The sequence below is a fragment of the Copadichromis virginalis genome, linkage group LG23 (assembly GCF_057382275.1).
Source record: "Copadichromis virginalis isolate Kocher_CV1m ecotype Utaka linkage group LG23, C_Virginalis_male_GT1.1, whole genome shotgun sequence".
Taxonomy (NCBI): Eukaryota; Metazoa; Chordata; class Actinopteri; order Cichliformes; family Cichlidae; genus Copadichromis; species Copadichromis virginalis.
In genome coordinates this window covers 5,931,758-6,075,936 of record NC_140639.1, presented here as the reverse complement: position 1 = coordinate 6,075,936, position 144,179 = coordinate 5,931,758, and the positions used below count along the sequence as shown (strand labels likewise).

Sequence of the window (144,179 nt, the reverse complement as noted above, 5' to 3'; positions counted from 1 at the left end):
TGGAGCACCAGTGTTCAGTGTGATGGGGGATGAGGTGATGCTGCCCAGTCTGACCACCTGGCGTCTGTCAGACAGGAAGCTAAGGATCCAGCTGCAGAGGGAGCTGCTCAGTCCTAGATCCTGCAGTTTCCTGTCCAGCTTCGAGGGAACGATGGTATTGAATGCTGAGCTGTAATCGACAAACAGCATCCTCACATACGTGTCTCTCTTCTCCAGGTGTGACAGGGCAGTGTGTAGTGTCAGGGCTATGGCATCATCAGTGGACCTGTTGTGGCGGTATGCAAACTGTAGAGGGTCCAGTGAGTCGGGTAGTGCAGAGCAGATGAAGTCCCTGACCAGCTTCTCGAAGCATTTGCTTATGATGGGGGTCAGGGCTACAGGTCGCCAGTCGTTCAATGAGGAGATGGTGGAGGATTTGGGTACAGGGACGATGGTGGCCATTTTGAAGCAGGCTGGGACTACAGACAGAGAGAGGGAAAGGTTGAAGATGTGTGTGAACACTCCAGCCAGCTGAGCCGCGCATGACCTGAGGACGCGGCCGGGAATCCCGTCCGGACCAGTAGCTTTGCGTGCGTTCACCTTCCTGAAGCACTTCCGCACATCCTCCTCAGACACAGTGTGCGCACTGACGTCATCCGCGGTGCGCACACTGTCCGGTCTCATGGTGTTCGCTGTGTCGAATCTAGCGTAGAATATGTTTAGATCCTCACACAGAGAGGCCGTGGTCTGCGGGGATCTAAACGTATTCTACGCTGTTTATGTCTATGTTTACTGAAAGAGGAAAAACAAACACTTGGCGCTAATTCAAAGCACATTTCCATGCAGAGGCTGGGTGAAGTGATGGGGGGTCTGAGTAGGAGCTATGTTAAGTAAATGATCATGGGAGGATTTACTTGAAAGAATCAGAAGAGGGAGGGCAAATACAGAGCTGTCTATAAATGGATGAGCGGAGGATCGGTGTGGTAGAGAGAAGTAAAAGAATACAAAACATTTGCCTACTGAGAAAGATGTGCAGGCAGAAGGCACTGGCATAATAAAGAGATTTAGTGTATTCCTTGAGACAGATTCGTGAGCTGGATACACTGGGCTTCGACCAGTCTGACCCATTAACAGAAAAGATATCCTCTAAACATGTTTGTGGTTTTGTATATCACATTTCTTTTCCTTTTCAATTTTCTGGGAGCTTTGAATCTGACTTCTGAAGCCAGATACCGATGCTGCATGCCAGCTAACTGCAGTACATGAGCAAAAGAAAGCAAGAAGCATAGTTTAGACAGACATCTTACAGTTGAAATGATTACAGCAGAGGAACATAATTAGAGTTTGGCATCTAGGTGCCAAGCGTGTCGCTGCAAATATGTTACATATAAAATTGGGGAATGACGAGTAATTATTCACATGGAGCCTGAGTGGATGTTGAGGTGGTAGAGGAGCTGAAACAGCAGCCAACAATGGATGGTAGCAGCACTGGCATGTCAAAGGGAGAGATGAGAAATTTGCAGCTTTAAATTTGATATGTTTTGTGTACATAAGGAGACTTAGACATGCTACCTTTGTCTGGGGTTGCTCAAGTTCTCTGCTTGAGGGTTTTTTTTTAACGTGAATTACAGATTCACACTGTATTAATATAATACATTATATAATAAATGTTTTTGTCTGTAAGACATTCATCAGACATCAAGGTAACTATCTCGAATCCTATCCTGATTTTTTTTCTTTTAAGACTTTTTCTTTTAAAACTAAACACTCATGTGCTTTCACATTAAACTTCTTTCTAAACTTCTTCCTAAACCAGTACACCCTGTACTTTGCCTTGGCTTTGCTTGTATGACTGTCAGAGCTTGCTATCATGCATTTCCCAGTCATATAAAAACAACAAAAAGCACATACTTTTCTAAAATACTAGCAGCTCTGCAAGGCTGTTCATCAGCTGCGTTTTGAGTGTAACGTTGACACATTCACAAAAATGGTAATACTAGACTGCTCCTGTTTGTGGGTATAATTTTTTCACCAGTAAAAGCATTTCCTAAATGGGACAGAATGAACAAACTGCCACTAATGCCTGGTCTTGACGCCTGGTGAGAAATGTGAATACTGCATGTTACTTAAAGTAATGGTCAGATATCGAAGAAGCTTTTCATTTCCTTTCTTTTAACTGAAGTCTCCAATAGAAGCTCTTTTGATCTTGAAAACTTCACTTTACTGTGGGAAGGGACTACAAACTTGTGAGAGGGGTAGGGGATTAATCATTCTGATCAATTTGAGAGGATTGAGAATTCTACTGTATTTCTGGTAGTTTTCAGTAGCTACAAAATCTACAGCCTGCAACCTTCAACAAATGGAACAAAAGAGGTTGGACACAAAGAGGTTTCATGAACTTAATGCTCACCCTGATGGATTACTAACATCAAGAAATATTCACTTTGCTGTGGGATAGGTAAAGCAAAGAAATTTATGTAAATACCTAGTCGCCTTTGGGAAATGGCTGGCAGTAACCTATAGCGTATATGATTTGTGTTTAATGGGCTAACACATTCAGAACTACTTGTCCTTTAATATCAACAGTGTTCACTTTCCCTGGTGAAATCACCCTCAATGACCTTCCAAAAGGTACTGATGTGCCAAAGAAAAGCAAACACCTCATTTATCTGGCAGCCAAATGCAAAGAGCAGATGTCACTGGGGGCCTGAGGAGCTGGCAGTTGGATCCACGGTAGTGACAAGATGAGCAGCCCGAGCTCCTGGCTTTAGGAAAAGGCAAAGCTGCTCGGACAAACACTGGTGTTGGACAGCACACAGGCAAGCAGTTTAAAACAGAGCTCGGCCAAAGCTTAAGGTCAGCCAGGTCAGGGGGAACATAAAACCCATAATGAACTGGAGCAAGACCTTTTAAAAAAACACAATTTAAAATCAAATAAAACAAAAACTGCAGCCAAGCCATAATCTTGAGAATTCATTTACAGAGCTAATTTCAGAGTCTGCATTATGAAAAAGGGCTATTAATCCTGAGTGACTTCATCAGCGGCAGCGTGGTCCAGGGAGATACAGCAGCCAATTAAGGGTGTTTGTAGTAATAGACAAGAAATGACAAATGCTGTGATTGCTGTGAGGTGTGATGATGGGCTGTTAAAGATGTTGGCCTTCCTGAGATCTTGATTGAGAATAAACACCCCAATCAGGAAGCGTGATTGCAGGATTGGCCTCTTAAACGTGCTAAAGTTCAAATGTGACCTTGATTCAGCGAGATGCAAAAAAAAAGCAGGAGGAAGAAAGAATCAATGATTTCCTTGTGTGGAGATGTAATATGTTTGTAGTAGTCGTACTAAACACAACACACATTATGCATAATCAGTTAGACACATTCTTTACAATATCCATTAGCTCTCCATCTATGTGGAAAGGATTATGGGAAATCAGTAGCAGGTTATAACAACTATTGTTCATAAATTGTGCATTGGCAGTTAATAAAATATAAGTTTATATAAGACTTCTTTCATTTGTAAACAATCAAATGATAATTAATTATAAATAGTAAGCATGAGTCAATCTATGTTTATGTCATAAGCAAATCAGTAAACATTATTAATTATAATTTGATTATGTGTCAACAGTTTTAAAAAAGCCTTACTATTTATTTAATTTACAATGCCTGTAATAAAGTGTTAGCAATGTAGAGACTACAAAGACTGGGAATGATACCAGAAATACCAGCTGATACTCGTACAAGTAGAATTACACATTACTCAATAACCAATTCTTTTACCAGAATGAAATCATATTATCCCATGTTCTTTAAACCACTTCAAGGTCACTTTAAATCTCAGTTGTAAATTGTAAAGCTAGACTGTGACTGATCCTTTTTAGTTTAAGTGCATATTGACTCCCCTTACCTTAGTCTTAAAGAGTATATTTATTTCTTACAATTAGATTTATTGTTGTTTTTTGCACTGAATGGAACCGGAGCCTTGTCGTCTCGTCTCTATATATACTGTACTGTATATAGCAGAGATGACAATAAAGTTTACTTTGACTTTGATAAACTCCTTCAGTAAAAAGTTTTAAATGTTTAACCATTCAAAATCAATGAGACGGTGATGGAAAGCCATAAAATGTTAACATTACATGGTTCCTGGATAGGCTTCCATTGGTTGATAAAACATTATCCATTAAAAACCTTTTAACTTAGGAATCATGCATGATTTCACAATGGCAATGCCCTCTGCCTCCAACGAAATGGTAACTTGTATTTTGGGATATGAATGACATCCAGGCAGAGCTATTCTGAGAGTCCATGTGTAGTATTTCTGATAGTCTCAATACCAACATTGAACTGGTGTCAGATTGATGCTAGCACGATAGGATCAATGCTTTCGTTTGTTTCTCTCAGCTATGTTCAGTACGTTGTTCCCATTTCATCAAACAGTACACATGTCTGTGCAAACTTCCCTTATGCAAGCACCCCCTCCCCGTCCTCGGCTGTGTTTTGCTATCTCCATGTGACTCAGTTGCACTAAGCAGACAGATGCAAGCTTCAGTGAGTGAAAAAAAGGAGCATCACGTGGAGATATGTTGCAGCTGTATAAGAAAATTTCCCAAACGATGCAGAAAGAAATTCTCTACTGAGGTAGCAAAACCAATTTATAGAAATATACGAAAAAACATGAAAACTTTGGAACTTTTTTTTTAAAAAAAAAATTTTTTGCTGGAGTGAAGAAAATCTGAGGGAATCTTTCAGATAAACCCAGGTCGACCCGACTGGGTTTATCTGCCCACTAGCAAAGTCCTTTAAGAGAAGCAAAGAATAACCAGGTAGCTCATATAGTGGTGAAAATGATGATTCAGTCATGACTCATGTCAGATCTGCATTAATCAAAGGTAATTTTCAAAGCGTTATTAGTCATCATAATTGGTACTTCAGCACACTGATTATAAAACACATTCAGAAATTCACATAATATATTTAGCGCACTGACATTTGTTAAATGAATTATATTATTGGAACTAAAAACCATACATAAACATGAAGTATGAAGATATCCAGATATAATAACCCTTTTGTGTTAAACCTAGTTATTGTTATTGTTATTTTATCAGGAGACACACCACTGTCTCTTACATAAGCTGTCTTTACAAATTAAAAGTTTTTTGTTTTGTTTTTTGTTTGTTTGTTTGTTTGTTTTTTGTTTGTTTGTTTTTTTTTGGGGGGGGGGTATCTATTATACTGGCCCTGTATTTACTTGGTATTCAGTCAGCCCAATTTTGCAGTAACACAAGCCAATCCAGCTTATCCCTGATTTGCAAATTTCCTCCTTCTTCAGGATGTAAAGTCAGACAAGAACACCTGTAAACTTATGCTGCCCCCAACAGCTCTGGAGGAACTGCAGACTTGGTATGTACACTGCTAATGTCACCTACAGTACAAAAAACAGTAATTAAAAAAACAATTCTGAATGCTGAAATTTAGAAAAAAGTTATTGTAAGAATTGGTTCTGGTAGCATCTTAACAGACACGTGCTTGGAGTATTACCCAGCAGTGATGATGCTACCCACTGGCTGAAATGGCAGTTGGTCTAAAACTTGGAAAGGGAACAATCATAGCAGGAGTAACAATAAAGACAAAGAAGATAAAAGAAACAAAGACCGAAAGATTATTGTGGAATGAATGAAAAGCAGAAACAGTGAACAATTTTGACTTTTCAGTTTCTCACCACTGCAAAGAAATTAATGAACATTAAGACATCTGTCTTCTCCACAGCACAGCAAAAGCTAAAGGATCGACGGGGGAGCACAAACGAAAACAAGAGTAGCTCACATTAAAGGTTATATGATATATTGCCGTACCCCAAGTGGGAGTAGACAGCAAAAACATGTAGATATTGGCACAAGCAGCTCTGTAAAGCACCTACCAAAGCACTACGATGACAGGACATTTAGAGCTCAGAGAAGAGAAAATCTAGTGATTTACTGTGAATCTCCAATGGCCACTTAAAATCCGCCCCAAATTGCTCTCCTGCTACTTCAGCATGCGAGCTTGCGATTGTGTGCACACTCTGCATCTATACGTTCTAAGGCAGTGAAGTGATTGCGGGTGGTCTAAAGAAATGTTTTCCTAATAAATCACAAGGGAGCTTTTAAAATCAGTGTGCAGTGCAGTGGGGAGTATTTCTTTTCCCATTCCCTCTGAGAACACCTGAAGCATACCCAGCTTGACTGCTAATGGCTCAGTGGTAAATCACATCACGAACTCGAAAGCCGACTCACTATTTGAAACTTGCAATTCTTGGGTGCTTGTCTTGTTGCAGTCGCAGGCAAGACACACACAAAATGTGCATATAACAATCAAAAGGCACACACACACACACACACACACTGACTACCTACCGAGGAGAGTGCTAAGAAATAAACTCCAAAGCTTCAGACAGCGCTGACCCTTTTGGAGAAGCTTTGGGTGGCAGCTAAAGGTTGCTTTAACATGCCTCCTTACTGTTGAGCCTGATAGTTTGACATGGAGAGGAGAGGAATGTCTCTCTGCGATCTTTTCTCTGTGAAAACAATGAAGGTCAGACTAAGACAAGGTCCAATTAGAGCTTGGCCTCAAATACCTGAAGTGAGCAAAGAGAATCTCTGTGTTTTTCTTTGTCTAGAGGGTTTGCATGTGTGCTTCTGACCACGGGAGGGGGTGGCAGGCATTTGGATAGTCAAGCATTATGAAACCATATGTCCCAACACACATTAAAGCAAAAAGAGGACACCAGTGAGAAGAGACATTTTACTACAATTATTATGCACCGTTTTCCTGGCTGCTATCCACGAAGCCAATGGACTCCAATGTAACGGCTGGAGCAAGTCAAAACAGATAAGAAGAGTCAGACTAAAATGCGGATGATCTGGTAATGAATGTGTGCACATAATCACACACAGTCCTCAGTGCAGCTGCAGAAACCCCTTTGCAGTGCAAACAAGAGTGCACACAGAAGGGTCCATCACAAACAGCAACCCCAATTAATCTCTGCAGAGAACTGAACGCTTGGGGATACAGTGGCAGTGATCTCACACCAACCTTTCTATCACACACAGATCCACCAAGTCACGGGCATTCACAGTCACTAGAGGTGCCCCAGCAACAGCTCTGGGAGCAGTTGCCAAATTTATCAAAGAGGTCCAGGAGCAATCCGGAGGGCTCCAGCACTTCTGCACCAATGTGTAATTATTAGGACAGTTAGAAAGTCAGAGAGACAGCCCCTTTAATTACAGCTGTGGGGAAAAAATCCCAGAAAGAGTGGATGGGGAGAGAACATAAGGGGCACAAACTGAATGTGGCTTTTTGTTGGATGCAAGAGGCAGGGATGCAGGAAGCCTCAATGACAGAGAAACCAGATGTTGGGGTTGAAGATTTACACTTTGACATAAAGAAAAACGGCTGATTAATGTAATTCCTGTCTGACTAAAGATTGAGTGACTGCAGCAAGGGCTCTTCATTTTCTGCATTTTCCATGCTTTATTTTCTTCTCTATTAATTTAGCAGTGTGACAGTTAATTACAAAACAGTACTGGTATGCACCCCAGCAGCTCATTTTGAATTTGCCAGAGCAGAACTGAAAAGCTACTCTAAGCGCTGAGGGGAATTGGCCTGCAGAGAGTCTGTGCAAAGCCGCAACTCGGTAATTGTTTAACAGCCTTGTACATTAAAATTTGCAACCACAAAAATGGACCTCCACATGTAGTGTGACAAATTGGATGACCCGGTGAGTAACTTGGTTTCGTCATGATTTGGACAGCAGACAACAGAGATTTTATTTCTTTGTTTGATCAGTGCTTTGGAAAAATAAACAGGAAAAGCTATTTGAATTGAAAATTGTTCTTTAAACAAGCTGTGATCTTGCTAGCAATCCCACGAACACTGGGAAAATGAGTTCTTCTCTTCCCAAAAAATTGATTAAATCAGTTCCTCTAAACCAGGAGTCCAAATGCCACCTCCTCATACCGTACACTTACTGTATAAACAGTATTATGCTTTCAGTGATATAGTAATGCCATGCGTTATGTTCCCTACTATCCACAACAACAACACAAGCCCAAACATGCCTAAGAGCGAGTCCAGCATTTCAGCATCCAATTACCTAAAATCCAAGTACCTAAAAAAGGGAGCTACTTCAATAACAGGAAGTGGCTGGGATACAAGAGGTCAGACCTCCATCAAAGTTTGATACTTTGCAAAATATGAAGGAAACTGTTAAAAGTGGAAACTAATCTGTTTCACCACACAGGCAAAAAACAAAAACGTCATCAATTACAACCAAGCTGTGAAGGAGGAGATATGAGCAGCAGGTGATGTGCAACCAAAAAGTAAGTGAATGACTCAACCGAATTTCATATTAGAAGAAGAGCAAATGGTGGATGCAAAATTCCTAAATAGTGTTATGGTGGGAAAAGGAGGGATTTAAGTAACTGGTACATCCCAGGTAGAAAATATTTTTCAAATTCAATGTTATGATGTCACAATATAGTGCATACATAAAATTTCCAGGGAAGGCACTGCCTAAGCAGCTTTTTACTTACATATGACTTATGCTGTGTCACTACTATTGCACTATAGGATGGAAAACGCCATTCATTTTGCTTGCACTACTAAATCCTGCGGGCTGCAATTGCTGATAAAGCTTTATTTAGTAATTCTTTCTACATATTTATTTGAAATATCATGATATAATTTTGACACTGTATTGTCCACTCCTATTAGCCACAGTCCTTGACCAAAGGTTTAACCCCCTGACTTCCTTACCCACACACATGCACAGTTGCCGCTACCCCCACCATCACTTCTACCATCGACTCTAATACCTCAGGGCTTTGAAGGCAGCATGCGTCATAGCTCAGTGTAAAAGCCACTTTGGTGGAGCATTGGCAATCTTATTAAGAACTGCCAAATAACTACGAACTCTACTGGCAAGACATCTGACCCGTTATCTGCATTGCAAATTCAATATTAGGTTGGTTTCTCCAGCATTTCGTTCAGCACCAACGAAAGAAACAGAGAAGATGTGAAATATCACCCTGGAATCTGACACTGACTTAGACATAGACAAAGACTTTATTAATCCCACCCTGGGGAAATTCTCACAATATTACAGCAGCACAAGGGTCAGCAAGAGGAAGTGAATTAGAGATATATTAGAAAAATAAAAACTAGAAAAACAAATAGATTAGAAAAATAGTGTACAAATAAAAAAAAAGAATCATTAGTATTATTTACAAATTGTTGCTTTATGCAGTAAATCCAATTACAGAGAATTTTTCACATTTACTTAAAGTGCAGTGAAAATGATAATATATACAGGTAAATTATAGCCGGTTTCTGTACACTTGTGTGCACTGTACAATGTGACTGCTGTCGTGATGAAGGACCTGCGATGGCGTGGCTGTAACGCCTACTGCTGATGGAGCTGCTCGGTGCCTCCATAGTCTCCTGCAAGGGAGTGAGAGGTGCTGTCCATAATGGACATTAGCTTCACTAACATCCTCCTCTCATGTTAGATGTTATAATTTTACTATCATATATGGTTATGAGATAACTTGTAAAAACAGATAACAAACAAATTAGCAGAATAGATGTGTTGTGGTGAATGCCAAGAAGATGAACCCTGACCACATGAAGGTAGCTCTTGGTTTGACCTTTTCACCTACTTTCTAATCCTCTGGCACATTCTGTTTAGCTCAGCATATCCATGGATCCCACTGAGCTATGTGCGCGCACACACACACACACACACACACACACACACACACACACACACACACACACACACACACACACACACACACACAGGAGTGCTTGGATACAGCTGCAATACAGACAGGTCCAAACCTCTCCAGGAGCAGATTTTCTCATGTCGGTGGGTAAACCGTCATGGACGACAAATCCAAGAGTCACCTGTAGGCTGACTTTGGACACAATTGACTAAATCCACCTGGTGAGGCCTGGAAGTTGGCCAGCTGCTGCTGCTCACACTGACTGTTTCCCCATTTATCTGTATCTATATCCCCGTCTGTCTCATATCTCTCTGAATGTTCCTTGATAGTTTTAGTTTTAGTTTTTAAAGAGTACTTTACGAGCCAACTGGTGCACACAAATCTTTGCAGGTTTTAGCCACTCAGCAGGTGAATGCTGATTTCAGCATACACCAGTTTGGTTGAGACTTAGATATCTCAGCATCTATTACATGAATTATAACATATTGTATGGAAATTTATGTTCCCTTTAAAACAATCCTACTGACTTTGATAAGCCTCTAATTGCACCAACCTGAAGTTAACTTTAGTGGCCAGAGCTTGTGAGAAGATTATTGGTTTGAAACATAGATAAGATCAAGTGTGTACAGTGGGGCAAAAAAGTATTTAGTCAGCCACCAATTGTGCAAGTTCCCCCACCTAAAATGATGACAGAGGTCAGTAATTTGCACCAGAGGTACACTTCAACTGTGAGAGACAGAATGTGAAAAAAAAAAATCCATGAATCCACATGGTAGGATTTGTAAAGAATTTATTCGTAAATCAGGGTGGAAAATAAGTATTTGGTCAATAACAAAAATACAACTCAATACGTTGTAACATAACCTTTGTTGGCAATAACAGAGGTCAAACGTTTACTATAGGTCTTTACCAGGTTTGCACACACAGTAGCTGGTATTTTGGCCCATTCCTCCATGCAGATCTTCTCGAGAGCAGTGATGTTTTGGGGCTGTCGCCGAGCAACACGGACTTTCAACTCCCGCCACAGATTTTCTATGGGGTTGAGGTCTGGAGACTGGCTAGGCCACTCCAGGACTTTCAAATGCTTCTTACGGAGCCACTCCTTTGTTGCCCGGGCGGTGTGTTTTGGATCATTGTCATTTTGGAAGACCCAGCCTCGTTTCATCTTCAAAGTTCTCACTGATGGAAGGAGGTTTTGGCTCAAAATCTCACGATACATGGCCCCATTCATTCTGTCCTTAACACGGATCAGTCGTCCTGTCCCCTTGGCAGAAAAACAGCCCCATAGCATGATGTTTCCACCCCCATGCTTCACAGTAGGTATGGTGTTCTTGGGATGCAACTCAGTATTCTTCTTCCTCCAAACACGACGAGTTGAGTTTATACCAAAAAGTTCTACTTTGGTTTCATCTGACCACATGACATTCTCCCAATCCTCTGCTGTATCATCCATGTGCTCTCTGGCAAACTTCAGACGGGCCTGGACATGCACTGGCTTCAGCAGCGGAACACGTCTGGCACTGCGGGATTTGATTCCCTGCCGTTGTAGTGTGTTACTGATGGTGACCTTTGTTACTTTGGTCCCTGCTCTCTGCAGGTCATTCACCAGGTCCCCCCGTGTGGTTCTGGGATCTTTGCTCACCGTTCTCATGATCATTTTGACCCCACGGGATGAGATCTTGCGTGGAGCCCCAGATCGAGGGAGATTATCAGTGGTGTTGTATGTCTTCCATTTTCTGATGATTGCTCCCACAGTTGATTTTTTCACACCCAGCTGCTTGCCTATTGTAGATTCACTCTTCCCAGTCTGGTGCAGGTCTACAATACTTTTCCTGGTGTCCTTCGAAAGCTCTTTGGTCTTGGTGATGGCGGAGTTTGGAGTCTGACTGTTTGAGGCTGTGGACAGGTGTCTTTTATACAGATGATGAGTTCAAACAGGTGCCATTCATACAGGTAACGAGTGGGGGACAGAAAAGCTTCTTACAGAAGACGTTACAGGTCTGTGAGAGCCAGAGATTTTCCTTGTTTGAGGTGACCAAATACTTATTTTCCACCCTGATTTAGGAATAAATTCTTTACAAATCCTACCATGTGAATTCATGGATTTTTTTTTCACATTCTGTCTCTCACAGTTGAAGTGTACCTCTGGTGCAAATTACTGACCTCTGTCATCATTTTAAGTGGGGGAACTTGCACAATCGGTGGCTGACTAAATACTTTTTTGCCCCACTGTATATACATACAAATCTTATAAACATATTTGTGCCAGCAGGGTTTTTCTGTCTCATCTTACTTATATGACATAACATATAAAGTGTGATTAATAAAAATACTTTTTGAAGGAGATTACCTGATTTAAATGTGACCGTGAATGTAGCCCTTCACATATCTTCAAAAATTTATTTTGAAGCAATTCAGTGATTAACACATTGGAATCAAGGATCTTTTTTGCTGTGAGGCAAAAGTGCTCTCTGTTTGGAGCACTTCTTATGCTTTTCTAAAATGGTTTAATCTCTGGTTTTCCCCACAAGTGCAAAATACATTAGGTTATTAACTATCTGGGACCAGGGCAAGACCAGGACATTCTCAAGAAAGAGACATTTTTTATTTTTAAGTTGAACATTCTCCCTCAGACACCTCAAAACATTAGATCGGAACTCCATGTTTACAGTGTTATCATGATAATTCATGATAAACACTATGACAAACAGAGAGGTTGTCATGTCACACATGACACACGTGCCCTCTGGCTTGGAAAGCATAGAGTCTTTCACTTAAAACTACTTGTTCATGGATGGAAACCCAGGTCTCGTTACCAGCATGATCCTCCACACAAAATGTGGGTTAGTTTGAAGCACAAGATGAATGACGTTTAATCTCTGTGGAGGTCTGCAGAGAAATTGCAGAGTGCACAGTGCAAGTGCTCAGAACAGGACTTCCAGTAAGACGCTAATGATAGAAGCCACACTCAAGGCTCCCTGGACATGCCTGAAAAAGATGACCTTGAATCTGAAATCGGACAACTTTAAATCAGGTAAGGCTTTTGACTTTTATGGACCTGTTCTCTGAATTTTTGATCACACCCTATAAAACACAACATAAGAAGGCTTGGTTTGGTCTTTCTGTCAGAGTAGATTTACATATTAAAGTTTAGACTATATTTTTAGAGTGACTTTTATGTGATTGTCATAGTCCAAGACGGTTATATTTTAATCTAATTTGTGAGAGCGTCTGGATTCATTAAAATGAGCAGAGCTGCTTCATCAGAAGAACTGTGAACAAGAGTAAAAGCCAATATTACCACAACAATAAAAACCTTTAAGAAAAATATGATTCACAGTTCTTTGCCTCTAGGGAGACAGACAGGAGGGTTACAGAAACCTATTTTTTCCTGGATGGGGAACAGAATAAAAAGCGGAACTGATTTATTAATTTTTTTACAATGACAAAATAAACCAACAAGAAACCTTCTGAAGCCAAATAATTTTCCAGAAATCATGCACTAAGGACTACTGAACATAATAGTTTTTCAACATTTGCGTGAATAACACCAAGCAGGGAAAATCACATTGTGTCTTATTTTGTGTGGCTCAAAAGTGCTAACCAATATCAACAGCTGCAGAACTAGAATAATGTGCTCCCCACCTGGCAGCAGCGTGCATGGATAAGCTTAACCTGGGTGCAAAGGTTCTGAATAAAATTAATTTTACTACTTTCCAATTCTCTCCCATAAATCCCTGTGATTGGTTTCAGGAACCCCAGAGCTAGATCTGTTATTAGCGAGGAGGGCTTTATAAGTATCATACTGGTGCCTCGGCTTCATAAATAGCCCCACTGTGTAGAATCCAGGCGGCAGGCTAAAGTAGAGGAAGACAGACAGAAATCACTCTTGGTAACAAGACGTCCTTCTTATTGTTCTCCCCACTTATGTCTTGTGTTTCTCAAACTTTAGTTATGATCTTCCTGTCTGGAAATCAACGAGCAGATCCAGGGGACTCCTCTGTACCGCTACAGATTAAAATCGAACACTTTTGTTGTCACATACAACAAAAATGTGGGTTTCTCCTTTGGGAAATGGAGCACACATGAGTGGAAAACATTGACCATCTGTAGGCTTTCCAAGCACTCCCTGTTTACCAGCTCATCAGAGTCTGACAGATACAGTCTGTACAACAATAATTCCAGCATTTTATAGCTGATATCCTTCAGTAAGACGTCTTTCAGTTGTACACTATGTGCGTGAAGATGTGGGAACCCTGTTGAGTTTTTGTTAGGCAGGAAAGAAAAACAATGAGGTAGACAAAACAGGCAATTCTTCAGGCGCTGTCCAGTGCTGAAACCACAGAAAGAGCCAACAGGGAGCTTTTCATTTTCCGAAGATTAGCTCAGGCAAGGAAATGCAGACATAATGGTAAAATAAGCAGCTTCTTAGTATTTGCTTCTCCTCTTGGGTGTTTTAGAAGGTGAATGATAGAGACATGGGCCAGTTCAGATTTACTGATGTGCCAAATGAGTTTAACAAAAGAGGCAACACACTGAACTGGCAAGACAAAGGGGAAAGGAAGGCTTAACAAAAATCCACCTTCAGGAATAATTTCTCCAATCACTGGAAGATACTCAACTGTGCTCCTGTCATTAATTCAGCAGACAAAAACTGTTACCAGATGTCATTACTTATTTATAGTATTTAATAGTGAAAATGCTTCTTTTGAATAATACATTTGGTGAGAGCGCTGGATTTGGGGAGGTGGGGATGGAGAGGTTGACTGATGAATATTCACAAGCTGCGTCTGGAGGGATTGTGCTAAACTACCTTTTTTTCTGCCTCTGTGCCTCCTGGGCTTTGTCTGCTCTGCCACTTGCCATGATGGCCCAGCTGCGCTGCTCATTTGCTTGGCGCTACGCACAGTGGCTAGTTCAACATGGTTAATGCCAGGCTATTATATTATTAGCCAAGGCAAAGCTAGCAGCAGCCCACTTAGGCTCCGCTCCATCTGCTTGGTGGTGTCAGGTTGGAGGAATGGAGGGACCCAGAGCTGTCTATCAAGGAGACTGACGTCGTCCAGCGAGCAAAGGTACAGCATTCATTAAACCAATGAAATGACCCTGGGGCTGGGGGAACAGAGGTGCCAAGTGGATCCTGGCCTAAAATGTGATCTATGGTCGTGTGTGCTCAGGGTTCTGCTGCGACACACGTGTAACTTGAACAGACAATAGCAAGCGCACACTCTCATGATCATTTATACAAACAGAATTGAATATGCGCGTAGGCTGCTGTGAGTGTTTTCACTGCCTAATTGGATCCAGGTTATGTACTGTAAGTGTGTAAATTAGTCTCTCACTGCAGGAGTCTTCCAGTATCCCTCCTGGCCCTTCTCCCACCATGGGGGGAAAAAAAACTACCCCCATTTGTAACATACGTCGTGAGCCTACAGCTCTGAACCTTTATCGAAAACACACAAAAGAAAAAACATATTAATAAATGTTCCTTCCCACTGTAAAATTACACACAGCAGGATCACAGCTGATTCATAGCGCCACACTCTTCCAACTACAGGATTTCAAGCTGGAGGCCTTTGCCAGTCAAACAGTCTAACTCAAGCCCAGAGATCTTCTGTACTGATATTGTGCAGTTGCTTGGCAGCTTTCCCTTGTTTCATCCTGTGCCAGGGCGGCTTTGTTTGTTTTAAGCATAGCAGAAGGTTCATTGTAGGAATATTAATGTCTTACATTTGCGAAATCTCTGTAAAAATTCACAGTTTCCAATTTACTTGCTTGGACACTACTCAAGTGCAAAATTGAATTCTGGCCCATTCACGTCTTCCGCTACAAGTGTCTGCACTAAGCTGAGCGCAGCCAACCAGAAAAGACACATTATTGAAATATGTGACAACGCAACCTCATGCAAAGAGCAGATAATGCTGTAAAACTCCCACAGTCTGTTACATCCCTTCTTCATTCTCTTTCTTTCTTTCTCTCTTTCCTCTTTCGTTCTGTCTTGCTTTTCTGTCCATGCTCATGAGATGTGATGACAACATTTCCGAACTGCTTTTGGCCTTGACCGCAGTTGGAGAGGAGCCACTAAGAAGCGATGAACCACTCTCTAAAGGAATATTGTTCATCCATTGTAATGCCTCATCACACAGAAAATGTGAAAATGGGGGCAGTGAACTGGCAATGCCACAGAAAAAGAATACCTCTTCTGAGAACAATAGCGCTAACAGTAGAGCCTGCGATCCAGTGCAAGAGTGATGAGTGAGAGTCCAAACAGTGCAGGGCAAGAGAAAGAGACACAAAGACAAACACAGAAACCTTCTGCAATATGCATGAGTGGACAAGGCAGAAAGAAGCAGAGGGACTTAAACAGCAGTTTAATGTGCAGCCAGATACTAATAGCGCAACAGGAGCTGATGATGCCCATATCATCCAACAGCAAAACTCAGCAACTGGAAGCATCGGTGGCCATAAATGTACACACACACACACACACACACACACACACACACACACACACACACACACACACACACACTTATCAGATAGACAAAGACCTACACATGGCTGCCCAACCAGTGAGAGGAGAATGTTTTATCTACAATCAGTCACAGAATGAAAATGAGGCTGGTCAGTTTGCAGACCTGGAGTATCAAGGATCACATTGCCAATGCTAAGCCCAAACAGATTCAAAAGATTTGTGTAGTTGTGGGAGATTTGGAGAGATGGAATATCAGATAAAAATGGTGCATAATCTGTTTGGCTGAAGACTGCTTAGACAAATTCTAGGTTGGCTGGCTGAGTGAATGTGTGCACATGTATGCAAATACCTGAGACACACAATTATAAGACAGAATAAGAACCCAGCGAGAGTGAGAAAAGGGAGGGAGGGAGGCTAGTAACCATTTCACAAACAGTTTGGCTGAATTTCTGCTTAATTTCCCAGGGGGTCATGAGCAACCCCACTCCAGCTCCATTGCCGTTCTCTGACAAACATGAAAAATGAAACAAAACTTTACTTTCTTTTTCATCCACAAAAAACACTCCTCGCTGCTACACAGGCAAATGAAAGCCATGTCCACACAGGACTGAACCGTGGCATGCAGGCTGGGCTGGACCTCCTCCTTTTCAGTCAGTTTGTGACCTAGAGCTCCTTCTGCCAGATGCCAGCCTTTCTTCAGTAGAAATAATTGAGAGACCCTTTAGGTGGAGTACAAGTGCCATCCAAGATAATGTCTCAGGTTTCCCTCCTTTGCTTCGCTGACAGCGCTGACAGCCCTGCCTGCGCTGCCTATCGACTTACACCCACTCCAAAAGCTCCCTCTGTCCCCATCTGCCTCACCTGAAGGCTTACCAAAGGAGAAGAAAATGGGATTTTCACTACAAAGAAGTGAGCTCATGGTCATACAGATCCAAATCGTACAGTAACCGGCGCTGTCAAACATCCTTTTGAACATAAGCAGCCTCAAAGGAGAAAATAAGAGGGAGCGACGCTTTGCTACATTTATTACTTTTCAACAGATGCTGCATAATTGGACAATTACGACGTAATTCAAACAGACAGAAAAAAGCAAAATCGCTTAACTTTTGTCAAAGTGCATTTTGGAGTCTTATTAAAACTAAATCACCAACACAGCAAAACCTAAAAGGATTAATTGAAAAATAGCCTTATGGAAGCAGTAACTAGCTTCAAGCAGTGAATCGCATGCTTGCAAAGACTACACACTTTTGCGATATAAAGCACATTTCTTTTGGTAACAGCCACATATCTTTGTCTTTGAATAGTACCGACAAGGACATTTCCAAATGATGATCGACTTTAAGTGAACAAAATTCGTGAAACACCCATTTCGTTTCGTGGAATTAAAATAATGTTAAATTGACTTAATTTTATAATACAGTCAGACAAATTCATAAATAAATAGACATGCAAAAACACACAAGACTACTCGCCTTCACCTTTCAGATCAAGTCAGGTCCCGTCTACAGGAATGTAGAGCGATGCCGCAGCTTTACAGGAGCGTCTGTGTGATACAGTGCAGGTGGTAGCGCCACAGTCAGGGAAGCTGAACCATCCAAGAGACGCGTAAAAGCCCCGCGAGTCCGAGGAATTTCTGTCAGACAGGGAGACAGGGTCTGTGTCGTTTCGTGTGCAGTGCGCCTGGATGCAGAGACGTGTCCTTGCGTCTTTCGCGGACTTGTCGAATCAGCAGCAGCGATGAGTGGATGAGCGCCAGCCAGAGTGGTGCTCACCTCTCCAGCAGCTGAGCGCTACTGAACAAAAGAGTGCTCCGCAGGCTCTCTATTCAAATAGCAGGAGAGAGGGATGAACGAAGATTGGGGGGTGCTGGTGGTTGGGTGTGCGGAACGAAGGGGAGGAGGATGATGTGTGAGTGTGTGTAAGAGTGTTGGGGGGGGGGGGGGGGGGAGCCTTTAGTGTTAAGGTTGATATAAAGATCAGAAGTTTGTACTTCGAGCATCTCTTGAAAACCATCTAATGTAACGCATGTAGACCGCCTGACAAGACGTGTGGTTGCTTGTAATAAACCCAGGCACACAACAATCACAAATCCATTAGTCATTATCTGTTCAAGGAATTTATGACAGTCGGGGAGGGAGAGGGTTTAGTTTAAGACGTGATTTGGCATCTCTGTCCTACTGTAGGCCCCCACAATCCCGTTTGGCCTTTGTCTGAGCGCTGTAATTAATGACTTTAGGGAAAGAATTACCTTGTTTGGCAGCGTAGCAGTGACCTCAACCTGAGATTTACTTGCAATGGAGCGAGCTTAGGCTATCAAATTGGATTAATGCCCAAATCGCCAAGGATTTAGTTGGCAGGCCTAAGCGGCAAACGTTGAATCAACATTTTTCACATAAGAGCGAATCTGACATGGACATATAGCGAGGCTTACTGGCTTTCTACCCTGCACTGTAAAGTCTGCGCGGTGGGAGTTTAACATTAGCATAATTACTGTGGTGCTTGTGAAATAATAAAAATAAAAACGGTCATTTGAAAGAGTTTGCAAAAGTGGTGCTTGTATACATTCACGGGCAGTTTGAAAGACCCACTGCTTTGTTAAAGAATAATGATCCCCCGTGAGACCCGTGCGGACAGGAAGATTAAGGCATTGTTCAGCAGAGTTGTATAATTTACGCATAACTGGGGCAGCTTGCATTTTTGTTGATTTTACATGTATATATTTTTTTCCTATAGGCAGAGTGCGTTTTTACCACATGCCTCCAGTATTCTTGGCTGCTGTAAAAAGGGTCGCTAATGGAGACCACACGGCATCCAAAGACTAAAGGAGCTGTCCGTGGTGCTGAAGCTTTTGAGCGGCATAAAGTGTGAATAGCCCTGCGTTAAATCTCCACAACTGGAGGGACCTTGTTTCCATTTATACTTGTGCCCCGTGTCTGCCTTCCCTCTGCCTTCTCAAGTGAAAGTGAGCAGCTCATGTTGGACCTGAAGGTAGTAAGTATTGAATGACGGTTGCTTTTACTGAAACATAAGAATGAGATAAAGTTCGAGTCTGAGTCTGTCTTGTGTAATGAGTACGATACATATAAATGTCACAAATTACATTTTGTTTATCTTGCTATCCTCGTGCTAATCAATACACTGTTTGCTGGTTGCATCTGTGGAAAGGATGCATGGCGGGGGTATGGTTTAGGCTGCTGCTTAGATTTAATGACATAATATTTTAAATCATTGGCATTACCAAAGCATGATTGCATGTCTGCTCGCCAAAGAGCTGGCAGTTATAAATCATTGTCATGCCACAAATATCAAATGCATAGCGAAACAATGTCTATCATCTTTGCTTTAAAATGTTTTTTCTAAGTTGGGAAGACTTAAATCAATATCTTTTTACAAGCAAAACAAGAAAAAGAAAATCTTTAAAAGGTTTCTCCATGGCTCACTTTTTTTCTCCCATTCTAGTCGCACACACAGAAAAAGACACCTTGAAGTTCAGCTCTTAAAATCATCACATGATGATCAATAAATCATGAAACAGACTTTATATTTAATCTCATCAGACACAGCCAAAAATAAGGTCTTTCCTTTCACAGCAGACCATTAAAGCTCTCTGTTCCTATAGTTAAGTGTGAACGAACATAAGCAAAAGAAATCTTTGATTCATTGTTAAATTCTATTATTATGATTACACATTACTTTTACCATTTCTTAGTTATTTTATTTTTCATCATTGGGTAGCTGTGCCTCAGGAGGAAGAGTTGGCTATCTCCCAAATCAGAAGGTCAGTGGTTAAATGTGGTCTAAACCAGCTCCATAGTACTTCCAGTACATTTTTTTTTAAAGGCATTAAATTATTAATTATAGCAGAAGCATAACAAGACAGAGAAAAGGCAATAAGAAAAACAATTCTTCGATGGTACTTAAAAATACTTCACGCTGACCCCAGCTGCTGTTTGCCATTATTTAAATACTTTGTTGACAAAGTATAACTTGAAATTCTGTGGAGCTGTCAGCAGGTTCAAATGCCTCCCGGTCTTTTGGATGGCTGCTTTAGAGGAAAGGGCCATGAAACTACAGCTTCCTCAACACAAGTGTTAGTCCTAGCCAAGGGAGCAACAAAAAGGCCAGAGAACATAAAGATGCAGACAAGACTTATCCAATAACCACAAGTGTTATATATTTGGGAGCTAGCCCCCTGAGTAATTAAAAATTGAGCAGTGTCATAAGGCATATCATAAAATATATTATAAAATAAAAGCCAAGAGTGAGACTTTGGAAAGTATATCATGTATTATCTTCTTTTGGCCAATTGTAATGCTGCAGGTTTGAAGGAGAGACCAGAAAAAGACAGTTAATCAAGAATTAGGAAGTTATAAAGTGACTGTGAGAGAAATGCTCAAATTAGAATTAAAAAATATTTTTGATTGTGATGATGTAATTTTCATAATTCAAATAGGGATGACAAACTGTAAGATACCTCATGAAATTCATAAGCCTTGTTTCTGTGCATCAAAGTTAGCTTGCTCACTATAAAATGAGCCTTACAATCAATATCATTCTTTTTTTTGCAATTATTTTATTTGCTCTCAACTTACATTTAATAAACAGGCATACAGCAGATTTTATTTGCAGGCATATTGGGAATATCATTGGATTTCAGAGTTGATGAAAAAACATGGGAGGCAACTCTAATGATCACTGGCAGAAAAAGACTTAAACAACTCATCACTTAGAGCAAATCATCTGATGCTTACAGACAGGTTGCTGATGGCATAATGGCTGTACTGTGGGGATGGCTGAAATCTTTGTCCTGTTCAAAGCAGTGCTCTTCAGCTAATCCTGGCTAAGTGCTTGAGACTATCCTCAGCTTTAAAGAATGGTTGAAGCCAGGCGGACTCTCCAGTGAGTTTGACACCAAAAGGACTGCAGCACCACCCTGAGCCCAAGCTTATCAGATCTCCTCATATCCCGACTTTTAAAAAGGGCAGGATCCTTTGAAGAGTTCTGATGATGGTGGTGATGATTGAGATGATGACGAAGACTACAGAGACAGTGCTTTCTTACTCCCTGTTTTTTTGTTTTAATCTTTGCCTCTCTGTTTTTCCTGCTTCTCTGTTTCCCTGAAGGCAATCAAACTACAAACAAGAGAGTAAACAAAGAAATGGTTTATATCGATTCCTAGGCTTTATAGCTGTGGGTAAATGTGTTTATCTTCTGTAGCCACTACATTATACTTAGATTAAATACATATTTGATGGGGCAACTGGAGCAATGAGCAATGCACTGCTTTGAAGCATCCTCTGGCAAGAGTTTATTACATTTTGTTAATACCTTAATTAGGCAAAGCATGAGAGAAATTAATCCCTGGAGAACTGTCTTCTTAAAACATTGTCCAGCCACCCCTGAAATCCAAAGGAATAATTAGACAGAGCAGAGAAATGCGTTCGTCCCTGAGAGGATTCTGGGATAAAGTTTACCCCCTAGTCTTTGACAGGAACTGGGCTTTTGTTTGCACACAGACTTAACTCTGAGAGGCGTAACAATCAAGAAGCACACATCAGCTTTAATGACAACAACACTGCATTTTCTATCCCCAGAAACTCATTGAAAACATCTCACGGTACTGTACGTGGGTGAGTATCTCGAGTGAAGTCAACACAAAGAAAAGCCATCGTATTTCAGTTTTAATTAACAGAACGTATATTTGTTTGGCAATTAAAACAAACTGATTGAAGCTTGTTTTTCTGCCACTGAGGAAGAGGAAATCAGGAAAAAGGTCAGCAGACATGCAGACGCCCAGACAGACTTCTGCTATTAAAGCTTTGTGCTCATTGTTGTTTTCCCATCTTAAATAATCTGTCCTCTCTGTAGTCTCAATCAGACATAACAAATGTGTGTTTAAACTCTGACCCAGAGTGCAAGATTACCCAGTGAGCTACCTTCATCTTTAAAACAGTTACTTGAATGCATCAGTGACTCCATCTGGCTATAAATCACAGGGCCTGTTACACTCTATATCTCTTTTTGCATTCAGTCAGCTTTACATTTATAACACTAAGAACTACCATTTTACATATATTTAACATTAAATCCCAGTGAGATTAAAATCCCCTTTATAAGATAGCCCTGGCCATACACTAGACCTGATCATACGAAATAAACTGTAGCATGTATATAATGACAATCCACAAAAAACAGCTATTTAGCAGCCTTATAACAAAGCCATCTTTTATGTCATTACACATTATGCCCTTAATTTCAAAAATAAAAATTAATAGTATTGCAATGAAGCACTTAGGAGTTTTTGCTTAAAAAAAAACAAAAAAAACAAACAACTAACAATAGGATGCAAATCATACTGCTTTGTAACTACTATAAAGTTTACCATGCTCAATATGTGAAGTCAGAGTATTAGCATTCTACCAATCAGCTCTTAACACAGAGGGAACTGAAGAAAAGTGAAAGCAAATGCAAAAGGATATCTTCATCTGAAGGTGGCACTGGACATTAAGTTAATGATCCATTTAAGTTGTTACATTCATAATGGGAACATCAAATCCACCAATTCATTTTCTTAACCACTTATTAAATGCAGGCTGCAACTGTTGTTGTAGAAACAGGTTGCACCCTGGTTAGACAGCCAGTATGTTCACATCAAATATTTTTCCAAACAATTCATGAAAAACCACAAAAGTCAACTTTATGGTGCCTTTAGAAACTCAGATGTCCTCTCTTCTATCCTCGGTCTACCTGGGCGGAGCTCATCTTGGGCTCCGCCTTTGGCCCATGTACCTGGCCTGATTACTCACGGGCAGCTGATCTGCCTGATTACCTGGCCGCTATTTAAGATGGTGATTTAGCGCTTCTTGCCACTAGATCATTGAGTAACCTGTCTTAGTGCAGCTCCAGCAAACCTGTTTATCCTGTGCGAATCTCTAGCTTGTTTCTGACCATGTTCTCCTGTATTTAGAGTCCTCTGGACCTATTCCGTTTTCCTGTCCCTGGATTATCTGAGAGTGGCTGAGTGGCGAGATGTGCGTGAAGCGAGAGCCTGAGTGACTGAAGAGGAACGTTGCGTGTGTGTGTGGGGACCTTTTCCCTTCCTCCCCATGGATCCCTGAAAGCCCCGGGCCCTGCACATTGTCTATATTGCACTTGGTGTTTCTGTAAATAAACTGTTGACTTTCATTTTGAAATAAACCTGGTCTGCGCTTGAGTCTGTTTGGACCTGTGACATCATCAGGAAATCGTGAATATCTGTACAAAATGATAAGCCAATCCATCCTGAACATGTTCATTTTAGATCATGGGATAGCTTAATTTGACTTCAAGTTAGTCAGACTAACATAATTTTATTAAAAACCAATAAAACACCGTCAAATGTCCTTTATTTTGGTGTGAAGAACTACGTTCAGAACATTCATGAGCAACATGAGTATCATAAGAAAAATTATGCAGTTTCAACAATGTCTCAGATTTTCCACATTCAGTCTCTATACTGTAGGCCAGAATAATCTACAGTTGTGAGCAGAAATTTATATACAGTCATCAGGAGCATGAATGTGGTGGTAATTTGGGGCTTTTAATAATTTCTTAGAACTGTTCTTTTTCCAAGTTGGAATAACTTTACAGCACACATCTGCCCAAAGGTCTTTTTCATGATCCTTATTGACTGCAACTGGTAGTTTCACTTTGCCACCCTAAAAAGCATTTGTTTGACAGCACTCATTGGATGACCAATACTACGAACGACAGGCAAGTCCAAGGGCCAAAGTGAAGTTCTAAGGAGATTCTACATTTTACAAAAATTGGGAAGGTCTGTTGGAGTGATTTTTAAATAATGGTATATTCCTTCAACAATAATACATGAGTACAAGTTATTTGGATGTGTTACCACTTTGCCATGGTCTGGGTGATGGCCCAAACTGTTACCTTTACATGATGGGAAATTTGGTTCTGATGTTCAAGAACCCAGAAACCACCAAGGTTGAAGCCTGTCATAAACTGAAAACTCCTGGAATACCAGCACCACTGTCCACAGTGAAGCCAGTGTGCTCACCAAGAAAGAAGCCCCTACTTGTCACTATGTATGCTGTGCAATCATTCCATCCTAGAAAAAGAAAAGTTTAAAGAAATCTTTTAAAGCCCCAAATTACTAAGACATTAACGCCCATGATGAATGTAAATTTCTTACCAGAAATGTGTTAGGTCAGACAGCTGCTCTCATTGTTCATTCTAAGCATCTTGCAACATAGTGTCCCTCTATACAAAATACAGTGTTAAGTGCAAAAATACTGTTGCATAAATGGTCTAGATTGACTCATTTGGGAGGCTGATTTTGGCCTGTGGGCCATATTTTTAACACCTGTATGTTCAAGTAAAGTTGGTGACTGCACAGGCCAAATTAGAGAATTACCAAGGTCAGCAGGTTGTGTTCTCCCTGCTGTAACAACATTTTAGTGTCCCACAGCTAGCGTGGTAACAAATCACAATTAATCCCCAATGGTTTTGTTGCATTGAGTTTAAACTTGTTTAACAGAACACAAACTTTTTGCGCAGCCAACCTCGGCATTTTCCTGCTTCCAATTATTCAGAGAAATCCTCACATTTAAATGGTCACAGTGATGGAAAACAAATTTAATAAGTTACATAAGCATCCTGACAAACTGATGTTAATCTTTAGAATTGTAATACACAAACTCCCACCAGCTGCCTTCATTTAAAGAAAGCTGAAAGTGATGCACATCCAGCCTGAGTAAACAACCAAGTGAAAAGTGGAGGAGGCAGCAGTGGGTTTTATTGTGTTTCAAGGCATCTGTATATGTAAGAGAGCGCATGAAAAGACTTGATGCTGAGTGCATTCCCCATTAAATAATTTTCCATCAACAAATTCAAACATTTCAAGATTTCTAAAACCTTATTCTTCCTTTAACTCAAAATACACACACACATACACAGACTAGCAATAGTACACAGGTAGCAACAGTGATTTGGCCTTAAGCTTATTTTACGTTTGTGCTTGTTTGTTTTGTTTTTTCAGGATAGCTTGTCTCCTGAGGGCCAAACAAGGTAAGAGAGAAAGCAACTCAAGCCTAAACATACAAATAAAGGGAGCACACGCAGGTAAAAATCCGGTATAGCAAGGTTAGTAAATGCCAATCAAATAAATACTCTTTGGTCAATTAGCTTATTACTATTTAGACAGTACTACACCTTCACGTATAAGTAGACTAAGAGAAATAAGAAGGCAGCAAAAGGTTCCCGGGCCCAGCTGCCAATAACTTTTTGTTCTCTTTTGTTTATATGGCTTTGTCAAGTCATTAGACAGCTTTCTAGATAGGCTCATCGGTAAGCAGCTAAACAGAGGGAGAGAGTAACAGTGCATGTGTGTCTGACAAATAGAGAGGGATATTTGTGTGTGTCATATGTCAGGGTCACCACTGGTGCCAATCCAGGTCCTGCAGCTTACTGACCCAGAAATGAATGACACTAGCACTAAAAGGCTATCAGCAAACTGCACTCAGTCATTTGCCATCATTGCGAACGACTGCCTGCATGACGGTTTAAATTACCTAATGGATGAAAATGAGAACTCAGGATGGTCGAGAGAAAGGGATAGGAGGAGGAGAGGGAAGACAGACAAAGAGAGGGGTGATGCTGGCGGGGTTTGAAACAGCAGCACCAGGAGAGCTGTTAGGCACCGAGGAAAAAAAGAAGAGTCAGCAGACCAGAGAAGCTGTAAATGAGGGAGTAATGAAGCCATGCAGGTGGGGGCAGGTGATCTATAATAAATGAAGGTGAGAGGGGAGGAGACAAGAGGCTGTTAGCTGGGCTTTGCTTAGCCTATTATAAACAGACAGCCAATCAGAGACTCTCTGACTGACCCTGATGGAAGGCAGGGAGCAAGAAAGGTTTGGTTTGAGGTTTAATGATGTTCCCAGTAAAGGCATAACACAAAGAATACATGTGCTTTTTTGCAGCCAGAATCTAGCGTTTTCCTGCTAATGTATTTTATCAGTATCTGTTTTTGTAGGGTCGTGGCAGGGAGGACATAATAAAGGCAAAGTGTCAACATACTAAAATCAATAAGAACTGGGATTAGAAACCATTATGTACAGATTCAAATTTCACTGCAGGGTTAAAACAAACATATCTAAGCCATCCTACACAGGTTTTATTTTTACTGACCTTGTATATTACTCAATTTTTGTTTGTTCAATATTTGCTTTTGTCTCTTTACTAACAGCTGGCATTGCTGGTTATGGTAAAAATACAGTAAACACAAAGTGTATAAGCCCTATCAGTTTACAACTCAAATCCAAAAAAATCTGATTAAAAATAACAGCATGTGGTCCATGAAGACTGCCCCTTCAGCATTAAACCTGCAAATATCATAACCAGCAGGGGCCAACTCCTCTGCTTGCAAAAATACGTCAACTTGTATAGAAGCCTATGAGCAAAGGCCCAACTTTTCTTCTACTTCTTGATTTATTACCTCAGTAAACATTTTCCTAATGAGTTTATGGTCTCAGTTTGTAATTTCAAGCCTTCTTCATTACAGGATATTTTTTATTCTATAAATAATGGTCACACTGAGGGTAAAATAGACGATATAGAAGGGTATGCTTTGTCCTCCATCTGTTTCTGGGTTCCCATCAGACCTATTCCTTGCGGTTTTTCTTCTTCAAAAAAAATCAAGATACTGACATTAAATCTAAAGAAACCTAAGCTTTAAAACTGAAGTACACAGACCAACGGGTGAGGTCACAGTGACTACATTCACCTTTTATCTCCCCGTCCCATATGAATCAGACAACTCAGTGGAGTGGACTGATTCATATGTCTGGACCCAGGCAACATGCCATCCATGTGAACGACATACTGAAATATTCTTTTCTAGTGTCTGTTTCATGGTATCACCTTTTGGTATAGCTGTTTTAGTTTTGGCCTTTGGGATTGTCTTGTCACACAGATATGGTCATGGAGGTCGAGAATGACAATTGCGCAATGTATCGACTTTGAGTGTGTTCCTGTATGTTCTGCTCATGAAATAGGCTTTTATAAGGAGGTCATCATGACCATGAGATATTAAGTTAAAATGCCTTTGCCTGGCGGCCAGAATCAGGCAGCAAGGCTAAACCTTTAACTGTGGACTGGACCTTCGTCTCGTTTCCTGTTTTTTCTCCTTATGTTCAGCACTGTAATTTTTTTTGCCTTTAGTGTTTATAGAGTTCTCTTTTCATGTTTGGACTTTGTTTAAATTGGATTTACTTCAGCATTAAAGCTTTTTCGTTTAAGTCAATCAGCCTTTAACTTCCTCCATTTGCGTCCTAACCTTTTTTTTGACAGTTGTGAATTATGGAAATGTTATGTTTTGGGATGTTTCATCAGCAAACCAGTTTACCAGATTTGTTTTTGTCAAATTCAAAAAGGCATGTGAACTCCATTTGAACAGCATTATTTGTGAAACCATATTTTAGCTGTATTTCTATCGCCAGCCCTTCTCCAATCTGCTGACAGTTCTCCCCCTTCTGATCAAAGGAGTGTTATCAAAGAAAATCACATCGTGTATATAAATATTATACTACAAATAAAATTAATGCATTTCCTTCATCATGTGAGTGCTTCTAAGTAAAAGGCTCAGTCAAGTGTGGCCAAAACTCTGTTTTCTTTACTGACACTGCTTCAGAAACTGCATGATTTGATCAAAGACTGTATCCTGGGACCGAATTACAAACTTCTATGGGAGCCACTAACAGCACCATCAGCACTGATACCAGTGACTTTTTCTTCTTTTGAAGACTGACTGTTAAGGTGGAGATGACTGTTTGGTGAAAAAGCCTGAAGTAAATGTGTCTGCCATGGTCCAGAAGGCTGAGATGAAACACAAGCTTTAAATCCAGGGAGCATGCACAAAAACAGTAGGTAGGTCAAATGCCAGTTTTACAGTTTCTTTACAAATATCAGTATACTTGGCCACTCTGAACCTGCTGCCTGAAATAGAAGGTAGAATTGAATATATGTATAATCAATCAGCATTTTCTAGCATTTAGTGAAGTGTTCACAAGCACTTACTGATAATTTTCCATATTTTAGCCCATTAACTAGAAACTTACCAGCCACTTCATTAGGTACACCTTGTTAGTGCAAACACCAATCAGCCAATCACACACCAGCAAATCAGTGTATTTAAGCATGTCAAATAGAAATGTCCAAGAGAACTGTTGAAGTTCATATCAATAATAGAATAGGGAAGAGAGATGATTTAAGTGGCTATGAACGTGGCATCATTGGTGTGTCAGACGAGCAGATCCGAGTATTTCAGAAACTGTTGATCTGTTGGGATTTTCTTGCACCACCATCTCTGGAGTTTACAGAGAATGGTTCACAAAGGAGAAAACATCCAGTGATCGCCAGTTCTGTGGGAGGAAAATGCCTTGTTGATGTCAGAGATCAGAAGATGTTCTAAACAAGGTATGCAGAAGTACATTTCTAAATACACAGACATCAAATCTTGAAGCATATGGGCTACAGCAGCAGAAGACCATACCAGGTGACACTCCTGTCTGCTAAAATCGGGAAACTGAGGATAACATTTGCATGGGTTCATTAAAATTGGATAATCACAGATGTTTTCTGGTCTGCTACAATATTTGGATGGTATTGTAAGAGTTTGGGGTAAACAACATGAAAGTATGGATCCAACCTGCCTTGTATTACAAGTTCAGATTGGTGGTGGTGGTGGTGTAATGGTAGGGGGAAAATATTCTGGGTACACTTTGGGCCCCTTAGTACCAACTGAAGATCATTTATACAACTTACTTGAGAACTGTTGCTGATGATGTTCATCTCTTGACGATCATGCTGTAGTCATCTTGTGATGGATGCTTCCAGGAGGATAAGCTAAGATCACCTAAAACTGGTTTCTTTAACATGATAATGAGCTCTCTGTACTCAAATGAGCTCCACAGTCACCAGAGCTCAGTCCAACAGAGCACCTTTAGGATATGGTGGAATGGGAGATTCACATGATGGGTAGCAAATCTGTAGGAACCGTATGATGCTATCACATCAATAGGAAATCTCAAAAGAATGTTTCCAGCATCTTGTTGAATCTATGAAACAAAGAATTAAAGCAAGTGGACCCAATACTAGTAAGGTGTATCTAATGAAGTGGCCAGTGTATTTCACATTATTGCCATTGATCTTTTGATATTTGGAGGCTTTAGATTTTTTCATTCATGCAATATAGACCCCATCATTCCAACTTGCATAAAACTTGGTCATAAAAAATAGTTCCTTAAAGCTCCTCTGATTTAAATTTACATATTAATAATCAATCAAATAATAAAGTGTAATATTATGCCCTGACGAAGATACAAATAATGGTATCCTTCAGTTTTTCTCAGCTCTGCAATGTTGTTAAACATCTTCCATTCCTCTGGTTTTGATTTATGGTCCACAGTTTTGTTTCTGATCAAACTCAGCTCTGTCATTAACATATTTCATATATCTCTCTTTCTCGGGACATAAACAAAGCTAAAATGAGAGTGAATTCTGGAATTATTTCCATCACTTGGCTTGAACTATAAGTCAAAATAATGCTAATGTTGCTACATGTCTGACAAATGTGAAAATGGGCAACTTTTGGTTAAAACTTGTTTGCTATGACTTTTTATGAAGAGATAGTAGATCAGTTTTGTGTTTCTGGCTTTTCGTACTGCTACTTTGTGTAGAGTTTAGGAGAAAGAAAAATAACAGCCTTCCATCTCGTGTTTTGGTCGGAGATTTTTTTTTCTAACATAGCTAATTAGTACAAAATGCTAGGTAACAATGAAAACTTGAATGTCATAGGCTGCTATAAAAGCACCGCCACTCCATATTTTAAAACTTTTAAATGAGTTGCCATGTATACAGTAAAAGCTATGATGGATTGCCTATTTCGAGTAAGCTTCAAGTCTCAGCAAGTTGATATATGTATTTTATTGAAATGAGGCAAATGAATGAGTGACTCGAACGTAGGAAATCAAAGTTATGGTTTGGAAAATGGCCATCAGTAATGCAAAGTGTACATGATTTGCAGTTAATGGACTGAATCACATAGAGCTACAGTTTTGGCCCTTTAATGGTGCAGTATAAAAAAAATTTATGACAGATTTATCATGATCGCTCAAAAAATTATTCTAAGTGAGATTTTTTTTAAAACAACGAGACACAGCTTCACCGAGCCATCCCGAAGACCACGCGAGAGTGATGCTAACATGTTTCAAACTGGGGTTTTGTCCTGCAGTCAGTCAACAGCACTCTGGTAGCCATGTTATAAATCAACATAATGAGGCATAAATCAGCATTAATTAGCATATGGGTTACGGGGGCGCTGTAAGATACATAATGGCAGATGACATATATTCTCCATTATTGACTTACACAGTGCAGCAGCAATCACCACCTCATCTCTCCCTCGGCCTTTCTTCACCAGCTCATCATTATTTGCAATCACTGTAGTGTGTGACTTCTACAAATCGCAGTGTCAGTGCAGGGAACCAGAGAGACGATGCCTGCAACTGTTTTTTCACTGCAGAAGTCTCATCCACGGACACTCCAGTGTCTCTGATGAGGTGGAGGGCAGGAAAGCAATGACAGAAACAATCTGATAAAGAGCTGAGGTACGGAAGTCACAGTCGGCAGTATTTAATATTGCTCACTACACTGAAAGTAATACATCGGACCCCATTGAGAAGTAAAATCAAACATGTTTCTGGGCTTCTCAAAATTCATTGCAATACAATTCATAAAGCATCTTTAATAAGTTCTTGTATTTATCCCTTTGTCTAAAGGTACACTTTTCCCTGTTTCTTCTAAATTTGTTTGTCCTGAGTGGTCTCTTCACCCATTTTCCTCTCATTCTTCCCACAGAGCTCATTCAGTCCAGGGGGGCCTTTAAAGAGTTGCCAGTCAACAGGGAAGCAGTACTATCTGTGAAGCTCGGCTACTGGACAGCAAACACACACCGCGTAGAGGCCCAGCAGTGATCTGTCTGCTGAAGCGTTTCCAAACGCCTCTCTCAGTCTGCCACTCTGCATAATCAAGCCTCCAAACACAGCATGCCGTTCCGGCTCCCTTGGCTTGGCTTTATCTGAAAAGACAGCATGTGTAGATAGACCAGCGCAGAGAACAATTTGTACAATTGGTGGCAAGAAAATGAGTGTATATATTTCAGCCTAAAGGCCTGGTGTCCACCTGCAGGGTCCCTCATGTATTGGAATATTGAGGCACTTGGTTCTTTTCATCTCTTCACTTCACAATCTCTAATTATCTCGTGCATATCATTTAACTCCAGCCCTCCTTTTCCACTTTTCTTGCATGACACCTTTTTTCTTTTCTCCAACCTCCAGCAATTCCTGCTGCTAATTTAAGCATGTTGAGTGCCTTACATCAGCGGTCCCCAACCCCCGGGCCTCGGACCGGTATCGGTCCGTGAGTCGTTTGGTACCGGGCCGCGAGAGTTGAGGCTCAGATGTGAAATGTATAGTTTTCAGGGTTTTTATCGGTTTTCAGCGTTATTTTGTTATCGCTTTTATCGTTTACTCGGTTTTCCTGGGTCTTTTCACGTGTGTTATGAATAAATCTTATTTTTTTCGGTACCGGTACTAGTTTTATTTTGTTGTATTTATCCGCGACACTTTAAAGGCCGGTCCATGAAAATATTCTCGGGCATAAACCGGTCCGTGGCGCAAAAAAGGTTGGGGACCTCTGCCTTACATTGTACTACATGAATTCCCTAATAGCCACACTGCCAACCACAAAATGTTATATATCTGTGATGTGATGGCTACTTGAATAGTGAAAAATAAACAATCAACTATGTCATAAACCATCAAGAATTTCACATACTCATCTACCTTAACTTATAAAAAACTTTATACAGCAGCAGAACTACTCTGATATTAGGCATCCTCAGCTGCATTTTATGTAGAACCAAATAATCTTGCTCCACTAGTTTCGATAGAAAGAGGCAGGCATAATAATCACAGCCTCTGATGCATATTTTAGCATGGAAAAGCATGCCGGGGGCAATATGAATTTGCTTCTTTTTCATGTTGATCTTTCTCTTGTCTTCTGGAGTCAAATGAAACAAAAGAGCAGCCAAGCTGCTGTTTAGTGCCTTCGTTATGGTGATGTCGTAAAAGAAACGGTGATCGTGTTGCTACAGTAATGTATAATGTCAGCTATCATATAAATCTGTGTAAATGTTGAATTTTAAAAGCTAAAACATTTGCTCACATTTGTTTTGCAAAAACAAATCGTGTAATTTCTAAGCATTCATACGGGTTAATGATTCAAACAGAATCCTGAGACTATGAACTGCTTGGATGTGTGTTAAAATGGTTTCAGGGGAAATTTGCAACAATTTTGCTGACTTTCAGATACAACTGTCTGTTCGAGACATTTCTCATAAAGCTGACTGTTCTGGATTTCAACAGTATTACCTGTCATTGTCTATCAGCTCCCAATATGATGTCTTACTTTTACTTTCAGTATTGAAATAAAACTCAACTTAAAATAAACCATCTGAACAGGGACATGTTCTATAACACATTTTGTTCAAGTTACTGCCTTGCATCCTAGGTATGTGTTTGTGCCAGCAGATGGAGAAAGCCTACTGGTGGTGTCTACCAAGATCTATATTTAAATAATGGACTGAGCTGAGCAGCATTCGTGTCCATATGGTTGCCTCCAGTTCCTCTCTAATGATCTTCCTGAAGAATAAATATCAGGATTTGCAGACATTTGCAGGGAGCAAGTTTATTATAGTTTTATATAGCACTAAGTATACTCTTCTTTTTACGACACAAAGGAACTATGATGGCTCAATAGGCAGCAAAGAAGGTGTAAACCATTTATCTAAGCAGGAGATGACATTTTTAAAGAAACTCACTTTGAAAAACATCTCTGCTTTAAGGAGAAATCTTGGTAATCAGAACATACGCTTCAGATGTGCTTTTTGTCTGTGGCTAAAATGTCTCTAATTTTTCTTCCTTGCATTCACACACGTACAAACATGCCCAGTATGTAAATACACTCTATTTACATACATGTGCTCCCCCACATTCTCAGAAGTGACATTTTCCTTTTTGTGCGTTATCTTCACAAGGCTTTTGTTCACCTGTCGGTTTCCTTACAAATAACCTTTGAAACTTCTTGATCTTGATCCGATGTGTCTTATATATAAAGATGTGAGTGTGTTGGGAATAACATTTCTGTTACTGACACTGCTGGTTGCAAGAGTATTATGAAAGGTAGGATGATATATATCATTACTGTGTGCCTGGAGTAATAAATGTCATTCTGATAGCACTGTTATATTGTCCCTGGGTGACTGAATGTCCTATACATTTTAACACACTTTTAAATCTGCTTCAGGTAATAACAGTGGTAAAGTGTGGGATTTTGCTCATTTTCCACTCTATTCTTGGACTCTTTTAAGCCTCCTCAAGCTAACTTTCCAATGACTGGCTGCCACTGGCAAACAAAAGATCTGATGGTAGGTGGGGTTTCTCTATTTGCAAACTAAGCTGTGTGTCTGAGATGACAATATTATTCATATCTGGTCTCTATGACGCAGAGTGTAGAAATTCTCTGCAACATAGTTAAAGCAAACTGAAACCTCAGGTTGTTGCTCACAGGGATTACTTCTATATAGGCTGATCTCATTATTTTATATATGATCTATATTATAAATATGACAAAAAATAAGAAAAAGCATGTTAATAAACAGTATTCCGTTTTTTGGCTCTACAGTGACATGATAAAGCATTAACCAATCCTATGTTTTCATGGTCGTAGATATACACAAAAGAAGAGTTTGGTGAAAACTAGACCATCATTTCCACGGCAACTCTGCAACAAAGTAGTTGGGTGCACTTTGCCATTGTGACTGCTGTATAAGAAGGAAAGATCGCTGCAAAATTAGTGCAAAGTCCTTCATTTATCCTATAAAAAGACAACTAATAGGGTCACTTTCTTTTGGGATTACAATGCTTCATCCATAAGGCAGGTGCAGTCACTGAACTGAATCACTGACATCATCAAAACACCAAGTAAGGGCATATATTTGGGAGAATAGTCTTCCATCCTTCCAGTAGAGTCCGAACTACTTGGAGAATCAATGCCACGATGAATTAGTGTTCTGGTGGCATGTGTCGGCCCATCACCTTACTGAGACTGGTTTTTCCTTCCTCTACCATCTATGGCAGACAGAAAATTTTATTTGTGACTCAAAAGACTAGATGGACAGAGACAGATAAGGAGACAGAAGGCTCGAGGGAGGCTGAGAGGGCAAAAAGGAGAAAAAACAAAATGCCTCTGGCTAAGAATAGTAGGTGAAGAGAAAAGATATGGCATAAAAGACAAGACAGAAGATGAGTAAGAAGCTATGTGCCAGGGGACTTGGTTTGGAGAAGTAGAGGGGGCGAAAGGGAGGTAAAAGGCAAAGAGGAAGTGATACAGTAATGGCAGAGGGGAATCTACACTGCAGGTCCGTTGGGAAAAAAATTATTCTTTATTGGCCTGTCCTGAAAAAGCCCCAGTCTTGCGAGTGTGGATTTCCCTGATTTGTTAAACTCCAGACAACCTCTGCTTGCTGACAAAATCAACATAGCTTTAATCTTGCATGCAGAGCCCTCTCCTCGCACTGTGTTTCACCTCATTTTGGCATCGCCTATCAGGAGAGCCGTCTGGCATGAGGTGCTTGTCAGGGAGAATTAGAATGAGGTTAAGATTATTTTATTATTTTATGTCTTTACATCACAGTTTAAGTCCCGGGGCTTTTATCTGAACATCAGATATTAATTAAAAACACACCAAATTAATATAATATAACCAGTATTTTTTACACCCTTCAGATTACAAACAGTATAGAAAGTGGCAGGTAATAAAACAAGGACTTCAGAGTTTTCCAGGTGAAAAGCTCTATTGGCTACATAGCCTTACAGACCATGAGTTTTTAATGTAACATTTTTTTAAACTGGTAGTAGTAGTTAACTTTAGGTTTTCAAAATGTGATCGTTTAGAAGTTATATTTTCCTTGTAGTAGATGTTGAAGGGAGGCTGGCTTGCTTTCACTCTTAAATTGATTTCTCTTTCATCTTTATATTTAGACATGTTTACCTATTACAATATATTAAAATTCGTTTTTAAATAAACTGCCTTTTAGATTTTTTCTTGTAGATAAGCTGCTGCCAATTAAAGATAGTACACATTTTGACTGAACCACATAAACACTAATATGAAAACCATCTCTAAATTACACCAGTATCTACAGAAACAGATACATGTGCAAATAAAACTAGATGTGTAAAAAAAAAAAAAAAATGGAAAAAAAGAACTAAATAAAGAAATCTGAAGACTATTGTCACTCCATTTTGGTAATACAACTCACATCTACTAGCTCATGCAAGTGGAGAGAATTTGGCTGGAATTTTGTATATTTTTATTTTTAACTTACATTTTTACATGAAAAGCACACAATTCTAGTCATAGCAGCCATGCTGGAGACTAGGGCTGAACGATTATGGAAAATAATCTAATTGCGATTTTTTGCCCCAATATTGTGATTGCGATGCGATATGCGATTATTTTTTAAGGTCTTTGTCTTCTGTATTATTAAACAAAGACAAGCAATACATCATATAGTATGGCCAATACTATATTACATTAATTTTAAACTGTTCTTTCCTGGAAGACAGACCTCTGTTATGATGACATGAGGTGATGCATGAATTGATGACTGACATTTTTATTTAACTTCTTCAATCACAACAGTATATTTGAACATACACAATAGTTTATTTTTAGCTTACAAACATCTGAGCATAAAGTGCTGACAAGGAACCCTGGTGTAAACATTAAAATGAAAGTCAGTACAATGTGCAGATTGCAGAAATATACATAAACAAAATCAGTGGCTTTACCACACTCAGTTTTTCGACATCTGTGAACTACTAGACAGTCATTCAATTAAAAAATAATATTAAATAAATAAAACTAATAAATAAAAAATACACACATCTTACTGATCTCTGCAGTCAGTAACATTACACATAAAGTGCAAACATAATAGCAATTGTATAAACACACACACAAACACGCCTTTAAAGTTTAAAGGCGTGAAATTGGACGGTCTAGTTCTGATTAGCGTCACCGCTGTCTCGGTGGAGTTTAATAAACTCGGCCGTCTGCTTCTTGCTATCTAAAATATAACCAGACACTGGCGTAAATTCTCGACTGTCTCATACTTCTGTTTAATAAGTTTTCTGTTTGACGTTTAGTCAGCTGTGTGAAAACCAAGGAGGAACCCACCCGGGGGATTAATAAAGTTTTATTTTATCTAATCTAATAACTTTAATCTCAGCCAAACCGATTTACTCACGAACAAACAAAACACTGAAAAAAGCCCAACAATAACATTTTTAGGTTGTCTAAGTGACTTATATATCACGTTTAACCCGAGCAGCGAAACTCCGCGGTGATCTGAAAATGATGTGCCGGGAGTTGTGCCGTTCTCGGCCGCATCAGTAACCCTCGAGCTCCCGGCTAGCTGTCGAGCTGGTGGGTAGCAGACGCCTCTGAAAACGTCGAAGCACTTTTGCAAATATGGGATATCTTGATAAACCGAGCAGATATTTGATGTTTACACAACTACTTTCTCGCCTGAAAATATTTTAAAAGTTTATTTTGTGACCCAGAAAGATTAGTATGAGTAATTTTAAAACTTAGTAGCGGCCGCCATTGTTGGAAACTGGAGTTTGGCTGGGCCGCGCTATGAATTCTGGGATATGGTAGTAATTTGGACAGCCTTCGGCGCGTCGCTGTGACGTAATCGGTCTACAAATGCGGCCTCAGGAGGATGCAGCCCATGAATTTGGACATGTCCAGAGTATAATCGCAGCCTTTGCGGTTAGAAAATTGCACTTGATCATGTCGCGATATTATCGCAAATGCGATATATCGTTCAGCCCTACTGGAGACAGTGTGGACACACTCACTGGGTACTTTGTTAGATGTACCTTTTCAACTACTGGTAACACAGATATCTAATCAACCAATCACATAAGAGAAATTCAGTGCATTTAGGCATGTAGACATGGTCAAGAAAACCTATTAAAGTTCAAGAATGGAGAATAAAGATCAAATAGACTTCTCTGAGAATAATCTACTAGCATTTCCCAACTAAACTATCTCTAGGGTTTAAAGAGAATTAATCAGAAAACTAATGGCTTGTTGATACCAGAGGTCAGATGAGAATGGCCAGACTACTTCAAACTGATAAGAAGGCGAAAGTAACTTGTTATAACCAAAGTATGTAGAAGAGCATCTCTGAATGCACAACACATCGAACTTTGGAGCAGATGGGCTACAGCAGCAGAAGACTCATTTGGAGAAACAGCCAAGAACAGAAAACTAAGGCTATAGTCTACACTGGCTCACCAAAACTCAGTAACACAATACCAGAAAAACATTGCCTGGTCTCACAAGTTCCAATTTGTGCTGTGACATTTAGATGGTATGGTAAGACTTTGGTGTAAACAACACGAAAGAATGGATACATTTTGCCTCATCTCAACGGTTCAGGTTGCTGGTGGTATAATGGTATGAGGAATATTTACTGGGTACACTTTAGGCCCATTCGTACAAACTAAGGGTCATTTATATGCCACAGCCTAGCTGAGGATTGCTTCTGAAAATGTCCACCCTTTTATGACCAGTGTACCCATTTTCTGATGGCTGCTTCCAAAAGGACAATGCACTTTATCACAAAGCTCAAATAATCTTAAACTGGTTTTCTGAACTTTACAATTGGTTCTCTGTATTCAAATGGCCTCTACAGCCATAAAATCTCAATAAAATAGAGCACCTTTGGGATGTGGTGCAATGAGAAATTCGCACAATGGATGTGTAGCTGACGAATCTGCAGCAACTGTGAGATGCTGTCATGTCAATGTGCACCAAAACCGCTGATGAAATGAAATCCCCAAGATGTCATGATATTGTACCTTGGGGTAATAAAAAGAGAACGTTGTTAAAACTCATTACTGCTAACGGGGGAAAAAAACAAGAAAACAAAGCAATTACAAAGAACTCCAAATCTTAAACAATGGGTGGACTCAGAGATGGAAATATTTATGATGGAGAGAATTACTTTCTTGCTAAGAGATGCCTTTTTACAAAAGTGGGAGCAATTAATTTGCATCTCAGTTGAAATTACATTTTAACTAAAGAGTGCACTACCTTTCTGTAACTAAAATTACAATGGACATTCGGGACAATATAGTCCAAGAATGAAATATTCTGTTCAATACACCAACTGCTTTTTTTTTTTTTTTTTTTTTTAAATCGCAGTAGTACTAAATAAGAAGTAAAAAAAAAAAAAAAAAAAAAAAAAAAAAAACCCAACAACATGGTACCAAATTAAAAGAGGCTCATTATTATCATCTATATAACCACACTGGCAGCAACCCAAGAGGGAAGTTGCCAGACGTCCATTAGTTTTGCACAAGCGGAAAAACAAATTCTCTGTTATTGGCAGGGAAATATTGTCTCTAGCTGCAGCAATGTGGTTCCATCGATTTGTATAATTTATAAATAAAAGAGTTGTTGAAAATCAGCTACTTAATACATCTATAAAATCTCAGCAGATCTTGGCAGACTTTTGAAACTCAATGACAGCAGGTTCAGAGGTCCAGCCATCATCAGTAACATGGATCTGAAAGTCACTTTCACTCACCAACACATTCACAGAAGGTTTACACAAAGAAAAAGTCAAAATTCAAGGCAAGCCCGTCATGGTAGAAAAGCCATGGAGAGTAATTACACACGTAAACAATCCTCTTTATGAATGACTGTACTTATCAGAGAGGCTCCTGTCTGTTTCACTTCATTATCTGATTTCCAAGTAAAAATTCACACTTAAGACTTAATTGAGTTTATATTCTTAATTGGCTCCACCACTTGGGGTAATTAAACAAATTATTTCTTTGAAAAAAATCATTTCCATTGGGTAAGTGAGAATGGAGCAATGCCATATCTGAGTTATTGCATCATACAGTGCTGCATAATGTTCCTTCACTAAATTTTAGAGTACAGTTTAAGGTTAGAAAATAAGATCAACCACTTCCATTCATCATTAGTTTAAATTTTGGTGACGGTTTGTAGCTGTAAGCAGTTGAGGCCACTCTTGAGCAGTGCCTCGTAACTTTTCCTTCTCTGTCTTCATATCATGTTTCCTCTGCATGTTATGTGTATTTTTTTTATTTATGCAAGTACACAGCACATTGTGGAGCTGCATTCAAAATTATGGATGAAGTCTCTTTCAAGATGCCACACACTGTTCTGTTTGATTTTGGCAGAGGAAGACAATTAAGGATGTATAAAATCTGCTTTCTCTTGTCTTTTATTTCCTCGCTCTCACTTTGTATCTGTCGCTCATTATCGTCTGTTGAAACACACATATCTACCGCGCAGCCAGTCTTAACACTGCAGATTTCAGAACAGTTACTAAAATGGTGTTTGACACTAGAATATGCAGTCTGATGTGTTTCAGCTGTCCAAACATATTTCGTACCTGTCAAAACATATAAGAATTTATAAATGAGTCCGTGAGCAGACAGTATCAGAGCCAGTGTCATGACTAATCTTTGCTGGAAACACAACTGCTGATCTCAACAATGTGATATGCATGCTTTGGACCAAGAAAAGAGACACTGCACCATATACACTACCCACATCAAACTGCATATATACATTCATGATCAAACCCTTGTAACCCCAGCACTTTAATACACTGAATTTCTAACAGACATCTAAAGTAATGCCGTGCCTTCGACGAAGATAAAAGAAAAGCACAGCTAGGATGACGGTGTCTGGATACTGTATCTCATTCGATTTGATAACAAAGCATATTTTCAGTGCATTTTGACTAATGACATTTTCCATTGCTTTTTCTACTAGAAGACCACAGAGTAACATTTATTATTTTGTTTGTTTTTATATTGGAATATGTTTAGATTTGCAACGTAAGACTAACAACGTAAGAGGCAGTTACTGAATGCAGGTAGGTATTCTCACTTTGGAGACACTTGAAGTAAACAGCGGGCAAAGCCACTGGTCATGTTTTTGGAAAAAGTAGAGACAGGTAGGTCGTACATAGGTAGATCCAAGAGATGAGTTCTTGACCTGAGATTTCCAGAAGGCATGGATCGGTTTGATGGAATCAGGTAAGTGAGTCTGGAAGAATTGCAGCCATGCAGGACACAATCTGGTGAAGGTTGATAGAGCAAGACCTTATATGCAGGCAGGTGATTAGACTGATAAAAACAAATAAAACAGAAAAAAAACAGGTGTGCTGGCTGGAGCGTGGGAAATGGTAAATGGACTGATTCTTATATAGCGCTTTGTTAATAGAAAAAGAAATGTAGTCTCTACTCACTGGGAGTTTTTCCCAGAGCTTCTCCCTGAGCCTGGTTCTGTGTGAAGTTTCTACCAGTTAAAAAGGAGTGTTTCCTTCCCATGGTCGCCAAAGTGATTGCTCATAAGGGGGTCGTCTGATTGTTGGGGTTTATCTGTATTATTATAGGATCTTAACCTTACATTATTAAACACTTTGAGGCGATGTTGCTGTGATTGGCGCTGTATATAAATTGAGTTGAAAATAAGTGAAATCTTAAAATGCAGGGAGTGCATGAAGACTGTCAGTTTGCTCCATCTGGATTAACTGAAAGAGCTGTTCATTTGTGTCCGTGTTTTAAATTGGAACATAAATAAGTAACACAAGAAAAGTCTGGACTATAAATATAGCATTTTAGGCAGTTTGGCAACATTTTTATGCAGGACAGAGACGCTCAATTTAGAGTGGACTTTTACGCGTATAAAAAAATTATATAACAAACTAAAGGACAGAAAAGAACCCAAAGAGCTAGTAATAAGGGCATTTGAGTGATTATGAGTCACATTTTTTATGTGATCACAGCATTATTTTTGTAGAAATACAAAGACACAAAAGCTCTAGCAGGGTGTATTTCATTAACCAAAGTGTTCTTTTTTGATCACTTTAGCATTGCAAGTATTATTACTGCCAGTATTACATCTAATTTACTTTTCATGAAACAACCCTGAGCAGAATTTGAACAAATTCACATGTTCTGTATGTATCTCTTCAACATTGTATTCACAAAACATAATTTCAAAATTCTAAATAAGAAGTACTGTGAATATCAAATGCACAGATACAATTCATCTTCGAATACGTTATTTCCAGGGCCACAAACAAGCTGAGCCTCACATTCTGTGAGGAAGGGAACAACTTAGATGAAGAGAAGTAAATAGAGAAAAGACCAACAAAGAAAGCTTAGAGTGTGCTTTTCCGTGCCCTCTTTAACCCCTGCTGCTATAGAAACAGCCCTGCAGTACAGAGTTCCACACATGCTAGTACAGCGAACAATTTTTGTATGACGTACGAGTCTAAATTCAACCAACACCAGATAAAAAGAGAAAATGAAAACTAATGTGTAGAAGTTATTCATCAAGTCAAATACAAAAACATTTAATTGTTTTAGCTTCTCAAATGTAAGACTCTTCTTCTTTGCTTTACTTTTATTTAATAATGTAATTTCCAGTAACACATGTCTAGATACCACTTGGCAATCCCCTTGCCAGGAAAAATGTGTATTTTCTGACTGTTTATAGTTCCTGCCAATCCCTAGAGGAAACAGATCACAACACGGTGCACTGAAAACCTCCCTGTGACTGCTTTGCTTACTTGCAGGTTGCCGCATTCACCTACAGTTTGCAGAGGCAGAAGTGAAACGGTGAAAAGTATGATGCAAACAAGAAAGGAAACTGTTTCTCTTCAAAGTAAAGTGTTTGAAGCTTCTTGAAACATGCTGTTTGGCACGACTTTTACTGTGTGTTTCATGTTTCCTTTGCAGATTTTCAAGTTCCACTATGGCTAGAAAATTAGCTGATGTTCATAGACAAGTTAGTGTCTTACATGTAAACTATGGGTAACTGTAGCAATATGCTAGTAACTGATTTCACTGAGTGGCAGCCAACAACCTCTAGTGACTATTTGCCAACTGATTGGATCACTAAGAGAAAAACACCGAGAGAAAGACAGAATGAAGCCTGAAGAAATTAAAGCAATAGTGTCCAAGGAGGAGGCCAGAAAATATGCACCTTTCAAAAGTGTTTCACAGGAGTCAAGATGTTTAAAAAAATAACAGTGAAATAACAGCGATTCTAAATATCCTTTCCACTCATGATGGCTCAAGTAAAACGAAAATCCTTGACAATACAAAAAAGGGAGAAGACCAGTGGAGACTACCTTGAGATAAGAAACTCACTGCAATAATAAACATCCAGATCCTCCAGCATTTGTGGGAAAGTGCCAAGAAATTAGACTATATTAGACAACATTTAGATAGGATGGGGGTCATCGTTAATGATAAGACAAGATGACATGAGAAAAGACATGACAAGATAATGCCTATAACAATATGGTTTTACAAAGTTTAAAGTCTACACTAGTTAGCCCTCTTTATGTAATTTAATATCTCATGTGTTCAATTCAAATTATCTTGCTAAAACTGTAAATAATTACAAGTAAGAAATAATAATAATAATAATAATAATACCACTAATAATATAATAGTATTATTAGTAGTATTAGTGTTATTACTATTTTTAGTATTCATTTATTATTAGTATTATCATTTTTAGTAGTAGTATTGCATTTAAAGCTGTGTAATTTTTTTTTGACTACTTCCAGGTCTTCATCATTTGTTCACATGCATGTTCTGCATGAGGCAGTTCTAAATATGTATGTAAGAGTAAGAACAAACTGACATAGGAACATTTGCACACACGGTTTTCACAGATGTTTTTGTCCGTTAGATCTGTCAATAAGGGTCAATGTTCAGATTTTTTTTTTTCCTGAGAAACAAAGCAAGCGCTCTTGACACCACCCCCTTAAGGAAAGCACAAAGCCATCTGGACTCAACACAAAGCAGAGGCACCGCACACAAACACATGCGCACAGGCACAATGGTAAGAGCGCAAGCACTCACACTCACTTTCTATACGACAGTTTTTCAGTCCAAACCTTTTTGTGGTCAGAACGTATAAATCCTCTTCCAACATCGTTTAGAAACTTGGCTTTAATAAAAAAAGAAAGAAAAAAACCCCACTTCGCTTACAAAGAGGAACAGAAGTGCACAGAATCAAAAATCCTGCATGGCCACCTAACACTGGATCAATAGTAGAATTTTATTATTAAATAGTGCCTGCTTGTATTCATAGAAACCTAAAGAACGGTCTGGTACTATGACCTGTTTTCTATCTTTTCTAAAAAAAAATAACCTTGACAATTTTCCAGTCAAGATTGTGTAGGTTTAATTAATCTTTCTTTACAGCCCAAATTCCCTTCTGTCCTCTAGCAGACTGCTGTTAAAGCATTTGCATAAAATTTGCATTATTCATTGTCACCTGATATATTATTTTAGCGCCTACAATAACAATACTTAACTCATAATGCAAATTACTATATGCTTTACGACACGTAGTTGTTGCAGGTAGTGATGTAAGAATTTACATCGTCTGATTGTACAATAAAATGCTTGCCAAGTGATACTGTTGCCAGACTATTTAAATAAATAATCCAAATATATAAACACTTGTATTAGCTGAAGAGAAAAATATCTGCCATCTAGCAGTACAGCCAGTTAAAGCAACCAACTCTTTAGTTATACATTACCTAAGGTGATCGAAACCAAAGCAAGCATTCTCCGTTTCCTCAAAAATAATTGTCTCAGTACTGTCACAAAGACCCTTGCTTATCAGTATATTCTGTAAATGAGGTGTGCATTAGTGTGATCACAGATTAAACAACCAAATAAATTCTCTGTTCTCTCTGGTAATGAATGACAGCAGAAAAATTCAGTTTAAAAAATGACCTGTCTTAATAAAACAATTTACAAAGCCTTTAATGTGACATCTATTAGCCACATTAACTTCATGTTGTTTGTTGTCACTGTTTGGCAAGAGGCAAGTACTTTACGAGGTGCCACAAATAATATAAAAGCTCTTAAGGTTGAAAATAATTCAGCTTCACAACTATTACATATGGCCATCCAATTAAGTGAGTGGAGCACATCTTTGCATTTCCAGTTTCGTCTTCCTACCATTACCGCACCACCTAAGCCTTATTGCAACAGTAACTAGGTTAGTTCTGCTACCTGTGCAATACAGATTAATTAAAACGTCTGACTGTATGTTCTGCAGAAACACCGGAGATGGATGAAGCTCTAAACCATTTCTCCTGATGGATAACAGATTTGATTTTGGATACAGCAGCTAATTAGGCTTGACCAAGGACCCTGTTAGGCAGCCAATATCTTTCTGCATACTGCCTGCCCTGATTATCTATAATGTCTCCAGAGTTGCTGATATTGGGCTCTAATGAATATAGGAAGTAGGTGCTTGCTTTAAAGTACTATAGGGTATTCTTTTCATGACACAGGAGGGCTGGGACTTATTATCTTAAAAACGGTGTCTTCTCTTTTTTGCTTGATAGAAGTATTGCATTTTTTAGGCCTACCTTCCTATTTTATGTCACATAAAAATAAGCAATACGACTGCAGTGATACAATTTGTGCAGATGAAATGAATACCTGCTGCCGCTCACCTGCATACGGACCAGTTTTTTATTACAACTTTTATGCTAGACAGCTCCCTAGCAGTTGCATAATATGCAATGCTTTTCCAATTTAAAATATGCTTCTATTGTGAAGACGTTCCGATGAAAGCACTCTCCTCATCTAGCTTTAACATTAAAGGGACTGACAGAAACAGAGAGAAAGGGAGGGGGAGGGAGGGAGGGGGAGGGGACAGGAGGGAGCTGTTGAGTGTCTGCTGATGGGCTAACTCAATTTCAGGGAACACAATGGAGCCAGAGGCTGATTTCCAAAAGGCAAATTGTCATTCTGGTGAGCAGTATGGCACCTGTCTGGTGAGTTCATCTGCTGTGCTCCTGTGCAGTGGGTGTACTTGGGGGAGGAGGCTGGAACCAGAGGAGAGGACCGCATTATGTTGGGGCCCTGTGATGGGGAGAATTGAAAGTGAAACTGTAATGTGTCTGAAATGCATTGAAATGAAAATTGGGCAGGCTCTTACTGCTGCCTTTGGAATCCATTCATACAAGCACTCAATTGGTTTTGACCAGATTGAGGGGGCACACAGGTGGGGATCGAGTGAATTGACCCAGACAATGATGCTGTTGCCCCGGTGACAAACCAAGAACCCCCTCAGCCCCAGGAATACTGCCACCAGTCCCTGGGCTCTCAACCCCAACCAAACACCCTGCCATACACCCCTGCACATGCACCCATCCTCCACCTCAATTATTTCTTGATCTTACACACTATGAGCTGCTCTTCATGCAGTGCTCCAATTACAAAGCTGCCTGCACAGATTAAAGACGAAGCCCATCTGACAGCAGCTAAACACTTTAAAAAACACACCAACATGCGAACAGTGCCGTGCAAGTAAAACATGTAACCCCATCAACTCACACACACACACACACACAAACATTTGTATAGCCCCTGACTGCATGGCATAACAACTTACCTGACATAAACACATCTGTCAGCCCAGCACCTCGACATTATCAGCTGTACACACGCCTACGCACAACTCCCTCACAGCACCCAGCATGTCTTTGCTGTTGTTGTCTGTCACCTTCAGGAGGAAACAACTCCTAATTGAAGGTGCAATTTTTCTTAATTGTTGTGGAAACAATTTAACAGGGTTAAACTATGTGGTCCTGCCTGTGTAGGAGTGTAGTCACATCTGCCTGAATGCTTTTTGCTTTGTTTTTTCAGCTCATGTATCTAACCTTTGCTCGACTGAAGGTCCTCAAGTGGGCTGGTTAATATTCTCTCAGTTTACTGTAAGTCTTTTTTGTGCTCCTATCATTTACTCATCTGTTATGTGAACAGTGAACTCGTGCTTCAACCAAAAATAAGAGAACAGAAGAATGTAGTAAAAAACTGTCAGACAAATGATGACAAATTAGAAGGGTATAAAACGAAATGTAATATATTTGATGTCTATTAAAAAATAAATGCTTATCTGTTGGGTAGTGTATAGGGATGGGTACCGATAATGGCACTGGTTCTGACTTAAACTGTAGTAACCAGACCAAAAAGCAGCGCACATTTCGGTGCTTTTTTTTCCTGAGCTGTGATACACTTTAGATTCTAGCCAATCATTTTACCTTTCCAAGGATAGTAGGCGGGCCCAGGTACGTACGTTCTTTTAGAGCAGAGCTACAGATTAAAAATGCCCAAGGCGAAGCGGTCAGAAGTCTGGCTGTACTTCACAGCAAAAGATGCAAACTCAGCAGCCTGCAACAAGTGCTTTAAGGTGATACTGTGCAAAGGAGGTAACACCGCGAATCTGATGAAACACCTGGCAACACATAGCGTTTTTTTAAAAGCCGAGAAATGCACCGTATTTGATAGCTTACTGCAAGACCCCACACCGAGCACATCTACTGTGTGCCTGTTATCAGACCCGGAGTTAGCAACATTCCCCAAGAACCTGAAGAGGAGAGTCCTGGCCCCTAGCCCTGCCAGTGTAGCACCCGTTCCTACCAAAGGAGGTATGTTGTATCAACAGAAAAGGCTAACTTGGTTATGATTTTGCAGGAAAAAAAGAGACTGCTAAAAATAAAAACATAAGAGGTTTTTGGACAAAGTTTGTGTTCTCCATTCTTTAAGCACTGGTTTGAGCACTGTTTAAGCACCGGCACCATTTCAAAAGTACCGGTTTGGCACCGGTATTGGATAAAACCTAAATGATACCCATCCCTAGTAGTGTATAGTTGCCTTGGTTGTTTGAAGACAACAGTGAAGAAAGAGTTAAGTAATAAGCAGTGTGGTTGTTCCATATCATACCGCCCACAATAACATCATTTTCATTGGTTACATCATGAACTAAGGTGACTCAACAGATGGATTGAACTCAAAATCACAGCATTTATGGGCTGGCAAAAAGGTGACGAAAACAATAGCAGAACTGGGTAGGAATTGTCTGGTAAACAGGTGATGACAAATAGAAGTTACACACACCATGAAGTGTGAAGCTACACACACAACAAAAACTCAGAGGGAGATGCAGACAATTTACACAGAAGAGGGAAGTAAGGCACACCTGGGGAACACAGCTGAAAAGAATCTGATCAAGGAGACAAGGAAAGAAAAACTAAAAAAAAATAAATAATGCACCTAAGATGAGTGACTATCAAAATAAAATAGGAAGTGACATAGAGACTGTGACTAATGTATACACACTTGACAAAAAAGAGAAAACAGACAGCACAGGGAAGCCAGACAGACATGGGGGCTCGACTGGGGAGGCAGAAAGTAATCCGTAAAGTGATCTGTTTCCTTTTATAATATTGCTATCAAAGAGCATAGCAAAGCAAATACATCTTCAGAAATGTATAGTTTACAAAAACGTAAATCCCAGTTGTCTGTGAAGGTTCTCAGTCATCCAGGTCATCAGTTCAGAAGAAGAAGAAGAAGAAGAAGAAGAAGCTTCTCGGATGAGAAGTGAAATGTCTTCAAGCAACTTAAAGAAGTCCAGATGCTTTTCTTTCCAAGCTCCTTAGATTAAATCCCAGTTAGATACTAGCTTGCTTCTGGGTATTTATTATTTTTAGCAAACACTGTTTAAATCAAACTTCTCTATATAAAGTTTTTGACACACAACACACTGATCAATAATTAATTATATGTTGTGATCAGTTGCACTTATGGAAAAATTTAACACAGCTTTGACTCTTTAAATGAAGATAAAGCTGAAATGACTTTATGACTCTAAAAAGAACTACATGTTTATTTAAAGAGAGTTTTGAAATGCAGCCTCCAGACAGTCTCTGTTCTGAACATTTTATATTGAAATTTCCTCGCAGTTTGTATTATTTATTCAAAATGATTCTCCAGAAACTTTACTGAAATATTTAAAACCAGTAACAGTTATGACATGTCTTCCAACATGTTTATCATTACTAGTTAAGTAGTGCCCTTTACCTTACAATATAAAGCATCTTGAGGCAACTGTTGTCGTGATTTACTCTATATAAATAAAATTGAAAAACTGAAATTGAATGTATCTTTTAAATCAAACTTATTCTGTCGATGGTGACAGAGTGGACCAAGCTAATTATAATTATTTTTCCTCCTTCATGTTCATTGTTTCAGTTCATATTCCTGGGTCCACTGGATTAAAATGTTGCCTCTGCTCTTTAAATATCTGCTGCCATGGTGAATCGTGGTATCAGAGTGCCACTGATGAGCGCTTCCTTTCTCTTATACATACGTGCTTAACAAACTGTGAACTGATTAAACTTATTCTGTTCTGGAAACAAAAGCTCAGAATTGCCAATTTTAGAGTTAACCAACTCAGGGTTTATTTTTAAACTCAGAGTTTGTCACTATAGGTAGAAAAAAAACAAATTTGTTTCTTTTTTTTTTGCCTGTCCCGTTTGGCTCTTTTGCCATCAGAATTGTTGTCTAAAGGCAAAGAAAGATGCCCAACGGATTTACTTTACCAAACTGACCATCCCAGCCTTGCCGTAATGGTCCATTTGATTCACCTTTTATTGTTTATTTTATTTTCACTTACTGAATACGGGACAGACTTGACTGGGGGAAAGAAGGGGAGAAAGAAAGAGGGAAAGAGAAACAGCTGAGAAGAGGGACGGGGGAGAAGGGCAAAAAACAAAAACCAACAGAACGGGCAGAGAAAAAAAAATGCATATATCAATCACCTGGATCACCTGCTGAGAAAGAAAAAAGAAAACAAGCAGAAGAGAACAAGAGTAATAGAATAAACAACATCACAATGATATATGGGAATATGACAGTAAATACTAAATATTAAACATTATTGTGCAGCACATAAGATCAACAGAACACAGTGTGCTTTGAGGTAGGAGCCAAAAAGGGTGTAGTTTGTGGGTGTGATCACCCGTGTGTACACCTGTGAGCATGGATGCGCTTGTTTTTTTAAAAGGTTCCTTCATGTAATGATCTGCTAGAGGGTGTGGGGGGGGCCACAGCCCCGTCCTCCAGGGCATGAAGCAGGTATGGAGGAGATCAAAACTCCAGACATCCAGAGGCCCCCAGAACACAAGAGACCAAGGAAGACCAACAGAGGGGCAGCCGCGCCACTGTCCCAGAAAGAGCTGAGGAGAGTCCCAGATGAGGGCTCACTCAGCAGCTGCGGAGCAGAGGCCAGGGGGAGTTGCAGTGACGCGCCCGTGAGCTCCGCCGGCAGCCAGCCGTGCCTGAGTGACCGAGCCCCAGGCCGAGAGGCCGGGGGCACCCCACCTCCGAAGTGGCCCGAGCGAGCCCCAGGCTCCAGGCCCCGATAAGCGGCCGCCAAGGAGTGAGCCGGTGTGTACCTGGACGCCCACCCCCGGACACAAAGAACCACCAACGCACCGATGTCTGAGGGAGTCCGCCACTGGCAGGGGAAGTGGTGGATAGGGGGAGATAGGCCTCCAAACCTTGGAGGGCCTGAGATGTCCCCAGAGAGGTGGCGCCTGACACCCAACCTGACATATAGACACAGAAATCCAGGCACACACATATACAAACATCCATTCCCACCCTCACCCCAAATTTGTTTCACCACTTGAGGCAAAACACATCTTTGAGTACAACCAGGTATGAAGAGTTGCAATGAGATGCTACCAGCTGATCATGTGTAAACCAGCAAACATTTTATCCAAACATTGCTGGAGCACTCACTAGATGCACTTCATATAACAAGAAGAGCAAACAGTGGAAGGAAATCAATGATACAAGATCCCAGGTAGAAAATATTCCATTTCAGCTTTATTATGAGACAATGTTGTGCAGCTCCTGAAGAGCTACAACCCGAAGTTCCTTTGGTCATTGTTAGCTAAAGTGTTACACAGTTATATCATACTTTTTTTTTTAAAAAACATTGGCTACTTTTGTGCTGACATTTGACTTGTGCTGTGTCACTACCATTGCACTATAACGCTGCTGCTGCTGCTGGCACCCATTGCAATAGATTCACACTTTGAATTAGGTAGTCTGTCATCAATGACAGCAGCTCATTGGAAAAGAGGGATGGAAAATGCCTTTCATTTCATTTGCACTAATAAATGCTGCTGTCTGCAAGCTGCAACCACTGATAAAACACTCTTCAATATTTTTTTTACTCACCGTCTTAAATATCACTATTGCAAATTTCCTTGAAATATAGTCATGTAATTTTGAGGCTATATCGCCCACCCTTAATGGGCAATAAAACCCAAAAGATTTCCCAGTGCAGAATGGAACAGCCCAGCTGGGTAAAGCAAAGCTTTTCGACATGCACATCTGATTGTAATACTAATGCCTGTTATTAAAGCTGCAGGACAGCAGTGAGCACAATAGAGTGTGGGCCTTCTTACTTCTCAAAATAAATTCCCGAGAGCCTTTGTAGGTGTACTCTTTTTTCTTTATTTTTTAAGACATATAATTTTGCATACGACGATGTCAGTGTGTACAACATTACTTCAGGATTGTCACAGTATAACCAACACAGCAAAGCAGCACTGATTCTCCCTGTCATGAAGTGAGCTACTGCTGAATATACCGCTGCTCGAACACCCAGCCTCAGGGGATTTGCAGCAGCTGTAAAACAGCCTTTACTTTTTTTTGTTATTGTGATGTTGTGACTGTGATTCTCTCTTTTTAATCACACACACTGTTTCCATGTTTCCCCCTGTGACCTCTTTTTGATACTTTCCATCCACTACAAAAGAATTTCTAGGAAAAAGCAGTTGCGGCAGAAATTAAAGGCATCTACATCAGCCTGTTGCCAAGGCAAGTATATTGCTATTCATTATCCACAGAGACTGATTAAGCTTCTCAAGGTGGTAAACTTGGATTACTATAGCTGCAGAACATCACTGTCATCACCAGTAGGTAAATAAAGCTAAAGGATCTGTACTTGCAAGTTTTTAGCTTTATCCGACAGCAAGTACTTAAGAACTCAAATACCATTGCTTCATACAAGCCTCCAATGATTACAACAACAGCTGACAAATAGTGCAGAGTGATCTCTGATGATGTAGTACATTGCCTCCTTTTACCTTGAGAGAACGGGGAGGAGGACGGCCTGTGAAGTACCGCTCTGATGCTTGGCTGCTCATGTTCACAAGGTGTATTGCTGTGAATAAAGTGAGACAAAGAGATTAAGAGGATGAGAGGTTGGGTCTTGTATGCAGTGAGACAAACCCGCTGGAATACAGAGTATGAGGATTAGTTCTCCTCCTTGTCTAGACAGCTTGAGCCAAGGAGAGGTGAAAACAGCCATGTGTTTGACTTCAAAGAACAGAAAACAAGCACCAATTGTACAGTCTTACATGTCAGTGCTTTGTAGACAGTGTGTAATTGCAAAATACACCAGCACCTTCCAAAAACAACAGAGTGTTACAGCTTTCGAATCGGCCTAATTTCACTTTTCTTGTTCTGTTTTCACACTATAACGTGAACCTGTACATTCAAGTGAAATTCCCTGAACTATAAGAGCCCCAGCTATTGCTCAGGACAAATCCCCATGACCTCACCATGAAATGATACACTCTATTGCCTCTCTTCACACTGCCAGATAGTTCTCCAGCCATTACTACAGGCCCATCTCCTTGCTCAGATACGGGAGACGGGAGGTTGTGGTTTTGGTTTTGGTGAGACCGGAGTAGGAACGAGCAAGGCATGTCCCGTGGTCTTCCAACCACATCACGAGCAAACAGGGATTCTGACTGCTGATGTGTGAAGCAGAAGAAGTCACACTTCATAAATCCCGCCTATCATGGGTTAGAAACGGGTTAGATGGCCTGGGAGGAAGAAAGCACAGTGGTGCCCAGCTATACAATATACAAGCTATACAATATGCAAGCTATACACCTGTATTATAGTGTTTTGTCTTCAGGCAGTATGAATATTATGTTGCTATATCTTGCCATAAGCAAACATTTTCTGAGTAATCTGAAGTGTATGGTGTTTACTTGCTTGTCACTTTGTATTGCTTGTGTCCTCAAATATGCAGTTACATTATATTCTCTTTACAGTACTGCTAGTAAAGTGTTTTAAATCTCTTGTGATACCAGAACTCGACTATGCTCCAGCCATCTCGCAATCTCTCAGCAATTTTAAGCTGTGAAAACATGAATGGCCCCCTCTACACTGCCTGGAAGAGTAACACAAGACAAAGAAGAAAGTGAGCTCTCTCCATGTGTTTATACGAACTCATCTCCAACCCCGAATGAAATTCAACACTGCCTCATAGTGTGATTGAATAAATCACAACTGATTGTGCTTTGTAATGAAGGCAGCGGAGCATATTGTGCAAATGCTCTGCTTTTTAATGACTTAATTAGAGAAACCTCGCTCAAACTGGAGCAGAAAATTTCAGCATGGAGATGAGTGAGAAGCCCTGCCAGAAAACAGCACCATGACTCAAGATCCTGTTAATTGATGCAGCAGTCGACAGATGTGCCTCACGCTTCTGCCCATTTTCTGCTTTATTGAAATTAGCTGGACCCCAAAGAATGCCAAATGTTGTCTCCCTAAACTAAATGATTTACGAGCACTAAGCACCATCGTGTCACTCTAATTTCCAACATACTCTGCCTGGTTTCTTCAGCTTTTAGGCAGTTGAGCTTCTTAAATCATCAACTACAGGTGTCATCAACTGCTGAACTGAAAAGAGAAATTGAGTAGATCCTTTTGAAGTTCCTGATACGTTTAAAACATCTTCAGTATACACAAGGAATACGACTCAGTCTACAGTTTTCTGACCAGCTGATTATCCCATCTCCCCAAATTTTAACTTTCTAAGCAGAAGTCCAGAAGGTCCATCAGTGCAGACGGTCATCTGAACCAAACAGGCAGAGCTCCATACACTGCAAGTTCTGCCCCAGCACGGATGCTGTGTCCCTCGGCTGACAGCAGCACAAGCATTAATCATCCAACTCATTAAGACAATCTGCGCAAGTGCCCACAGCTCATAAAGTCTGCAATAGACCATAGTGATTCTTTTACCTCCTAGTGTATCGGCTTATTTACCTCAAAACGGTCGACCACCTATTCAACCCTTTCACTTGACAGGGTTTTATGACGTCTAATATCCATCATTCTTATTCACAGTTTAAACTTATTTCAAAAAAGTCATTCAAAATCATGTCCACTTTACTGCTGGCAAAATGCAGCATCGGTGAGTGGGTTGTTTAACCCTTTAAAGCCGGTCGGAGAGGGCACGCTCCGTTTTGCGTAACTATTTTTAAATCCCGGTAGCACTGCAACCATGTAAGCTAGCAATAATTTTTTTTGCATATGAAACCAGAGGAATTGTACTTACATCTTATGCCATCAGCTTGTTCTAGGTCACAGTTTCCTTCTACATATAGCTTTGCAAAAACTGCATAAAAAAACCACTTGCAGCAACAAAAACATAATATTCCAGAAACACGCTTTGCCGATCTGATCAGCTGTTCTTAACACTTCCTATGTCCATCAGCGCGAACTATCGCATATCCGCCATGACCTGCCCGAACCCGGAAATGACGTCATTTTCGCGGAAATGTAGTTTTTTACCATCAGGGCCTTGTAAGGCTATACTGGTGTTTTTAAAAGTTATGTTTGATTTTATGACTTTCTGTGTCGTTTCTGGGATGCTTAGAAGTCAAATTGCACTGCTGGAAATAGTTTATTTTGATGCACATGCTATTTTTTTTTTTTTTTGCAAATTTGCATTATAATACTTATTTTCGTTTTTCCTGCAGTATATAAAAATTGGTGAATTTCAAAAATAAAACTATGAAGACACTCAAAATAAATTTCCTGTGGTGGGAAACTATTTTGTGCAACGGTTTTGTATTTACAGTTTTGAGGGATAAGCCTCTTAAATTTCTCTAACTAGAAATATATGTTAAAAAAACCAAAATTCAATTTTTTGGTAGTTTATTGCACTTTTTTGCAATTTATGTAATTACTATGCACTTAATGCATACATATTATTAAAATTTGGTCTATAATGGTTGTATTGGTGTGCAGCAACTTGAAATGCTCCCAGAAATGGCACTACAGCATGTAAAAATATAATATAAGCTCTGGCGGACTTGGTTCAATGGTAGGTCTTAAAGGGTTAATGAACCCTAAAGTTTATTAGTTTGTCTTTAGTGTTAAATCACCCAGGTGACACACTGTTTTTTGGCAGGTGAACACTACAAGAAAATCTTATTTTTCACTAACATTGTTGAGTTAAGAAATTGTACTGAAATGGCAAACATGGGAAATATGGCAAAGCAATGGATTTTTTTCCCCCCAAATGCCGATGCTCCTTTCTCAACAAGATCAAACTATTATAATGAATAAAAAATGAGCAATATATGTATCGAGGTTTAAGCCGATTCTATTGTGAAACCTAGACAAGACTGCTGGAGGTGAACTGCAGATAGTGTAGCCTAAATGTTCATCATTTCCAATGAAAAAAACATGTCTCTGCATGGGGGGGGGGGGGGGGGGGGGGGGGGATAATAACAGCATAAAGTTTTGTTAATAGATGTATACTTTGGTATTTTAATGCAAAAGGAACCCTTTTAAATTCTGTGTTTCTCTGTCACCAGGAACCTCGTAAAAAATATCAGTGCTATTCTCTAGTATCACTGATGGGTAAGGAGTCAGACTTTTACATAGTTGGATCTGATAGCCTGCAGGTTATGGGAGCTGCCTAAGTTACCATGGTGATACACACAGAGTGAAAAGTGAGTCACTGCAGTGAGACCACAAAGCCAGCCAGGGTTAAGCCCAAAGTTAGTTTGCTAGCCACTAATCCTGCCTCGTGGGACATAACCCAGAAACAGAGGCGACAAAAAGTCAGAGAGCAACATCAGCCGCTGAGGTGAAAGAGAAAGCAAGGATGGCTGAGGGAGGGAATACAAGGATTTAAGTCGTATCAGTGACATGAGGTGAAGATAATCCTATAAGTTCAGGGGCCAGAAATGTTTCACTGTGGAAAAAAGAATACTGAGATGTTAGAACGGAGACACGAACAAAAGCTGATTATCCACAAGCGCGGGGGGGGGGGGGGGGGGGGTGGAATCAATGAATATTTTTAGAGATAAGCAGTCAGAACAGCTGCGACAACAATAACAGGTCTCCCCTTTGTCACCCCACCTCTAGGCCACAGTCACTGTCAGGTGGGAACAAATGCACTTTTTCATTATATTCATTAAGCTTTTATGTTGATAGTTAGATGAAGAGATCTAACATATGTCCATCCGTTAAATGTGACTGTAACCAGGAGCCACTCAGTTTAGCTTATAGTAAAAAGAAAAAGGGGGGAGAATGTTAAAGAAACAAATAAGCCTACAGGTATACTTTTCTTATTTGTATAATACCTTAAGTGTAGAAATGACAGGTTGTGGGTGTTTGAGAATTCTGTCTGGGCACACTGACTTCCTGGCAATGTCACAGTCTCTAACTATGCTTTTTAATGGATACAAAAAGAGCTCCTGCGGGTTCTGAGGACGACTGGCCACTTGCAGTCCACCTTGGCATTATTAGCAGCCAACGTGGGCACAAGTTTATGGGTCAATGCCATCTCATCACTCACCCAGCGAGCGATTGCCGGCCAGGTGGGCTTCCAGAATGGCTACGGGCCAGAAAATTAGTTTTGATGTGGAAAAATATGAGCACCTGCCAAATTAATTCAGGCAGTGTTTCTGATTAACAGCTTTACAAAAACTCCAAAGATATATTGCACATTCATATATGGATGGGTAATATATTACTGCAGCTTGAAATCACAATTTATTCTCAATCTCAAATACTCGACAGGGTGCTGCAGGAGCTGCTGCACAAACCGGGGCTGTAACGTAAGGCTCACAAAGTCAAAGTGTGAGCGAGCATGCTGCTGGTTGTGCAGAGGGTAAGGGTGGTGGTAGTGGTGGAGGAGGGGGTCCAAACCTTATAATACAGTCCCTCTCCCCAGCCCCCTGCACAATTTTCACGGAGGCTGGGTTTCATCAGTTTTTGTATTTTAGACCTATTGATTATGTGCTGTGAAGGGGGGGGGCACTGTGACAAAACCTCAGCAGGAGTTCTCCATCTGCAGTGGACCATGTGCCAAAAACAGGCTCCCTCCTTCACTCACACACACACACACACACACACACACACACACACACACACACACACACACACACACACACACACACACACACACACACACAAAGAGGGGGGAGAGGGAGATTTGCTCTCCTGTGTTATTGGTTCCCAGGTTATGAAACTGAGATATGGGGATATGCTCGCTAATAAAAGCACTGAGAGGCCGATATTGGTTCTTTTATAGGATTATCCCATCACCCAAACACACCTTCATCTTAACACACATGTAACATCTTTGCCCGTTTCCTGACGTCCTTGGGAGAAAATCTCAAACCCGGGTTAATACTGGCGGCAGCTCTATATTTAAGTGTAGGCCATTTTTAGCATCTATGCCTCATCTGTAGGTTTCTGATCAATGCCCCTCGTCCCAATCGATTCTCATTTCTCTGACCTTTTGCGTCTCGCCTGGGAGGACAGCAACGAGACCTGGGGGGACAAACAAGAAGATGAAGAGCAGTGCAGCCTCTCACAGGCCACGAAGAGCGGGATCAACTTTATTTTTTTCTGCGTTTAATCATGAGCGCCCGGGACCTCAGATGAAGATTAAGAGACTTAACCTCCAGCCACGTATAGCGAAAGACTGTCATCTAAATATTTTTGACGGAGCGAGACTTCCACCTGGTGGCAGGAAAGAAAAGCGGTCATGCCAGAACGTCACAGTCGTAAAAACAACACAGCGAGGTTCCAGCGCTTTACGGCACGTTGTGATTTGAAGTTTTGACATGGCTTCCTCGTTGCTTTGCAGCGAAACACAAAGCAGGTAGAGAAAAAGCAAAACGAGAGAATGAAAATGAGAGAAATGTACTCACCAGTGCATAGATAATGTACTTGGCTGTTGTACGTGTTTGGGCGGCAGCCTGTTACTGGTCCTTGAGTCGTGAATCTTGTGTTTCTATTCTCATTTCAGAGTGAGTTCAGTGCTAAACAGAGATGTTAAGCAGTATGGAAAGAAGTACATGTTTGACTGCAATGAGGAGACATGCTGGAACTCAGACCAGGTAAATACAAATATAGCAATGGACCCGTTCCTCACAACCTATTGCTAAAACTGTTACCAGAAACCTAAAGAAAGGTTAGTTTAGTCTGCCCTTTAGTTTTGAGTTGCTGGAAGACTGTCTGAGATGTAGATACAAACAAATTGCAATGCTTTGCAAAGTTCACAGAATTTTAAACCGAAACCCTATTTTACTGTTTCATTAAGAATAATAGCTCATTTTAAACTTGGTGACAGCAACATTTCTCTAAAAAAGCTGGGACAAATGTAAGTGGTACTTCAAAAAAAAAGAAGTGCCAATTAACATGAAACTAGTTAATTAGCAACAGGTCACTAACATGGCTAGCTATTAAAACAGCATCTTAGAGAGGACGTTTCTCAGAAGTAAAGATGGACAAATCATCATCTATATGTTGTGGAACAATTAATTTCAGAGACTAGTGTGAATATATGGTCATCATCTACACAGTGCATAATGTCATCGAAAGATTCAGAGAATCAGGAAAAATTTCAAGGAGCATAAGGCCAAAAATCATTATTGGATGCCCTTGATCTTTGGGCTCTCAGGTGGCGTTGCATTAAATGCAGACATGATTCTGTCATGGAAATCACTGTATGGGCTCAGAAATCACTGTGCGAACAAGTTCGTCTTGTAATCCACAAATACAGGTTAAAGCTTGATCATGCAAAGAAGCAGCCATATGTGAACAATTCTCTCCACTGGCATTAATGAAAAGTTACACTCTCATCTTCAACATGCTCAGAATTTTAAGATTTTACTGATTACTTCCCAAGCTTTCCTGGGTCTGTCCTCAAGCTACATAGTAGAGCTACTGACCCCATATAAGCCTACTCGCAGCTTGTGATCCTCAGGTGGGGCCCTGCAGGCTGCTTTGAAAATCAAGATTTAAATCGAAAAGGTGACTGTTTTTTGCCATCAGGGCCATCTCGACTTTAGAATGACCTGCCTGAGAAAATTATGTTTATAGGCTTGCTTTTAAATGATTCTATTATGCGTTTTATCTCTGGTCTTTCATTAATTTTATTCATGTTTTATGCCTTTGTGTTTCTGAGTGTATTTGTTATTTCAATGTTTGTCTACCCTTATAGTTTTATAATTATAATAACATTGTTATTATTATTATTATTGTTATTATTAGTATCATTATTATTATTATTATTAAGAAGAAGAAGAAGACGATCAGACCAATTTAACAAAGAGGGCAAAACATTTTACCAGATCTTAAGCTCCCTAACAACTTTAATTCATTTCCATCAATGCATGGCTCATCTAGTACTCATCATGTAGTACAGTTAGTAACTGTACTACAACTAACTAACTGTACTACATGATCTGCACAGTGGTATGATACTGGTTAAAATTGTTAAGCTATCCCCAGTTGTTTATATTTTGCTTAGAAAATGGGGGGACAAGGGGCAGGGATTTATTAAAATATGTGCAAACATATATACAAATGCAGGAATAGTCTTCCAAGAATTCTCCAGGTTTCAAGGATATTCAAAGTTGTGTAGTAGTGTTTTTTGGGGATCATTGTCATGCAGAGAAATGCGGGGTGGCTCAAAATCTGATCTCACGATACATTTCTGTGTTTATAATTCCATCAAGTTTAAGAAGACCCCAAAACCACTGGCAGGATTGCACACAGCATGGATCGTGTAGACACTCACTGTAGTAACTCTCCTGACTTTCGTCATACTTTTTAAATTCATTGCTTAGAAGACCCGTTGCCAAGGATTTTTTTCTCTTTCTGATAAGGCTTAGGTGAAAGCAAATGGATCTCTCAGGTCCTGGGCCACGTCTTTGCTGGATTTTTTTCCTATTGAAGATTTGACTTTCAGATACTTTTGGCCTGCCATAAATGGCTCTTTAGGTCTGTGGCTTCTTATTTTGTCCTCCACTTGTTCAGTTTCCCCAACATTTTGATACACTGCACACCATGCTGAGATATGCTAATTTTTTAAACTAATAATATGTGTGTAGATTCTCAGTCATCCAGATCATGTTTGTTTTGTTAAAAACGAAAGCAATCGGACTTTAAGTTTATTGAAGACATTTCACCTCTCATCAAGAGCTTTCTTTAGTTTTAAAATGAAAGGGTGGAGAGTCCCTGGTATTTAAATCCTAGTAGTAGTTGTCCCTTAGGAGGTGGTCGTTGACCCACTGTTATTCATGTGCATCATCACAAAATGATAATTTTTATCTTGACTTTTGATGAATTTCCCAACTTTCTATGTTCTTATATTTCTTATTTAAATGCCTTTGTCTATAAAATGATTAAATGCCCACTTTGTCAATACATGTTGTGATTTGTGTAGGAAAAAGCCTGAAACATGTTGAATTTATAATAAAGAAAAAAAAAGATTGACACAATTCTTGATAATCTAATATATATTTTTATAAATTAATTAAAGGATTTCTATGTGCTATTAATTTATGCAACTTATGATAGTACTTCTGTCCTTCTTGACCAAGACACTCTTGTAAAAAAGATTCAGATCTCAAATTATTTTTTTTCTGGTTAAATAAAGGTTATTAATAATTGGGGCGATCGTGGCTCAAGAGTTGGGAGGTCGCCTTGTAATCGGAAGGTTGCCGGTTCGAGACCCGGCTTGGACAGTCTCGGCCGTCGTGTCCTTGGGCAAGACACTTCACCCGTTGCCTACTGGTGGTGGTCAGAGGGCCCGGTGGCGCCAGTGTCCGGCAGTCAGTGCGCCCCAGGGTGGCTGTGGCTACAATGTAGCTTGCCATCACCAGTGTGTGAATGGGTGGATGACTGGTTGTGTAAAGCGCTTTGGGGTCCTTAGGGGCTAGAAAAGCGCTATACAAATACAGGCCATTTACCATAAATAATTATAATCTGCTTACATGTACAGCATTGTGGACCCCAGGAAGTATAGTTGTTGCTGTGGCCACAGTTAGTGGGGATCTGATAAAAGAACGACTAAAAGTTCCCATATTCTTGGCGACAGAGACAGTTATTCTCGGCATCCTGTTTTTCACAGGCAAATGGATGTTTTGCTGTACACATCTCTGTGTCATTATGAGTATTATTTTTCTGACAGGGTGAATGTCAGTGGGTGTCCCTGGAGTTCCCCAACTCTGTCAGAGTGTCAGAGTTAAAGGTCCAATTCCAGGGAGGATTCTCAGCAAAAACGTGCAGACTGGAAGGTAAATCCTGAAGATAATATTAAAAAATGACTTCCTGATTAAAATGTTTCACTTCAAATTCAAGCAGTAATAATGAGATAATGTAAATTACTTTTCCACTTGTGCTTTCTGCAGGTTGCCTAAAAGATAAAGACTTTACAGTGCTCAGCCATTTTTACCCAGAGGATAACAACTCTCTTCAGATATCCTTTTTCTCACTATACTGAATTTTCACAAGGAGATTTGATTGCATATAGGGCTTCGACCAATCTTTTCCTTAAATTATCAGTCAAGTGGGGAGCCATTGTTCTTTTCTATACTCCAAATTAGCAGTCACTGCTGAAGTAGCTATAAATGTTATATTTAACTACTTAATTTGTGCAAAAAATATTGTTCACAGCCACTGATGATGCTGTATGCCATTAAAAATATTTAAGCTCAGCTTATTCTATCAAGTAGTTGATGGTGTTCCTTTAATAAACATAATTCTGTTATAAAACATCAGTCTTGGTGTATGCCAACAACAGCTCAAAGCTGTACCTGTCACTACAGGAGCATGGTGCGTTTCCTGCTTCATAAAAAGCATTGGACAATATTTTCCTGGACATGCTTTTCATCATTACCACGCTTATCTTGTTCTTAACTCCACACCCACAGCTTTCCCATACAGGAGGCCTCTGTAGTGGACAAAGTAAAAATAATGTTTGAGAATAGTGCTGACTTTTTTGGGAGAATTATTGTTTATTCCTTGGATGTCCTGGGGGAAAAAGCCTCCTGACCATTTTTCAGTCCTCTCATGAGAGAGAGGAAGTGACCCCTGAGTGAAAGTACAGGATGTAGGATGGTGTGGTGGCACTTGGGAAACATGTCATCTGTGTTGCCACCTCATGAACTCTTGTGAATGTGGCCTTTTTTGGTATGAAAGCTTCGATGACCTGTCATACAGTGACCCTTTGCACATTTTGATTGTGCACTTGTAATCTGCTTTTTATACCTTTTCTGTGCCTTCAAAATTAAAGCGCCATTCCAGTATGAAAATAATTTATTAGAATTTTTTTTTTTGGTCATTCTTCAGCCAAGCAAAATAATACAGCTGCACAACTGTCACATTTCAGTCCTTGTTTGTAAAACATTTTGAACATTGCAATGCATATAAATGGAATAAACAGGTTAAAAATCGCTGTTTATCTGGTAAATGTTTGTGTATGCAATGATCCGTTATGACCTTAGCTTGTGACAGACATTTTTGTGAAAACCAACGAAGGTTTAAGATCAGCTGAGTGTCACACTGGCAACTCCATTAATGTATTTTAATAAGTGTCATGTTGATGGCTTGTAGAGTTTCAAGATGTGGTCCTCCAACACTTTCTGGACTATAGGAGAAAGGAAGTAAAAATCTTACCTTAGCAATACATTTTTATCTTAGTTTTTCAAAAAAGAAAATGTGCATTGTATACCTACTTTTCTTATGCCCAAGAGCAACTGCCAGCGCCATTGGACTGTATCCAGAGTCAGACTCTATGGTCATATCTGCTCCTCTGGCTAAATTAGAGAGCGATAGGAAATTAGTGACGCAATTTTAAAAAAAATTTCTAGAATATATAATGACTTAAAGTCATGCACTGTACCTAGCAATGCCTCTACACATTTGATATGGTTCCCTCGTACAGCATAAAGAAGAGGAGTTCCACCATTCTGAGAATAATATACAGTGTGCAGTAAAATAAAAATGTTAAAAATATAGTATTTAGATTTCTTGCTCCTTAAAAATGATAGATTTTATGATGGAAAGTCATAAATTCATAACTATACCCAGTCATAAGTGTTAATGTCCACTCCATGTCTGAGGAGGGCTTCAACGATGTCCACATATCCTCCAGAGCTGGCCAATGTCAGGGCGCTTTCTCGCTCCCTCGCAATTGTTTTGGGGTCTGCACCCTGGAAGAAAAAACATGCATTAACAATAAAGCACGATACCATTTCTTCTTTTGGCTGTTCCCTTTAAGGGAATCTTAACCTGTCCCTAACGGCCATCCCTCTGCATGTCGTCCCTCACTACATCCATGAACCTCCTCTGAGGTGGTCGTCTTTTCCTCCTGCCTGGCAGCTCCATATTCAACATCGTCCAGTATATCCACAATCCCTCCTCTGCACATGTCTAAACTATATAAGTCTTCACCCTCTAATTTTGTCTTTAACAAAGTTAGAGAGGTAGGGCTGAAAGACAATATGATTCATTTTGAGATTTGAAAACAGTGACCATTTTTGTTAACACTTTATCATCAGTATGATGATTTGGCTTCTAACGGACACATTTTAGAATAAGTTCATTTTCTTTCTAATTAATAAAAGGTTTTTTTTAAACCACTGCCTCTCATTCATCTTCTTAATCACATGTCATCAGTCTGTTGCAGTGAGAAATACATCCTATATATGGCCAATCTAGAGTCATTAATTAACCAAACATGCATGTCTTTGGCCTGGGAGGGAAGCTGGAGTACCCAGAAAAAACCCACGCAGACATATGGAGAATATACAAACGCCTTGCAAAAATACTCCAGGACCCTCTTGTTGTGAAGCAACAGCACTAACACCACACCATTGGGCCACCCAGCTGCCCTTCAGTAACTTATAACTTTTGTGTTCTTAAGTACCTATGTGCATGCCTTATTTCTAACCTTTTCCAAGAGAAAGTCCACCACTGCTTTCTCTCCAAACGCTGCTGCCCACATGAGAGGTGTAAAGCCTCGCTCATCCTGACTGCTAAGCAATGAGCTGTCTGTGAGACAAAAAAAAAAGAAAGAAAAAAGGATTGGAGTCCTTAAGTAGGATATTTGTTTAGTTGTATACTGGTAATAAAAAAAAAGCTTGTTAGAGATTTCTCACCTTTGCTCAGGTGTGCAGCTACTTGTGAAACCTCACCTTGAGCTGCAAGCTGATGTATGGACAGAGCTGATGGGGGTAGAAAAATCTCAATAAATGAACATGGTAAAAATAAGATAAAATAAGTACAAATGTTTCCCTAACACCTGAGTATCTTTATCAGATCTTACAGTCTAATGTTGCCGGGCGTACTGTAACCTCATTCCCACGCTGTTTGTTGGTGAGAGTGGTGGAGTGTTTGAACAAATCATCATCCACCTCCATGCTCTCTAGAGATATAATCAGATGAACCACAGCCATGTGAGTGGAAGCAAGACATTTACTGTTCAACTGATTATAGCAAGAAGCTAGAAATCAGGCAAATTCAGCTGTTACACAGAGCAGGATAAAGTACCATTGGCTTTTTCATCTCCTGATAGGGATGGACATGCATTAGCGTTAGATGGCTGAACACGTTGGCCATCTGCAGCCTCATCATCACCTCTGCCCTCCATGATCGCTGCAATAAAAACAAATAATCTGGTTTAGCCATGCAGAAAAAGTTTTTTAAAAATTAGGCAGTTCGTAAAGCCACTCACCACATTTAGCCTTCCAGTCCAATTGCGCTAACTTCCTTTAAGGAAAACTGAAAGTAAATAAGTTCATATCACATAATGGATCCTGCTAGTCTTCGATGTGTTCCGATAGTACATTAGCCGTCGTTCAGATGATTAGCTATTTAATAATCCCGTTATTTTCGAAACAGGCACTGAAAACACGTTTGATTCAGCCTGTGTAACGTATCACCGCATCTGGCACAATTTCAAGGGAGAAATGTTTTCTTTATTTTTTTACAGCCCATATTTCTATCCGGAATGTTGTCCTGTGACACACTACAACAATAATACGGAAGAGGTGGGAATCAGGTGACACCACTGGCGTACAGCTGAATTGTAGTTCTGACAGTAAAAACCAGACTGCATTATGGAGGACCAGGAGATGCAACTGAAAGTCAGAAGGGGTAAAAATAAATAAATTAGCAAAAACTAAACTCGCGTGCAGCATAGCTCATTGTTGCCTTGATCCACTGCTGCCCCCTCGGAGCTGTTAGCTCCATCTAGCCACTAAGCTAATGCATTTCCAGTATAGAGTCGCAGGGCTATGATTTTGGCTGTTTTCATCATTTTGTTTTAGCTTTCAAACACGGGCCATTTGTTTTATGCAATTGTCTTCCCTTCGTTTACACTACAGTGACTGACAAGTTCACGGAGAGCATGTACGTCCTGGCTAACGAGCCGTCGGTGGCTCTCTACAGGCTGCAGGAGCACGTCAGGAGGTCGCTGCCAGAACTAGTCCAGCACAAGGTATCGTTTATCCTCTCGATGACATCGCATTAACTCTGCTTGTAACCCATCTAAGTGAATGAAGGGAAAACGACCTCTGCCAGGAAACTTTATGTTTGGAAACAAGCGGCAGTCTTTACTGAAAAACCTAACTGATGACTTCAGCAGATCAGAGGTTGGGGTGTTTACGTTCTTTTCTCAGGAAGAAGAAAAAATGGCATTTGTATTTAGTCATTAAAGGTTGAATAACACCCGATTTTGAAACGTCTTCTTTGGGATAAGTGAAATTCTTTAGGTATATACCCTCACCAGACACTTTATTAGGTATACCAGGTTATTACAGGTTTGACCCCTCTTTTATTTGCACCTGCACAATTAAATATTCATTTCCAAATTTACTATCTACCCTTTTTACTGAAGCCTTAGAGGCCTTTCTGTGAAACTGTCACCCACTTTGATAATGAAGAAAGCCTGTCACAATGACTTGCATTGCAAAATATATTGTCCCGTAAATAACAAATTAAAGAATGTTTTCATATATGTAAAAAGTAAAGCTGCAAAGAGTAAAGGTAGTGAAGGTGGCTGAGTGTAAATACCTCGGGCCAACTATCCAAAGCAATGGACAGTGCACAAGAGAGTTGTAGAAGAGGGTTGAGATGAGTGTCATGGATGATTTGTGGCAGAAGAATAGCAGCAAAAGTGAAAGGGTACTAAGTCCTACTATGTTGTATGGTTTGGATATTAAGATTTTTACTGAGAGGATTAGAAATGAGTAGATCCGAGAAACAACTCAGGTTGAGCAATTCAGGAAGCAAGGATGAAATGGATGGATGTGTGTAGCGGATAGAGAGTGAATATACTGAACAACGGGTATTGAATATGGAAAGAAGTAAAAGAGGAAGACCTCAGAGGTGGTTCGTGGATGTCGTGAAGCAGGACATGCAGGGGGTTGGCGTGACAGAATTATGGTAGCGATATGGTGCAATGGAGGCTGGTGATCAGCTATGCCAACCCTTAAAGGGAGAAGCTGGGGAAAAAAGAAAATTATACATCAAAAGACTGTGTTATTTCATTGATATAATTCTCATATAATAACATAATAATCCAAATAAACTATTTTAAAGCTAGGTGAACCTTTAAAATCCCCTATATAAATTCTTGGCCTAGGTGTTGCTGTGTTGTGTGCGATCAGAAATAACAGTAGAACATCTTTTTCTTTTAATTTTAAATGCATTTAAAAGCAAGCACTGTGTCTCAGTCTTGTTTTATTCATGACTTGGATACATACTTAGATTCGTGGAAAAAATGTAACTGGCATTGCTTCAGTTAAAACTGAGTAATATTTATTTTGTGTTGTTGGTAAAACATATCCTTTGTTCTGCTCTTTTTCCTGGAAAAACATGTTGATGATATGAACAGTTTCCCATAATTTTTTGATGTATGCTCAATAACCCAGGTAAGAAAATCCCAGAGAGCTGACAGAACCAACTTTCTGGGAGTTTACTGTAATGAAACACAAACCTCACAAGTATCATAATGTCATTACTCGCTCGCTCTCTCTCTCTCTCGCTCTCCCTCTACTGAGTTTTAATGGGTTTCATTTCTTGCACAGACAGATATGCAGAGCTGGGAGGAACAAAGTCAAGGAGCCATCTACACTGTAGAGTATGCATGCAGGTGAGATCACACATATTTGAAAGCTTTCATAAAAGTAGCTCACCATCCACCTGCCCTGACTGTTAATACTTGTATTGATCTGCTGGCTTTTGCAGTGCCGTGAAGAGCATGAACAACAGCAGCTTATATTTCAAAAACATTGACAGTCTTCTCCGTCAAGCCATCAGCATGAAGGAACAGATTAATAATTCTCAAGGGCGCAGGTAGGAGGCGGCAGTGAATGTGTTCACTGAGACATGGTGGTGAAAAAGCACAACGTTGTTTTGATCACACTGAATGCTACAAAGTGGCTTTAATCTTCTCGTTAGTAGCAGTTTTCCCTCTCATTTTTTAGTTGTGCTTTACCTCTAGAAACATGTTACGTGGACATAACCTGACTCCATCTATTTTTTTTGTTTCAAATTCAGAAACTTTAATTCAAATGCAGAGCCTATAAGGGACAGGAAAGCTTGACTAGTTATGACAGCCATTATCATACACACCTTTGCTAAAATGCAGATCTCTACAATATGCTTTTTATCATCTTTATCACTCAAATATCTAGGTAATATAACAAAGTTTTTTGCTTTGTCTTATGCTTATGTCAGTATGTACTTCTCACATTTTTTTTAAAATGAGAGATAGTCACTGAGCAATTATTGTTATCAGTACTTAATGTAAATACGTAAAGCCACAAAAATTATAGAATATTACTTTTTTGATAAGATCTCCAACGTCCTTAAGGCTATAAAAAATATACTTGTGGGTCTTTATATGTTCACATTTTTACTCCCTCAGTATCTAAAGGATCATTCTTTTTACGTATTTGGGGTGACCATGGCTCTGGTGATAGAGCTGGTGTCAGACGATTAGCTACCAAATGGAAAGGTGGTGGATCCATCCACGGCTCCTACAGTGTGTTAGTTAAAAGCACTTAAGTAAAAATAAAAGCACTGTATGAATATGTGTGTGGTTGGGTGATGAGACTTGGAGTAGAAAGCACTTTCAGTGTTCAAATTGAAAGTGCCAGTCCATTTACAATTTACGTAACTGTTTTTTGCACTACATCATATCGTTCATCATTTGTTTTTGTTTTTATTCATTTTATTTATTATTTTATTTTTATTTATTTTATTGTATCCTTCATCTAATGTAATATATCATTTAATATATTGCTTTTCATTAAAGTTTGTTTCTCCTGCAACTTCAAATTCGTAATCCAGACATTTCTGAATACTTTGTAGTTACTAGAAGCATCATACTTTCTGTTTGATTTGTCTGTTGTTTTTATTTTATTTTCCACCTTTTTCCCTCCCACACTGACAACTGCATGCAGCTTAAATGATGTGAGTCCCTGTCCCAGCCCCACTGTCACTGCTCCACATGCCCCATCCACTTCCTCATGACAGACAGAGGTGTCCAAGGTTAGTAGTTCCTTCAGACGTTACATTATTAGTATCTGAAATTAGTAAAATTAGCTTTTCAGATAACAGGCTTGTGTGTTCAAAAAGTTCTTCTTTGAATTATATATACTTCTAGAATCAATTTATTTAATATTTATGTGAAATAATTTTACAAAGCACATAAAACACTTCTGCACATTGTGCACATATTTGGCAAAAAGCAGATATATACAGCAGAATAAAATATTTACATGATTATAATATGATCGATAAATTCATCAGCTTGATATATGGATGGCATTGGTGTGCATAATTTGGAAATTTAGATCAAATTCATTAACGTGAAGCACTACATTTTTTCCCCCCACCAGGTTAATAATACTTTTGTAACCTGTGTTGGAGAAAAGGAGAAAAAAGTTGCTAAAGATACTTTTTTTTTTTCTTCCTTCTTCTTTTGTCTGCAGTCATTCTGGATAAACTTGTCGAATGTTGACAGTATTACATCTGCACTGCACTTGTTGTTGTCACCATATAGTATTTGTAGGTCATTAGTCTTTTCTAGCCACTGATGCAAACTGCTAATCTTATTTTATGTCACACGAGAGTAGAGTCTTTTGCACAAATCCCTGACTTTCGTGCAAGGACGCTCCTCATCTCATTGTTGACCCCATTCCAGGGTTTAACCTGGGTCTGTAGCAAACCAGATTCAGTAGACAGTGTCCTGTGCATTCGGGGATAGCTGCCACCACTGCTGTAAGCATCTTTATCACTAGAGTGGCCCTGTGAACCTCCTGTAGGGGAGTACTGCTGCTGCTGATATTGTTCTCGCTGTCTCGGGTCGCCACATTGAGTGAAGGCAATATGATGCTGGAGGTGAGACTGGCTGCGAAGGATCCGCGGTTTGTCCACTCCAATTTTTAACTCGCAGGGCCGAGAAACTGGTGCGCTGCTACTTCCGTGGTCGTTACGATACAGGGTGTCAAGATGGTCGCTGTGATAGTGCTTTCCAGTATAGGAAGCTTTAACCAGAGCGTGTATTACAGCCACCAGCAGGATCAGGATCCCAGAGGAAAGTACACAAGCACTTGCAATTCCAGTCTCCATCTCGAATATTAGGAGCATAAAAATGGACATGGCTGCCAAGAAAGAGAGTAGCAGGGAAAAAATTAGAATTTGTATGTGCAGAAACACCAAGTGCTTTTCTCTGTAATCAGCTAACAAGTTGCACCTCTACTGGGCCAAATAACTTAAAGCAGAACACAATGAGTGTTACAGTTTATATTACAGTTTCCTATGTTTTTCTGCAGGAAAAGGACAATGGACTCAGGCATGCTGAAGGAGGTGGGAGAAAAGCACAGCTCTGGGATGTGATGCGACTTCCTAAGTTGGTGGCGTTGCCTTTAAAGTCTTGCCCTGCTACCTATTGACTGTGGCTGAAGTGGGTTCAGAAGGGTAACACCTCCTCATCACAATAGAGTGGCTGCCTACGCTGACCCCCCACCCCCCGTACAAGCCTCTCAGTGGAACAGAGCATACCAGTGCTGCTAGGTCCAGCATTAAAAACACTTAAGTCATGGCTGCTCAAAGAATGCATTGTTCTGTTGGACTCACTGGTCGGTTCAGGGAGACAGCAGCACTGCCGTTTTGCCACTGCTGTTGAAAGTCCACTGCACAGCCAATGTTTTTAAAGTTAGTTCTTTTTTTTATGTGTTTGTTCTGTTTAACATTTTGCCAGATGGTACAACATATGCTTATACAAAAATACAGATCCTTTTTTTATTGCTCAGGCTTACCTATTAAATAGACAGAAACCCCCAGACAGAAGAGTCCAATAGCCACATGTCGTACAGCTCTGCTGTCCAGAAGGAACCAATCTGCTCTGTTAAAACAAATCTGATCTGTTTAGTGCACAAGGACATTGCATTACTTAAAATAACAACAATATATTTTGTTTTGTTTTTGATATGTTCATTTTCTTTGCTACATAATAAAGTTATAACTTTTTGTCCTGCAAAATTAGGGTTATTTGTTTGTTGTTTATTTTTATAAATGCTTGGTCATTTGTGCCATGGATTTAAAATTTCTAGGAATGTCTCCATTGTCAGGGAGGTGCTGTGGTATGCCGTTAGATTTGTAAACCGACGTGGGAAAGGGCCAGCTAGAGGCTGTGTGTTGGGTACATAATGAGAGGAAATCCATTGTTTAGCTGGGATTCATAAAGGGTTAGAGAGGTGTGTGTGTGCAATGCGGGCCTCTGCACTCTTGCACAGGACACCCATTTTATCCTTTTGAAACTATGTTTTCTTTGCACGAAACCTAATTGGTACATTTACTATTCAAGATAGGACTGTGGTTTGCAGGGTTAACAATTGAAAAACATGTGGGCACAAGGAGAAGTGTGACATGAGCACCTCGACAATGCACTATCCTCAAAATAGGAACCCATATAGGATGTTGTGCAAAGCAGCAGTCTCATAATAAGTTACCGCACCTGAAATGTTAAGCTTTTTGAAGCAGCTGATCTTAATTCCATACTTAGATTAAGTGTAGTGCTTTGCGTCTTATTAAAATATATGTCGTCATGTTAGTTTTACACTTTGCATGTGTAAAGGAGAATGAAAGTAAAAGTTGAAATAATCCGCAGCCGTAAAACCTTGGACAAAGTTAAACTGAGATCTCTTACACCCTGCAAAACACAAAGAGGGAAATGAAGTTTAGTCATGGTGTGTTGTATCGTATTGGATTTATTTGGCACGCATTTAAGGGTTTTTTTGTTTTTCGTTTTTTACTCTTATTGCCATTTATTTAGTTTTTATTTAGTAACACATCACATCACCCATAAGTGACTGAGACAGGACTCTCTTCTAGACACTCTAAACCCACCGGCACAATGTACATTTCAAATTCCTTTAATTTTAAATATGTTCATAATGTGTATTTTGTAAAATAGTGAGATTGTCTATTCTTATTTAATTCACTTAATGTACAGAATTCACCTGCTTGCTGCAAACATGCTACTACTGCACTTTCACCTAATGTATATATTATATATAATGTTCTTATACTTGTATAACTATGCATGTGACAAATAAAGAACCTTGAACTTTGAACCTTGCTTTGCGAGCAGTACTCGACTACTTTAACAAGGCCTAGGGGTGAGGGGGCAAAAAACGCGCAGTGCTGCTTCAGAGGTCGCCTTTCTGGGTAAATAGTGGTTTTCTTAACTGTCAAAGGTGTGTCACAACTGACCGGAACTGCCTGTTTGAAAAAACCGGATCGAGATTGGGAAGAAAAAAAATGGAAATGAGCACAGTGGCTTTGAGTGCTACCACAGCTGCAGGTGCTGTCTAACAGGTGGTCGAAAAGAAATGCCTTAACGCGCAAGAACAAATACCTTTCTGTATCCTGTTCTCCTCTGCAGACCTCGGTTGAAAAATAGCTGTGGAGGAGACACACAACCACAGAGCTCAAGTTGAGAGTGAGGGACAGAGCGGAGAGCACTGTGGCCACTGGCAGCAGGACGGCCCAGACATGAGCGGGTATGACCGAGGAGGTGGACGGGGGTGATTCCTTCACCGCCGTCTGCTGTGACTGCAGCTGGAAAATCAAAATCACCGATAAAACCGACATGATGGCCGATAAAATCCCCAGTAAAGACAGAACAATTAAAGACCGCTGGCTGTACTTTTGCGTCATGATTATCTTTAAACGTTGGTGGTCAGATTTCTCCTGGAAAAGGGGGAAAAGGGTTTCCTCGGTTCTTAGCTCTTAAACACAATCCTCCAGCGATCCTAGAGTCCAGAAAAGTGCGCTTGCATTGCGGTGTGAGGATAAAGAACGCCTTTCTTTCCACTTCGGCAATAGTTTGCCTGTGTTTCGTGGAGTGCTCCGCAGTCCGGTCTGAGCATGTGATGGGCTTTAAATCCCCAGATTAAAAAGTTCGCAACAACAATGGACTTTTTTTTCTCTCTTGGATCAACAGAAACAATGCCTCGAAGAAGAAGAAAGTGTACTTTATTGGTCCCCGTGGGGAAAATCCCTCTCTGCATTTAACCCATTCACTCAGTGAAGCAGTGGGCAGCCATTGGGCGCCCGGGGAGCAGTGTGTAGGGACGGTACCTTGCTCAGGGGTACCTCAGGGTAGCTCGACGTGTTCAAGGGAGACGCTGAGCTCACTAAATAAAGACAAAACACCCCGAGAGAGTAAAGACATATTTACTGTTATCCCATTATTAACCATTAAAACAGGTTTTAAACTTAAGGTGTGCACAAAAATGTATGCTTTAAAAAAAATATATATATATATATATATTCTAATCAAGTTTATTTCTTGATATTTAAATGTAGGCAGTGTAGATATGATGACAACAGGGCTGTGTCTCTTTTTAGATTAACCTACTTCTGCTGAAGCCTCCTGTCCTCATAAAGCGATTAAAGGATTACTGTATGTCTTTTAAACAGGCAATTGATTGTCATAAACAAGACACAGAAATAAAATAAAAAGATATGCAGTAAGTTAAAATAAATTATACAAATAATAAGAATAATATTAAAACAAATGAAGGAGGAAAAAACCTTGTCTAAAGTTATTCTTGGGCATGCTAAATAGGACCATGGCAAGTTTAGGGGAATTTGAAAAAGGATAACCACCCAAGATAACCTCTGTTTAATGCGAATATTCTTGCCACTCTTAGTTCAGCTCTGCAGAGGATGAATCTAATTAACTTTTCACAAGTAGCTTTGGAAGTATGCACAGCTTGACAGAGATGCGCCTAAACTCTCATCTGCCCTTCCACTTTTACGCCCACTTTTATTGCCTTGTATAAAAATTAATTACATCTCCAGAATTTGATCAAATTAATATTAAATATTCACACACTTCATTCACACGCTGCTGGACCACAAGCACCCTGACATACTTTTAAGTCCGTGACTTGAGTTACAGAGGCCTTATTGTTCTGTTAGAGGTTGGGGGTTGGTGGGGAGTGGTGGGGAGGTAAAGGTGTAACCCTTATTCTGTTGAGATGCAGATAAGACTGTAGCTATAAAGGTACTCAATGTGAACAATTGCTCTCACACATGTAGACTGACCATGAAGGCTATTTCTGAATTCGACAGCCTCACCACATGCTCTAAAAGGGTCGCGGCTGATCTTGTCGAAAGCAGAAGTGAGAAGTTTCAGGAAAATGAAAAAAAATGGACTTGATACGGAAAGTTCTCAAAGGGCAAAGGCACCTTTATCTTTCTGCAGCTTCTCTCAACTTCTCTTGTCTTAGACATTTATCAGTAATTCTGACTGTGTGAATGTGAACGCAGTTCAGATTCCACCTTCAGTGCCTACACCGACGGCAAAGCTCTCGCTGTGTTTAAAAGAAGAATGCACTCTTTGCTATGTGCAAACACAACGCATAGCAAAGACATAATTTCCCCTTTGCTGCAGGTGATTAGCTTGCTTTATTTACAGATGGGGATTTGCTGTATTTGCCGTCAGCACGCTTGGGCCCCACACAAATGATTCCTGGAGGTGAAGACTGTGGTAGCCTGCAGGGATGTTACTAAGTATTGCATCAGATGGACAGTTTAAGCTATCTCTTGGGATCTCAGACTGTGCATGTGTGCTTGTGTCACTGCATCTCCATGTCTGTGTTGATGTGTTTGTCTTTGCGTGAGAGAAAATAGAGTTGTTATCCACACTTGCAAAGATGATCTGTGCTAATAAATTGCCACCATATTATATTTAGTACATTGTGTAACAACCCCAAAATAGTTAATAATGCAGCTCATGCAGTGATTCAGTTATTAACTCTAAATATACCTATTAAGCTGACAGCATGTCTGCTTTCTGTTAGTTTTTTTCTTTGCTTTGATCATTCTCTGTCAGTTTCCTCTCCTTTTTACACCCCATTTACTTTCTATCAATACTACCCAGGTTAGCTGATGAACATATATCCAATGACATCAGCTCTGCATGGGCTACAGTGCACATGGCACTTATGGAATTCTGACTGAACGATTTTATGTGCCATGGTTGATTTGGCAAAGAGGAATGAACAACTTATGAGTAAAGCATTTACAAAATAACAGCACGGATGAAGTTAGTTTCAGTGTTTGCTAGTTATAAATAAGTATTAGATGTCACAGTTAGGTGTCACCGGGATCTATCATTTACTGATGATATGGAGAAAGTGGGAACATTTGAGACTATTGACTAATATTCAGAGATGTGCCAAAGGGTATGTCAGTGTAGTTAATGCCTGTCAATATGAGGCCTCTTCTGATGTTTTTGAGCCAGTATTCACAGACATTTGCTTCCAGAATATTGCTGAGTTAAGTAATTAGATCTTGTGGTTAAGGGCATCAAAATTCAAATGAAGCCTCAAGAAAAATCTTATAGCATTGCTATTAAATCAAGACATGCTGCTGTAATTAAAGAAGTATTTTTAACATCAGTTGTATGTTTTTAGGCCAGTAGTTTCCAAGCTCTTGATGTACAGCATCATAAAGAAGGGTGTCGAGTTTTATCTAGGTAGGAAACAGGAAATAAAACAACATAAGTTACATTTATTTTCTGTCCTTTTCCGCTTTCTTTGCCTTTTTTAAGCAATTTGTTTATTTTTGCATAGCTCCTTGTGCCTCAAATATTCAGGCTAGACTAAAATGAGGAAATCACTCTGAGCTGCTCTCAACTTGAAAGCAAACATTGCTTTGAGCGCTGATAATGTTAACTATGCCCTCGTCGTTCCAAATTTTGACTTTTCATCCAGTATTTTGTATTTGCTTTTTATTTCCACACCTATTTATACATAGTTACTGCCTGAATGTTTGATTTTTAAATTACTTGATGTACGGACAAACAGGCACAAACACTAAAAAGACTCTTAATCTTAAATAACTCATTTTGTAGTTTTAGAATTGGCTATTGCAATTATGTTGTGTTTAAGCTTTTATTGGTGTAAATGTGTGATTAGGTTGTCACTGTTTCTATGGCAGAGAAATGTGTAAAGTTTGAATTAGTGACAGGCCACCACAGACTCTGGTATTGAGCAATGGCCTGTGGCCAGTGTTCAGGTTTGCTGAGCATAACGCAGTGTTTCGGTTGGTACTGTGCAAATTGACTTTAATGCAAAGAGATATGTGTATCCCGATAAACAGTTAACATTTACTGATGTATCCTTTTCCCATAACAGCAGCGAAACACCATAGTCAACCTCCAATAACGAAGTCTTTAATTCATCAGTCACAATAAAATTTTTATGTCAATACTAAAAAAATGAAAAATTCCTTCCAACCAAAGAGGCCAAAATGTTTAAATATTTTTATCAAAATGACCGTGAACTCTAGAAGAGTGTTCCTCAGAATAGTTTTGCTCTATTCTCATTGCTGAATGACTTTTGGATCAGCCTGTAATTCTTTAGGTTCACTGACTCTGCTAGGGGCTGATTTTAAAAAGCACATTGTATCTTCTACTTTTTAAGGCAAAGCAGGATTGACATTTAAGGGGATTTTTTAAAACAAAATAATAGCAAATATCATAACAAATATCTACCATATCTACTGTAGAAACATAACATATGCCTATTCCTACTGTGTGCAGTACATTTAGTAACAGAATCTCACACCTAATGTTGTGCCTTGCATTGTAATTGGGGAAGAACCGCCATACACCTCAGCTATGCTCCATGCTCTTCTGCTTCCTTCTGCTTTGCGTTCAAATGCTTGTAGCTTTGTTTAAAAGTAAATAAATCTTATCATTGTCACATTTTCAGAGTTGATTAAAGTCAGCCATAGCACTCACATTTGCACAGTATATCAAATTCATGTGACTCACCCCTCAATTTAAGTTTTGCAGAATCCCATTAAAGAGATTAATTCAAGTCATCCCTTAAATTTAGCCCATAAAATTTTATTTAAAAATAAAAAAAAATGAATATATTTTTGTTTTTGACATTTTGCAGGACATGTTGTAATGTCCTGCAAAAACCTTGTAATATTTTGTGGTACATGAATGAATCACAAGCAAAAATGCCCTTTAACCATAGATATATACATACATTTTAAAAGATAACATTAGAACTAAATTGCTTCATAATGCAAATCTTGAAGGCATAAAGGACTTTACGCAACTTTTGCTGACACCTTATAGTGACGAATGCGTTTATACGCGGAGGGGAGGTGGAAGAGTGTGTCCAATAGCATGGCCGAGGAGGCGGTGTGTGGTGACACACACAAACAGAGCGAGAGGCGGGCTGTAGCAGCCAGCTGTTGGAAAGGAGCGCTCCTGAATCATCCGCAGCTTCTGCATCAGGTGAATATTTCTGCATCTGCACAAGACCAGAACGCACAACAAGACTCTCGACGCTCATTTAGTCATTTATGTTTCCTATCAGCAACTATTCCTGTTTGACTGGTCCTGATCGAGTGGGTGAAACTAAGAAGTAAACAGAGAAAAAGAAGATCGAGGAACAGGTGAGATCAGATGCTCTATTTTTATTTTTAAGCACGTGTTGAGTTTCTGTTTTATCTTCTTATTTCGGTTTTTAAGGCAAATGAGCGAAGCTTCCTGGGGTTTCCTGTGTAGAGCATTGCATGACACAGCTGTGAGTAAAGTACCTGTTGCTGTGTTATTGAGATGAGGCTATAATAGACAGGAGTGCTTGGCAACTCGGGGACAGACGGGCTATTCTTAAACTGTCTATTTGAAATGACGTCAGCAAGTTATTGGGAATAATTGCCCATAAACGGGTTTAAGCAATGCATTTCTACTTCTTTTTAACTTTTATGATTATTATTATCATTATAATAATAATAATAAAAAATAGTTATTATTATTACTTAATTCTTGCTTGGCTTGCTCACTGTGAAAAATGAATCAGAGTCCTTTGAAAGCAAACACATCCCATGAGTCCATTCTAAGTAGACTGCTTCAACTTTTAAGAAGAATCTCGACTAACTTTGCTCTTATTAGAAACAGATATAGATAGATATCTAGACAGACAGGTAGATAGCTCTTTCATCCCTTTACCTGTTGTCCTTAGTCTAATTTAAAGCAAGCATTACTGATTCTGATGTCTTTAATCTTCTGACATTCCTTTGTGCTGGACATGTATCTTTTTCCATTTTTAATGCCCTCAAAGAGGTTTTCCTCTTTTAGTGCGAGGTGTGGCTCATCTTCACAGATAGTTTGAGAGGATGTCAGACTTTCTAACCTTTTGGAAGACTAAAAAAAAAACCTTTTTTCTCTATTTATGGAAAGATCAAATGTTCAGCACATGCCTGCATGCAACATTGCTACTCTGGCTCTATGAAAAAATATCAAGGCAATTCAATTATACCCAGTTAAAATTAGACAAATATTTCCTCGCTATTGCACTGCAAAGGCCCGATGAGCACATGAACCATTTGACCCCAAAGGTGGCAAACAGAGACATATACAGCTAGGTATACTGCAAGATAAAAATAATAAAAAGACCTCTTTTGGTTACCATGCTAGCTATGCAAAGCTTTGTCGAGAACTATAAAGACTAAGAAGCAAAGTGTTCCCCTGGGGCCTTTATTTTATGAGTATGCTTCTGTTTTGATTTGAATAAGTGAGGCTGTCACTAAGACTTCAAATTTTTCAAGATTTGGCCTTCACCTTTTTTAACTTTAGTTCAGAAGGATGTATGTATATGCTCTAATACATACAGAGAGGGAATGGGTGAAGACAGACATCGGCCCACATAACACTGGCCTTTGATATGACATTCACAAGCTGATAAAATGACTAAAGCAGTGAAAACAACAACCCTGTTAGATTTGATTCACACACTGCTTGCAACAGTTAAAGCACATTATACCCATATAGTACAGTAGACATTTTAGGTGTTGCTTCTCTTGTTATCACCATAGTTGTGTAACTAATGCATTCACAGAGCAAAACATGAAAAAAATAGTTTAGCAAAAGCAAAACCCTTTTCTCAAACCATCTTTAATTATCAGTATTTTAACACTACCATTATATATCTTGTCATATTTAACATTCAGTACTGCGTAGAGAGCAGGGCAATCTGCTTTTTCACCATAGAAGAAACCATTAACCTCCCTGGCTAATATGCTTACAAGTGTTTATCATGTTTTTGAAACATTTGAAGCCACCATGCTCTGAATGACTCATGGAAAGGAAACCATTGAAGCAGAACCCCCAATACTCTACAAATGCCCTACTTTTTCCCCCTTCTCATTCATGCATACAGTTCACTGCAGCAAGAAAACATGTCGCGCGATACATATTGTTAATGAGCAACATCAGCAGTGCTAATAAGACCAATTAAAATTACCTTGATGCACAGGGTTTTCTGTACATGTGCACTGTTGTCCCAGGTAGTTCCCTGGTGATTAGTCAGACGATCCCGGGGTAAAGCAAAGCTCCTGCTGTCCTTGTATGTGTCTGTGCTCAGTGTTTTCCACTGTCTCACCTTTGGGAAGGTATCTGTCAAAGGCACTGTCCTTCCCTAGAAGCCTGAGGCTCTGGGGAAGGTGTGCATGTGCTGAACTATTGGACAATGACAGGTTAGATGGTGATTCTGTTTTTCATTCATGTCCATTTGATGGCAAATGAGACAAAAAGGAAGATTTGCTTGTTCCGTTTCATGTCCACCTTTTCCCCGAGATGTTCAGTAGTTGACCATGGAGATGAAATGTCACAGGCAGTAGGTGCATGCTGTTTTTTGTTTCTGTGAATGTGCAGACCTCAAATGGCAGTTGTCAAATGGGAAAGTATCCAGATTTAGCTGTGAGGCACAGCCAGGCTTTTCCTGCCCACCTCGGCCTTTAGGCCTTTGACAAACCTACCAAACCACATAGATTTTCTATAGCTAACTCCACGCCGGTTTGCTGGAGGGGCAGCTATATATACCCAGCTAGCCATAGGTTTTAACAGAGCTGTCAGCAGCTCTAATAGTTGACATTTGGTTGTATTTGAGAGGAGCGGAACCTTCGGTAAAACCCTGTGATAAACATCTTTCAGCCTTTTTTAGAACATATGTCCCACTTCCCTCTCTTCTCTACATTAACATGCCTTGATATGAGGTGAAATTGTCTCACTTCTGGTCCAAAAAAAAACCCAGAACAGATTGGCCTGGTGTGAATTCTTTGTGGTAGTTGAGTTGTTAGTTAGACAGACCAGTGCTGGTTTTGTGGTTCTATTTTTCTGTTGTGCACTTTGTTTTACCGTACAGACATTGGCAAGGATGAGTTTGTCTGCAGCTGTTACTTTTGAGGTTTGTCTTGGCTCTGCAACATATTCAACGAAGCAAATAATGCAAGACTTTATAAGGTAATCGTAAGGGCAACGAGGTGGACTCTTCCAGACATGCCCCAAATTTCTGTGTGCCAAGCTTATGTTGAAGGACAGCGGGTACTTTAGGGGTCGTGGGAACATGGGCTTCATATCCGCTCAGGCACCATCAGGAGGGGCAAGCAACTAAATATAGAGAAGTCACGACGTCTAGAATTAGGGGGGAAAACCAGTGAAAACTCCTCTGGGCTTTAGAGAAATACTGTATGGCCCAGTCAGAAGAGGCAGACCACCACTTAACACAGTTGTTTTACTGATAGTGAGCATCAAACGGAGACAGCTCATACAGGGAGCAAATTTATGGATACATTTGATTTAATGTTGTATTTTCAGCAAAGCCATCTCTTAAAGCGTCAATGTAATTAAACATTCAGTTCCACGTTTTTCTGCTTTGTTTTTGTTTCTATACAGCAGGGATGGGGGGCATTGTTTTCTAGCCCAACAAAAACAGAAAAACCACGGGTGTGAGTTTCAAAAATGGACATTCTCAAGCCAGCCACGTCTTTGCTATTTGCCCCTGAAAATCCTGTTTTGTTTTGTTTTTTTCTGACCTGACCGTGCATGAGAGAAGAGTGGGTGGCTTTTAGCATTAGCCATCTTTCAAGAACACACCGTTTTCCTTCTACTGTTTGGTTTCAGCTATTGCCTGCTGAACCTTTAAAAAGAGCTATGGACTGTATTTTTAACCCTGTCTCTTGGGGCCGCTTGGTGCAGTCAAGCACTGTGCTGTTGGCCCGGGGGTAACCCAGACTGTCAGGGTGTCATTCTGTGTGGACTGCTAGCCCCACAAGAGCCACGCTAACTTTAGACCGCATCGCTTCATGGTGGTAAAAATAAACACCCTCGCCCCACTGAGGGGAAAGGACTTGAGTCACTTAAAGCAAAGGGATGACATTTTCCCATCAGAATTGTATTAAAGACTGAACATTTATTCTATTCTTATTATAATATGTGATCATATCACCTCAAATTTGTTACAGTAATTAATAATTAGTTCAACTGCTTACAAATGCAAGCTTAAGTATCGAGGTAAATCTTTTTGTGATCTTCGAGAGTAAAGGTTCATTTAATGTTTTAGGTCATTTCATTGATGCTGATTTTCACACATTACTGCAAATGTTTAAGTATGCTGTTTTATTCTAGTATAACACTGATTTTCACTTTGTTTGACAGGTGTCAGACTAAGAAGAGAAGAGAAAATGGGAAGAAAGAAAATACAAATTTCTCGTATTCTTGACCAGAGAAATAGACAGGTGAGCACACATCGTTTCATGTTACGCACACACAGACACATATGTTGTTTTAAAAAAAATATTTCTCAGTAAATATTATCCAGTCCTACTAAAATTATAGTTAACTGCAGGAAGAATAAAAACTTCATCCAGATTATTTGAACAATCAGATACATTTTCTTGTTTTTTAAGTGTCAAATATTATTACAGTGTGAACGTGTGGGCCTTTTCTCTAGTGTAAAAATTGTATATCAATCCAAGACATTTAAAGACATCGCGCTGATATCTCAGGAAATGTATCAGGCAAATTTTTAACATTTTCCTCTTCCAGATATGTTTTAGACTCCGTAATTAAGTGTCACTTAAGCTGCAAGCACTGAGTTGCAAAAATAGCGGTACATGTTTCATGCAAATGTGCATGTTATGTAGCCGACGCTGTGGTTGTTTGTTGTCCAACATTGCACTGCAAATATTTAAAACATAGGTTCACTGATTGAAATGCAAATGCAAAGGCATGCAAGGATGACTATTAATGAAATATCAAATTACGATATTTATACTAGTGTGAAACATTATTAAAATCGTGCAGTTTACAACATCACTAGCATTCATTATTTTCTACCCAACGGTGGTAATAGCAAATATTTTGAACGTAAGTGATACAATAACCTAAAGCTGTGAATTTATCAAAAGCCTTAACACCAGTTAAAGTGAGATTATTTTATTTGACAAAAAGACAATCTTTCACACTGAACAAAAAAAAGGATGTGAGCGTGCCGACAGTCGACACTAGATTAAGGAAATATTATTAAAATTTAAGAACTAACAAGAAAACACACCATTAAACAGAAGAGGAACTGCTTATCAGTTTGATGCTAAATGAATCATGACAGCACCGATTACATATACAACATAGTACTTACATCAACTTATGGCACAGGAGTTACACCGCTCTGCAATACCACAGACAGATATTATCATTTGTACAATACTGTGGCATGAACAAAATTGCTTGCATCATATTTATAGCCTATTCGTGCATTAATATTTGTTCAAATACTACAATTCCATGAAACACCCTAAATATTATTTAAAGTTTTAGCTGTGTTAGGAAAAACACATGATATGCATAGTGAGTTTGTGTACACATCCAGAGCTCTTATTTAACTGTTTTCAGAATGCTGATAAACACAATTTATTTCTCATATCTGATCTTTTTGACTGAAAGTGTTGTGGTGATAAGGTTTGTGTATCTGAATGAAGTGTTTGGTGATTGAACGTGTTCTGCACTGTAAAGTCTCTCTGGGATATTTAATTTAATTTAATTTAATTTAATTTAATTTAATTTAATTTAATTTAATTTAATTTAATTTTATTTTATTTTATTTTATTTTATTTTATTTTATTTTTAATTATCCAACTTCCTTAATTCGTCATGCTCACAACTTTGCAGAGTTAACTGGAGGGAGTTAAAAGTGCAAACCTGTTTTTCTTCTGTCACAGGTGACCTTCACCAAACGTAAATTTGGCCTGATGAAGAAAGCTTACGAGCTGAGCGTGCTCTGTGACTGCGAGATCGCTCTCATCATCTTCAACAGCACGAACCGTCTGTTCCAGTACGCCAGCACAGACATGGATAAAGTTCTGCTAAAATACACCGAGTACAGCGAGCCACACGAGAGTCGCACCAACACGGACATACTGGAGGTACTATTTTAGGAGCTTTTTAAAAAGAAGTATGTGAAAGCTTCTCATACGCAGCTGATCTGAAACATAAACCAATTTTTAACAGAACATGCAATTATTCGATATAAAGCCTCTGGAAGGATATTGTAAAAAAAATAATTGGAAAAACAGGTGTTGTATTTTGAGTGAAAACCCTTTCCCGTGACATTGTTGTGGTTCGAAACCATTGTGCTATTGTTGCCAGTAATTTTCCATGTGCACTTTCTCTTCTGCATCAGACCCTGCGTAGGAAAGGACTCGGACTTGATGGCTCAGAGCTTGACAGTGAGGAGAGCATGCAGGTGGCGTCAGACAAGTATCCTCTAAGTGAGGGCATGGATCTCTCTGTGGCTCGCCAGCGCTTCTATGTTAGTGACCACATACTTACTCCTTACTCCGTACTTACACTCAACACTCACAGACCAAACACAGACAAACTGACTTCTAATTAGAATTCTGTGTTACGAAAGCATGTTTAATTAACTGATCTTTAATCCATACTGTTGTCAAAATTACACGTTATGTGTTTTACTCTTCAGGGTCCCTCTCTGCTCTCGCCAGAGGCACAGTTCCTCGTGTCTGCAGGTTGCGAGAATGGTTTTCCCAATTCATCCGGATCCGGCATGACCTCCCACAGACCCCCGAGCTTTAAATCTCTAAACTCCAGATCCAGCTCTGCCAGTCCTGCTGCACCCCATGCACACACTGCATTCATGTCTCCACACTCGGGTTAGTCTCATTAAGTCCTATACCAGAATCATCATAACTACTAAGGGTAGTATCTATTTGTGTATGTCTTGTGTTTGAAAAAAACACGTCAGTTTCTATTGCATCTATGTATCGCTTTTGACAAGTTCCACAAACTTTGGGCCTTTGTCAGGTTCATTCAGGCTCATTTGTGAGTTATTTGTGTTTTTTTAACGCTTTCATGATGAAACCAAAGTCTAAATGATTTTTTAAAATTTCATCTACCACTACAAATAATCTACCAGTATTATTCTACCTTTAAACAGAGTCATAGCTTTTCACATGAAAATCCACGAGCCACTCTTCTAACTTCTTGTTAAATGCTTTCTGTAAAATTCGTGTGTACTGTCAACCATCTGTGCAGCTGGCTGTGAACTCACAGGAAGTGTGTGTGTTTGTGTGTGTATGTGTGCTTGTGCGTAGTCGGTCTGTTATGTGAAACTGGCCCTCCAACAGTGTAACTGCAGCTACAACCAGCTCTGTGGTTTCTATTCAGAATGCATCACACCTGCCTATCATGTCAGCCATCATACAGTCGCTAACTATTTGGATGCACTGGGATGTCATTAAATACTGATCACTGACATTTTTAGTGATTCTAAATGCACTGCTCTGTTTTATCTAAGATTTGACAGTGATTGTTGGTTTACATTGCGTTCGCAATGGACTCTGTCACATGAGTTACAGTATATTCAGTACAGTTGCACATATTATAAGTATTCAGACCTGCCTGGTGTCTCACGAAGGCTTGATACTCATTCAAAGGTTAAAGGAAAAGAAGAAGTTCTTTTTTTCAAAATCACACTTGTATACCGCAACAGAGGGAGGTGATGATTGTATCACAAAGAATAAATGACAGTAGTGGAACGGGCTTAGATCGCTTTTCACTTCCTGCTCCTTTTTTTTACTCTTTAGGTATCGGCTACTCTGTGTTTTCCCATGGCAACCTCAATCGAGCTCTGGACATGAAAAGCCCTCCTCCTCTGAACGTGGGCACTGAAAACCTGCGGGCAGATGGTGCTAATCAGGCCATGGGGGCCACACGTGCTAACCACAACTCCGCTGTAAGTAGCTGTGCTATCCAGTGTGATCAAAACAAATAGGTGTCAGTGCCTCTAATAGATGTCGTACTGCTTCTAAAAACTAAGGTTCTTAATTAAATACCAAAACACATAAATAGTTCTGCAAACTTGGACAAGAAACTTCACAGGTTTTTTGACTCATTCACACCTCTCACAATTATAATGTTCACAAGTTTCATAGTGTTCATACACTGACTTCACTATATCAGTACAAACTCAAGATTTCCAGTATGACTGTTTCCCTTTCTCTGATCATCAGAGGGGTCTTTTATACCAGGGCCTGCACAGCAGCAGCTCCATGGTGGCTATGGGGAAGGCAGGGCTGCTGAGTCACAGTTTGGGAGGATATGGTCTCCCCTCCCCTGGAGCCTCTGGTATGTCATCTGTGTTCTGTTACTATAGAAAGAAAGAAAAAAGAAATATATGAAAAATATATGGCAACTAACAAAGTAGTCATACAGCAATAACTTGACATGTTAACAGGTTATATCAGAGTGTTAATGCCACTCTCATGTCTGTATGGCAAAACTAAACCTACCACACATATACTCTCTTAGCATAGCTTAGGATAACAACTGCAACGCAAGGATACTGACTGACTGTGGTGCAGTTCACTCCAGAACCTCATTATTAGTGCACAAACCTTGTGTAAAAAGGTTTGGAGTTTGTGCAGGACCAGGAGCTTGGAGAGTTTCAGGTGGTTTTCTGGTGAATTTATCATGAGAAAACATTGCCTTTCTTGCTAAACCCAGGCAGGAATTAGTTCCACAGAAGGTAAAAATAAATAAATAAATAAATAAATAAATAAATAAATAAATAAATAAATAAATAAATAAATAAAGAAGAAGAAGAAAAAGAAAAAGAAAGGGAAATTTTGTTAGGGTTTTTTTTACACTGTTCCAAATTAAGCAGAACATCTTCTGACTCTAACTTCATCTCTAGTGTACAGACATGAGTGATGGGAGGTTACAGTCTTCTTATCTTGTGCTCATCGATAAAAACTACAAAGGGTATTTCCCAAAACGTCAAACCAGCCTTGCTGTGAAGTTTATCTTGTCTTAAAATGAAACCATTTTATTAAACTGTATCTTTTCTCCTGTTTCCCCCCCTGTCCTCTCCAAATCGATGTATATCTATTCTTCCTTTGCAGAGTACAGCCAGCCTGGTTTTTATCACTCAGTCAGTTTACAACGAGGAACAGTAAACCCCTGGCAAGCGGCGCAGCCACCTCAGGAGCCTCATGGGCCTCATATAAATCCTGTGTGAGCATATCATATATTATTCTAGACATAATACAGTAAATCCACTGTATATATAATTTTGAACCATTAGTGATAGTTGACTCTTAAATGCCATGTTCACAAGCAGTTTTGACTGTCTTTAAATTATCTTCAAGCTACTTCTAGTGCCCCTTAGCTGTAACTCCAGGACTGATGACGTGTTTCAATCCAAATTCATTTCCTCCACCCTCTTGTTGTTTTCAGAGGGTCCAGCGGGGGATGCTCTTTCCCCTCTCAGTCCTGCACTCCAACCTCTCCGCATCTGCCGTCCCTCAACCTCAACATCAAATCGGAGCGTAGCTCTCCTGAGCACATGGCCTCACCTGCCTCCCCTCCTCTGCACCACCTCAGGCAGCATTCTCCAATGAGCAACCCCGATTCAGCTCGTCATACCCCTCCAGATAGCCACCCAGCCAATGGCACAAAAGAGTTTGCCAAAACCGGCTACCCACAAGACCAAGAGGAAGGAGGGCAGTCGCTCCGGCAGTTAGAGATGAGCGACGGCTGGCAGAGATAGCCAGCTGCTCTGCTCTACAACCCACTCTCAGTCAACATCTGTCTTCAGACAAAACCATAAAGGGTCGACATATGCCTCTCTTTGTCTCCTCAAACAGAGCTGGTCTCTCCTGGGCAGTGGAGAATTCTTCTCTGCATCACTTGCTTGATCCCATGAGGAGATAGATGCATACAGACTTTTGCTTTTTGTTTGGTTAGAGTTAGTTTTCTGTGTGGAGCTAATGTGAATCAAAAGTACAAGTTGGAAATGTGATTGTTTTCTTGTGACTTTGTTGAAGTTGGGCACAGCAGCAGTGTGGGACCAACTGAATTTCTCTGAAGTGCACATATGAAAAAAAAAAAAACGTCCATACATATTCAGCTTTCAAAGCCAAAATAAAATAAAATATAAAAAAAAAAATAGGAGGTACTAAAAAAGTAGCTTGACTGGGGTTTTATGTGATAAGGTTACACAACAGGGCATTTAATTGGATACGTTCTTAAAATAAAAGTTTTTTTTTAGTTATCACAGTTTTTCCTTTTTCTCCTTTCAGATGTGAAAATACCTTCGTAATGGAATTTTAATGAGAGAAATCTAGGTATGAAAGCCACTGTCTATTTTTTCCTTAACAACACATAAAATTCAGCTAACAGGAGGTTTCTTCTGTCTGAATTATTTGTTTTGTCCAGACAGTGTTTTATTGCTGTTGCTTTACAAAGCACATTCTCATGTTAAAGCAAAGGCATCCTTTGTAGAGAAACAAAGAAAAAGGAAGTTTCGCTCTGAAAACATCCCAACTTAAATGAGACTGCCGTAGCCTCAGATTGTCTTCCTGTGTCTTGGCCCCACATCTCTTACAAATGATTCACAACAAAAGAAGATATTTGCAGAACTGGAGGGACATTTTGCAGCAGTATCATCTAAAAAAAAAAAAGAGTTGAAAAAATGTGAACCCACCCTTTTAAGATTCTGGGCATCAATCTGTGTCAGAGATTAGGTCAATGAGCTCTTTGGGATGTAAAAATGGTTTTCTTTTTCAAGTGTTGTTTTGTTTGTTTGTTTTTTAATCTTTAGTATTGTTGTAATATGATCATTTTATGTTGTCAGAAACACTCACAGCAGTCTGCTAAGACCAAAGTGTTTAATTATTGTCCCTCTGCATTGCACACAAATACTGCAACAGCCCAAAAAGGATCTATTTGTCTTTATTTGGTCGATTTTTTCTAAACAGCAGCAATCATGTGCTCTTCCTGAAGGGCTTTGTGTAGTAAGTGTTTAGAGTAGATATTCCTGCGTTTATGATGTGTTAAAACACGAGACAAGCTGTAGTAGATGAGTCCAAATATCCATTCATTTGTTCATTTATTATCCGGGCTTCATTTATGTATACATTTACTTTTTAATCTTGTGCACTGGATACCTCTATGTCTTTTAGTTTTGCGTTTTCAGTTTCTGATCTTCAAATGACAAAAAAATAAAAAAAAATTTTTTAAAAAGGAGATAATTTTCATTCACTGTCCACAAGGGGTCGTCTTATTTCACACTTTTAATCTGACTGAGACTGGTTAAAGTGCAGAGCAGTGAAGACCAGCCTTAAAAGGTAATTCTTTATCTAATAAATCGGTTAATCGGCTCATTAAATTAAACTCCTGCTAAAATCCAGCTTGCGGAGGTTTTCAAATACAAGTTCCACTGTCGATTTATCTCTCTTTTCATGATATGTGGATTTTTGTGGATTAATATTAGCATGAAACATGAAAAGCCAAGTTGTCAGTATTCTGATGTTTCTGGTTGATTTTTTTAAACACGTATATACATACATATTTGCTGGATGCTTCACTAACAAAACAGAGGCATTTTTTGACATTTTTTGTGAATCATTTTAAAATAAAGACTGTTTACTTTGTGTGTTTGCCCCAGTCTGAGTTTTTTGTGTTTTTTTTTTTAATTTTAGGACATTCAGTTTATCATTTTTCTCAGATGAAAAAAATGTCATAATTAATTAATTAATAATTAATAAATTAATGGCATAAAAGGGAATCATTTCCCTCTGTTTTTATGTACATTAATTCTGAAAGCAGGTAAAGTGCCCTTCACTGTGTAGCTTTCATGTGTCCATTTATTTCATTTTATTCACCTGCATTCTATCTTTTGAATACACACACACTCCCTCATTATCATGTCAGGGCCCTGTCAGGCAGCTCACCATGCACCCACCAAACGAGAGGAACAAAAATAGACCACGCAAAAGCCTGGAAACCTTTATTTCTTCCAAACAAGACAAAAAAGGGGGCACAAATAGGGTCATTTCCATAGCTGGTTGTTTCATAGTAACCATGCCAAAATGTTTTCCTATGCTGCCTCTATGGAGAATTGACCTGCCTTTTCACGGTGGGCACACACAGAGACACACACACAGTATTGAGCTGTCGTCTCTCCACCTTAAATGACGAGACTTTCACTGGGGTCATGTCTGGTCTGATGAGACTAGACCAGGCCCAGTCTGTAAGGCATATCTGGGTCCTATGTATACACACACACACACACACACACACACGCAGACATACATTCTAGCCTCTATAGCAACCACAGCCGGCCATGGCTGTCTGACTTGCCTTGTTGCAGTCCATAGAGCAGACTGAAGGGGCCCAAGGCCTCCAGCACAGATGCGTAAAAGTAATATCACCATTCAGTTCATGAGGCCAGGCATTCTTACAGGCCCACCAGAGAGAAGGATGAGCTTGACTCAAATTAAACCGATGTTCCACAGCAACAAAAACATTGTCCTAGAAATTTTTCTGCACTTACTGAGATGTAGGATTTGCTAACTGGTGTGCTCTCAAATCTGTTTGCTTCTCAGTGGCTTTGCGATTGTTAATGTCTTTCAGTTGTCCATATAAAAAGACAGTGAGGTGAGGAGCATGTCCCTTCTTTTACTGAAGGATGCTCACAACGTTTGACTGGAGGAAGAATTTAAATCATGTCAGCTTTTAAACAAGGAGCCACTCTCTTCTCATTATTGCAAAAAGCTGACGTGACAATTGACTGGCATGTGATTTTGAAGGTTTTGATGTCACAAAATACATATGAATGATTTAAACTGCACTGTCAAACAGAGATTATGCAGTTCACTGCATAAAACCTGTCCATTAACTGGATTATTTTGCTGCTACAGCCAAGCTCATCCACCGCAAACATTTCTTCTCAGAGTCCAGGGGGCATTAGGTTCATAATAATTACCAGTGATTAAAGAACGATCTTCTCAGGAGGTTGGGGTCAGAGATCAGCACCCTGCAAAGCGACTAGACGCTCCATTGTCATCCATGTCTTTTGTCAATGGAGTACCAGTTCTTTAAAAGGAAATGTTCTATCTGTAACATCTCCCACGCTCCGTGGTGGAAGGAGGAAATAACGGAGAAAGTCAAAATGAAGTGAAAACAGCAAATCTTTTTATTAGGACCACACATGGGGGAAAAAAAATAAAATAAAATAAAAAAATCAGGTTACAGCCAAGGTGTTGCACAACATGCATTCAGAAAATCTCCTAAGGGAACATTTCATATCAACTTCACAGTATAATGATATCAGAGCATTCAAATACGCCATCTAAAGAAAACATACTAATGATCAAAACCATCCACAGAGTTAATCAATGTATCATAAATTAAATAAATAAAACACACTGATGAAGACTGATTCAGAGAAGGTTTTGATTAGTCTGACATATACATGGCTGATTGGCAGCAACAACAAAACCTATGAAGTAAAAGACGCGATTAAGACACTGCAACTAGCATGTTGTTCATGGGTAGTGTTTGAAAATTAATGGGTAAAACAGAAATGTACCTGCAGTGTTCACTGCAGAATATCAGCTTGTTCTAAATACACATGAACAGGGAGGAAGGAGATTTCAAAACATTCAAAATCCCTGAGCTCCCAGGCACTTCAAGATAAAGAGCAACAGCTCCACGGTGTTTGGCTTTCAAACACTAATACACAGCCACACTGCATTACACTCAGTAGGCTCGATCTGAAAATTACGCCCACACAGAAAAACAGGAAAAAGAAGCAGAAAAAGACACGCACGCACACATACACACAAAATCAAAACAACACAAAACCAAAAAAATAAAAAATCCCCCCCAAAAAATAAAACTCAAAAAGTAGCACTCGTGAATCGGTTCTTTAAGGACTGCAAAGAGTCCCTCACAAAAATATGTCTTATTACTCAGGCATTAAAATATTCATACTTGTCCTGGTACCTCCAAATATCATAAATGCAGCATTTAACAGTGTTCCTTTGAAAATTAAAAAAAAAAAAAAAACAAAAAAAAAAAACTCAGTAACACTGGCATAGATACATGTGAGAAGTTGCAGAAAAATGTTCTATTAAAGAAGTTATTAGATAACACTGGGGTCTGTATCACAAAGAGAGCTCCGTAGGTAATCCAGCAGCATTTGGGATTAACTCTGGTTTAACATCATCACAAAGCTGGTTCAATTTTAGCCTCAGTAAATAACAATGGTAACCAACACTGTATGATTAACCTGCTTCAGGCAGGGTTACCTTTCAGGAAAACAGACTTTAACAAGTCTTTCTGGGAAAAGAGAAAACAAAACAAAAACTGGACTCTTCAGTATCCTGACAATTACTGAGCACTTTGCATTTAAAACAAGAGTTTTAATAAACAATTCGTATACCAGTTTGTCTTACTCTCATCTAGGGTGAGGCAATTATAGCTGCATGTCAAGTAAGCATACGGTTACAGGCACCATTCATTAACAGTTAAAGCAAATGCACTATTTTGGTCAGATAAACAAATCAGATTTGTTTTTGTTTGTTAATCTAAATCCAGAGGCAATTCCTGCAGAATTCCAGGTTTTATCAATGCAATATCCAAATTAACTTGCTGGTGAATGTTTTGAACCTGAATGTGAACTCTGTCATATTTCATCACAAGACTATCACGGCCTGCATTAAATTCACTGTAAGAATAATGTGATATCAACTGACTATAAACTCAGTCAAACGTATCCTTCATTTTTGTGGATAACAAAGTTTGGTTTGGCAGCAGCGTGAACAAGGTGGATGAAAGGTGGTTACTACTGCATATCAAGTTAGACTAAACGCTACCAGAATTTCACAACACCAGTAGTGTGCGTAATAGACGCTACACACCTAAAAAGACTGCACAGTTGACCCTTCTAACGCAAATAGTACACAAAAAAAGAAAAAGAAAAGGGCTTTAAGTTTCACTTCATATTTTTCACTTTGTTGTATGCGCCCCACCTGCAGGGACTGCCCCAATGTCTGACAACTACTTTTGCGTTAACCAGTGTGTAGAAACACTGCACTATAAGGCTGTAATAACACCTGCGCTGACATATTTTTTAATGCAACATAATTTTCTTCATTTGAATTATCACCGCTATCATCAGTATCGGTATATGGTGCCACCTTCTGGGCCAATTAAACCCAGATTTTACTGAGCCAATTTAGAATTAGCATTGTGATACATGTTAAGGCGGACTAAACTACCGTTGATTTGTGATGCAGACCCCACTCAGTTTCTTTCTGTATATTTGTGTGTTACTAATGCCAGAGTCCTGCTGGTCTCAAAAAGTTACAAGGTCAAAAAGTAGTAAATATTGCAACAGACAGCATCCAACCTTGATCAGTTACAACCAGAAAGATGGTGCAATCCAGCTGCAGTTCTATTTTAATGAAATGTCCCCTCTGCTGTCTGCAGGCATCCTGTGCGACAGCATAATATGAGCTGATTGCTGGATGTATAGAAGTATGGCACTCCATTTTCCTTAGTTAGTTTTGCATAAGGTACTGATGGAAGTAGATGCCAAACAGAGAGCTTATGACCTGGCAGGCAGCCACCCACCAGGTGAGAAAGGCAAAAAACCCTCTGTAGAAAAGCGGTGTGAGGACAGATCGCAGCGCTGTGAAAGTCTCTGACAGTCGAGCTACTGTAGCTTGGATGTCTTCCTCCATGTCCTCCATCCCTTCTTCATCTTCATCTAGAGCTCCAGACAAGACAGGTGCAGCTGTGGGCATGATGATTGCTGGTGTCACACCAGGGGTATCCTGGGCACCTGTACTCCAGGAGAAGTCCCCTGCAACAAATAACTGGTTATGTTTCACTAACATTCAGACTGCTTGACCTGTCCAATAAATGCCCAGCTTGCTGGTCAGACAGCCTTGGAATCAAGCTATTTTGCTAATTTTGCTTCTGGGGACAACAGAAAGTTTTTGGGAATATCCAGGCCAAAAAAAAACAAAACAAAGATCTTTCATTTTTATCTGCCGCTTGCTTACAATTCCTGATTAATAAACCTAACCTACGGTAATGAAAAGTTAATCTTTGTCAGATGATTGCCAATAATGACCTAACTCATCAACAAATTATTTTCTTTTTTGCTCTCCACATGGCACAGTTATCTGCATGCAGTCAAAACCTGATTGATGGAAACCAGAAAACTTCCAATACCAAAATTCTTATCCCTTGCGACTGGCAGCAGTAGGTTTGCAGTTTCCTGACTAGAACCAGCTAAAATTAGTCCACTTACTCGTAGCACACAGGTGTGAAATGTGTGTGTTTAGTTAGTTTGTTTGCTTGTTTTAATCGATTTTAAATCATGCTTTTTATTTGTTTTTGTTTCTAATGTCTCTGTAAAGCACTTTGAATCACCTTGTTGTTGAATTGTGCTATACAAATAAATTTGCCTTGCCTTGCCACACAAATTAAATTGTACATTTCCAGGGCAGAATATAGTAAAAAGTCTAATTTATTTCAGGGGGGCCTTTCTACTTTATTAGGGTAAAAATTAAGAATAGACAGGAGGGAAAGAGAGTGGGGGAAGACACACAGGAAAAGGCTGCAGGTCGACGTCTAGCCCGAGCCACTGCATTCAGCCTCGTGGTGTATGGTGGAGCTAAATTGCCACCTACAAAAGTCTATTTTTGGATCTGGTTTTTGGCTGGCTAATTTTTCATTGATTGCACTCTGATGCGAACCAATTTCCAATTAAACCTCATTTTTACCATTATAAGGAACAAGATCAAATGTGACAACCGAGGCAAAATGTGCAACTTCCCATTTATATCAAGCGCCGTCACTTCTACCACATAAAATAACAAGTGACATAAAAGCTAATAGCTAATTAATTCCAATTCCATTAGTGCCTTCTTGTCCAATGCCAATGATTATCTATGAATGCAAAAATGCACTACTCTATAGCATGACTCCAGGACTGCTGGTATTTTTGAAGTTAACTTTAAGAGAAATCCGTGAACCTTTTGTTCATCAAAAATATTAGGTTGGCAGTATTTATGGATACAAACTATCCACTTCAGACATGTTGAAACTATCAGAAATATTCACTTTGGTTTATGCAACAAACTGCCTGGATGGACCTTCAGGATGCAGCACACACGGCCCTCGCTCACTAGTGCTCTTAGCAAATTGGCACAATCTGACATAAGGAGCAGTCAATTTAAAAATGGATTAATGTCTGACTAATTTCCAGAGAACTTCAGGCCTGTGAAAGTCTACATGGTTGAGAAAAAGTTCAAATATCAAGATGTGAGTTTCAGTGAGCATTTTACTTACCCAGTGCCTTAAGTGACAGTGTTGAGAATAGGATGAGCAGAATTGGAATCAGATACTGAAGACTAACTACTGTCAGGTAGCAAAACACACGTGTAACCTGGAAGCGGGCACAGAAACTTTACTCGACACAGGCACTCAAGTTTTTATTAAGAATTATCCTTAAATATTTAAACAGGTTTTTTTTAAGTTGTTTTTTATTAAAAACTCTCAATTTGTCTGTTTATAAGATAAAAGCATGCAATACTGAGAAAGTTTAAAACTGCATTTGACCTTTCGTTGGATGTCAATTGCAGCAATACGTCCTGCCTCCTTTTTCATCTGCTCTACCCATTTTTGAGCTAGGTTGAGGTAGGCCTGGAGGTGATAACGGGTGAGACCCAGCCGCAGCACACACGACACCACGATGATCCAAAGACGCATGCTGTCAAATGTTTCGCTGGATACTCTGCAAAGAGTGAAGTTATCAGAGATTAGCCAGGTGTTCACTAAGCGCTGCCTAGAAGAATTCTTCTATTTCCTGATTGTTAGTTCTAGCTTCTCGAAGCCAATCAATCAGAAATGAGCACTCACAGAGTAACAGAAGTCTTTCCCATAGGTGCATTGGCCAGGAAGTCTCTTGCAATGGGTTTCACCCACAAAACCAACACAATGACTGGAGACAGAAAACCCATATGCAGCAGAATCCTGTCAGGAAACATTAGGGACACAACTGAAAGAGCAGAGTAGAGCTAATGTGTAGTAATAAAAGACATGAAGCACATGCTATTTTTCATATAACAATTCTTACTGGATGAGTGGACGGTCTGAGTTCATCTGCACCGCATCCAAGTGAGTTTGAGCCAGCCGCAGTCCAGGGAAGGCCAAGAGAGCTCCGATGTAGGCACAGACAGCAGCCAAACCAAGCTTCACTGTCAGCTTAGTCACTGGGATTCTGAGTTTAAAGCAACCACTAACAGTAAGTGACACCAATATTTAAGAAGGGCTACTTCCAGCACAGATATCAAACACAGTCAGGCTCATTCCTGTGCCAATTGAAAGATGACTCAACTCATATAAGATTTAATATAAATCAATTTTACTGCAACAAGCATTTCTTTAAAGACAACAGGTCAATATTTCAATCAGAAGTAATCTTTTCATGGAGATACGTACGACCAGTCAGCGTAGCCCTGCTGTTTGACAAAGATTTCCAAGTTGTCAAAGAGGCTGGAAAAACCCGGCTCTAGGCCGAACTCCAGGTAGTCCTCTCTGACAACCAACACTAGCATGGCCACAAGCAGACACAGAAAACCAAAGGCAAGGCACACTGAGCGCTCACCACCCTCCTCAGAGCGGAAGTAGTGGCTCATTAGGGTGTGAAGGGTCTTTCTGTGGGTCAGATGGTAAAGGAAACCAAATAAGAGGTGTTAAAAAAAAAAAAAAAAAAAAAAAAAAAAAAAAAGGGAGCTACATATATTTCAGTGATAATTTACCTTTAGTTAAACATGTATAAGACCTACAATTTGTAAGACATTTTTAATGTTTTTATATTAGTTTAACACTAGTAGTGCTTGTATTCCTAATAAGAGATTAAACGTTAGCTGTTATTTTTTATTCCTATTTATTCTATTTATCCCCTTTGTATACTTTATTTATATTTGTCTCTGTATATATATATATATATATATATATATATATATATATATATATATATATATATATATATATATATATATATATATATATATATATATATATATATATATATATGTGTGTGTGTGTGTGTGTGTGTGTGTATATATATATAACAATTCTGTAACTGTAACTTCGGTCGTTGCTGTGCTTTTTTTGGAAGTCGAATTTCCCAGAGGAACCCACCCGAGGGATTAATAAAGTTCTATCTTATCTTATCTTAGAAAGAGATTATTAGGATTTTAGGTTCATTCAGTACTATAGATAGTTACCAACTCATCTTCATTGATATAACAGCTGCCAAGAATGTGGTGGACATATCAGGATCTTCAGTCAGGAAAACATCACAAACTAATCTGGCTCTAGATATATTCTTTCTAATCTAGAGAGTGAGTGTTTTACATTTGAAGGATACAGACAGAAGAGAACAGTCAGGACACACCAGATGGCTCCAATATTAACCTCTTTGCTGGCATCTACCACACTATAGTAACACTCAGTGAAGAAGAAAACTCCGGTTGCATAGACTGCAAAATCTACAAGCCACTGGTACTCCAGGAAAAAGCGCAGCACTGAAAATAGAAACAAGAACAAAAAACAAAAACACAATCAAAATGAGAATTTCAATAAAGTTTCCATGCAGTGTAATATGCTGCAAACCACCGGCGGGACTTAACAGTCAAAGCTGGGCTTCGAGTAATATTTACTCTTGCACAACATTACTGTGATGTGGACGAAGAAGTATTTGCTTTACCGAGAGCGTCAATGACGTTGACTGGTGCTTTCTCCAGGTGAAGGTCAATGTCTTTGGGCACAGTGAGCGGCTTATTCTCCCCATTCTGCCGCCTATGAGCAAATAAAGGATGGGAAATAAAATAACAATGCAAGCCTGAAGCATGAAGAAACGGATGGATGAGAAACACACTATAACGCTGTCATGGAGTAACACTAGAATCACATGATACAACTTTATAACTTCATGCTATAGCACGCAGTGGTCCTGCAGCATGAAGCACAGCCCTCCATTTCCCACCTGTCTCTCCTGTTTTGTTTGGGCATCTGCTTTCCTGCCAGGGCACACAGCTCTCCCTCTGAAGGGTGTTTGAATCGCAACAAACTGGAACAAACAACAAGCACATGTGTTAAAGCAGTTTAGTGCACTGTGTGAATTACGTAAAACCTGATTATATTACTGACAGTACCTGCCGTTGCAGAGGAGCCAGCGTGCAAATGAGCAATGTGGAGCCATCCTCTGCATTATGCTGGCGGCCAGTAAGCTGACCACAAGCTGAACTCCCATCAGCGCCTGTCAAATTAAACACACGCACTGAGTTTCCACCGTGCACTTGAGTGCATAGCGTCATTTTGTATAATGAGGATGTAGAGAGCACGAGCGCCTTGTCTACAACAGTAAGGACTCCGCAGCAAAGTTTGAAGAGCCGTAGAGCTGGCTACATCACGGTTTGTTTACATATAACAGTCTGTGGCAGAAGCTAACTCACGTAGGACATTAAAGAGATAATAGCAGGAAGAGGTTACGTTCAACAGCACTAAGAACACGATACGCTGGTAGCCGCTGCAAAATGAATGAAACTGAGCAAATGGCTATCGTGCTAAATTTAACTGGAGGTCCACCACCTGTCAGTACAGCTGGTTAGCATTAGCAAACTAGCTCTAACTGCCTCCGGAACACCTAAAAAGCGCTCGTCAGTGGGCTTCCCAGCACTCTGTAAGAAGCTGTTTTTATATATAAGACTATAAATGAAGTTACCATCTCTTCTTCCAAACGGCGTCGTTGAAACGAGAGTAACTAAAACAGCTTCTTCTCATGCAAGAAAGTCTTTGGCATCTGAACCTGCCGACATGTGGAGCTGTTAAATGTCCCGGATGTAGTCGTGGAGACGGGAGATGCCTTCAGGTGTTCCGGGAAAGAATCGTAAATCTGAAATGTGAATCCCCATATGCCTCTGAGGTGAAAGTCAATCTGGAGGTAAAAGTGTATTTTCTACTAATTTTTATTTATTTTTTCTTAATTGGTTAACCTTCAGAGAAAACGAACCATTGTTTTCATAATCACACATTCAAATTGCTAATGTTGAAAGATTTTCTTTTTATCTAAAAAGTCACTTTAGATAAAGTGAACCATAGATAAAGTTAGCCTGAACCATTCCTATATTTTGCTTGTTTTATGTTATTGTATTTTTGCACAACTTTGTTGCTCGTGAAGCTTGCACACAAGAATTTCACTCACATGTACTGTACCAGCGTACCTGCACATGTGATGTGACAATAAAAGTGATTTGATTTGAACACCCAGGTAAAAAAAAAAAAAAAAAAGGAAAGAAAAGAAAAGAAAAGAAAAGAAAAGAAAAGAAAAGTTGCGGCCAAGCAAAATTAGAGCAGCCTAAGCCTACTGCGGGCAATCAGTAGCCTATAAGAACTGAAAGGTGAGAACCCTTGAGAAAGAAAAACAGTATAGGTAGACAAAAATACAATTTCTACTACTCCTGCCCCTTCCTTTTTACCTCTTTAACATTTTCAATTACTAATATTAAAATGTGGATTTTGGGGATTTTGTTTATAATGTAGCAATTATAATGTAGCAATTAGGCATAGTATTTCACTTTCGCAACTTTACTGAAATCAAAATAACACAACAGCCATACTGTTGAGTGAACATTTTCCGATTACAACAGCCATAATCGGAAAATGTTCACTCGTTCACGTGAACATTTTCCGATTTTTATGAAGGCATCAGAATAACAATGTTTTGCTCTTAGTCCCCTGATAGAGACAAAAAAATGCCACTGTGATAGTAAAAATATGATTGAAAATATGATTGAAAATTATTGCATCATTTCCCCCGGTTTTACGATTTGAACATACAAAAAATAATAGTGTGAAAATGTCTGTTAATTAATACATATTCTGCAGTATAAAAATGACAAACAATAAGGAAACTTGTAAAGAGGTTTTGCTTTTACTTCTCATCTCTAATTAAATGTAAAATTGTACCCTTCATCTTTCCTTGTTATTCTTTAGTGCCCCTTAATGCCTCTGTGTGATCCTTCTAATGATAATCTCCAGGTTTCATGCTTCCACCATCATGCATCTTAGCATTTCATTGGATAAAAACAAACATTATGCAGATTGTGAAGCTTAAAGTCTCTGATATGCTCCTGTTACTCTCTGATTTGGTATTAAAACACTAAACACCAGGGAATGAGTAAAGAAGAGAGCACACTTTCTGATGCTATCATGTTATTAAAGTATTATTTTCCCATTTTGATGGGTAAAAAAAACTTTACTATACCAACACAGTTATCTTCAAACCTGAAGACAAAGTGTATGTCTTTGCAATTTGACAGTGTTTTAACACAATCTGCAGGCATCGGAATACAGTAAACCATGAGTTGTTCGGCACCTGAGACAGTGCAGGAAACAGCTCGGTGCATCCTTCATGGGTGGTATAGTTTGTCTCTGAAGTTCCAAATGATCGTACACCCAGAAACATATCCACGCTTGGCCTGAACATGCATTATAATGTCAGCTCATCCCATCTAAAGCCCCCAACAGTGCCAAGTATTTCCAGCAGCATGCCCTCTAAAGATCTTTTTCCAAGACCCATTCACAGCATTTAAATCTGTGTTTAGCATGTGTGTTCATGTTATTTGGCTGGTCTCCTGAAGCTGATTGAATTTCAACTTTCTGCTAATTGGTGGCAGCCCTTCTACTGAAGATGTGCCTGATCCTTCGCCCTGTGAATTTGGGTGCGAGAGCATGGCGCTTCAATAGGAGCTGTGAATTTGATCAAATGGAGCTTTGTGCAGTGAAGCAACAGCATCTCTCGTGGGCATGTATGAACCATCAGGCAAGCATCTGCAAACATAAATCAAGTGAAATTAGTGGTTTAACTCAATATCAAGCTTTGCGTGCGTGACTGATGTTTATGATCCACCTCCAGCCTCCACCTTCAGGCAATGCGTTTGTGAGATTAGTGAGAGTTTTAATTAGAATTTCACTTTTGCATATCAGTTTTTAAGACATAGAGGTATTTGTTAAGCCATCTCTTGATGCTGCTGGGTTATGAAATACACACTGAGTCATTTCTGGCTTTGTCTTTTGTGGATAGCACAGCATTCATAGATCATCCTGACATTGTGCAAACTCTGACTTTTCCAATGCCTACATCTGGCATTGATCACAAACAAAAGGAAATAGTAATTTCTTAAATATTTTGTATATTTTTCGAGACATTAAAATGTAATTCAGACCCAGAGAAGGAATGTCTCTGTCTGGGTGGAAAACATGTCCATCATTATCATCTTTGACACAAATGCAAATCCTTCTTCCTGTGTTAGCCATCTGTGGTTGAAGTGCTGGGGCAGAAATTACTGAGGAAAATGGACACAAATAAAATGCAAATTCACCACAGACTACAAGTGGCTCCCCTCCCTCTGCTCAGATCGGGGGGCCTCTTGGTTCCCACACCACTTCCCCGTGTTTCTCCCAGGGTGCTGCTGGGATACCGACGGCTGCTTCTGAGCCTGCAGCAGAGACGCAGCCCTCCCATTGGCTTGTCTTTGTTCACCCTCATGCATGACATTCATCACCTGATTTGAATATATGCAAATGTTGCAATGGTGCCCCGTCAAAGGAAACACTCCCCCCACCACCTCTCTCGTCTCCCTTCATTTTCCCCGCTCTTTTCCTTTTTGTCTCTTTTCCTAACTGCTGCCTCCTCTGCTGTGTGGGAACCAGCTACGGAGGGCCAGATCTGCTTTGTCACATGGATTTATTTAAAAGAGTAGTGAGAGTCATGATTGTTAATTACCAGGCATATATTATAAGGAAGGTTACACTGCATCTGTTAAGGCGATTCACTGCTGAGGCATTATCTTTTTAAAAAACCTGATCCCACATCTGTTTCTACAGTGTATACAAGCCAAACACTGTCATAGGTGTCAAATATAACAGTCTGGTTGGTTATTTCCTTTCAGAGTGATCAAATAGCTTTTATTTATCATGTACATTTCTGATCACTCTCCATTAATAAGAAAAAATGCATTTCTTTGAACCAGCCTCAAGGAACTTAGTATCGCTGCAACAGGAGAAGCACAGATGTTGCATTCAAAATGGCTCTGTGCTTGAATGCAGCAGCCATACTACCAACATGCACCAGCTCAGGACCAAATATAATTCAGATCATTAATATTATTATGCACACCTGTGCCTCTTTTACCTGCCGTTATTTGGCAAAACGTGTCTGTGAACGAGGTTGATTGGAGGAAGAAAAAGAAAATCTAAGAGAGATTACTGACCAAAACCATTTAATGAGTGCTCTTTGTAAAAGCTTACATGCTATAATAAAAACAAACTGTAGTCACACACCTGTTGTGTCTCACCCACAAATGAAGCCTTTGAGATGCGTATTGGCCTTACATCTGCGTATTCACTGACCTATCATGGCCGTCTGTTTTCAGATTCAGAGACAAACACGGCAGAATTGGCTCAGCTTGATTCTGCTGCGATGCGTTAAGCTGTTGCGCTGGCGTCTCCTCACACGGTTTCTGGATTTGGGCGACATGAATGATTGCACACTTTAGATTGTAATTACGCAAATGTACGACGCTAATTCTGTTTCACCGAGTGCTTGTGTTTCCGGCAGCATAGATGATCCCATGGATCATCCACTCGCTCGCATGCACAGATGAGTGATGAACAAGTACACGCAAAAAAAAACCAAAAAAAAAAAAAAAAAACCACGAGAAAGCTGGTGCTTGAGGTATTTTTTAACTTCTCTTTGCCAGAGGAAACGACAGTTACACTCACTTAACCAAAGATGAACCTTCAGCAGCTCAGTTTTCTCAACCACTACTGTACTCTACCACTACATCATGTACTCGGTATAAATTCCATGAATCCGAAGAATATCAAGTGTTAACTGGACGCACCTCTTTTTTTACTCCAAGAAAACATTTCTTGGGGTAATATTTTGTCAGCCCCATGGGGGAGTCTTCTTACTCTTGGAAAGAAATTTCCAAACTCACATGCTCATTGTGAAACGTTTTCACTCAAATTTGTTGGTACACTAGGAAAAATGCCAAACAGGCAAAAATGTATAGTTTTTTTCATTTAGGAAAAAAATTAAATAAATCTACCCCCCTCCCCTAATTTTTATCTGCGCAGTCACATTTTCTAAATGACAACCGCTGTGCTTGAACTTGACCGACGGAATTGCCTGGGAAAAGAGGCGCGACTTTGGCCCTTTTGCTCTCCTCCTTTATGGAGTGGGGGGCTGCTAGAACTGATGTCAGCGCTCATTAGCATAAACTCCAGCCTGTTCCCAATTAAACCAGGAAAGCAGCAAGACCGTTCCTCTGTTTTCACATGGTGGAGAAAGCATCAACATCTCTTCCTCAGCCTGAGGATCAAGAACCAGAAGCAGGTGATGAAATGTAAGTTGAATGACTTTTCTGGTTATCAGTTTCTTTGACATGTAAGTTTAGCATTTGCACAGTATGTTTTTTTTCTTTTTCTGTTTTATTCTTTTTCTTTTTTTTAATGATCTGATCGCTTCTGTGTTGCATTCATGAACGTGGGGTTTGTTGATGTTGCAGCGATAAGTGCACGTGCCGCCTATGCTGTTGTGTTTTAAGTGTGTTTCATGAGTTGAGTGTTTGATTTTATCAGTGCGATGAAACTGATTTTGCTTTAGGTCAGTTGATCGCTTCAGGGCTGTGTGTAGGTATGTCAGCCCAATGCATGGACCTCTAAATGCCTCTCACAGATATTGAAAGGTTGGCCACCAGATCTCAACTGACCCAGGATGTAAGTGGGTCAGTCTCCAAATTGCTAATTAAGAATTACATGCTGTTAAAATAATTGCTTTTGTCACGTGCTGCTATACAAACAAACAAACAAACAAACAAGCTTCCTAGCATGGATTTCACTATCAGTGAATAATTCTCCCATCACCACAGCAAACGTCCATAACTGAGAAAACAAAATATATTATAAAATATCACAAACTATTCAATGTTGCAAATAATGTGATCAGTTCAAAACTAGAGGAGCTCACTGCGCTGAACCTTATCTATTTATTTATCTGTCTCTTTCAGTTGGACAAAAGTCAACATGGAAATTTCAGAGCTTTTCATGCCCATCATTTCTTTTTCCCCAGACATGATGATGCTAATACTTATAATCTGAACAATTCAAATTTGTGGGAAAACTCACAAGGCATTACTTTTAAAACTGCCAAATTCATTATCAATTTAGATATGAATGTTTTAAACCCTTTTGGAGAATCAGAGCTTTCCACCAACCCCAAAACAACTTATGACAATTAACTGCAGTACTTAGGCGCTAATTTAGGGGCATGACAGACTGAAGGACAAATATTGGCTTCCTGTTGGTCTTCATGTGTGACCTTTGACACCGCTGTTTCAGTGTCAGGTCAGGCCTCTTTGAAGAGCGGCCATTACAATTCCCAGAAGTGGCCTCTTGAATCGGTCACTTATTAACGATTGAACCCAACAGAGTTCAGTGTGGTCATGCATGATGACAGCCATACAAATTTGACAGGAATGAATGATTTTAAGGGGAAGTTGGATGCAGTTTAGGAAATCGTGAATTATGAGTGCAAGAAAACTAACTTTTCATTAAGCTTTTCAGTCTGTAAATTAAACAGATGAGATTCATATAAAGAAGAAAAGCAATCTCCAGTTTTGTGAGCACCATTGAACGTACCTTATAAATATGACTTTGTGAGCCGATTAATAAATTGATTTTTTTCTTTTAGTCAATAAATATATTTAGTATGTTGTCCAGGTAATTTTTTCCAAATGTAGGTTTATGCAAAAATTAAAATAGGAGGAGCTGACATGACAAACGCATGTTGAGCTAGACGTTGCTACTCCCTTGGTGAATTCGATTGTCTTTTACCGGTGATTGCACCACTATTCGATTTGCCTGACCTGTGTAATTTTACCGTATTTGAAAACCATTTTTAAACCTCTACTTTCTAAAGCATTCATTTTTTTATTGCCCAAAGATATCAACTCTTCATTAAAAGGACAACTAAACCTCACATTGTGCTAAGAAAGGGACAAACGTTTAATTATTTTTTCTCCAGTTGTCCTACATGTCCTGCTCGTCGATGTAAATTTTAAAAAAAAAATCTAAAATAATCTCAACAAATTTCTTTAAACTGTGTGTAGATTTGCAAACCTTCAGTATAATTGCCTCTAAGGGATGTATTTAGCATTTACACGTGCATATGTGTGTCATTACTTCGTATTAATGGAAACGCTTTTCTACTGCAGACAACAACAACAAAAAACAACACAAAAATATGTAACAAGATACAACCGTTCTTCTCCCGTCTCTATAAAATATTAGACTCCTTTGATATTAGCTGATTGCGCATTCTAGATATGATTTTACAGCTTACTTACGTTGAAAACGAAGACACTGCTGCTCTAAAATATGGTGACTGCGGGTCATTCTGCTAAAGAGATTACGCAGTTTCATGCGCTCCTATTTCGGTTTGAAGCCTCTAAATTTCAAAGCATTCGCACGAAGATCAATCACGTTTTTCTCCAATGCTGCAGAGAATAATGCCCTGCAGACAATTCTGTAGCATCATGTAGGCCTGTGCATGGATATTATTCAGTACCACCAATTATGCAACGAGGATTTTGATGATGAAGTAACTAATATTATGCATCTCCATTAGAGTGACACTAACGATCTTCAAATTCTTTGTGCGTGCTTTGTAATGTGAAAACAAATAAACACAAAATATCAGGCCTATCAGTTACTCCTGCAATTTTACAGTCACTACATCTGCAGAAATCAATAGTTTTGATGCAGCCTATCGTTTCTATTCATGGCTCTATTCCTGTTACATTGATGTCACGGAGTAATATGTCGTTTTTTGTGGTTTGCAATGTGCTGTGGACGTAGGCCGGAGATAATAAGCATGCAGGCCCGAACAGCAGCTCTGAGTTTGTGCCGTTAGGTGACGCTGTTTCGGCTCGAATGATCTGAACTACGCGGCAAAGAAGTGCGGATGTGCAGGCCTTATTAAGGGCCACAGTTACGAGATTACTGATTCACTTTGATTTAATTGACCGCCATTATACACTTGGAGATGTGTGGATGCTTAAGGGGAACCTCGCGACACTGTTAATATATTTAGAGAACAATAAAGGGACATATGATTTATAGTCTTTAATTGTAAGAGCCCTCATGATCCACGGGCAGCTGTGACCCAAGTTAATTTGACTGCAGGACTAAATATTAAGAACAAAAATAAATAAACTCTGGTTTCTGTTCTAAATTTGTGTATGGTCTGCTTGCTTCTATAAACGGGAAAATGCAGTTTAATGTCGAACCGTATGTCTGATTTATATTCATAACAATTCTCTCGCTGCTGTCACTATACTTCTGCTAACTCCACAATTAATAATGATAATGATCAGGTTTCCTTGGCTTGAGTTTAAATTGTGACTTTAAATCTTGCTTTGTATTTTCTACTTGGTTAATCTTTTCTACTTTTCTGTTGTCTTAATTTATAATTTAAACCAGCCAAATAATACATAACTGCTTTCCCTTTGGCCTATTCTTTTTAATCTTCCTAAATTCTGACATTTGGACAGTTATATTTACGCACACACTTGGTTTTTTGGGGGGGGGGGGGGGCAGATTGCCGTTTAGAAAGTCAAAAATGTAAAATTTCTTCTGGGATTAATGGGTCCACACGCCAAAAATGTTTTCAGATAAATGCAGAGGGAATAAAGCCGTATTATAACAGGCATCCGTGTTTTGAACTCGTGAATGTTAACCCTGCGTCGCACACGCAGTCTATTGGATGACACATTTGGAAGAATGTACCCCATCGCTTGACGTAAGCACGCAAAGAATCACGCTCGTTTCCGCGGCTCGTTTTTGTACCTTTTATCCTCGACTCTCCTCTCCGTATGTTAGTATCTGCAGTATGATTTCGTTTTCTTACAGACTGAATGCTGCGTTTTTATCAGCTCTGATACCGACATCTGGCACACGAGTGTTCACTCGTGCGCTCTGTTACGCACAAAGGAGAAGACGTAGCACCACGTAAAGCAACGTGACCCACTGGAGCCCTGGGGAAGCATCAGCTTCTCCTTGCGCTGCTAAGGCTGCGGCAACAGCACATCACACATCGCTGCTGTGCTCTTCTCCTTTTCTTACAAATCGTTTGCTGTTCAAGCGTTTATCCTGCAGTGCGCCTTTAAACCCACGGAAACGTGTAAATCTGCGGTCGCTTTTATTGTGCTTTGCTGCTCGGTGTGGCTCGGTGTTCCCGTACGCAAGATGTTGTCACAGGTGCCTCAGTCAAGCAATGTGTGGAGATCACTGCTCATTCCAGATGTCACTACCACCGCTGCCTAAAACAGATTGTTTTGTTGGTTTTGTTTGTTTGTTTGTTTATTTATTTGTTTGTTTGTTTTATTTTTTGTCCTATACTTCTGTATATTGACGACCATGAGGAGACAAGAGATGGAAAGATGAGGCTGGAAGGGAATGGAGGCTATGAGCATATCAATTCTTCGTGCAATACAAAACCTTCTGCCATAGAGTATGCCACTATAAAAAGCAGGGCGCCTTTTACCCTGTCGTTTTTTTCCCAGTAGACCAAAATTTGAGGTCTGCGTCTGTCTCCAGTTGATTCTCCCTGGCTCCTTTCTCTCCTCCGTCTCCTGGGCTCTCTCACCAGCAGCCACAGAGATTGTGCTTTTCGGCTCACCACGTATATCAAACGCTGGATGCAACTTAAAGAAAGAGAGACCCGTCATTCAAGCATAACAATGGATTTCACAATGGTCACCGAAGAATGTTTGAGTTTCTGTACACGTCGTGCACACCAGGCGTTATGTTTGCAAGAGAGAGAGAGAGAGCGAGAGCGAGAGCAAGAGAGAGAGAGAGAGAGAGAGAGAGAGAGAGAGAGAGAGAGAGAGAGAGAGTGAGAGGAGGGGACCGGCGACGCAACATCACCGCATACTGTCATCGGGGGCTGGTGAGGAGAAAGCAGGAGGATGCTGGCAGCAGTATCACCTCGGCCTTGGCTTGTGTCGATGCAGAAGTAATGGCAGTGATTTTTTTTTTTAAAGAAATGAAAAAAAGAAAAGAAAGTCATGAAAAGGAAAAAAAGAAAAACCACTCTTCTTTGGGTTTGGATCAACTCATTGTGTAGATTTACTCTCAATCTGCGAAGGCTTGTTCATCGATTGGCTGGACTTTGGGCTCTTAGAGTTTGGTTGCACTTGAGAGATGGCCGATAGAAACTTGAATTAACGCACTGAATGGACTTCAGCTGGAGATGTGGAATTTACTGAGTACACAGCTTGTAAGTATGTTTTTAATATGATTAATTTAAGGTCATGTAGTCTTAACCTTGAGACTCTGGGGGGGAAAGGTAGCTCGAGTAACATATTTCAAAAGCACTATCGCTAAAAGCAATACTAATACTACTACTACTACTACTACTAATAATAATAATAATAATAATAATAATAAAAATAATAATTGTATGTAATAGTATTTATGTAAGTTAAAAAAAATCATGCAGAAATATAAATGCACTTTTCAGTAAAGGTTGCATAGTGGTTCAAGTTAAACTGAAAATTTCGCTGTCAATTATGGTGAGCTCTAACTGATGAGTGGCAGCCGGCCCTTCCATCCCATATTAGCGGGCCCATCCATTGAGCGCTGATGAGGCGGGCTTAGTGGCCCCAGAGCTGGCGTTTATAAAGCAAACAGTTGTGTGATTGTTAGCAGAGCCTGGGAAAATGTCCCCTTGGCTGGGAGGTGGAGGGACTTGACGCCAGAGCCTCTTGTTAAGAAGACTTGTGTGCTCCCAGACAGCATTGTGATGCTAATGAGCACCAGCACGTTGTTGAACTTGATGTTGACTTTCTTTCTTTCTTTGGGAGATTTTTTTTTCTTTCGTAGTCTTCTTTTTTTTTTTCTTGGTCACTTGTTTGTGGGAAAATCTTCTCTGGGGCTACAGCGTGAAATTAATTAATCAGGCCATTGCAGATGAGTATATAGAAACAGAAAATCGCAGAAACAATCAAATATATATATATATATATTATATTTCTTTAGTTATAGTATTGTTATTTTTTTATTTCTTATTTATTTATTTGCCAAAATATATTTTGGCAAAATTCAACAAGGCAGTCATTTGCAATCATTTCCAGGACTTACACTATAAGAGATTTGTTATCTCTCACAGATGTACTTAAAATAATAGTTTCATATATAACAATTGAAATCTAAATATTGATATATGATGGCTCGCTTCGTTATTTAGAAATGAAATCGTTTCATTAGTAGAGTTAATTTCTTCATATATATATATATATATATATATATATATATATATATATATATATATATGAGATTATTCTCCTATTTTCTTTCTCTCACCATGCAACAGGTGCAGGACTTCTGTAAATTGTCTGCCATCTCTACTTAAAACATTAAAACACACAATTTTTCCGCATCATATAAAATCAGGCTTACAACACTGCCGCTTTATTTATTTCTATGCGATAAGTTTTATTAAGGCATTTCATTTAAATTCAGTACACACAGTTTCGCTGCATAGAAAAACTAAACTCAACACTATAGCTGCCATCTTCATGCGTAAAATTCGGGCGTAAATCTGGCATTTAAGTATAATTTTAGAGTTAAATTGCGGTCATATTTATGCTGTGTTTGCGTGTCAAAACAACACATTTAAATTAAATCACATTAAAACGCAGGGGATTCTGGTTCTTGAAGTCTGTTCGCAGATTCATATAATTATTCAATTCATAAATTATTTTATTCTTCTCAGAAAATAGATTTCAGTACTGAAAAGTTGGTGTGTAACCTCTTGATTAGAATTTCAGTGTCGTTTTCCCCCCACGTTTGTAACTATGTTTACTTAGTTTTAATTTCAAAATATTCTTCCCTAAATTTTATTTAGTCTCAGAGCTTTCAGATTTGCTTACAAACCCGTAATAGTTCAGATTTTTACTTTTTCTCTAAAAATAACAACGACAGTGGCAATTAATTTCATTCGTTTCAGCACCATGGACAGAGACTCCCCTTTTCTCTTTTTCTTTGTGAAGTTCAGTCTTTGTACTTTTCGTGATAAACATTAAAATTCAAACACACTCTGCAGCTTTGTTCTTTTAATTTACTTTTACTTTTTTGTTTTTCACCTTTTTGCTATTATTTTTTTTTTATTATTTAGTAGGGAAAAAGCAGAAAGAAGCAATCATTTCACCCCTTGATATCACCGAATCCATACACCGTAAGTCATATGTGACTTTAGCAAACGGTATAAACAAATCACCCCTGAGAGTGTATTTTATTCTAGTCTATTTTATTTACTTTATTTATAGTATAAAGGCTAAAACGGAGAGGTGATAAGGATAAGATGGGGCATGAAAATAGAACAGAATACTCTGAGTGAAGGTAAGAGGTTCAATTGGTTGTCCTGAACACCTTTACTGTACTTCATGTCTGACAGGACGTGACGCAGTCAGGGGGCGGGCTCAGATGCATCAACTCGAGCCTGATGAAAGCAGAACTGAGAGTCAATCAGAATTAACGCACAGTACAAGCATTTTATTTTAACAGAGAAAGACAGAAAGAAAAAGGAGACACAGACGCACACACAATGATAGTTACGGCTTACGCTGCAGATAATGCGATTTTATCCAATTCTCAGCAAAGCTTTTAATTCACTTATTTCCAAAAGAATAACAGTTATTACTTTTTTAGATAAAGAATAATTGGCTTGTTAAGTTAATTGAAAAATTGAAAGTTATAGCATTTTTAGTAATAAAAAAAGACAAAAAATTAAATAAAGCATGATAAAAACTATTTCCTTATATTTTAGTGTCGTAAATTCGGTGCGTTGGTAGTTAAAGAAAAATGTGAATTTGTGGAGTTTTTTTTTTTTATTTGCACGCACACACACACACACACACACACACACACACACACACACACACACACACACACACACACACATAAGGAGAGAGCGAGGAGGGGGTGATTATTATGAATATACTTTTGAATAAACGGTTGTGAATTTTATGAAGCTCCATCTAAAACACGCAGCGTTAGCTGAAAGTGACGAGTTAACACATTACAGGCTTTTACTGAGATTGCACGAAATCCTACGTCTAATGTATTCCTATTTATGTTTTTGCGTACACTGACGCTTTGTAGTCATTCTCTGCATTTTGTTAATTTGACCTCCAGACAATCACCTCACTGAAATTATTAACTAAAGCTTAAATGCTGATTTCCTGAAACCTAGTAGTTATAATCAAAATAAACGCATAGAAAATGGAACAGGGCTGTAAAAATAAGATGATTTGTAATTAAAAAATAACGCTATACTGCTTAACTTAACGGGCTTTTATCCAAAAACAGACTGCAGGCTGTTATATCTTTCTTCATACGAGCAGACTTCCTGTCTTTACGCACAGGATATTTAGGGATGTCCCTAAACACGGACAGGTGTATGCTGCCCATGCAGATTCATGCATTCATGTGACTGTGGTGGTGTTACACACTGTTGCATGGCTATCTCCATTTCTGGTTATCTTTTTTTATTTTTGGAATAGGCTTCTGCTATGCTGTTGTTATTAGCGATGTGAGGAAAGCACAGTACATGATCTGTAGATTGACAATAGAAAAGGAAAATAATTAGCCCTTACATTGTTGAGGGAAATCACCTCCTAGTAGATTTTGGCAGGGTCTTCGGACTTCATATTGAGGTCCAACAACCACTCCCACAGGCGGTATCTGTTTATTATAGCGAATAAGCTTAATGGAAGCTGTTCTGGAAAACATTGTGTCTACTCTGTCTTGAACTTTCATTACTCCGTGTGTCCGTTTTATCCACCCCATATCTCTGATGCTAACCCATGTGTGCGTGCCAGTGAGCATACCTAATTTCGCGCGTATCCCTTGGCAGTCTGACCCCGAGGCCCCGGAGCGGCCCTCCGCCTCCTGCTCCCCATATCTGACACTGCTATGCGCCTTCTCCTCACTCTCGCTTTCTCTTCCTCGGGCTTTGCTGCGGCTTGCTTGATATCCCACATTATTTCTCGTGTATTTCTTACGTGCACATGGTGATGTTCTGTGTAAAATGGGCTTTGTCTTCGCGCGTGTCGGTATCCCACATGGTCGACACGCGGTATCACAGCTGGACATAGCCAAAGGAGGAGGCTTCAATCCCTATCTGAGACTGGAAGAATATTTCTGCCTAGTGGATTTTAATATTGCTGCCTCTGAGCAAGGTGTGAGCGTCCGATTATGGAACCTGCTCTTTCAAATAGAATCTGTGAGTATGTTGTGTATTATTCTCAATTCAGCGTGACCTATCTAATCTAAAATTTTATGATAATTAAAATAAAAGTAAAAATAATGCAATTAATTTAAATTATTTACCTTATTTGCTTTGATTTATTTGGGCACCATTAATTTATTAAAATAATAAGTATTTGTACCGCAAAACTGGCTTACTGCCTTATTAAAGATGTCGATTTACTATTTCGTCCTGCCTTTATATTTGGAATCCATTCCCCCCCCCCCCCCCCCCCCTAAATTCTAGCTCGACGCGCTTATCACGAGGAAAAGTAGCAAGTTCGAGTATAATAGCCATGTGTGGCTGATTATAAAGGATTATAAAGGCTTGTTCATCCTGCTGTCACAACATGCTTTAGTCCAGAACACACAGTAACATCAAGTGAGGCGGGACTTGTTCCACTAGATCATGTTGTTGACATTTAGCTGGAAGCTCGTGTGCTGTAGGTTATATAGGCCTTTGGAAGTTTGTCTTGCTTTCAAACAATTCATGGATTAATTCACTCAACGAGGAAACTGTGCTCTATGCTCTGAAATGGGTCGATGTGAGTTGGCATTTAAAAGAACAATAAGCCGGTTGTTTGTGAGTTCTGTTGGGAAAAAAGCGGACGTAGCATCGTCTCTTATGTGTTGTGTTATCGCTGTAGAAGCCAAAGTTGGACATTAATAGTTGGTACATGTATGCTATATTAGGGCATAGAGCCGGGTTTCCTGTTACGCCTGTCCATAGATGACAGGTGGATGTATCATCATCCTCCTCCTGCAGCTGGGTGACTTCACCCTGCAGATGCTCCTCAGGACTTGTAGTAGGAGGAAGTTCAGCAGTGTTTTTGAAGAACGGAGATGATGAATAGTCCGCAGTTTGATTGCTACGAGGTAGGAATAGGCTCGGTTGAAAATAAGACAGGTTGTATGGTGCCATTGCTGCTTTGCCTCTGAAGCACATGTGGTGATTGTGGGGATGTAAACTATGGCTTCCATGTTCCTTTCTTAATATTACTTGTCCTGCTTCTGTATTAATGCCTTTTCAGTTTGGAGCTGTCTGGTGATGCTAGGCTTGTTCTGAACAAGCCATACCGTAAAGATCTTAATAAAACAGGGTATTACCTTGACTGTAACCTGCTTTGTGCATGCGCGCATTTCGGTGTGTACATTATATAGAGAGAGGGAGCGAGAGAGAGAGGGGGAGAGAGTGAGAGAGGCGTGCGCATGCATGCAGGCGGAATGCAATGGCTCCATGTGACCACAACACAAGCACCTCCGGCGGCCCCTTTAAGAGACGTGGGTTAGTTTTTCTCTTTGGTTATCTAGCTGTATGAGTTTATGTAATATCATAAAGCTAGAGAACCGAATGTATAAACTAATTCTGCAGTCGTCACGGCAGAGCGAGCCGGAACCGGACCGAGAAGGGGGTGCTGCCGGAGCGGATGGATGCAGCCTGCACGGAGGACTGGAAGCCCGCGGCAGCGTCCGTGCATCGCACAGGGAAACGTATCCCATCTCCTTGGACGTGCACCGGTGCAGAGAGGAACATGGCCTCCAAAAAACGGATTCATGGTGCTATATTTCTTTCGAGAAGGATGCGTGGAGTGACAGTAGCAACCGGAGACAGGCTCCATTCATAGAGTGATGAGGAGGAGGGCGATTCGGCAGTGGTGTTCATGCTTTGGTGCTTTCTCTTTGAATGGAACGTGCTTGCCTTGTTACAGTAGCTAAGACTGGTGTTTTAGATAGGTTTTGTTTTTTGTTTTTTTGCATTAACCGTGTAGTTATTTCGATGCCGATAAACAGGGGAGATGAGGTGAGATGAGCACGAGCTGTAGCTAGAAGAGGCACCTGATTGGAGGGATCTTGAATGTCACGTGTTCTATCAGAAGCCCCCATGTCCCCTCTCTGCTGGCCTGTTTGTGTAGCCTATTGGATTTGGAAAAATTGTATTAAGAATCAAAGCTTCTTATTGGTAGCAATCTGTTAATGCACATTGTTGTATTTTACCTTTAAAACGCAAAATGCAGGTGCGTCATCGAGCCATGTCACACCATGCAGAAGTACTCTGTTTAAGAGGTACACTCACCTTTATGTGCTTCTGTTGATTCTGATGGCAATAATCCATCTTTCAGATACATTAAGAGTGCTTAATATATTATACCTATAGGAGTAAGGAGGAGGATGTGTAGCAGGTCATCAAAGTAATGTGTGACAGGTTATGAAGTGGAGGAAGAAGACACAGATGTTTGTCAAAGGGATCATGTTGTATTCGTGGATTTAGCATGATTGATGTCCTTATCGGGAGCATTTTAAAACTTCACAGACACAGAAAACAGTTCAAAACAACAGCTCATGCTTGTGCTGAGGCCAGGAAAGCACAACGTTGTGCAGTTAAAACAAAGGCACATTCTGGTTTTGATGGTGAGAAAAACAAGCATGCTACATTGCCACTAAGTTGTATTTTCTCTGTTAAAAGGTAGATATGACTGAGCACTCTGGCCTCTCACAAATCACAGCATGATTTGATTGCTGATGTAGAGTAGCAGGCCAAGCAGAGGGATTTTGGGAGGCAGCATCACTGAAAGGCAGGGTCAGCTGGGTCACCCAGACTGGTTTTCAGGCTTGTTTCATAATGCTTTTTGGGGTGCACATTATCTGCTCATTCTCCACTCAATCTGAGTCAGAGTGGAGCTGCCACTGAGTGACAGGATGTTCTCTGTAGTGTGAAGCATATGGAATTTTAAACAAGCCAATTCAGTGCCATAGCTGCTAAATCTGTGGCTGCTTGCGGCTCTGCACCGTGGAGAGTGTGTGAGTGTGTAGCAGAACAGAGCCTGGTGCTACTGTTGGTAGGCCCTGGCTTATACTGCGTCACAGAGCAGGGCAGGTGCTAGCAATGGACCTAGCTAGAAGATGTCTGTGCCTTCTCAGTGAGCTGTGCTTTTGTGGTGTCATGCTGCTGTACGTGCGAGTCGGTATTGTCTGTGCATATTAGTAAATATGTGCCATTCACACGTAAGGTTAGAAATATTAGCTCCCTGCAGTTGTAATTATGATAATATTAGTGTGTGCTGTGCAGTTATTGTTCAGTTAGTGTAATAGAGTCTGGTATTATGCAAGGTTTGCATGGTGTCAGGATATCCACAATGTGAAATCAGTACAAGCTTATTTCTAGGTGAGACATTTTTATATAAAGAATTAAGACCTTCAAATGAAATCAAAGCCACAGCATTGTGATTTGATAAACCCAGTATTTGAAAAATAGTTACGACTTGTGGACAATGTGTGCTGAAATCTTTTTTTTATAATTCTCCTCTCTTCTATTCATTTAACCGATAATTAAGCTGAGGCACTTATAATACATCACGCCCTGTCATCTGTGTGCTATAACAACAGCACCAGCCTCCCAGCTTCCTTCCAGCTGTAGTAGAATTTCATGCATTGCTGAGGGGTAATAAATGGAGGATATGGGGAGAGGCCTTTGAGATTGAAATGCAGTCTGCTGAGTGACTTAGAGGCAGGCTAGACGTCGGTGTTCCCACATTAATATGTGTCTGTCTGGGCCCTCTCCACCATCAGGAGGAGGCCCTCAACACCAGATGGAGCCCAGTCTAGTCTAGTCTAGGTCTAGCCTACAAGCACCTGCCACATGGCTGCATTAAACTGTCCATTGTCTCTGTGATTTCTCTATTTGTAGGCCTATTTGAATCTCATTTATTGTTTCACATGCCTGGGTTTATTCTGCATTATAATGGCAACATTAACAAATGGCACAAAGTTGTGGTGAGACTAGAGAGAATAGGACTAGAAAGACAGGACTGAGTATTTTGTGTAAGACAGAGGGGGAAAAAATTCTCTTTTATGCACAAATGCATGCATTTCCAACCAAATCTATCATGCCTATAGCCTTTCTCACTGAAATGTAAGCCTCCAATTTATCAACAATATTTTTATGTTTTAGCTCTGTGTGTTTCATAAGGGCAGGCAAAAATTCTGGGACAGAGCAGCCATGCTGTTTATTGTCCATCATTGTTTTCGGTTTACAGACCTATTACCAAGGTAACATCCTTTTCTTGAATAATTGTGAGCATTATTTCAAGTTACTATAATACGTTTTCCCTTAAAAAATTGCTTACATTTTTAAACTTCAGATTTGGAAAAAAAAAAAAGTTAATATTATGATTAACATTATACGTTTGCCTTTGAGTGTGAAATAAATCAGTGTTTGTGGTCTATGTGATTCAACATTGTCTGAACCCATATTCCAGCTTTATCAGCTTTCTATTATCGTTTTACCTTGAATTGCAGTGGCCTATATAAACCTCTTCTCTGAACTTATGAATTCTGGGTTTGGTAGCCTAGCAACAGCCTCTGACCCATGCAAGGGAAAGAGGAAAAAGATTGAAAGGCTGACATGCAGGCTTTAAACCCGCAAAGGATGTCAGATTTTACTGGATGTAATCTTTGAGTATTTTGTGTAATCGTGTGTGTGTGTGTGTGTGTGTGTGTGTGTGTGTGTGTGTGTGTGTGTGTGTGTGTGTGTGTGTGTGTGTGTGTGTGTTTGTTGAAGAGATTGGTGTTACAGGCAACTGCAATAGAAAAACATAAGAAATTTTTCTTGTAATTCTAAACAGGTAAAGCTGTATTAGTAATCTGCATTACTCTTAACATTTAATACTGTAGTATTAAATAGAGGTTTTCTTTATATTAATTTATATTAAATACATAAATGAAATTCATTAGAAATGAGGTGGCTTTTTCCTTGTAGCTTTGCTATATTCCTGCTCCAGTTCAGGTATAAATATTGTTTTTTGAAATAAAGTGTTGCTGTATTAAGAACCAAAGCGCTAATTGTAGCTGACAATTTAAAATAGAAGTTTGATAGTCTTGATTCGATTTATGAATCAAAACTTAGGAAAAAATATGCTGTGATACTACTAGGAGGTCCAAATTAAAGGCTTTTTTATTGGTGTAACAATCCTCGAATATTTTCTGTGAGAGCGTGGGCAAAAGGTTTATGGTGGTGAAATTAAATTGTGACCTGGGCTCAGGTAGATTATGACCATAACCTGCTGCAGGAGTGGGCCCTCTCTCAACTTAACGCTTTATGTTTTTGCAGGAATCTGCGCAGTGCAGAGTGATGGCAGTCACACAGAAATACACAGACCTCACCAGCAGGCCTGCGCCTGGACCTACAGGACAGCAGAAGGTCAGAAGGGAAACAGCAGCCTCCTGCCCCGAGGAGCAAAGGTCACTGACTGGGTCAGGATGAGGCTTCATCACTGTAGTGCAGAGGTGAGACACACAGTGCTATGCTAATAATCTGTTTTTGTCAACACACTTGAACTTGAAACAGTTCTAAACTACCCTCAATTAATTCCACATAAACAGATGAACTAGTTTGCTTGAAAACTTTACATTTATAATGTACATTGAATTAAGTCTTCAGAGTATGACAGTTTATGTCTTCACAGAAAAGCGGTGAGCTTTACATTCTTCTCATTCTTCACATACACCCTTTTTGTTCACTCATCTCTTGCCCTCTGCTTAATAGTGCCTGATCCAATTTGTTAGATTCTTCGGATTTGGCAGATAAGAAGGGGTGGCCACTTGTATAATCTATATTTTAATTCATGTGTCCACGCTCTTTATCCCTTTAAACATACATAGGTGGGGGGCCTTAGCCTGTTGTGTGCATAAGGTGTGCTCATGTGGAAAGACTTTCAGGGTGGCTAAGTCCCTCACTTCACTAATTCTCTCTTTTCATCTCTCTCCCTCTATGTCCTCCTCTTTCTAGTTGGCTCTTCTTTGGTCTCTATAACACCCTTTATTTTCCTGTGCTCCCACAAAGAAATACTTCTTTCTTTACTTCATTATTATTATTATTATTATTATTATTATAAAAGCTAACCCTTTTTCACCCGACTGGTAGAATTTTTAAAAATGTTCCCATCCAGTTTCTTGCATAGTTATTGGTTATTTTAAAGGAAAATGTGTGGTTCACTGTTTTGTATTTTTCCCCTCTATTAGATGCTCATCACAGTATATATCCTACTGTATTGACAGATATTTCTGGCTTCGGTTGCCAGTTACTTTGCTACCTAGTTGGCAAAACCTTGCAAGCTATGTGTTTTATAATGTTGCAGATGATGGAAGGCTGAAACCAGATGTAGGTGACTCACCCACTTCCCTCCCCACTTCCTCCTGAGTGTCGAGTGACATGACAAGATTACCTTCCCTATCCTAACAGTTGCTATAGCAGGCCATCAAGGGTGAGAACGCTGCTCAGCTCGTGCATGTTCAACCTCCTGCAGAGAACAAAGTAGACGGAGTGATGGAGGCAGTACTGGAGAGGGAAGCAGAGGGAGATGAAGCCCCTTCCATAGAGATTGAGGGCCGTCATTGGGGATAGACAGAAGAAGTGATTTTTTTTTATTTCCCTCCAGGGTTAGATGAGCGTTCTGTGACATTGGCTTAGTTCTATATCAGCATGCCCCCCAAGAGAAGAGGTTGCGTTTGAGAATCAGACAAGGGAAGATCAGAGGAGATTTCACAGCCTGTGGCTATCCTCCTCCATAGCGTTAGACCACCTCTTAAACCTCCTTTGCTTTGCTTCAACTCGATGAGGGCTGCCGGTCTACTTAGTCAATATCATATCCACGAACTAGATAAATCGATGCAAACAAGCTTTGGCTGGACATGAGCTTTAGAAGTAGAGGCATAGCTACAGGCTAAATTTGACACAGAAATGCATCAATCCAGAAGTGACACTCTTCACGTCCTCTTTGTATTCATAGCAGCAATTAAGAGCTAGCATGCACCAGCGTGCATTCATGCTGTGTTTTCCCCTCACAAAACTCCCATACACATTGTGCATTAGTTGCAATTGTTCCATAAGCAAGTGCCGGTGGGAGCATGTGTGATTTCACACATTGCAGTGTTGCTTCCACAGCTGAGCACTCTCATGTATATGGAAAGACTTGAAGAGAGGGAAGCAGTAATCCTCTCATTTACAGTACCTCAGATCTGGTGTGCCTTCTTTCTCTTTCTCTTAGTTTCTCTCTTGAACACGCAAACACACATGCACACACACACACACACGCACACACCCGCACACACCCGCACACACACGCACACATGCACACAAACAAACGCACACACAGACACCTCAGCATGTCATATCTCCTCCTGCTCAAACCTCCCACCCCCCTCCTCCATCCCAATTCAGGCTCATCTTGCCATCACCTCTCCAGCTCCGCCACCCCAGAGAAACCAATTCAGACTGTAGCTCCACACCGTCATGGCATGTTGGCCAAGGGAGATGGAGTCCTTTCAGGTTCTCGGCTACAACCTCCCTCCCTCCCTCCTCCCCTGTCGCTGCCCCCTTGCTGCTTCTCAACATTTCCTCAACATGCCTGGTGTAACAGCAGGGTAGCTAGACAGCATGATAGGACTGCTCCTGAGAATCTGTTGGAGTTATTCTGCACATTATGTGACCTTTTAAAGTTTCTACAAAATTGCATGTGGGTGTGTGTTTTTTATGATTCTGCTCTGAGCCTGCCGTTGCATGGTTAATACTGTCAGATTAGTGAGAGTGTTAGAAACAAATGAAGCCTGCATTATGTGTTTAAACAGACTGATTGTGAGGTTTATCTGTAATAGGTTATCTTTATTGGCAAAACCAAACACCTACCTCCCACCCGTGGCTTCTTAAAGTTGGCAATCTGCTCCTAACAGCCGGCTGTTTGCTGGGAATATTTTTCCCAGGCTTTCTAGATTTGTATGCAGAAACCGCGCTACTTGGCTGTTCTTAAAAGTTGATTTAAATTATACCCTCTGCATTATGCGGCTTGATAGGAAATAAATCTCTTCAAGTGAATACACTGGATGGAGGGAGGTGGTGAAAGGGGCCAAATGTGTGTTTGCCTGGGTGTGCGTTGGCACAAAGGTTTAACGTTGTGTTAAAGTATGTTAACTGAAATTAAAGTCTGTGCTGAGGGGCTTGAAAAAGGAAAAGAGAGAGGAGGATATGGGTGTCAGGAAAACAGAATTGGGTTTAAAAACAAAAAAACTTTAAAAGTAGAATCAGCCTCTGGGAGAAAGCTGTCCATGTTAAAATTATGTGTGATATTAACTGTTAAAGAGTTCATATAGTTTACATATATGTACATTTACTGTGTAGTTTGGTGCGTGTAGTACATTCAGCAAATATAAATTACCATACAAGTTACTCACTTTGCATTGGTATTTGTTATTCTTTACCTCCTTAAAGCAGAGAGGCCTCTGGCATCTCAATGTGCACTGGCTGAATGGTGGCTGTATTAAAGATTGGTGGTGGCGAGGGTGGTGGGGTGCAGCAGGGTGACGAACAGAGCGCAGAAGGGAGGGACAGGGGTCCACTGAAAGGCAGAGTGAATAGGAAAGGGGAGGGGGGGGGCATTAGTGGCGGAGGCAGGCTGGGGGTGGCGGGGGGCCTCCATTGGTTCAATGCAACGGCCGAAGCAGCTGTGAAAAGAGGTCTCCCCTTTTTCCCACGCCCAGTACGACGCAGAAACCCTGCTTCAGCCTGCCAGGGTCAAGTCACATTTTTAATATATACACTGGGCCTGCGGACTCTCACAATGCATACGCACAGCTCATTTATTTTATGTATGCACACAGACAGACACACACTTGTATGCACACAGCAAGTAGGCAGCCTCTCAGACGGCGACAGAGGTGGGGGCCAGGAGAGAGTATTATGACACTGTTTTCTATCCCGCTGGAACCATTGTTTCATCTTGCAAATTAACAAAGTGCGAGTGCGTCCGCAAACGCACATGTGCAGATGCCACCACCGCATTTGTGATCCTCTGGTTTATAGGGTTTTTTTCTAACAGAAAACACTACACTACAACACTACAAAGATTTGTGACTTTTTTTTTAATTCCTGCATGTTGATTTTGTTCTTTTTCTGTCTCTCAGTTCAGGCTTACATGCTCATGAAATTCCCAAAGTCCTCCTCGAATAGCTAAAAATGCATTTTTCTTTTAGTGTGTTCACTCTCATACCGACCACCACACTGCAGCCCCTTTCTTCTCACATGTTTACGTCTCGGCCGCCATTTACAAACTATAATCGTATTCCAGGGAAGGGGAAATTCTTTGTCCTGACAGACCCCCCCCCCCCCCCCTTTTAAAAAACATACCCCACCACCACAACCCAGTGCCAGATGCCCTTCTGTATTGTGTGGGTGCTGGGGGCAGACAGGCAGGCAGTCCCCTTCTTCTGTCTGTCTTTCTCTCTCAACCATGATGTCACCCGGTGTGTCTGTATGTCTATCAGGGCCTCGACAGGAACTTAAGTGTGGGAAGGGAAAGCATTCAGGGTCGGAGGGGTGATGGTGGTGCGAGAGGTTCAAGGAGGGGTTCAGGATTGGTGGGGGGTTTTTTTTAGGGAGGAGAGGTGGGGAGGTTGATGTGTTGGGAAGACAGTGTCTGCCCTAAGAGGTCAGTTAGTGGACTTGAGCATGGAGCAAGTGTGTGTCTCTATGTGTGTGTTTAAGGGTGGGGGTGTCGGGGGGTTCTCCTAGAAACTCTAAAGCAAAGTGGAATTTAGATGAATCTGTTCATCTGTGTCTTCTACTAATTCATTCTGGAGTCCAAACTCCTCAGTGTTATTCTCACAAAGGGCTTGAAGAGAGAGGATGTGAAGAAGAAAAGGATCGAAAAGCACCTTTTTTGTTATTATGAATTCTATCAAGTACATTCACAATTGTGCACAGATGTAGAGGATTCAAGGCAACGTGACAGCTTAAGCATAAAACATGTTGTTCTAGCATGTTGAGAATTACATTACACAAGTGTTGATTACCGAGCCGAATCACTAAATGAGTTTGATCAAATTCAAGTTCTTTTAATAATATTTCCTTCTGATTTTTAGAAATGTGGGAAGGGAAGTGCACTTGTAGACCTTCTCCAGTTTAGTTTGTGTAGGCAGTTTTAAAAAAAAATATGAAATGCAAATGAGGTCAGGTCAGGTTTTTTTGTTGTTTTTATAAAAGCTGAATTTTATTACAGTGAATTCCCTGATCACATTTAGAACTTCTAAAATTCTGAATCCAGACTAGACAAATATATCTTATTGCAGAGGTTTAACTGCTGGACACATGCAGTTAACTTTCCCGAGGCTATATCCACACTAGTATGTATTTATTTCAGCAGGGTGCTTTAAACACAGCCTCGATCAAGAAAAGCATTTTAGCATAGTATCAGAAATAATCTGCCTTTTTCCTGACATGCCTATTTACTTACAACATGACTATTTACTTATAAATGTTGGCGTAAACATGAAGCAGAGTGTTAGTTACATGGCAAAAATATAACTGAGGATGAACAGCAATGGAAAAAAAGTCAGACTGCAAATATTTTTGGAGATTTTGTTATTGAAAGTGACACACAAATATAAGGCAATGAGGGAAAACATACATAAAGATTTATATGTGGCAATATATTAAAGGGGCACATTGTGCATTACTAAAGGAAGCCATTGAAATGGAAACCACACAAGAATAATGAGATCACTAAGCCTAGCTGCAATGTTTTGGCCTCATTTTTGTGACCGATTAGACCCAATTAGGACGTGAACATGTGTGTCTATTCCTGCATATATGAACTAAAATGTTGTTTTTAAAACTAAAACCAGGTCAGCAGCAGTTACAAATATCTCTGTTTTAGAGGTCTGAAATGCTGATGTAAACTTAGCAAAGTTTCAAAATGAAGATGAATTAGTATGGATGTACTAAAGAAGCCCTTTGTGTCTTGCACTTCTCTTTGTCCTGGATTTCCACATTACGTCATTGTAGGTTACATCGTGGTTTGCCTCTCAAATCGGTACATGGTCACTGTTAACTCAGATTTATGCTGAGCTTAAAGAAACTTTCCTCATCAAAATGTGAAAATAGCCCTTTAGAGACTCGCAATCTGCAATCTGAAGCTCGACTAGCCAACTGAAGCAAGATCTTTTATTTGAGGGACGTTCAGCTGTGATGTTGTCATTTATTCACTGTGCTATCAGCCAAGGAACTGAAACACTAGTTTTAGTTTTTAAGGTTCATATAAACAGCTTAGAAAACTCATTGCTGCATTACTGTCAGTCTAAATAATGGAATAATGTTATTTTTCTTGATTCCTGAATTGGCTTTATAGAGAATGGAGATTTTCATCTGACAGCATTAATGTGATATTTACAGCCCACCAGCAGACACAGACAACAGGCACCTTTTTCAACCGGTAAACATTTACTGGGACACAGATGCATGCCTTTGTCATTCATCCCCTTTCTGTTTGGTCTTCTGCGTTTGTATTTCTTCCACCTCTTTGCTCCTTCCATCTATTGCTTTAATACGTTTCCCATCTCTGTCTTTCTCCTACTCTCGCTCTCCCTTTCTCTTCCTGGCTGTGTGAAGAGGTGATAGTATTGGGAGACAATGGGGAAGACTCACTTAATTAGCTGGACGAGAAGATGCATTGTGGCAATTACCGTGCACAAAGGGAGGGGAAGGTATGGCTCTGTAATGCGCTGCTGTCTGTATTTGCCTGGCTGTTGTAGCCTGGAGTGCAGGCAGGTCTTTATAGGGGAGACTGAAAGCAGTAACAATGGAAGACAGGATGTACTCCACATGTAGAGCCATTTCTAGTCCTTTTACAAACAGGGACAATAGCATCTACAGTCTCTTAAAGGCTGGAAATATAGAAACTGTATGTACTCTACTGATGGATTACTGGGCTCTAAACGCACAGGTCTTGTGGCTGTGTGAAAACTAGCTATCCTGCTTTGCATCTGTGTACAGATCAGTTGTGCACATTTCATAACACCTTTTAATAATAATGCTTTAATTAGATATTATCATAAATAATTTACTGAGGCTTTACGTACGGTTGTATGCCAATAAATAGAAAAAAGAGGGCTGAACTTCTAGACAGTCTTCATAAATGATCTGCAGATACTTTCCTCAAAAAAAAAAAAAAATGGAATCAGCAAAATCCAAGGGGTAAAAAAAAAAAAGGCCTTCAGACAAAGTATGTGTGGGTCCTAAGTAGACACACAAACCTCATGGACACACAAAATAAAATCAGTCAGTTTAATTATCCAAAAACTAAAAATAGTTTGGGGTAATTAATTATTTCAGCCAAACTAGTAAAATTGAGACGCCTGTTTTTGTTGACAGTTTCACAAAATTCTTTAACACTGTTGCTTTTAATTGTTGGGTAATGGTTGTCAGCTTAAACAGGCATAGTACCATTAACTAAGAGGAGGAGATTTAGATGCCAGTATGACATAGCCTTCAAACCATGCACTTGATGATGATCCCATTTCTGGATATGGGAAGTTGGGAAGTTGTTCTTCTGATGTGTATTTAAGTTAAAATAAAACATAAAATGTCCTGTGTTTATTGCTGAATGTTCTAACAACACACTGAAAGGTCTTTTTTTAATATATATTATATATATATATTATATAATATATATTATATAATATATATAATATATAATTGCTTTAACTCATGGGGGTTACTGCTAATAAATAATTTTTCTAACTAATCTAGATCCCTCTACACCAACAACAACTGCAAACATCCAATACAGAGGTTCCATATGTCATACAGAGCAGTGGATGGGCTTGCAAAGTGTAGAAACTGCACAGAATTCAGATTTTTTTCAGTCAAATTCACTACTATTCCTGGCGTGAGGATGGTAAGCACAAGTGGAAACGTATGAAAAGTTCTGAGCATTTGCAGATCTCGACCAAGTTGGATCACAAAGAAGTAATATAAAATTTCTGTCTAGCTCCACAGCGAAGGTTTCATGATTTTGCAGGTCCACTTCAAACACATGGAAATTATAATGCACTTACTATTACAGTATGCTGAAATACTGCTGAAGTTGCACAAATGATTCGCATATCTCAGGCTTATCGTGTGTTCTGTAAATTGTAGAAAATAGTGGCTAGTTCACTGAATGTGAAAGTTTTCTAAATGTTTTTCTACTTATAGGGAAAATGTTGGATTTCTTTTATGTGATTTTACTGGTCTGGCCCACATCGCCATACAATATATTTCATACCCCCTGATTGAATACAACATAACAACTTTGAATTTTCTTACAATCACCTTCTTAATCTTAACCTAATGAACTTATCTTGTAAATCCATCTTGTTGGGGCCCACCCTACTACATTGTGGGTTTTTCATAAACGTTACTGAAACTTTAGTGAAAAGATTTGTCTACCACTTAACCTGGTGACCCAAAATCTAAAATATTTGTAATGAATTGGGTGATAATCAAAATCGACAGTCACAACTTAAAAACTCTAAAAAGTGAACTTGACCTTGTTGGGTGGCAATGACTGTATTTATTTTCCTCTACTGTTGCCCATCTGTCTCCTTCCTTTCTATTCCTGATTGTCGTGTTGCTGTGTACCAAACTGGACATGCTTCTGCTTTCTATTTCTGACTGGCTATGAGTGGGCCGCTGCTTGGTGCCACTGAGTTTTTTTGTGTATCTATGTGTGTGTGTGGATGTGCAGGGTTGGGTCTAGCGAAGAGCATCCTCCTCTAGTGGAGTGGCCTGAGGGGATTTCTTTCATGAAGTCAGATAACATCCAGGCGACCCCCTCTTCCCTTTTTTATAAGAGTTCTTTAACCTTGATAAATGAAGTAGAGGCAGGAAGGGAGTGAGGGAGGGTGGGAGGAAAAAGTTGTGAGCTGTGTTGGGGGATGAGGCTGTGATGGAGAGAGAGAGAGAGAGAGAGAGAGAGAGAGAGAGAGAGAGAGAGAGACACCAACTCCCCAGCCGGCTTGCTCTCAGGATCAATAATGCTCGGAGAGCTGCTGAGCACTCCTGTCTGGCAGCTCTACCATAGGGGATGGAAGGAATCAGGGGAAGAGGGGGAGGATGGGAAGGAGGGAAAAGCAAGAAAAGAAGTGTTGAGAAAGCCTCTCTATCTCCTTCTTGTCACCCTATTTTGCGAAGAGGGGGAATTGAGGTGGATGGAGATGTAAAGATAGAAGGAAGCAGAGAAACACAGATGCAGGGTGGAGGGAAGCTAAAACCAGCACACCTATCCAGCTAAACCATGCCACACACCTACCTGCCCACCCGCCAGGGAAGCACACACTCCCGCACACACGTACACTTAGGTCTCCTTTTGCGTAGCCACAAGGTTACAGAGTGTCGATACAAACGCGCACAGCCCTCTGACAAATGGGATTTGGCATGTTCAATCAACAGTGCTGCCAAATCCCTGTTGTTAAGTGTTGCAGAGCCATATCTGTCTGCAGTGGGGCTAAGCTATGCTACCTGGGCCCGCTAACTGTCCCCTAAATATCCTCCATTAAACTCCTCGGTAATAGAATTATCTGCTGCATTTGTCATTGGATTTGAATGGACGTGTGTGCTGTGGCATAAATAGTGGACAGAGAGGGAGTTGTCACTTTGTGCACCTGTTATAAAAAAGGCTTTGGTACCTCCTCCAGCAGTGCCTCCAGGTCATCTGAACTCTCTTCCTTTTTTCTTTTACCCTCTTTTTCTTGATTTCCCTTCTTGGAATTTAAGTCTCTGGTCTCCCTCCTCCTGGCCATCTCTCCTGGCCTTTTTCCTGTCCTCTGTTAGACCTGATCCTTTCATCTTCTCTCCCCTAATCCTGTGCTAGAGAAGCCACCCCACACCCCCGCCTCGCTTCCCATTGCTCTCTTTTTAACTCCATGCCTCCTCTTATTTTAGTGTGTCCCTGTGCCCATTGTGTCTCTTTCGTTTCTTCTCTTTTTGCCTTCTTTATCCACCCTTTTATCATCCCTGCCTCTATATCTTCTCAGTCTCTCTCCCTGTGTCTTCCATATCACCCCTTCTCCTCTTCTCTTACCCTCGTCTATCCTTAATTAAGTTAGAGATCAGTTGACTGCCCCTATCATTGGTAGAGAGCGGGTTGGTCCTCCCATCCCAGGAAGGGGGTGTATTGTCTGTGCTGGTTGACTAGTGTAATCCTCCTCCAGGGACAAAGGGCACTACCCTTACTACCTCAGCCACCCCCAAAGGGCATTAGCCCCCTGATGAGTGCCATGCCCTGGCCTCCCCCTGCCATCCTGACAAACCAGCATCATACCGCTGGCTCTTCGCTGGTTTGGCTGCTGAGACTGAATGCAGATCACCATGGCAAGGATTTGTGTGTATGTATGATGATATCTACAGTTAAGTGTAGATAATTCATATATCATGTTCTTTCGGGAGGAGAGTATTTATTGTAGGGGTACATTATAGGGACCCTTTAATCCATATATTCTACACGGACACATCTGCTGTAAAACCACAGAGTTCTACTCTAAACCTCTACACAACCCCACATACTTCGCTCTCTTCTTCTCTTTTCTCTTTAACACACACACACACACACACGCACACATTCACACAGGGAACAAGTAGCTAGGGTTGCTATGGGAACGGTTGGTCAGAGTTTACCAGAGGGGAAACAAACAAAGTACTGTTCATGAGAGCAGGTTGTTCTGTGCAGAAGGAGCAGTGATACTCTGAGAGCAGGTGTATGTGAAAGTGCGTGTGTCCAATTGTGGGTTGCGTGCTATCATGTCTGGTAAGTGATGGAACGGCTGATGAGGTAGAGGGTGACCTTCTGATTAGGAGGTTGGGGATCCTTGACATACCAAATTCCTCCTGATGGTGTGCATGACAATTGCCTTTATAAAGGCATGGAATAAAGCGCTGTATGATAGTGTGTGAACGGGTGAATGAGGCTTGTAGTAAAAAGTACTTTAAGTGCTCAGTTAGGTTGAAATGGCAATATAGAAGTACAATTTACCTGTGCACTACCTTCATAAAATATTTGAAATTCTCAGTAAGGATGAGAATCTCAGAGTAACTCGTGGTATGATATTTAAAGTTAACATGATACAACAATTTTGCAAGAAACCTGCAGTAGTGGGTCTGATGAGTCAAATTGTCATGGGAATCAGTTTTGGATACCTGCATGTTTTGTTTTTTTATTTGTTATATTTGGCACCGGTGTATTGATTACATATCAAGAGGAAGCCAGTAAAGTATTTATCCCACTCCTGCTGCTCAACGAGCCCATGTGGCAACACAGCCTTCAGTTAATTTTAATCAGAGTAATGAATTTATATGAAAAAGCAGAAAATACTCTGAAACAGACAAGAATTTTCATATTCAATTCATCTGGTAATGTCTGTCTTTCTCAGTTAATCATTTAGAACATCAAACAACAGTAAAGATTTTGATTGTGTCCAATCAGAAGTTGGAAACCTGTTAAAACAACTTTAATGTTAAGACATGAAAGAGCAGTTTTTATTGATTGACACCAAGGATTAATACTCTTATAAATTTTCTTAACTCCTAATATCTGAGAGTGGATGAAAATGTGTATTTCTTTTCTTAAGCTGTTATTATGGGGAAATTACTTAACATTTTTAACTTATTTTGGAGGCAAACTTGATGCTAACCTGTCTCTCTATCCTATCCTACTGGTCTTTCTGTAGTTAAATAATCGAATCTGAGTCGCAAGAGCAACAGCTTTTGCCTAATTTTGGTCATTTCCATTTCTTCAAACATACGAAATGCATCTAAACTCTGAAGCACCATGCAAACCTCAATTTTTCTTTCCATAAAAATGCCACCATGCAATCCATCTAGGTCCCCATCCCCTTTAATGTCTCTTTAGCCCTGCACTTGGCTGCTTGAGTAATATTTATTGCACAGTCTCTTTTAGCCTCAGTTTCTCCTTTTTATTCATTTCCCCCTGAAACAAACAAGTCCTGTGCCGCAAGGCAAAACGCATCGCCCCCCACCAACCCCACTACCTCCATCAGCCTTCCCCACCTTCTCCAACCCCTGCCCTCTTTCCTTCAGCACTGACAGATAGACAGACATACTGTTCTCTCTTTCTTTGCCTTTCACCTCTCAAACCTCCCTCCATCCATCCTGCCTGGACGGGTACAATGCAGGCGCTCTATCCTGCGGCAGGGAGAATGCAACCCTGAACTAACAATATCACCAAGGCTGCCTGAATGCCGCCGAGTCCCATTGTGCTCTGTCAGAGGGGAGTTAACACCCATGTCTGAGCCCAATGAATAGTATTATTGTGTCTGAGACATACACCGCACCCCGGGTCCCCATCCATGTCCCCGAACTCAACTCGCCTGCCCCCCCCCAAACTTGGCTCTCTTGTCCCAACAGTGTAGCCCCCCTCTCACGCCACTCTTGCACCCCCTTCGCTCTTTCCTTAACAGACAGCTCTAACTTCCAAAGCCTTGCCGGCCCACTGACTCTAAACCTCAGCACTTTACTTCTCTATTCCACTGGCAGTCAGCCCATGGGTTTTAGTCTGGTTTTTAGAACTGCAGAGAGGCTAAGAGAGGTGAAAAGAAGGGCTGTAGTGACTCTTGCAAGAGTATTTTGCAGATTGTGTGGTTCTGGCAGCATGTTGCAATGTGAGGTAGTGGGGGTTGAATTTGGCCATAGCTCTTTTTCTGTTGTGGAACACAATAGGACCATGGATCCTCAAAGAAATGTCTCCCCCCAACTGCTATTATCATAAGAAGAGGGCCGCTCAACCAATTTAAATAATTCTGGATGATACAAAAGCTGAGATGTTTTGTTTGGCAAGGTTTCTATAGAGCACCACTGGTCTGGCCAAAACATTCCCATTCCTTCACACTAACTGTGCCACAAGGTGGTGAAATATCCTGTCAGGTTTAACATTACTTTTGTTATTTATAATCATTAAGGGCAAATAAATATTACATTTTGCAAGCCTGTTCTGCCAAAGGAGTGGAAAAAAAGCATAGCTGTTAAAGACAAACTTTTCCCGTAAATATTTTTAATGTATTCTATTGACGCAGGAGTGATTTTTATAATGGGCCCACTCTTGCTATATTTTGCTATCTGCAGCACATCAGAATCTAATAGCTGAGAGTACCTTTGGCAGGCAGTATCTCACTGCCTGACACACTTAACTCTCAGGCCTCAAATCCCCGCAGTTTCTGCTCTCTGAGGTTAGCAGGTTCATATTACCAGCTGAGTGAGGATGCCAGAATCCTCACCCCAGACTTCTTGTTGATCAAAGACCAGGATTGACATTCAGAGTGTGTAAAATCCTAAAAGTTAAGATTAACTTGTTTTTTTCTCCATCTCTGTCTCTGGTTGTTTGTGTACAACAGGAAGAGGAGAAGGAGGAGGAGGCAGCGGAGAACGAAAAAGAGAAGCAGAGTGGGTGGAAGAATGGAAAAAGAGAAGGATAGAAGCAGTTCGAGGAGGTGGTATCGAAGCGGGTGAACCCAGAGCAGGTGAACACAGCTGTGGATCGCCATGGGCTCTCTGGCTGCCTTCCTCCTGTGGCCCCGGTGCTGCATACAGGGGTCCCGGTGAACCAGCAGGGGCCAGCCAAAGCTGCGGCAGAGTGGGCAGGCTAGGCCAGCCAAACCAGGAGAGAGGCAGGTGAGGCGGGTGAGCCGAGCTCTCATTCCCGCCGGCTACGAGCCTCCTCGGCAGAGTGGAGCAGCGCGGAGTAGCAGAAATCAATACAGAGGAGAGAGGCTAGCAGAGGTTGCCCAGCACCGCCTGCAGGCCTCGGAGCCCAGGGACCAACCACCACTGCTCCCAGCTCCTCTTTCCATCTCTCTTTCTATCTTTCTCCAGCAGTCCCACCACCATCTAGGGCCAGGGCCCTAACCTTGGAAGTGCCCCACACGCTGTGTGTGTGTGTCAGTGCACGCACATGTGTGTGTGAAACAGAGAAAAGGGAAAGGGAAGAGACAGAGAAGCAGTCTTTGTGTGTGGTTCAGCTGGAGGGTTTTTACTTGGTCCAACACCACTTCATAAAACTTTGTCAGAGAGACGTGGAGACAGCAGGAGAGGCAGAGAAGAAGAATGAGACAGGACGTCGAAGGTCTCTTTTCTTCCACCTGCCTCCCTCTTATTACTCATTCCATCTTAACCGTTTGAATAAGGATCTGTCTGAGCAACCTGCTCAGTCCCACTTCCCAGCACAATATTCCTAAGATCTCATGAGCCAGGATGAAAGGACAATTTGAACTTTTTCTCTCATCCGCTATATCAGACACAACCTGTCTTTTCGTCTTAGATTTTCTTACCCTCACTACAGCAGCTCCCATAAGAGGATATGGCAGTGCAGTATTGATCTATAAGGTGGAAGAGAGGAAGGCGGGCCTGGGCTTTCATACCTCTCTCTCACTATGTGTGGGGAAATAGCACCTGAAGTCCACGTACCGCTGTGCAGCAGGGATCCCATGGCAGCACAAGTGAATGGCTGCTAATTGAATGAGAGATGAAAAAGACAGTAGTTTTAAAAGTGCCATGCCCTCAATCGTCTGCCTTCGTTTTCATCTGACTTTTTGTCTCCTCCACGTACGCAAAAGTCCTTCCCCACACAGACACTCACTATTCAGATGTTTAAGCTAAATTGCCAAAATAATCACAAATGAAAAGCTGGTTTGACATCAGCGTGAATGTGCAGACCTTTGTACAAAAGAGGGGAGAAACAAGTCGAATTTTTATCCAGCGATAGTGAGTGTCACGACACAAAAAGATACTGTACATGTCTGAGGGCTGGAATGACACTAAAGGACAGGTGGAGAGTTTCCCAAGAATGCAAATGTGCGGTGATTACGATGGGATTCTTATTTCCTGGTGAGTACAATGTCACGGTTTCGTTCTTCATTTTTATTAACACAAGCCACTCTGTTAGTGTGATAACCATATTGAACTAAACTAAAAGATAGCATAAGATACCATCTCTGCTCGGAGGACCACGTGTGTTTTTCAAGTGAACTCAGAACATGTTGTGTTGTAGATGATCTCCACAGTCTGCGCTGTGATCACACTGTCACCGACTGTTGGAGTAGCTCGTTGTTGTTGACTGTACCAGGCAGGGCATTAAAGCACAATTCCCCCTCGCCTGCCAATCTCCTGGCACACACAGAGAAACTGGCGCCTCTCTACATCTCAGCCTGGCAGCGATTACAAAATGGCCGATTCCTGTCTGCCAGCTGTCTCCCTCAGCCAAGATGGCGCTCACTCTCTTTTTAATGCCCGCTGTTTGCCATCTGCCCTCTAATTGTTAACGGCTATGCAAATATCTTGTAATTGCCTTTGCATGCGCTTGATACTTAACCCCTCCCCATCGGTTGTAAATAATGGTGGTAGCGTAGACGGAATAAAAAGAAACACAACCCTGTGCGGTTGCTGATTGAATACACAGCAGGAACAATTAGCAAATGAATGTTGCCTGTAGTTGCTCTGCTCTTTACTTCTCTTTAAGCTCACCTTATTCTGCATGCAAATCACCGATGCTGTTGCTTTTGATGCTAGCTGAAAAAAATAAAGCGGCACCTCGTCTTTCTGTCGCATTCAGAGACGCTCATGTGTCTTCTCATTGTGCCATATGTGGCATCTGTGGTTGGCTGCATAACCAGGGTACCCTGCCTCCTCTGACAGGCAAAGCCCACACTGTAAAGGGGAGCAGGAGCGAGGGAGAGGCATAACATAATGACCTCATTAGCATGCTCAGCACTCCCTGCTATAGGCCCTGGTGCGCCGCTGCGCCGTGGGACCCACCGGTGTACGCCCTTCTCACAGCACTCAGCATGCAACATTGTGTTCTCCCCACACAATGCGGCGCTTCATACAGGCTTTATTACGCCTTGTCAAAGCACAGGGGGATCAGGGGTATCAGTGCAGAAGCAGCAGGATACTCGCTGTGTACGTGGAACAGGAGATGTATTGGTGCTTTATGGTCTTAATGTGGTGTTAGCTGTGCTGATGGATCCTCTGTTGCTGCTGTTGTGCATTGATATGTGTGTGTTTATGTTTGTGTGTGTGCTTCTCTGCGCCCCCATACTTGTGTGCCTTTGTGTAATTGTTCGTTTCATTGTCAGCTCCCATGGCATTCGTGGCAGTTTTCACCTGTCAGTGCTAATTATTGGAAAGAGTGATCTGGTGAATCATCTATGTCCTGGAAATAGGCTATCAGCCACCCTGCAGACCTGCTGTATGGCATCTGTTGTCGTTCTGTAGCAGCGTAGCTTTTAGCTTCACAGTGAGGACTGTAGGGTGACACCACTACATATGGGCTCTCTCTCTCTCAAGAATATGACAAGATGACAGATCAAAGCATACATATTTACGTTTTTTTTGTTAAGTCGGAGAGGTTTAAGCCAACACTAAAACAAAATCGGAATTCTTTTTTCTAGATAAATCATATCTCTTAATGAATGTTTATTATTGTGAGATCAGACACAAAAGGACACATGCTGACAGTTAAATGTAGGTTTTACAGTAAAACAATTCACACAACTATTAAAAGCATAAAAAAACAGCAAAAGACCCAACAACAATAAGCACTGACGTACAAAATATAAAAATTGAAGTACCGTGGTTGTCCCCAAAATCAATTTTTTGAAATCTGTGGTGCGATTACTGCTGAAAATTTTAATAGTGTAGTAACCACTGTTGTCTTTTATCCCTCCTCAAAAGGCTGGTTCATCCCCGTTATCATCTCCTCTATCAAACTGAGGCAGTTTTAATCAAGCCTCTGTCTAATCAGTCCACAGTGACATTGATGAGACTGAGGTAGAGTGGAGCGGGTTAGGATAAAGAGCCCATGCTAGCAGTGGTTAGCCTAGGTGGGGTGACGCTACAGTATCTTTTGTGGGGAAACAGGCAGTGGAGAGGACTAAAATCCTCTCTCAGCAGGGAGGCAATAACAACCGATGCAAGCTAGATTGAACTTTTTATAGAATTTTTTGATGATGTTCCTAGGTTAATAATTTTGTCTAAATTCTTGCTTTGGAATTGAAACATACCTGGGTTTCAGAAACAGTGTAGAGGAGAGAAAATAAAAGAGGCAGAGCGAAGAAAATCAGTTTGAATTTGTTCAAATCTCTCATGCAGTCTTAAATATGGATGTGTGTCAAGTGTTTCAAAGAAGAAAGAGAGACGCGACTGGATCACGAGGAGCTGAAAGGGTGGGGCCATCGTATTTTTCGTATTCAAAACTACAAGGACGACCATATGGTATGAAAAGCAACCGATGAGCACGATACCTCACCGCATATGCCAGTCAGCCATCATAAGTGACACGTACTGGCTTATGGAAACATACTGCATGAACACACACACTTCCATGTGTTCGTTCACGCTTACTCACAGAAAAAAAATGGGGAGGAGGGGGGGCTCCACAATGCCATCCCCTGCAGAAAGCTTTTATGTTAATCACAGTTAGGGCCCTGTGTCTTACTTACAGTGTTGCAATTATGCATAATTCAACACACAGACAACAGGCAGGACAGTACAGTAGACCTTGGTTTAGGCGGCACCGCCTGTGGTTGAATGTGAGACACTAAATTGAGCAGAATAACAAGACTCGCCTTTTTCTTTTAAGGCTAAAGGATATATTGAGGTTCCAAATGTTTTCATTTAAATGTTTTTTTAACTAATATTCATGATTCAAATAACTATATAAAGTTTCTAAATTTAAACATTACTAAAACTTTATATTAAAATCATTCTCAATAGATGATTTAACATTTTATTTAATCAGAGTGAGATCTGCTCAAATACACGAAAGATCAGCATCACTACTGTAGTACAGCATAATTTTCCCTAAATTGCATTAACTGAGAAGTTTTTAGGGCATTTTTTGTGCAGTCTTCATTGGAGTGACTTTTATGTGGACTGTTCATTTGTGTGCGAGAGAGTGTCGTTCACTCCACTGCAGCTTTTCTCATTCTGACTGCCCATTGCTTTTTATTTGCTTAGGTATTGATTGAATGTGGTGCACCCTCTGAAGTAATAGTTGCTGAAAGCATTTACAGCCATCACTCAATTTATCCTGGCCAGTTTCGCATGTCATTCTTTTTCTGGTTATGACCAAACAAATAAGTCATCAGTTCTGTCTAAGATCAAATTATTATTCAAGTCGAAAATGAAATGTAGACACATGTGCGCCGAGGTTGCGGCAGTAGGTAAATTTGCAATTTTTATGTGCATTTTGTGCAGTTTTTTTCTTTACTATGCTCAAATGCATGAATTTTATTTTGCAGAGATTATCGAGCTGAAGTGATCACGAAAGCTTCTAGCTGCAATTATTGCCGCGCATTCATGTTCAGCAGAAGACTGATCTCTATTCATTTCAAGCATTGCAGTTTTCTATTTAAATGACAGCCATTATTTCCTAAAAAGTGAGTCATTTAAAATATTGAACCTCTTTCAGTTATAATGATAATTAAGGTAATTGGTTGAACAGGCTAAGATCTTTTTCGGGCCATTTTATTTGCCAAGATACACTTGATAGACCAAACTAAATCCACTTCAATGATACTCAAGCAAATTCCTTATGTGAAACTACCCTTCTTAGGAAGTAATTCCTGAGTCAAGTGCTGCTGCTGTGGTTTCCTCGGAGCTGCAACACTGAGCCCCAAGTCTGATTATAGACTCAGGGAAAAACAGTCAGGCATTTATCCAAGTCACTGATTATGTCATTTCAACAGGCTGCAAACACTCAGACTGGGTAGACAGCTCTGAGGGGAGAATTATGAAGCCGGACTGGAATGGAGGCTGTATGAAAAGGAAATGAAAATGGAGTAGTGCTGTATGTGTGATTAAACTGCCTGCTTACCGGCAAAAGGCCACGCTGGTGTAACACAGGCCTGAGATTTGGCCATAATGAAAATGTGAAGGTGGTGGGGTTTGAACCCTCTGAATGATGTGTATGAGCACACACACACACACAGACACACTCTCTGGTGGCTGCACATGAGTTATATAGTGTATGTATGTGCTCAGGTTGAATGGTTTATATGATGGCCCGTTAAGAAAGACCACAGATGTAATTTGAGACACAAAGCACAGAAGAATAATTCAAGGAAAAACATCCTTCTCCAGTTAAAGAAAAAACAATTTAAAAAAATAAAAAAATTTGTAGGTGACATGCAAATTAGACCACCATGCCCACATAAATATTACATTTAACCATTTGGATTCAGAGCCAGAATCCCAGTCATGAAGCGTGGGAACAGACTAAATTAGGAGGTGAGGGGTCTGTGCGGTGGAGGGGGTTTCAGTTAGTTCACGGCCAGACACCCCAGCTGCACTGACTTCCATTCAGAAACAGGTTAAGGAGGACCTCAAAGGTCAAGGTTAGAGGGAGTGGGGGGAAAGGGGTCATCACTGCAGCATAGAGCAATATGCGTGTGTGTAGGTGTGTGTGTGTGTGTGTGTGTGTGCCATTCATCTGTCGTGCGTTCCTTGCTGGCTGGTTCACTTGTCTGTAAGCTGACTGCATGTTTGCTTAGTTTATAAGCTGCTTCTTATTGCCTCGCTCCAGGGACAACTTGAACAGAGAAGCAAGGGAACCCAACCCCCTTCTGTCAGCCTCTGGCCAGTTTCCAGCCGGCCCTGAGCCAAATCGAGCCAGAAATCAGACCTGCAGCCTAGTACACCCCCTGGTCAAACAACCCCCAGTGAAACGCAGTCAAACCTAGTCAGACACTTTGACAGCCCCACCCCCCACCCCCCCCACCCCCCCCGTCTGTCTCAGTCTGCTGCCTTCTGTAATTTAGCATGTTGGCTCAGGATTAATCAAATGTGCATACCTTAATCAGAAATATCTTTCATTACATGTCACTTTGGAAAGCCTTGAATGGACACATGTAGAAAGAAATATAATTATGAATTAGCAAATGTAATAGATAGATAGATAGATAGACAGACAGACAGACAGACAGACAGACAGACAGACATTGACCATAGACCATGCGCTAATTTGATGTGCCATCATCTTCATCATATGGCATTTTCTTTGGTATCGAAATGCAGCAGATCACTGCCATTTCATTAAATCATCCAGGAGGTGAGTCCATGATCATGTGGCACATTAAGCAAGTTATGTTTGACATGAGCAGTGTAACCCCTTTAAGAGGAGGGACTGCAGCACATGAGGAGAGGAGAAAGACAGGATGTGGAGGCAGATGAGGAACAGAGAGGACAGTGGAAGTGAGGGAAGAAATGGAGAGAAGCAGAGCCACAAGCTAACCCACCCTGCGGTTGCCTGCTTCCATTCTTCATCGGGTACTTATGGTTCATTAGACTGTCTGAAAGAAAGACCCGCTTTCCCTCATCACCTCAATAGACTAGTCCCCCTCTCTCTTCCATAGCCTGGAGGGTTCTCCTACAAAAAAAAAACCTCCCATACCCTCGTTTTCCTTCTCATTTCTGCCTCCGTCTCTTAATCGTCTCAACTCGCCCTGAAATCAAGCTTAGTAACAGCAGTTTTGTGAGCCCCTCTGGTCCACCCCCCCACCCCCCTGCTTCCATCTCCTATCATCCTCCGATCCCCACCAGCTCCCCTTCTCTGCTCATTCACTCACCTTGGTCAGACACACCACCCACCCACTGCTTAAATCCCTATCAGCATGTCAAGTAAATGTCTTCCCAGCTGGGGTTGACGCACACACACACAAACGCACATGCTGAAATATAAATGCACTACACACACAATCTTTTGCTTGCTTCTGGGGTTTAGCCTTCCTCCCTGCTGACCTTTTTCACCCCTGTTTTGCTCTCTTCCCCTTCCCGCCGACTTTCTTTCCCCCTCTGCCTCTCCTCAGGCACCGATCTGACAGGATGGTTTGGCTAGCTGACTGTATGTGCAAGAGGTTTATCACAGAGCTTCACTGCACTCCTTCTGTTGCCTGCCTGTTTTTATTTTCAAAATTAAAGTGCTTTCTCCAAAAGCCACTCGGTACCTTAGGCCATGCTCACCTTTACATCCCATCTTTTTGATTAAAAGGTTAGTGGAATCCTATCCTCTAAATTTGTTACAGTAAAATCTGGTCAGTTTATCTTCTAATACAATCTCCAGCTGCAATATCTGGGCTGTGTGTTAAGAAATAGCTCTCATATCTGCCATATTTTGAAGTCGCTCTACTGCAGAATACTTATTTTTTCCAGAAGGGATGTAATATGAAGCCAGGAATGTTCTTTAACACAGGTTTTTGCAATTTTTCTTTGCAGATTCCTTTTTCAGATGAATACTTTAAAAAAATAATTTTTTGTTATTAATTTTGCATTATCTACCATAGTTACATCTTTCACTAAAATGTTGTTGCTGGGAGATTTAGAAATATATTTTGATGAAGGCATCTATGATTTGAAGAGATCAGGTTCACCTATCGCGAGAGAACCTTTGTTTGTTTGCAAATGGCTGCGGTTGTTTATCGTAGTATTTAGGGAATAAGAGATTTCCTTATTCATCTAAATTGTCACAAACCTAGTCTTGATCTAATCTCCCACCAGCTGAAGTCTTAGCCTCCTGGGTTGTAAAAATAATTTGTGCAATTTGAGTTTGTTCATATACACTGCTGATATCATTAACATACAGGGGGGGCAGTCATTACTGAGCTCCCAGCAGACCGCAAAACAAAAATCTCACCCTGGTTCTTCTCAGAATAAGTGACCGTTTCCCGTTTGAAGCAACCCCCCACCCTTTGTACCACATTTCAATCATTACACTGATTTTTGGGGACAATGACGAGCAAAGGCGAATTCTCAGCAGTGCCTCAGTCAACATACCACAATCTTTATGTAAATGTATTCAGATGCATTCTCAGCCCTCTAGACCATCATCTCTGCTGGGTGGATGTGGTGGAGGCTGTTCAGTCTTATCTTCTCCTGTAGCAGGCTGAAAAACGCGCAGCACGGTTGGTGAAGCATATTGCGAGGTGGACCCCTGCCAACGTGCGTGAGAAACCCCTATTAAACCCTATGTTTATATTGGGGTTGTGATTTACAAATGTGCGTTTTCGTGCCTTAAGGCATGTGCACCCCCTATGCCATTTTGCTTTTTCATCAGGCGCACAGCAGACAGCAATAGAATAGCGAGGACGGGTCCTTGCTGCGTGTGGAAGGGGAGGGGAATAAGAGAGAGATAGAGAAGTGTGCATGTGTGCATTTTCATCTTATTAGGTGCTCTTCTCTGGAGCTCGGTATTCTGCTCATATTGAGATATTTCCTGAGCATGCTGACACAATTATGCACGCCAAGCAACTGTGTATGGCTGTGCTCCTTGACTCCGGTTCATCTCTAATGCGCTGAACTTGACACTCGGCAAGTTCATTGTTATTCATTTCACTGTCATCCAGGGTGCCCTGCGAGACTGTCCAAGTCTCCAGCCTAGGTTGTCCTGGCAGGACTGTGTTTGTCACACAAGTGTGCACACACACAAACATCCACACAAACCTATTGTTTCAGCATCAGGATGGTTGTAGTCCTCCGGGTAAAGGTGTGTGCTGACTGGATTGGAGGATGCAGTGAGATGGTGCAGTTTGTCTGTGACTTAGTAGCACCGCGTTGAGCTGCAGCAAAGTTCAGATCTCTGGTGAATAGGCGCAACGAGAGCAGATGTACAGTTTTTCTGCGTAGGCTGATATTTGTTTCATTGAGGTGAGGAGTTGGATTTGAAATATTAAAATGTCATTTTGTGTTTGACTTCAGCTTTTTCGTTTTTGTGTTCATTTTATGTCACCAAATTAAAAACCATTAAACCATTTCTCACTCAAACACCCTTAAAATAAGTGTGTTCTTCCCCTCTTGTTTTCTTGCCCTTTACTGTCTCCTTTCTAGGGTTTTTTTTTTTTTAACTTTCTCCTTCTGTCACTAGAAAACCAGGGGCTGCAGTTTGCTTAGCCGAGTCCATAAAGAGGCATCTTAAAAAGCTGTGTTAACAGACCAACAAAGCTTTAAATGTGCCCCCCTCTGTGAGAGGGTGGTTCCCATAGGGATGTGGCGTGGCGCTCCATTGGTAGGCTTCTATCCGGCTTCTCATTCAGCCCAACGCTCAGTCACGGTCACTTATGGTAGGAGGAGAAATCACACAATTCAGCCTAGGCCTGATCCAATGACATGTTTTTTTAATGAGGTGGCTCTATGTCTTTGTTTGGGCACCAAATTCAAGTCCAGACCTGAGCAAGTCCTGCTGAATAAGATGCAAGGCCATGGCCGGGCACAACTTAGCACACAAAAAACCCACAAAGAGCTGAGCTTCTGTTGAGCTAGTGAATAGGTCTCTACTTTCACACTGCTCCTCTGTGAACATGACAAGCAAGCAGGGCCATACTTAATTTTAACTTCTTATTTCTGATGGGAGTTTTAATGTAGCATTTGTTGTCCCCTTAGCTTGAGGACAAGCTCAAAACCCTTATATATATTTTATCAGGATTCAGTGGCACTCAAAGGAATTGCCTGGAAGCTAATTTTACACCTTCTAGTTATTTTTTCCAGGGTCATACACCAATGGATTTCTTTCTTTTTCATTTTCGCCAGCCCTGGTGTCTTTTTCAGAAAACGCCACACCATATATCACACATATGTGCATTTGTCATACGGCGTGTGTACATCTGCAAGCATGCCAGGCGCTCACTGGTTTGTATGTTCAGGGGTGAGGACTGTCATTAAACTGTCTGCCTGCATCACTAGACTCAACCATCACCCAGGCTGGCTGTCCATTCTGCTTCATGCTAGGTCTTAGAACAACACACACACACAGTCAGATTCACTTGGCCTGTAGCCAGGATTCACATACACAAAGCATACAGTCTGCCTCTTCACATTGATATGAAAGATTACATTAGCAAATACAGATATTTTTATGTTCATGCTGCACAAGTTTCATTTTAAAGTTTAATTTTTTTTATTCAAATTTCAAGCCAAAAAATTGAAAAAAGTGATGCTTCATAGATTTTTTTATATATATATATATATATATATATATATATTTTTTTTTTTTTTGCAGGAAAAACTCTTTGAAAATATTAGTTGTGGTCATACTCCCAACCTGTCCAGCTTGTGAAGCCCTAAAATGAAGCGGTGTCCATTTGTGACCCCCTCATAATAAAAGAAAATTAAATGAAAAGGGATTTTTCTTTTCAACGTGTTTTTAGGTCAATTATTTCATAGACATATAGAGGTAAAAAAAATCTGTTTCTTCTTGTCTCTTTAACCAGGGTAGCATTTTTTTTCTGTAATGTTAAATAGGTTCATAAGGCCAGGTTATCACTTCCAATTTCAACAAATGAAAAGAAAAACTAAGAAAATTTTGTTACTTAAAAATGAATAAAAATGTGCATATGAAAAAAAAACCCTTTTAAATGTTTTGCCAAGTTAAGCACACTACAATAAACCACAGTCTGCCCACTGGACCTGTGTGCCCAAGTGCTAAAGCATCCTTAAACCCTCTCATACAGCCAACCCATCAGCCGGGCTACTTGTCTCTGATTTAGTCCGACTCTGTTCTTTGCTCATGTTCAAGGCTGTGGTAATGGGGAATTAGTATGCAGAGAAGCAGACAGACGGCCCTGTGGATCCAATAGGTAGCCAGACTGGAGAAGTAGGCTGGAGTGGGGGGAAAGAGCATGTTGTTCACTTCTCCTCCTTCTATCCTCCCGCTCCCCTTCCATCACCCTTTCTTCGCCTCGTTCCCCATGCCCTGTCCCAAACCTTAATGGGACGTCAGACGGACAGCCTCGCCTGAATTGAGCAGGGACAACAGCCTGCAACCCCCTTGTTGTCTTTCCAAAAAAGAGACTCCCCCATCCCCCTCTTTCCCCCATGCCCCATTTGCTCTCACACGGCTAGCACCCATAGCTGCTCTCCTCAGTTCTCAGGGCTATTGAAGGGGTTCCAGACACCCTCCACTCTTCAGCCCCTCAGCCTAACTCTGCATAAATTAGACACGTCTCCCTGGTGCCTCGTCAGCCGCTTGGGGCACGCCTGGCCCCAGGTCTGCCATCTTCCAATCTGCTGCTCTTTCCCCCCCTCATGCTGTCACCTTCTGTCTCCCCATCTCCACCATCTACTGTATTTTATCAGTCCTCAATCTTCTTCTATATCATCTTGAGAATTGTGTCCAAGTTCTTCCAAAATCACAGTCACTACCCCTTCTGCTTTTGTCAATTTTCCACTTCCTTTTTCTTCTTTTTTTCCCCCTTAAATCCCCTGACACACTCACTCCTACCTAACCCGCTTTATATTCTCCACATTCTCTCTGTCTGCTTTTCTTATCCTGCTAGCAGTTTCTTATCCATATCTACCAAGCCTTTTCCTCTCCTCTCCTCTCCTTTCCTCTCCTCTCCTCTCCTCTCCTCTCCTTTTCAGCCAGGATATTGTTTACATCTGTCTTGGTAATCACCGACAGAGCCTCTCTAGACCTCACAGATGTTGCAATAATACAGGGGATTAGAAGGCTTAACACTCTGGCTTATTTAGGGAGTTTTCCCAATGGCGTGGTAGCGAAGCTCGTCAGCTCTTCTGAATTTGACCTTTTTTCTGTTTCACTCACTAGTGCCGAGATCCTGCAGTCTCTCTCCTCTTTGATTTGTGATTTCTCTCTCTCTCTCTCTCTCTCTCTCTCTCTCTCTCTCTCTCTCTCTCTCTCTCTCTCTTTTTTTTTTTTACAAGAGTCAGGCATGCTGATTTCTTTCCCAGATTGGTCCTCTGGGCTCCCAATTCCAGCAGATACATCAGTTGTTTGGTTTAAATAACAGCTAAAATACTTTATATACTCTATGACAGGAAGGACATGCTATCTTTTTTATTCACAAGCCCTTTAATCCGGTGTCATAGTAGCTATCTTACATACTGTATGAGTTTATCCTTGGCATCCTCTAGCCTTGCAAGAATAACAACCCAGTGTAGCTAGGTAGCTATGTGCTAGCTTCTTTCGTTGCTCACTATGATGAGGGCTGGACCTCCCGCGTCTCCTCTGGTCTCCTCTTTACTTCAGCATTGAACGATAATTGGATGGCCTTCTCAGACTCAGCATCTCTGCTGCCCCTCTCTGCTGTACAACGCCACTCGTGTTTTATGACCAAGCAAATCCTGCATCTGAGACTGTGTGTGTGTGCGCGCCTGTTTGGGTCAATGTATTTCTGTCTGGATTCTAATCCCAAAGGTGATATTAGTCTCATAGGGGGCAACCCTTCCCCCTTAAGCACGCGTGTGTGTGTGTATCTGTGTTTGTGCTTCAGGCATTGGGGTCAGCCAGGAAGCCCAGACAGGGCTCTATCTTGACCTCTGACCCATGACTGTCTGCTTGCTCAGGGGTCATGCACATTCGCGATGCAGACAGCTGATAGACGCACAAACACACGGACATGCACTTGCCTTCATGCGCCCTCCCCCATCTAGTAAACATTAACAGTTTGGTATGTCTGGGGTGATGATGACAAAGGCAGCATCATCGTCACTGCATATCTGCAGAGAGCTCATGTGATTTAAATAAAGTACATCTTCATGTGAAACAGTTCTTCCTGTTGGTGGTTTTCTGCAGAAATCCCCATATGCTTAATTAACATACACTAAAGGACACTTGGAATTAGAAGAATATTTCTGGACTAACTGCACAGTTTTGCATTGCATGCAGTATTGCATTTTCTATTCACTAATGAGTCTCTTTTTTACATGCTTGTATCTTCACAGATGCAGTCAGAAAAGCCACCGTGAAGATAAAATTGACTCTTGAGCTTCCACCTGAATAACAAAGCGTGCACGCTATCTGTAGCCAATTTCTTTGAACACGTTTAGCCTTGGCCACATATGGAAAATGCCACCTCTACACCTGCAAGAGCAGTCACTTAGACACACATCATTAGAGTCTGATTATCCTCTGTCTAGGCGCTCGTCTTTGTGGATGGTAACAGGTAAGTCAGTGCTGCTTCTAAAAGGTAAGTTTAGAGGTTGAATCAATTTAAGTGCTGTCTAAAGTGTAAAATGGAGCTTCCGAACAATATTTTCCAAAATTAGTTTCATTAGATATGAATTACTATATTTGAGACCAATTTTAGGTCGGAGATTGGATGAGACCACAAGGGGTCTTTCTTTTTCACTCTGTAATTTACATTCAAGTATTTGATTGTAAAATCATTCAACGAGAGTTTGCTGTTGTTGAATTACTTTCCTCTTTGCTGGTGCGACATTATGTACACATGTATATTTAGAGAATCTTTTTCTATAAAGAAATACGTTCATCACAAAACACTGAACGATATTGCAAAATGCCAAAAGTGTTGTTCTAATGGGATATTCATATTTTGAATAAAGTTGATCAATTTGTGAAATGAAAAACTGCCTGTGTTGGGTTTTCTTTCTACTGAAGTATCATTTTTATATCTGCCAGAAATGTTTGTTTTTAATAGTTGTGATTATACCTGAAGCATACAGTAAAGTTATAGGACTGATCATGTTTCATATTTTCAATAATGTCAAATAATTCAATAAAAACACAAACAGCAATAATTTTGGTATTACTTTCCAAAGCTTGATATGTCTTATTGCTCACTGGAATTTACTTTGCCAATACACTATGCTCGCTCCTAATTACTTTTTCCAAATGACTTCTCTAACAAATATGCTCTTTAGTCTTGTTGGGGTCCAATTTGCTAGAAGCTACAGTTCCCAGCTGCCTTAGGAAATCATTTGGCCTACTAAAAAAAATATCTTCCACTGTGGGTTTTGGCCACTGTTATTTGTGGCTAAAACCCACAGATAGAATCAGACTGGGAAAGTTTTGAGAGGTGTTTAACAAATTTCTGGTTTCGCCACTTTCACAGGCTTTAATGACAACAAACACACTGAGCTTGATCCTTTAGCACAGCACAACAAAGCACAGATGCTTCATTTTCTGAAGCTATAGGAACCTGTTTATTTAGATTACTCTGATTATTCCAGCAGTGGCTGAAGGGTTGGAAGGGGAACAGTTAAAGCAAGTGGCCTAAATCTGTAGTGTCAATTAGGTGCCTTTGTATGTGAACAGCAGGGGTGTTGAAGCGAATTGCTGAAGCTGAAGGAAACTCTGAACAATGATACACATTTATAACCACATACACACGCATACACAGGCATCGGTCCTATTTTTGTGGAGATCACACCTCCTTTTGTTTTCCCTCAACAGCCAGTAGAGGCAATGCCCCAGTGCCCCCAGTGTGCTCCAGTGCTCTGGGTGAAATGGGCTCCCATGCTCTCCTTTCAAGCCCCCTCCCCGCACTCTCCCCCAACCATGCTGTCCCCTCGCTCACTCCAGGCTTCCCAGCCCTCGGCCTCCCCGTGAGTGGTCCTGACCTGAAATTAGGCCCAGGCAAGCCACCGTGGCCAGACCGGCATAAAAGGAGATCTGTGTGTGTTTTCGTGTGTATGTGTGTGCACCATGGCCCTGAAAGAAAGTAGGAGATTATCCCATTCTGTGTGTCCAGTCACCAGTGCCGTATTGACCACAGTGGGCCACCCAGGGAGCGTCCAGCCAGCCGTGAGATGGCCTGATATACATGCTTACTGGCCGTGCTAGATTCCCTCACTCTCACCGGGGAGAAGGCCGAGTCCTACTGGCTGAACTCTTTCTAAAGACACTGTATGTGAAGTGACCGACCGTGCACAGGCACACACACACACACAGCTGCTGTCATACACATACACACACATGCATTTCGTCGTAGCCTCTGTACAGTGAAAGACATTGCCATCAGGTCGTTTTCTGTGTCCTGTGAGGCGA

The 144,179-nt window shown here is 40.3% G+C and overlaps 6 protein-coding genes and 1 long non-coding RNA gene across 9 annotated transcripts; 4 read left to right on the top strand and 3 right to left on the bottom strand.

The window, feature by feature from the left end:
- The first annotated feature begins 57,076 nt into the window (after window positions 1-57,076).
- nr2c2ap (nuclear receptor 2C2-associated protein) lies at window positions 57,077-61,873 on the top strand. The gene is made up of 5 exons (XM_085447950.1): window positions 57,077-57,291; window positions 57,439-57,529; window positions 60,610-60,715; window positions 60,830-60,897; window positions 61,350-61,873. Exons 1-5 carry the CDS (start codon window positions 57,254-57,256, stop codon window positions 61,470-61,472), a joined length of 426 nt encoding a protein of 141 aa, XP_085304076.1. The 5' UTR covers window positions 57,077-57,253; the 3' UTR covers window positions 61,473-61,873.
- On the bottom strand, window positions 61,620-64,431 carry rfxank (regulatory factor X-associated ankyrin-containing protein). Its single transcript, XM_085447947.1, has 9 exons — window positions 64,156-64,431; window positions 63,972-64,076; window positions 63,748-63,846; window positions 63,581-63,646; window positions 63,373-63,473; window positions 62,507-62,632; window positions 62,323-62,389; window positions 62,156-62,236; window positions 61,620-62,067 (listed from the first exon to the last, which is right to left on the bottom strand). The coding sequence occupies exons 2-9, from the start codon at window positions 64,069-64,071 to the stop codon at window positions 62,015-62,017; spliced, it is 693 nt and encodes a 230-aa protein (XP_085304073.1). The 5' UTR covers window positions 64,072-64,076; window positions 64,156-64,431; the 3' UTR covers window positions 61,620-62,014.
- Window positions 64,432-64,455: 24 nt separating this feature from the next.
- Window positions 64,456-71,073, top strand: borcs8 (BLOC-1 related complex subunit 8). 2 transcript variants are annotated; one of them, XM_085447948.1, is made up of 6 exons: window positions 64,456-64,577; window positions 64,808-64,920; window positions 66,512-66,576; window positions 66,672-66,779; window positions 67,892-67,979; window positions 69,266-69,328. In XM_085447948.1, exons 1-5 carry the CDS (start codon window positions 64,541-64,543, stop codon window positions 67,959-67,961), a joined length of 393 nt encoding a protein of 130 aa, XP_085304074.1. In that variant the 5' UTR covers window positions 64,456-64,540; the 3' UTR covers window positions 67,962-67,979; window positions 69,266-69,328. The 2 variants fall into 2 exon arrangements, with proteins under 2 accessions (XP_085304074.1, XP_085304075.1); XM_085447949.1 differs by lacking the exon at window positions 67,892-67,979 and having other exon boundaries at window positions 69,266-71,073.
- tmem221 (transmembrane protein 221) lies at window positions 68,329-71,891 on the bottom strand. Its single transcript, XM_085447946.1, has 3 exons — window positions 71,353-71,891; window positions 69,752-69,837; window positions 68,329-69,094 (listed from the first exon to the last, which is right to left on the bottom strand). Exons 1-3 carry the CDS (start codon window positions 71,652-71,654, stop codon window positions 68,553-68,555), a joined length of 930 nt encoding a protein of 309 aa, XP_085304072.1. The 5' UTR covers window positions 71,655-71,891; the 3' UTR covers window positions 68,329-68,552.
- A 4,240-nt stretch (window positions 71,892-76,131) lies between these two features.
- mef2b (myocyte enhancer factor 2b) lies at window positions 76,132-87,761 on the top strand. Of its 2 annotated transcripts, XM_085449262.1 has the most exons (10): window positions 76,132-76,263; window positions 76,346-76,424; window positions 80,467-80,546; window positions 82,029-82,232; window positions 82,490-82,618; window positions 82,790-82,979; window positions 83,913-84,061; window positions 84,339-84,453; window positions 85,230-85,341; window positions 85,564-87,761. In XM_085449262.1, exons 3-10 carry the CDS (start codon window positions 80,493-80,495, stop codon window positions 85,874-85,876), a joined length of 1,266 nt encoding a protein of 421 aa, XP_085305388.1. In that variant the 5' UTR covers window positions 76,132-76,263; window positions 76,346-76,424; window positions 80,467-80,492; the 3' UTR covers window positions 85,877-87,761. The 2 variants fall into 2 exon arrangements, with proteins under 2 accessions (XP_085305388.1, XP_085305390.1); XM_085449264.1 differs by having other exon boundaries at window positions 76,132-76,424.
- A 1,521-nt stretch (window positions 87,762-89,282) lies between these two features.
- On the bottom strand, window positions 89,283-97,052 carry tmem161a (transmembrane protein 161A). Its single transcript, XM_085448757.1, has 11 exons — window positions 96,920-97,052; window positions 96,351-96,454; window positions 96,182-96,265; window positions 95,903-95,994; window positions 95,564-95,720; window positions 94,630-94,845; window positions 94,265-94,408; window positions 94,048-94,161; window positions 93,748-93,922; window positions 93,478-93,574; window positions 89,283-91,981 (listed from the first exon to the last, which is right to left on the bottom strand). Exons 1-11 carry the CDS (start codon window positions 96,920-96,922, stop codon window positions 91,677-91,679), a joined length of 1,491 nt encoding a protein of 496 aa, XP_085304883.1. The 5' UTR covers window positions 96,923-97,052; the 3' UTR covers window positions 89,283-91,676.
- Window positions 97,053-105,127: 8,075 nt separating this feature from the next.
- On the top strand, window positions 105,128-142,785 carry LOC146680094 (uncharacterized). The gene is made up of 4 exons (XR_014917857.1): window positions 105,128-106,540; window positions 115,679-115,854; window positions 128,782-130,270; window positions 142,115-142,785. It is a non-coding gene; the product is annotated as an uncharacterized LOC146680094 (long non-coding RNA).
- The last annotated feature ends 1,394 nt before the right edge of the window (window positions 142,786-144,179 follow it).

Coding starts and splice junctions, on each gene's coding strand:
- mef2b (XM_085449262.1), top strand. CDS start 80,493: ATGGGAAGAAAGAAAATACAAATTTCTCGTATTCTTGACCAGAGAAAT. Junction 84,062..84,338: donor GTGCTAACCACAACTCCGCT/GTAAGTAGCTGT, acceptor TCTGATCATCAG/AGGGGTCTTTTATACCAGGG. Junction 85,342..85,563: donor GGGCCTCATATAAATCCTGT/GTGAGCATATCA, acceptor TGTTGTTTTCAG/AGGGTCCAGCGGGGGATGCT.
- borcs8 (XM_085447948.1), top strand. CDS start 64,541: ATGGAGGACCAGGAGATGCAACTGAAAGTCAGAAGGG. Junction 64,578..64,807: donor GCAACTGAAAGTCAGAAGGG/GTAAAAATAAAT, acceptor TTTACACTACAG/TGACTGACAAGTTCACGGAG. Junction 66,780..67,891: donor AATAATTCTCAAGGGCGCAG/GTAGGAGGCGGC, acceptor AACTGCATGCAG/CTTAAATGATGTGAGTCCCT.
- tmem161a (XM_085448757.1), bottom strand. Junction 96,266..96,350: donor TGGCTCCTCTGCAACGGCAG/GTACTGTCAGTA, acceptor TGTTTGTTCCAG/TTTGTTGCGATTCAAACACC. Junction 94,846..95,563: donor CTGACTGTTCTCTTCTGTCT/GTATCCTTCAAA, acceptor TCTGACCCACAG/AAAGACCCTTCACACCCTAA.
- nr2c2ap (XM_085447950.1), top strand. CDS start 57,254: ATGGCTTCCTCGTTGCTTTGCAGCGAAACACAAAGCAG. Junction 57,292..57,438: donor TGCAGCGAAACACAAAGCAG/GTAGAGAAAAAG, acceptor TTCTCATTTCAG/AGTGAGTTCAGTGCTAAACA. Junction 60,898..61,349: donor AGGATAACAACTCTCTTCAG/ATATCCTTTTTC, acceptor CTCCACACCCAC/AGCTTTCCCATACAGGAGGC.
- tmem221 (XM_085447946.1), bottom strand. CDS start 71,654: ATGACGCAAAAGTACAGCCAGCGGTCTTTAATTGTTCTGTCTTTACTG. Junction 69,838..71,352: donor GGAGAACAGGATACAGAAAG/GTATTTGTTCTT, acceptor TTGTTTTAACAG/AGCAGATTGGTTCCTTCTGG. Junction 69,095..69,751: donor GGTTTCTGTCTATTTAATAG/GTAAGCCTGAGC, acceptor CTTTCTTGGCAG/CCATGTCCATTTTTATGCTC.
- rfxank (XM_085447947.1), bottom strand. CDS start 64,071: ATGGAGGGCAGAGGTGATGATGAGGCTGCAGATGGCCAACGTGTTCAG. Junction 62,633..63,372: donor TGGACTTTCTCTTGGAAAAG/GTTAGAAATAAG, acceptor TTTTTCTTCCAG/GGTGCAGACCCCAAAACAAT. Junction 62,237..62,322: donor ATGTGTAGAGGCATTGCTAG/GTACAGTGCATG, acceptor TCTCTAATTTAG/CCAGAGGAGCAGATATGACC.